The sequence below is a fragment of the Schistocerca piceifrons genome, chromosome 2 (assembly GCF_021461385.2).
Source record: "Schistocerca piceifrons isolate TAMUIC-IGC-003096 chromosome 2, iqSchPice1.1, whole genome shotgun sequence".
Classification (NCBI taxonomy): Eukaryota; Metazoa; Arthropoda; class Insecta; order Orthoptera; family Acrididae; genus Schistocerca; species Schistocerca piceifrons.
This window is the reverse complement of record NC_060139.1, coordinates 679,397,644-679,515,893: the sequence shown is the minus strand read 5'-3', so window position 1 is coordinate 679,515,893 and position 118,250 is coordinate 679,397,644. Positions and strand designations below refer to the sequence as shown.

The 118,250-nt window shown below is 41.2% G+C and overlaps 2 protein-coding genes and 1 long non-coding RNA gene across 3 annotated transcripts; 1 reads left to right on the top strand and 2 right to left on the bottom strand.

Annotated features, from left to right (window-relative positions):
- Positions 1–29,136: 29,136 nt before the first annotated feature.
- Positions 29,137–30,679, bottom strand: LOC124777674. The gene is made up of 2 exons (XR_007015761.1): positions 30,026–30,679; positions 29,137–29,880 (listed from the first exon to the last, which is right to left on the bottom strand). It is a non-coding gene; the product is annotated as an uncharacterized LOC124777674 (long non-coding RNA).
- Positions 30,680–30,719: 40 nt separating this feature from the next.
- Positions 30,720–44,623, bottom strand: LOC124777673. The gene is made up of 2 exons (XM_047253154.1): positions 44,467–44,623; positions 30,720–35,020 (listed from the first exon to the last, which is right to left on the bottom strand). The coding sequence occupies exons 1-2, from the start codon at positions 44,621–44,623 to the stop codon at positions 34,464–34,466; spliced, it is 714 nt and encodes a 237-aa protein (XP_047109110.1). The 3' UTR covers positions 30,720–34,463.
- A 1,148-nt stretch (positions 44,624–45,771) lies between these two features.
- Positions 45,772–91,184, top strand: LOC124776344 (thioredoxin domain-containing protein 15). The gene is made up of 6 exons (XM_047251293.1): positions 45,772–45,950; positions 46,659–46,804; positions 61,455–61,673; positions 89,763–89,965; positions 90,129–90,259; positions 90,365–91,184. The coding sequence occupies exons 1-6, from the start codon at positions 45,905–45,907 to the stop codon at positions 90,586–90,588; spliced, it is 969 nt and encodes a 322-aa protein (XP_047107249.1). The 5' UTR covers positions 45,772–45,904; the 3' UTR covers positions 90,589–91,184.
- Positions 91,185–118,250: the final 27,066 nt, after the last annotated feature.

Genomic DNA, 118,250 nt, shown 5'->3' with positions numbered 1-118,250 from the left:
TTATATGAGAGTGATTTTTTGGTGTTGAAGAGTTGACAGCTGTCAAAATGTAGTTGCCGTTGACAGTTGGTTGATTTGATATGAACCAAAGTAAGGATAGATTAGAGTAGATTAGATTCAGTTTTCATTCCATACCCAAAAATTAGATGATTCTCATGGGTGTGGAGTCATGGAAGAGGTGGAGGTTAACATTCAGGAAGGTAGAATGTTGGGCTGAAGAGGAGCAGGTGAAGCGAATGGGTGAGGTTATGGGAAAATGAGGGTAGGATGTTTTGGCGGTAGGTCCAGATGATGAAGATATCATCAATGAACCTGCACAAAATAAGATGTTTGGGGTTTTGGTAGGCTACAAAGGTTTCCTCTTGACGGCCCATAAACAGACAGATGTAGATTAGATATAGATGGATATGTGATCTATATAGCATTATTCCTACTCTCAGCAGTACTTAGTTAATTTCATTTGTGGAATAGATATTTGTTTCTAGTTGTATAATGATACTTTTGCATGTATATATGACACAAGAAACTTTATTTAGAGTGTTGCACATCCTTCTTCTTCTCTGTTTCTGGTCAAAGATGTTACCTGCATATGTTGGAGAATAATACTGAATTCAGTAGATTATCACTTTAATGACATTTATTGCTAAGAATAAACCACTTTCATGTTAACTATGACACAAACACGACCAGACTTAGAAGATGTACAAATAATATCCATGTAGTGTAAGCTTACAACAGAGTACTGTAACCTGGGGTTAACATCTTAAATGACTTATAAATCTCTATTAAGAATAGAAGGGACAATAAGTGGCAATTCTGGTTTAAATACAAAAGAGAATTATCAGCCATTATGATGGTGGATGAATATGATTTTTCCGTTCGTCCAGCTTTTGATCTGACTTCCCTGGCAGTTACAGAGGGACCTACAGTTTAATGTGGTCCATAAATTATGGTGCAGCTTTGCATTTTCCACATATATAAATAACTTTCAAAGATTCAAGAACCAATAAGTGACAGAGACAAGTCCTATGACCAGTCGAAGACTATTCCCCTGCACCTTTGGATTTGTAGTACAGCACTTAGCCAATAAGGCACAAAAATATACAGTATATAATAATAATACATACACAAATTGTTGCAAATGAAATTCTAAATCACAGAAAAGCTGTGTTGAAAAATTTTATTTGTTAACTATAATTTTTAAATGAAAGAACCACTACTTTCCTTGTTTACTGTCAAATTTCTGTTGATTTACAGATGTGAAGAACACAACAATAATGTAACCTCAATCCAATGCTATAACAAGGAAAGTTACACATTTTATTAACAAAATTAATTACTCTGGGATTTGAAATTGAACTGTTCTACTGTGGCACTTAAATGGTAGATTTGGAATAATGGTGACAATTATATGTGCCACTTATTAATAACAAAAGTAGATAAATTTTACTGATGGTTATTAATTACTTCAGGTCTTTGGTGAGAGCTCTCTAAATGAGACATATTTATATGTATATCTATATCGTTTAAACAATATTGGAAAACAATAGTGAAATTGTTGTGTAAACATCTTTTATACATTCTCCACTCATCAAGAATTTTATTCACCATAGATCATTTTACAACAATATTGGCTTCGTCATACAGGATGTACTAGTACATACAGAATAATAAAATAAACAAGTGTCAGTACATTGTAGAATACATTTCAAGAATGGCAGTGTACCAAATTACACCAGGATAGCTTCTAAAAGTTAATGCGATAAGCTATACCATAATGTAATATAGTATAGTATTATATTGTTTATTGTATACACTATGTAATTACACACAATTAACCACAGCACACAATAATACGTTTAACTACGGACAGCTTTTAAATGCTAATATCCTCCTCAGGCATCTCAAGGAATTCTTTAATGTCATAGAATGGATGATCTGACAGCCAGCTATACCACCTAATTTTTAAAAAAATATATCCATAGACTGAACATGAATTGGCAGTTTACTGAACATTTTAAGTGGGTTTACTTTGTGGGAATTTCCTGTTCTTGCTAATCTGTGGCGCACTATGTCAAAATTACCCTTAGCCGTGGTGTTGTGTTCATGTATTGCCCCTCTGGCAATAAATTCTGAAATATTATTTTTAATATAGAGTACGGGCACATGGATGTATAAATTTATAATTGTGAGCATTCTGAGTCTGGAAAAAAGAGGACGACAGTGCTCTCTATGACCTCTTTTACATAAGACTTTTTTTGTAATTTCAAGATGTTCTTGATGTGGGGGGAGTGCCACCATATAATCAGACCATATGAAATATGTGACTGGAATAGCCCAAAGCATGTCACCCTAAGGTACTCCAAGCTCACTACCTCCCTTAGTTTCAAGATAAGGTATGCCACCCGAGATATTTTTCACATACGTGATTGACATGTTCCTCCCAATAGAGTTCTGAGTCAATGTGAATACCTTAGAGTTTTGCTGACTTATTTCCTACTTCATTTTATGTTCCCATTAAAGTTGTTGGGTTTCATCAGGATTGCACAAGAGCTTATTGGCACCAACCAGCCCAGGGCCTTATCAAGTGTTTCTTTTGTTAGTTTATTCAGATCTAAAATGTTCTGATGTGTGGTAAGTAGTGTTGTATCATCAGCATAACACACGACAGGGTGGGCTATGTTTTTAGGTAAATCAATAATAGCTGCAATGAAGAAAAAGGGTCCAAGGATAGACCCTTGTGGTACACCTGTGCTGATTTCCATTACACAAGAATTTACACTTCTGACTGAAACGAATTGTTTTCGTTTGCTTAAATAAGAATTTATCATAGCTAAAGTGCTCCCTTTCACCGCATAAAACTCTAGTTTCCCCAGTAGTACATCAACAGGAATGCAATTGAAAGCATTGCTTAGGTCACAAAATACCAGTGATACCATGCTGTTGTTGTTGTTTTTGTTGTTGTCTTCAGTCCTGAGACTGATTTGATGCAGCTCTCCATGTTACTCCATCCTGTGCAAGCTTCTTCATCTCCCAGTACCTACTGCAGCCTACATCCTTCTGAATATGGTTAGTGTATTCATCTCTTGGTCTCCCTCTACGAGTTTTACCCTCCACGCTGCCCTCCAGTACTAAATTGGTGATCCCTTGATACCTCAGAACATGTCCTACCAACCGATCCCTTCTTCTGGTCAAGTTGTGCCACAAACTCCTCTCCTCACCAGTTCTATTCAATACCTCCTCATTAGTTATGTGATCTACCCATCTAATCTTCAGCATTCTTCTGTAGCACCACATTTCAAAATCTTCTATTCTCTTCTTGTCTAAACTATTTATCGTTCATGTTTCACTTCCATACATGGCTACACTCCATACAAATACTTTCAGAAATGACTTCCTGACACTTAAATCTATACTCGATGTTAATAAATTTCTCTTCTTCAGAAACGCTTTCCTTGCCATTGCCAGTCTACATTTTATATCCTCTCTACTTCGACCATCATCAGTTATTTTGCTCCCCAAATAGCAAAACTCCTTTACCACTTTAAGTGTCTCATTTCCTAATCTAATTCCCTCAGCATTACCCGATTTAATTCGACTACATTCCATTATCCTTGTTTTGCTTTTGTTGTTGTTCATCTTATACCCTCTTTTCAAGACACTGTCCATTCCGTTCAACTGCTCTTCCAAGTCCTTTGCCGTCTCTGACAGAATTACAATGTCATTGGCAAACCTCAAAGTTTTTATTTCTTCTCCATGGATTTTAATACCTACTCTGAACTTTTCTTTTGTTTCCTTTACTGCTTGCTCAATATATAGATTGAATAGCATTGGGGAGAGGCTACAACCCTGTCTCACTCCCTTCCCAACCACTGCTTCCCTTTCATGTCCCTCGACTCTTATAACTGCCATCTGCTTTCTGTACAAATTGTAAATAGCCTTTAGCTCCCTGTGTTTTACTCCTGCCACCTTCAGAATTTGAAAGAGAGTATTCCAGTCAACATTGTCAAAAGCTTTCTCTAAGTCTACAAATGATAGAAACATAGGTTTGCCTTTCCTTAATCTTTCTTCTAAGATAAGTCGTAGGGTCAGTATTGCCTCATGTGTTCCAATATTTCTACGGAATCCAAAATGATCTTCCCCAAGGTCAGCTTCTGACAGTTTTTCCATTCGTCTGTAAAGAATTCGTGTTAGTATTTTGCAGCTGTGACTTATTAAACTGATAGTTCGGTAATTTTCACATCTGTCAACACCTGCTTTCTCTGGGATTGGAATTACTATATTCTTCTTGAAGTCTGAGGGAATTTCGCCTGTCTCATACATCTTGCTCACCAGATGGTAGAGTTTTGTTTGGCCTGGCTCTCCCAAGGCTGTCAGTAGTTCTAATGGAATGTTGTCTACTCTGGGGGCCTTGTTTCGACTCAGGTCTTTCAGTGTTCTGTCAAACTCTTCATGCAGTATCATATCTCCCATTTCATCTTCATCTACATCTACATCCTCTTCCATTTCCATAATATTGTCCTCAAGTACATCGCCCCTGTATAGACTCCTTCCACCTTTCCACTTTCCCTTCTTTGCTTAGAACTGGGTTTCCATCTGAGCTCTTGATATTCATGCAAGTGGTTCTCTTTTCTCCAAAGGTCTCTTTAATTTTCCTGTAGGCAGTATCTATCATACCCCTAGTGAGATAAGCCTCTACATCCTTACATTTGTCCTCTAGCCATCCCTGCTTAGCCATTTTGAACTTCCTGTCAATCTCGTTTTTGAGACGTTTGTATTCCTTTTTGCCTGCTTCATTTACTGCATTTTTGTATTTTCTCCTCTCATCAATTAAATTCAGTATCTCTTCTGTTACCCAAGGATTTCTACTAGCCCTTGTCTTTTTACCTACTTGATCCTGTGCTGCCTTCACTATTACATTCCTCAAAGCTACCCATTCTTCTCCTACTGTATTTCTTCCCCCAATTCCTGTCAATTGTTCCCTTATGCTCTCCCTGAAACTCTGTACAACCTCTGGTTCTTTCAGTTTATCCAGGTCCCATCTCCTTAAATTCCCACCTTTTTGCAGTTTCTTCAGTTTTAATCTACAGTTCATAACCAATAGATTGTGGTCAGAGTCTACATCTGCCCCTGGAAATGTCTTACAATTTAAAATCTGGTTCCTAAATCTCTGTCTTACCATTATATAATCTATCAGAAACCTTTTAGTATCTCCAGGGTTCTTCCATGTATACAACCTACTTTCATGATTCTTGAACCAAGTGTTAGCTATGATTAGGTTGTGCTCTGTGCAAAATTCTACCAGGCAGCTTCCTCTTTCATTTCTTAGCCCCAATCCATATTCACCTACTACGTTTCCTTCTCTTCCTTTTCCTACTGTCGAATTCCAGTCACCCATGACTATTAAATTTCTGTCTCCCTTCACTACCTGAATAATTTCTTTTATCTCATCATACATTTCATCAATTTCTTCATCATCTGCAGAGCTAGTTGGCATATAAACTTGTGCTACTGTAGTAGGTGTGGGCTTCGTGTCTATCTTGGCCACAATAACGCATTCACTATGGTGTCTGTAGTAGCTTACCTGCACTCCAATTTTTTTATTCATTATTAAACCTACTTCTGCATTACCCCTATTTGGTTTTGTATTTATAACCCTGTATTCACCTGACCAAAAGTCTTGTTCCTCCTGCCACTGAACTTCACTAATTCCCACTATATCTAACCATGCTATTGTTTTCAAAAGCTGTTAAGGTTTGGTCAATGATTTTCAAGATGGCCCCTGTTGTGTTTTTCCCTTTGCAAAAACCAAACTGATTGCTACATAGGATATTGTGTTTTTCAAAGAAGCTGCTTGTTTGTGTGTGTATCAGTGCCTCAAATATCTTTGAGAATATTGGAACAATGGAGACTGGTCTGTAGCTTTGGAGAAGATGTTTGTACTCTTTTTTAAAAACTGGGACAATTTGTGATACGTTAAGTGCATCTGGAAAAACTCCAAATTCTACACATTTATTAAAAATAAAAGCTAATGGTTTGGCAGTTGAATGTATTGTCTTTTAACATCAACAGGTGTGACAGCCCTCCATCGAAGTACTAGGTTAACAAGCAGTGGTGTTCCAACAAGGTCCATTGTAGATGAATTTGTTGCTTTAATAATGTTACTTATTTCTTCAACTGAGTTTAAAAATTACTGATTTAATTCCTCAGGTTCAAGCATAGCTGTTTCTGTGCATTTTGGTGTATTCTCTTGTTTCATTATTTGCCATGCTGCCTTGCATTTATTGGGAGCCCTTTCTATATAGTTTTCCACTGCTTGCTTTTTTGCCAGTAGTAGTTTAGCTTTGTAGTATTTTTTGCATTTCAGATATGACCCATGAATGTTCACACTCTGTTCTGCTCCTTGGTTAGTGGCTTGCTTATGCTTCTGGTACAGCACATGCATGTTTCCTCTAATTTCTGCTAGCTCTTCTGTAAACCAGTTCAGATTTTCACTTGTATATCTAATTTCTTTTTTTATTGGTGAGCCAGATTACCATAAATCTGTGTACTTTTGAAAGAAGTTATCAAAGGTAATTTCAGGTTTCCTTTTTCCAGATTGACAATTATATATAAAGTCCCAATCTGCACTTCCTAATCTATCAACAAACATACTTATATATTCTTCCTTTTGTCCTCATACCATTACTACTTTAGATTCTTCAGTTTTAACTGGCTGCCTCTTACAGAGTGTAAGGAGTAGTGGCTCATAATCTGGAAGTCCACTTCATGCAAGTCTGACTGTAAAATCTTCCCTATGGAAAATCACAACAATATTGTCTGTGCAGGCATTCTTACATGTGGCACAATTATTTGTACAATAGAGGTCTAATGACCTTAGCATATTCAGAAATGTCCTAGCAACTGGCCTCTGCATATTCTGATGTGTTCGATGTTGAAATCACCACATAGAGCAATTCTTGTTTTACTCTTCAATTTCTTTTTAACTATTAATTCACATTTTTCAATAAACAAATTTACATCACCATCTGGCAACCTATATCGACCAACTACCAGTATATTTTCCTTCATTAGTTTTACACAACTAAACTCCCCATCTAGTTCTGAGGAGTACATAGATACATCAATTCTGGAAAACTTTATTCCTCTTTGACAAAAATTCCAGCACCACCATTCCTTCTCTGTTTTCTACATATCACGTCTCCCACTACATACCCTTGGGGAACAAACATATTTACTTGTTCTTGGGTTAACCAGTGCTCAGATGCTCAGATACACATATAACATCTACATGCTCAGTGCTACAAAATGTCTAATTCTAAAATCTTATTTCTAATACAACATATGTTAACTTGTAGAAAAGTAAGTAGTTTGCCACTGTCTGTATTCCTCTGAGAGCAGTTTGACTCTATATTTGAAGTTGTAGGTTCAGTTAATGTCTTTAATCTTGATGTACTGTCATCATTTGTGTTATGATAGCCACATACCTGTTCATCCACTTATTTCATGTGACAGTTACTCAACAAAATGAAACAAACAATAGCTCATAAACAAATAGGCCTGTGTGAAAAAATAAAAGTTTTAAATACTCAGAAAGCAATGAATGTACAAAACATTTGGATACATGAAAACAAATTATTCATGTCATATACAAGGTGTACAACTTTGCTTCCACCGTTTGGTGATAGGTGGCGAAAACGGAAAGTAGCGGTCGAAAGAAACAGATCGCAGCAGCAGGCAGTTAGCTTTGACCTCGGTCAACACAACATCATTCAAACATTAGTCGATTTGTTGATTGAAAATGTCAGTTTATGAGCCTAATTCTCATCATTTGCAGGAGGTGTTACTGTTTTGTTTCAATATGAAGAAAACAGTAGCTGAGTATCATCGAATACTCTTACGTACTTATGGTAAGGACACTATTAGTGAAAGAACATGTTGTGAGTTGTTTCAATGCTTCAAGAATGGTGATTTTAACTTCGTAGAGCAGCATAGTGGTGGAAGTGAGAATGTTTTCGAAGATGCAGAATTGGACACATTGCTGAGTGAAGACTCACATCAAATTCACGAAGAATTGGCATGATTAGTGGGAGTGACACACCAAGCCATTTCAAAACGTCTCAAGGCTATGGTCATGATTCAGAAAGAAGGAATTTTGGTCCCGTGTGAGCTGAAACCGAAGAGACGTTGAATGGCGTTTGTGTGTTTGTGAACAGTTGCTTCAGAGGCAAAAACAGAAGGGATTTCTGCATCGCATTATGACCTGGGACAAAAAAAAAAAGGGTTCATTACGATAACCCTAAACGCAAAAAATCATGGAGATATTCCGGCCATGCTTCCACATCGATGGCTAAACCAAAGATTCACGGCTCCAAGATCATGCTCTGCATTTGGTGGGACCAGCTCAGCGTCGCGTACTGTGAGGTGTTAAAACTAAGTGAGCATGATAAAGTGATTTTGCAGCACAACAGCGCTCAACCTCACCTTGCAAAAGAGGTCAAAATGTACTTGGACACAAGTCCTACCCCACCCGCCGTATTCTCCAGACATTGCTCCCTCTGACTATCACATGTTTAGATCAATGGCACATGACCTGACTGACCAACGCTTCCAATCTCATGAAGAAGTGACAAATTATATTGATTTGTGGATCGCTTCAAAAGAGGAACAATTTTTTCGATGCGCGATTCATACACTGCCCGAAAGATGGGAGAAAGTAGCGGCCAGTGATGGAAAATGCTTTGAATGATACATGTGTAACCAATTTGTTTCATTAAAGCCTCAAATGTTGGGGAAAAAACGGCAGAAGCAAAGTTGTACACCTTGTAATATTCTTTAAAATGTGTAGTTATTCAACTAAATGAAGAAGTGGGCGTAATACAGATAGTCTGTGTCAAGCAGAAACACTAATCTTAATCCTTTTTTCACTGTAAGAAGTATGATTTACGTTATGAGTGAAATATTGGATGGGCTTCAAAAATACCTAAACTATGTACCATAGATAAGGTTTCACAGGATACAACAGGCAGGGGTATGGTGCTGCAACTTACAGAATATACAGCTCATTTTTATGACTCTGTGCAAAATATTAGTCATAAAGCATGATTCCCTATTTATACCCCATTCTGTAAATTTGTGGAGACTGTGAGATACATTTTACCACTCATGTATTCTTCATGATTTGCTAATTTTGTCATGAACTAGAACCTTCAATAGTGTAGGATGCATCAAGATATACATCAACAAAGTGAAGCAGTTACCAGAAACTGATAATGTACACAATATTAAAACAAAACAGCACTAAAGCTGTATATTCTATTTGTATTTAAAATGGGTGAATTTTAACATAACAAAATTAACAAGAAAAATACTACTTTGAAGAATGGTTTGGTACTACTTTTCCGGTTATAGTGAAGAGTTTTTATTCATTTTATACTATTAACATCTACATGATAGCGCTGATATTTAATTAAGAATAACAGTTATATATGTGCAGAAGAGAGAGAGATTAGTTTACAATGAACATTTCTATGTGACATACAGTTAACAGGGATCTTCAAACCTTGAATTTTAGATAACTGGATAATTTTTAGAAGAAATAGTTTGGTTATTAGAACTCATTTGTTCCATTTTCCAAAAAGTCTAATAAGCCTTAGACAAAATAGCTAATAAAATATGCCGTATTATTACTGAACTGCTTTGGATCGCCAACAGCCTACCTTATGCCATTTAATGGGCACCCATTTCAAAGTTGCTTTAGGTAATTTCAGTTCATGAAAACAAAGAAACTAGCAAATACCAAAAAGAATTTCCAACATTTCATAATATCTACATTTGAAAAGATTAAATATTACATTTTTGAATGATGCTTTACTCTATTCATTTATTTCATATGATATAATTTCTTGAAGTACAAAATTTGCGTACAATGTAATATTCACTTTATTTCTTTCTTTTCAGTAAATGTGATTTATTTCTTTCTTTTCAGTAAATGTGATTTTGAAAACCATTGAGAAATTGGTCTTTTCAACATATCTTATTATCTCAGTATATTACTGACAGCATACTACGTAAAAGTCATACATTTCAGATGCCCAATACAAACTTGTATCACCAAATGATCTGCATTTATATAAATCTATACCAGTATAGACAGTTATAATTTAGAAAACAAAATAAATTTTGAGATAGTTTCCTCATCATGTTCACTACAAACTTTCTACTTATATATCCTTAACTAATGTCTCACTACTGCTTTCCATTCAACTATATTTATTTTCCGTGAATTAACAGTTTATATACATATTTTTATGCATGCCCTATTGTAAATGTTTTATCTTCAATTTGAAAACACTGAAGGTTTTCTTTTGTTGATTGCATTAAATTGAAATACCATATACACAACACATGTTTATGAGTATTTGTGTTTAATTTCATACTAACCTGATTTTCTGAAACAGATGGAGATGATGAAGTTTTTTATATGCACATAACCTAATTTTGAAATATAGAACTGACATCATGAGAATATGGCATTATCTGACCACAAGAGAAGGGGAGATAGTATCACTCCAGCCCCTATCTGACAGTATAGATTATCAGCACTGCCTCAGCATTTGTGCATCAATTAGCAAGCCATATTTGCTTTGCTCTTCAAGAGCTGGATCAGCAAAGTGCAATCTTTATTACAGACTAAAGGCAGTTGTCCATAAAAGTGGCAGGTGCCATTATCAATGAGGAAATGTGTTCTATAAACAACAGAATTTGTCCAAAAAATTATTAATAACACCATTCTCAAACATTATCCTAAATGATCCATAAGCTTTGCCCTTATCTGTAATTATTACATGAGAACATAAAAGTTGTCGTCAATAAATATCTAGAACATTTATGTAAGAATAAAAAATGTGTATCTTTATTGATCCACATTATTGCAGCAAATGAGCTCAACATAAGGCTAAGTATATTTTAGTATTAAATGGGACTGTGTGAACACAAAAAAACTGCTGTTTAACATATCACAGTATTACATGATTACATTTATGTCTGCATTATGGGTTGATTAAATTTTTCAGTACTTTACTTTCAGTAAGTCAATTTGTATAACGTAAGTAACATATTTTACAGACCATAAGACACTACAGACTACAAGATGCATTTTAATTTTTAACCAATTTTTTTAAAAAGTGACATTTTACCATTTTTATCATCATCTTGAAAAGCCAGAATAAAAAAAGAAATTTTAGTTAAAACCTCACTGACCTTCAGAATCCCAAAAATCGTAATCTGAACTTTCTTCTTCTTTCTCTCTTCATTGTCATCATTGTACTCTTCATATATAAGACATCGTTCACTGCCATCGACAGCATTACTCATGCCACAATTCTTTAAAGATTTAACAGTAACAGCTTCTCTCACTCTAGACTATGACTGTTTTATCCACTTGTTTGATTGTAGGTAGTTTTAAGGCTCCCTTTGGTTTGAATTCATATTGTGTTTCATCCCTCATCCATTTGTTCCATTCCTCACTCATAAACACTAAATGGTTTATTTATCGATACATCAAGAGGTTGCAATTGTGAAGTAAGTCCTTCCAGAATCACAGCAAGATCTGTATTTCCCTGTCTCAGTTTCTCTTTCACGGAATTTTTCAAATGACTACTAAACTGATCTAACATAATAAGAGAACTCTCCTTCTCACTCAAATTCTGTTAATCCATAATTTCATACCAGCTTCATCCATCCAACCCTTGTCATGCATGTGAACAACACCTGGCACTATTTCAGGTTTTGGTATTGTTTTGCACTTGAAATCATCAATGGATTAAGTTTAATACCATCAGCACAACATGAAAGGACAACAGTGTAATGCAGTACATTGAAAAACCAGTACAAAGTTGCAAATTTCACTTTTTTCCACTCAAAGACTAGTTTCTGGTCAAGACCCATTTTCAAGTTACCTGTGTGCACTGTAACCATTCATTTGCAATTTTGACATGGTTTTTACATTTTCAGATATACCATTTTTTTGGTCCAAAACTAGTCATCCAGTGAATAAAAAGAAGTGAAATTTGCAACTTCGGACGGGTTTTTCATTCAACTTAACACAAGTTGCTGACAACACAGCTATTCCAACATACTGGAAATTTGTAAACAATGTAGTGCTGTTTTTCATGTCCACTTGTTTTTATAGTTACAGTTTCAGCACCTTTCAATAGTTCTGTTACTTGGCTCATCAAATGTCAGAGGAGGTTCATCGTATTTGCTATTTGTCTTACTTCCACACTGGTTTTCTTTCGGTGTTGAATAATAAAGCAATGAAAAGATAACATTTTCTCTGCATAGTCTTGTGGCATTTTCTGATATATTTTGGTTTTGGTTTGCATGCGAAGTTCATGACACTTCCTAAACCTGTAGCAACAACCAACTCTTCCCTTAGTCTGTTAAGTTCCATTGTAGCACTAGCTTAAAAGCAAGTATTTGAATCATTTTTGTATTAATTCCAGTGCCATTTTGACAGTGTCCTTGAATCCATTTCAGTATGTCATTATCTAGTTTTAGCCATTTTGCATTCAGTCCTCTGTCTACATATTTAGTTTTCCTCATTTTTTTCAGTTCTTCTTTAATAGCCCATCAGTCGCAGATGGCTTTTTTTGTTTGTGGAGGGCCAAAACGCTGCTCAGCTCCTCTATTTCCATGTTCTTCTGCATATGCTATTACTTTCACGCATCATATGAATACCTTTTATTTTTTTAAAGAATGGAAAATCCATGATGGAATGTAACAATAGTATGAAAAGGAAAGTTGCTACTCACAGTATTGTGAAAAGAAAGAGAGAGAGAGAGAGAGAGAGAGAGACACAAACAGAGAGAGACAGAGAGAGAGAGAGAGAGAGAGAGAGAGAGAGAGAGAGAGAGAGAGAGACAAACAGAGAGAGAGAGAGAGAGAGAGAGAGAGAGAGAGAGAGAGTCATCTATTTTTGACAAAGGCCTTGCTGGCCGAAACCTTATTTGTGACAGTCTGTTTGTTGTGCCTATCTGCAACTCAGCATCTCCTTTTATTTTTTTCCATCACAAAACCAGCTACTAACAAAAATATCGTATTGTTATCAACAACACAAATCACTTTCCAATTCAGGTTCACTGGCGGTGTAGACTGCAATGATGCATCATAGGCTAGATAGTGTTCTGGGTTTACGTTGGTGGGGCAGGAGGAGACAGTGTTAGCAAGCTAGTGAATCCCTGCAACTACTGATGTTAGTCATATCAGTGCACTGCTGCTGCCGGTTGAATTCATTGTTACCAGATAGAGATGGTTTCCTGCACCATTGAATATATGGCCTTTTAATGAGTGGCAAGAATTTTAAATCAAACACTAGACATTTTTATAAGATGCATTTGAATTTTGGGGGTAATTTTTTGAACAAAAAAGTGCTTGTTGTAGTCCATAAAATACAGTAATAATGCACATTTTTATTCATCAAGAAAGTATGCAGGATGTTATCTTGGATGAATGACCTGGCAGTCAATATTAATACTAACTTCAGACTTTTTGACAATGAAACACTTGTCTATAAAAGTTTTATCAAATAAAAAATAAGGGTACAAATATCAAGTCATATTTTCATAAGTATTCAGAGTGATGAAAAGAACAGCAACTTGCTTTAAATGTTATGAAATGTAAAACTGAGCTCTTTACAAAACAGAGAAGTCATATTCTATGATTACAATATCAACACATCACAAGTGGAATCAGTCAACTCATACAAATACCTGACTGTAGCAACTTGTGGGAATATCATAAGGAATGGGCACATAGCCTCAGTCACAGTTAAGACAGGTGGCAGACTTCAGTTCAGTGGTGGAAAACTAGGAAAAGGAAGCCACTCTACAAAGGAGTTGGCTTACTAAACACTACTGTAGCCCATTCTAAAGTACAGGGCTATTACAAATGATTGAAGCGATTTCATAAATTCACTGTAGCTACATTCATTGACATATGGTCACGACACACTACAGATACGTAGAAAAACTAATAAAGTTTTGTTCGGCTGAAGCCGCACTTCAGGTTTCTGCCGCCAGAGCGCTCGAGAGCGCAGTGAGACAAAATGGCGACAGGTGCCGAGAAAGCATATGTCGTGCTTGAAATGCACTCACATCAGTCAGTCATAACAGTGCAACGACACTTCAGGACGAAGTTCAACAAAGATCCACCAACTGCTAACTCCATTCGGCGACGGTATGCGCAGTTTAAAGCTTCTGGATGCCTCTGTAAGGGGAAATCAACGGGTCGGCCTGCAGTGAGCAAAGAAACGGTTGAACGCGTGCGGGCAAGTTTCACGCGTAGCCCACGGAAGTCGATGAATAAAGCAAGCAGGGAGCTAAATGTACCACAACCGACAGTTTGGAAAATCTTACGGAAAAGGCTAAAGCAGAAGCCTTACCGTTTACAATTGCTACAAGCCCTGACACCCGATGACAAAGTCAAACGCTTTGAATTTTCGGCGCGGTTGCAACAGCTCATGGAAGAGGATGCGTTCAGTGCGAAACTTGTTTCCATTGATGAAGCAACATTTTTTCTTAATGGTGAAGTGAACAAACACAATGTGCGAATCTGGGCGGTAGAGAATCCTCGCGCATTTGTTCAGCAAATTTGCAATTCATCAAAAGTTAACGTGTTTTGTGCAATCTCGCGGTTTAAAGTTTACGGCCCCTTTTTCTTCTGCGAAAAAAACGTTACAGGACACGTGTATCTGGACATGCTGGAAAATTGGCTCATGCCACAACTGGAGACTGACAGCGCCGACTTCATCTTTCAACAGGATGGTGCTCCACCACACTTCCATCATGATGTTCGACATTTCTTAAACAGGAGATTGGAAAACCGATGGATCGGTCGTGGTGGAGATCATGATCAGCAATTCATGTCATGGCCTCCACGCTCTCCCAACTTAACCCCATGCGATTTCTTTCTATGGGGTTATGTGAAAGATTCAGTGTTTAAACCTCCTCTACCAAGAAACGTGCCAGAACTGCGAGCTCGCATCAGCGATGCTTTCGAACTCATTGATGGGGACATGCTGCACCGAGTGTGGGAGGAACTTGATTATCGGCTTGATGTCTGCTGAATCACTAAAGGGGCACATATCGAACATTTGTGAATGCCTAAAAAACTTTTTGAGTTTTTGTATGTGTGTGCAAAGCATTGTGAAAATATCTCAAATAATAAAGTTACTGTAGAGCTGTGAAATCGCTTCAATCATTTTTAATAACCATGTATTGGTCAAATATGCAGGGTCCATAAAACATAAGACTAATGGGGGAAATTGAATGTATATTAAGCAAGCCAGCACAAATAACCACGGTTTTGTTTGATTCATGAGAGTGCATCATGGAAATGCTAAAAATGTCTGAAGATAGATGCCAACCATCCCATGCAGGTCTTCACATAATGGCAGTTATTAACTAGTAAGAGAATTTATGATTATATTACTCTCCCGTACATATTGCTCCCAAGTACACCAAAAAGGCAATATTAGGCTAATTACTGCAGGCACAGATCCATTTGCACAGTCATCCTTCCTGTGCTCCATATGGTAATGGAATAGGAAGAAACACTAATGGTACAATTAGAAGTAGCCTCTAAGATTACTTGAAGGAAGTTTTTTTTCTGAGGGGGGAGCGGGGGTAGGATAAAGATAACATGAACAATCAGAAAACAGTTCATATAATAGCACATAATGTGCAGTCAAATGAAAATGAAACAGATGGAAAAAAGTAAGTAAACAGTTTATTATTTCACTGTTAATCACCTTAACTGCTATACATTTATCCCACTGAGAGACAAGATGGTCTGTGCCTTCATGGAAACATATTTTCAGTTACCTACAGAACCACGATTGCACCCATACATGCACTTCTTTGTGCAAAGCAAGCTCACATATTGACAAGTCTGTTCCAAGTACACTGCATAAGCTTCTCTGGGAAGCCCTTACACATCCTCCATACCATATTTTTGGAGCCCTGAAGAAAAAATTTCTGGCCGTCGATTTGTTTCGGATGAAGATGTGCACACCTGGGCACCATCATGGTTCTTTAGGCAGCTGTAAACATTTTTCCATGAAGTGTCTTGTCTCACAGTGGCATAAATGTATTAACTATTGCAATGACTTTTGAAATACTAAACAGTTTATTTAATTTATTTCCATCTGCCTTATCTTCATTTGACTACCTCTAATATAACAATATATTGGAGGCTAGAGCAAAATTAGTCTAGTGAAGTAACAAGATAGGGGAACAAAGATAAACAAAATAATGTATGAACAGGGTTGGAGGTGATTCTAGGAAAGGGATGAGGAAAATTGATGCCGCAAGGTACTGAAGTTGAATGAAGTATTGCTGGGATATTGGCAGGAAAAATTGGTGGCTTAGCAAGAGGGGGGTGGGAGGAAGGAGGCGCTGGAGATGGAGGGGAGGGGGGGTATGGGGGAAGAGGGAATGAGAAAATGATCAAGGAAGGTGGCACACATTGCAAAGCAGTCACTGAAGTCGATAATATTGCACTGTGACACATTCTCAGCTGCTGGATGGTTAATAATACCTTGGTCATAGTTCCTACTGTCACCGATTTGGGTAGAAATGGCTGACTGTCAATTTTCACCTAACTAGTGATATAGTAATACCAATGATACTGATGTGTGACTTGGTTGCTTTCACAGATGGCTCTCCATCTCAAGGGATAGGATACACCAGTGACACGACTGGAACGGGATATACTAGTTTTACATGCAAAATCTAGTATGCTCTTTCAGTTGATTATTAACTCTCCAGACCAGAACCATTTATATCTGCACCCATGCTCTGCATATCACTGTGAAATGCATGGCGGAGGGTACTTCCCACTGTTCTAGATAACAGTTTTTCCCATTTCATTTACATATGGAGTGCTGGAAGAATGATTGTATAAACACCTCTGTGCATACTGTAATTAGTTTGATTTTGTCCTCACAATCCCCAGGAGAGTAATAAGTAGGAGGTTTTGGTATATTCCTAGAGTTGTCATTAAAATACAGTCCCTGAAATTCTGCAAGCAGGTTTTCTCAGGATAGTTTACCTCACTCTTCAAGTGTCTGCCTGTTCAACTCTTTCCACATGTCTGTGAGACTCTTCCACAGATCAACAAACCTGTGACCATTCATCCTGCTCTTCTTTGCATACAACAAACCTGTGACCATTTGTGCTGTCCTTCTCTGTACACATTTTCTAGTAATCGGAATCTGACATGACTTGTGAGACGCAGGCCGACTGGCTGAGGGCGTCGATGATGAGTTGCTAAAACCACAGAAGGACAGCAATGGACAACAAGGAAGGTGACAACAACAGCCAAGGACGGATATGGCAGCATACAAATCCAAAGAGTAAACCAAATCGAGAGCCTAGACATAGCAAGATCATGAACCGACAACGATGTGTACGATGAACAACACTAGAGCACAGTTGGAATACAACTGACTTCTGAGCCCCTGCACTGCCGTCTTTATAGGGCCCCCATGAGCGTCAGTAGGTTGGCATGACAGGCGTGGCTCGCACACAACGCTGTGGTGGTGACAGCAGCACTCACAGGTTATAGAATCACCGCCTAGCAGCCATCGTCCACATCCATGTCTTCTGGTGAACAGTCCAATTGTTGGACCAAGATAACAGATCTCCCCCCACCAAAATGGGCACAAAGGGCCTGAAGCACCCTGACCAATGTTTTGAGAGGTGAACAGGTGTGTGCCATCAGTGGACACCGCCAGCTAGGAGAGAAAACACAGGATGTCAGGGACTGCGCTGGGGATCTGCAGTATGGCGGATGAATGCGGAGCAGACAGAGGCAGTGGTGATGTCTCACCCTCCATACCCGTGCCTACATGAGCTGCCGACAGTATCCTGGAGTGCAAATAGTACTCATGAGGTGGGGGACGTGTGAGGGTGGGGACTCCAACTCAGAGGGATCCACTGCTGGAAGGGTAGGCTGGAGGCAGGGATGGAGTTGGTTCATGTGCTGATGCCCCAAACCTTTCAGTGTATCAATCATCATAAGGCACCACCCATGGGTGGCCACCAGTGCAGCTGGCATCCATGAGGTTTTTGCCCCATAGGAACATGTCCAAACAGATGAACCAGGAGGGTATCATCCAGGGTGTCAAGTCTCGGGTTCCTTGGGTTGGATGCCAGGAGATGGAGGAGAGTAAGTGGCTATTGACCGTGAAGGAATTCGCCTGGTCTGCAGTCATGAACAGGTGTGGAACTGTAGGTGCTCAAGAACATCGTGAGTGCCACTGCTGTGGTAGATGCAACCATGGCCTTCAACATTTGTTACTTAAATGTGTGCTCCATCCATTCCGCTTTGCATTGGAGGAGGGGTGAAATAGAGGGCTACAAAGGTGTTTGATACCATTAGTGTTGCAGAACTGTTCAAAGCAGGAGCACATTGTAGATGTCAGACAAATGATGCATTGTAGATGACAGACAAATGATGAGAGAGGCGAGCCCAGAGCTTGCGACAGCTGACTTTGAAAAATAAATGGGCCACCCATGGAGGACAGAGTGCAGGACAGGCCGCAAGATAGGATCGTGGTGCGTGTCCACCGCCACATGAGTAGAGGTAATGGGAAACCCCATCCAATGTGTTGTCATTCCATGTCGACATGAGAGCTCCAGTTGGTCAAACACCAGATCTGGTGCTGAGGGCATCCACATTTGCTTGTTGTGCTGTAGGCTTGTACTCGATGGTGTAATAGTAGGAGCTAAGGAAAAGAGTCCAATGCTGGAGCTTCTGAGCTGTCTGCTCAGGAAGCCGAGAGTGTGGCCCAAAAAGAGCTATGAGCAGTTTATGATCTGTAATGAGGGTAACAAATAGGTACCCATGGAATTTCTTCATGGCAAAGATGATCACCAATGCCTCTTTCTCGATCTGGGAGTAATTGCATTGGGTGGGTGCCAGTGTTTTGGATACATAGGTAATGGGTTGCTCCATGCCATCATCATTATGGTGTGCCAGCACTACACCAATGCGATAGGGTGAAGCGTCCACAGCCAAAACAAAGGGGTCATGATGGGGAAAAGAGGGTAAGGCAGGGTGGAGAACGTAACATGCGCTTCAGCTGTGTAGGCCTGCTCATAGGCTGTCGACCAATGAAACTGAACGCCTTTCTTCTGCAACTAGTTGAGAGAATGCATAATGTGTGCTGCCTGCAGAAGGAACTTAGAATAATAATTCCTTTCCCCAAAAAAGCCAGCACCTCCTGGAGGTTTTCGGGATGAGAGAGAGAGTCAATAGCAGACATATTACGGTCAGTGGGCTGAATCCTGTCTTTGGTGAGCTAGTGCCACAGTTAGTCTACTTGTTCCTGGAAAAACTGGCAGTCGAACCCTGTATCACACAATGTAGTAAGGAGGAAATGTAGGTTACATGGGTAGTCTTGATGCATAGTACCCATAGCAATTAAGTCATCCAGGCAATTGGTACAAGCTGGGATGGACGTGGTTAACTGTTCCAGGTATTTCTGGAAGATCACTGGAGCAGAAGAATCCCAAAAGGCAAACGTTTGTATTTGTATAAGACAAATGGCATATTATTGACAACAATGTGTTGCAATTCCTCGTCTCGTGGAATCTGTAAATAAGCATCAGCAAGGTCTACGTTAGAAAAACATTCACCTCCAACAAGCTTTGAGAGGAGGTTCTCTTGATATGGTATGGGATAGGTTTCCACCAGAGCTTGGGCACTGATCATTGACTTGAAGTCTCTACAAAGCTGGAGAAACCCTTTGGCTTCTGGACTACGACCAGGGGTGTTGACCAGCCACTAGTTCACTAGTTTTGATCAGTTCTATGACCGCAGTGTCATGAAGGCGGTTGAGGTCGAGATTAATGGCTGTCCATAAGGAGACTGGAAAGACATGCATGACAGAAATGGGGCATCCCATCTGGCTGTAATGAAGAATGTGCCTCAAAACCGGTGGCATACCACACCAGGCTCAAACAGAGATGCGAAAGAGGCACAAAGGTCACAAAGTTCCTGGAAGGGGACCGTGTCTGAGAAGACCTGAACTTCATCCATGATGAGGAACCCAAACAGTGAGAAAGCATCCAGGACAAAAATGTTGCCAGTGGAATGTTGACAACATACAGTTTTAGCAGTCATGTAAACCACCTTGTATGTGGCCGTAGTGGTGAACTGACCTCTGGGAGGAATAGAACTGTCACCAAATGCAACCAACTTGCGAGAAGGCAGGGCCATTGCCAGGTAACTTAGATGAGAGTGTGTTGGGAGATTGACCAGGGAAACAATTGCTACCGTGTCGACTTGGAAATGAATTTCCTGATGAGTAATCTTGATATCAATAAACAACTGGGGGGTGCAAGGATTGCCCTGGGGAACAATAGCTTGAAGATCATGCACCGTCCCATGATGCAAGTTAGGAGTGGGGTTCGAATGACCTGATGGCTGACAGTTCAGAGATGTCCATCCTTGCCACAACAGGTGCAATGCACCCAATGGTCAAGGCAGTCTGTCCTTTGGTGTCTCACACAACAGTCAGAACAAGAAGGCAGACTCTGCTGGTGCCGACATGGCAGGACTGGCTGCTCACACATCATTGACATGTCCAAATGTGACAAATCATGACACTGCCACTGGGAAGAAGGCTGGCAAGAATTCTAACCCTGTGGCGGTGATTGAACCGCAGTGATCTTGGGGCGGGCCATAAGACGTTCATTTGCTGCCTATGCGATCTTGAAAGAGTGCACAATTTTCTGTATGTCAACTAAAGAAGGTCTGTTGAGCTTGAGGGCTGCAACATGAACTTCTGGATTGGGAGGCAATTGGACCATTATGTTACGCATTGTGGAATCAGCATACGGGGTTTTGCAGGACTCAGACCTTGCAAATCCATCACCCTTGACCAATAAGATTAGCTCGCTTGCTGGTGGTACTGAGGAACTCTGAGTGGGATGAAACCATGTGGAACCATTGTGAATAATAGGTTGACACCAACAAACACAGTTCCTCAAAAGTGAGTGCAACCAGGTTTCAGAGGGGAGCCAAATTCTTAAGCAAGAAAAATGTCTGTAGGGACGCCCAAGAAAGAAAGAGTGACCATTGGAGAGTGTCATCAGAAATCTGAAATGCGGCGAAGTGCTGTTTCAGCCACTGTAAATGTGTGTCCCAATCCTCCTTGGTATCATTAAATGGCGGAAATGTGTGTGGGCAGGACTCTACCTGGGATGTGACCACAGTCGGGGCAGGTCATGAATCTTGCACCTGTAATCAATCTGAAAGTAGCTGAATTTCCTGGCACAAAAGGTCCATTTGCTGTTGGAACTGCAGGAGCAGCTGTTGTTGCTGCTGTTCCATAGCTGCACAAGTTTTGCATCCACAATCCATAATTTTCATCCATAATTGCCTAGTCGCAAATTCTAGTAACCATAATCTGACACGACTCGAAGACACAGGCTGACCAGCTAAGGGTGTTGACGGTGAGTTGCCAAAACAACAGGAGGACAGCTATTGACAATAATGAAGACAACAGCCGTGGACAGATACAGCAGAATACTAGCCCGAAGAGTAAACCAAATCAAGAGCCTAGAAGTAGCAAGATCAAGAACCAACAATGATGTGTATGATGAACAACACTAGGGCACAGTCAGAAAACAGCTGAGCCCCTTCGCAGCTGGCTTTATTGTGACCCCATGATGCCGTTAGGCTACAGGGGCAGGTGTAGCCCACGCAAAGCGCTGTAGCAGACACACCAGCATTTGCACATCATAGGGGTGCCGCCTGGCAGCCATCGTCTATGCTCATGCCTTCTGGCAGCGTATCCAAATTGTCAGACTGGGATACCAGATATTCAATATCCCCCATCAGTCCTATCTGGTATCAATCACTCAAACATGGTCTGCATTCTAGGATGGGTCAAAAGATTGAACTGAAAGCAATCTCCTTTGTAGAGTAATTGCATTTCGTTTTTATTCAGTCAGTAAATCAAAGTCTGCTTCCTGCTTTACCTGCAACTGAGTCTATGTGATCATTACATTTCATGTCCCTATAAATTGTTACACCCAGGTATTTGTATGGGTTTATAGATTCCAATTGTGACTCACTGATATTATAGTCATATGTTACTACATTGTTTCATATCGTGAAGTGCACAATTTTACATTTCTGAACATTTAAAGCAAGTTGCCAATCTTTGGACCACTTTGAAATCTTATCAAGATCTGATGAATATTTGTGCAGTTTCTTTCAGACTGTACTACATTATAGCTGGAAATGACACTCTTATTAAAATATTCTGTGCTGTTAAGCCTTGATCAACTGAATTTCTTACAGAAACTCAACATTCACTTCATCTGTTGAGAAGGTCTTTAATGAAGTTGTAACTTCTACAAATGCCCAGTTTACTGTGTGTTGTTTCTCTGAGAATATCAATCAACACAATATAATATCTAAGAATATTTTAACAAGTGTGACAGATAAAACTGACATAGTAAAAAGAAATAAAGGATGCATGATTGTAATCGAAGATTATTCAGCAAAATCTATAGAATGTAGCAAGTAAATTGGCAGTTATTAAAGTATTGTTAGCTACTAAGTTGACAGAGAGATTCTTTATGGCAGGACGTGAGATGAAAAAAAAAATTACAATGTATGACACCTTGCATTAGCCCCAGATTTCAGTTGGTCTTGACTAAACAGTCTTGTGTGGTGAAATGAACAATGAAAGTAACAAACTACTTAAAGTAGTCTCATGCATTCTACATACATACATGCCTTGAGTGCACAGTTACTTACAAGTAGAAGATTTATTTAATTGTGCTGAGCATAGTGATACACTGATGATTGTGGATATTGTTCTTTGCAATGTGCTGTGGTACTTTGATCACATGAAGGAGGAAAAGCAGCTACATTTGTTTGTTCAGATCATTATTGCATTCAGCTTTTGTATTGTTCTGTAAGATGCTTGATAAACAGATGCACATATACTAGAAGAATGATGATGATTACATTTTGTTTTTAATAGTATAATAGTATGAACTATGTTTATGGTATTAACGCTCAGGAGAGATGTTGGTAATATATTTATGAATTAATCTGCTGCACTTTATGAGATACGTACTCTTATGTGGAAGATAAATAGTAATTTAACAATTGAAGGAGTCACTTAGAAAGTCAAAACTGCACCTGACTTCCTGATGGATAATGATACAGCACTGCTCACGTCACATTTGGCCTAGTCTAAACTGTACCAGACAACATACTGTTTTACATTTCATTTGTCTAGACAGGTAGTGTAGCTTTAGTACTACTGCTTACCCAAAAGATGAACCCTACTTTCTACATAATTAGAGTGAAGGTCATGCTTCCGTTTTGCGAGATGCAATCTATGCTATAAACACAGGTGACACAGTGCAGTTTGTTACTTTCATTGTTTATTTCACCACACAAGACTGGAGATAAATGGATATAGATATTTTGACATTATTCTTATGATTATGTATTCTATAGTTACTAGTAACTTTTATGAAATGATGCACTACTACCAGAAAAAGGTATATACCTATTTGCTTTTATGAACAGTATTATTGTTTATGTGTAGTACTGAGGGGAAGAGGTATTGATTATGGCGTAGTAAGAAATTTTACATTAGGAGAAAGACATTAGGGTACACAACCAGGTGTATAAGATGGTAGTATTGACACATTCACTGATACAAATGTGACCACTCCTGGCATTCCACTGCTCTGTACTTGACACTGCACTTCATCAATGCATGAACACAGATAGGAAATGTAGGCTCTGTTTACTCTTCACTCGTGCTATTTGAAACGTGTTTGAAAGAATGGAGGGAAGGGTAGGTTTACTTTTGGTTTTAAAGTCTAAGCTTTTATTGAATATGTAATCATGCAACAACATCACCAAATTTGAATGTAGTCAACATCACCACATTTAGTAGTAAACATCATTACCAAAAGATTTAGATATAAGAGGTATTAATTAGTTATGTATATATTTATATGTCTGGATTTGAGATCTATGACATGAGTTTTCATTTCTGGACACATGAAGTATATACCTACTTTAATGTACATATACACAGGATTTTTATTTAGGTTTAGGCATGTGATTTGTTGAATTCAGATTTATCATTTTTGAAATGTGCACTAGCTAACTGGTATAAACACTGACTTTCGTTACTCACTTTGTATGAAAAATTTATAATTGACTTCTTATGATAGTATAAACTAAGGGAACCTTTATTTGATGTATGTTTACTTACATATACTGTATGACTAAGATATGATATACTGAAATCAGTCTAAAAGGAACACACACTACTGATCTGCTACATACTGGAAAGAGAGGATTGATATTTTACTTGAAATGCTCCATTGTACACAGGAAGGGAAGTTATACTGATATGCTCCATTTGGAAAGAAAAGATGGATTTGTATGTAAATGATCTACATTGGGAAAATATTGATTGCTTATTGTATGTGCTTTTAGCAAATGTGGAGATACTTACAGTTCATTGCCTTATATTAGAGAGTGAAATGATATACTGATAATTGACTATGAAAACTTGTATAAGGAGGTCTATGGTGCTATCACTGTGTGTTACGTATGAAGTGAGAGACTTGGAAATGAATTGTTACATTTGTCTGCCTCATTCCGAAACTATTGAAAATGAGCTATGATAATGAAAAGAGATTGGTTCTGTATTATATAAGAAGTTGAGAAAGTTTTGTTCTATTCATGGTATTACTGTTTCACATGACCAATCAGTTCTAGAGGATGTGTTATTTGTATAGTAATTATTGTTAGATGTATGAATGCATACATTATTGAACTTTGTTAGCTATTTTGTGACTGCCTACAAAAGTTTCGTCTAACCTGTGTTGCACAATACCTTTTTGGAGGGTACTGAAATGTAACGGCTCACTTTTCATAAGATTTGGATCATCTGATTAATTGTTAAGTTATCATGTACAACCCATATATGTAATTTCACTTTTTAAGCTCTGCACTGTGATTTTCAACAACTTCATGGCAAAGTAATGGCTAATAGTTCGTCCATCCATTGGGAGGAACATGTATCACTGATTTTATTAATTGCAATTAGGATTTTTCATTTACAGACAATCGGATAACAAAAGAAGCACCAAATAAACTGCATTTTATAATGTTAGAAACCTGTAACAACTCTCTGAACGTCCATCATTTTAGAAATGGTTGCGGGACCCAGCTGTTCAATAGAGGATGTCACATTAAATACCTTTCAGCCATAATTTTTCAACCTTATTTCTATTGGCAACCAGTTTTAGCATTTTATTATACCATATTCAGGCCCCTGACCAATGTATAGGAAGAGTCTACCTCAGTTGTGTTCAAAACAGAGGCCAGCAACACTGGTATTAGTAGATATTTGCTACAGTGATGTCTTAAATCATCACCTTCCGACCGATGATGTTGGCAGGCGATGGTTGAAAAGATCACTGTAGCAAATATCTACTAATACCAGTGTTGCTGGCACCTGTTTTGAATACAACTGAGGTAGATTCTTCCTACACATTGGTCAGGGGAATGAAGACGGCGGAATAAAATGCTGAAACTGGTTGCCAATTAAAATAAGGTTGAAAATTGACAGCTGAAAGGTATTTAATTTGACATCCTGAAACAACTCTGTTTGCCGTACTGTCAATCTACTATACTACTGTTTGACATAATGGGATCTAATTACTTCACAATTACAGTAATTCGCAGTACTAAACTGAATCATAATATAAACAAAGTGTTTATTTATGTTACTGGATTATAATATTGAAATTATGTCTACACTAACAACTAACGTATTTATATTTGAAGCAGGAAACATGGTAGGAATACTTGGGATAATTTAGTTTCAATGCAATTAACAAAAATATAATCAGCATTATTTATTTGAATCATTTCACTTATTTTTCCTTGAAAATGACAAATATGTGTTTGATTTTGTATCCTGCAAAGTATTTCAATTTTAATCTTTGAATGATAACATTTTCTGTGATTTTGAACATCCTCTGCGATTGTAATTAACAAAATTACTATATCCAACAATATTTGAATTTTCACTGAAGGTATATACGACCCACACGAAATCATGTGAAAGGGCGAGTACAATGTGAGACTTTGAGCTGCACTATGTGATGTAATGTCAGATAAGTTTGTGTACCCCTGAATCTTTCTTTGATTTTTCACATTATTAGGAAACCATGGTGTTCTCTGGCCCATTATAACTTAAGAAATTTATGGGAACATTCAACTGCAGAGGAGAAACGACAAGGAGTTAAGTTCACACCAACATTCTTTTTGAAGAATCTGAGTTACATCCATCCAACTTCAAGATTTACATTTGTATAGACTTTTACTTTGATTTACTTTATTTGACAATTACACTACTGGCCATTAAAATTGCTACACCATGAAGATGATGTGCTACAGACGTGAAATTTAACTGACAGGAAGAAGATTCTGTGATATGCAAATGATTAGCTTTTTCAGAGCATTTTTCAGAGCTTTCACACAACGTTGGCTCTGGTGGCGACACCTACAACTTTGTTAGCTATTTCGTGACTGCCTACAAAAGTTCTGTCCAACCTGTGTTGCACAATACCTTTTTGGAGGGTACTGAAATGTAACGGCTCACTTTTCATAAGATTTGGATCATCTGATTAATTGTTAAGTTATCATGTACAACACATATATGTAATTTCACTTTTTAAGCTCTGTACTGTGTTTTTCAACAACTTCATGGCAAAGTAATGGCTAATATTTCGTCCATCCATTGGCAGGAACATGTATCATTGAGTTTATTAATTGCAATTAGGATTTTTCATTTACAGACAATCGGATAACAAAAGAAGCACCAAATAAACTGCATTTTATAATGTTAGAAACCTGTAACAACTCTCTGTATGTCCTCCTGAGGAACGTTTCCAACCGATTTCTCATACAAAAACAGCAGTTGACCGGCATTGCCTGGTGAAACATTGTTGTGATGCCTCGTGTAAGAGGAGAAATGTGTACCATCACGTTTCTGACTTTGATAAAGGTCAGATTGTAGGCTACCGCGATTGCGGATTATCGTATCGTGACATTGCTGCTCGTGTTGGTCAAGATCCAATGACTGTTAGCAGAATATGGAATCCCAACGGCCTCGTATCACTAGCAGTCGAGATGACAGGCATATTATCCGCATGGCTGTAACGGATTGTGCAGCCACATCTCGATCCCTGAGTCAACAGATGGGGATGTTTGCAAGACAACAGCCACCTACATGAACAGTTCGATGACATTTGCAGCAGCATGGACTATCAGCTCGGAGACCATGGCTGCGGTTACCCTCGATGCTGCATCATAGACAGGAGCGCCTGCGATGGTGTACTCAACGACGAACCTGGGTGCATGAATGACAAAATGTCATTTTTTCGGATGAATCCAGGTTCTCTTTACAGCATCATGATGGTCGCATCCATGTTTGGCAACATCACGGTGAACCGCACATTGGAAGCGTGTATTCATCATCGCCATACTGGCGTATCACCCGGCATCATGGTATGGGGTGCCATTGGTTACATGTCTCGGTCACCTCTTGTTCGCATTGACGGCACTTTGAACAGTGGACATTACATTTCAGATGTGTTACGACCGTGGCTCTACCCTTCATTCGATCCCTGCGAAACCCTACATTTCAGCAGGATAATGCACGACTGCATGTTGCAGGTCCTGTACAGGCCTTCTGGATACCGAAAATGTTCGAGTGCTGCCCTGGCCAGCACATTCTCCAGATCTCTCACCAATTGAAAACGTCTGGTCAATGGTGGCCGAGTAACTGGTTCATCACAATACGCCAGTCACTACTCTTGATGAACTGTGGTATCGTGTTGAAGCTGCATGGGCAGCTGTACCTGTACACGCCATCCAAGCTCTGTTTGACTCAATGCCGAGGCATATCAAGGCCGTTATTACGGCCAGAGGTGGTTGTTCTGGGTACTGATTTCTCAGGATCTATGCACCCAAATTGCGTGAAAATGTAATCACATGTCAGTTCTAGTATAATATATTTGTCCAATGAATACCAGTTTATCATCCGCACTTCTTCTTGGTGTAGCAATTTCACTGGCCAGTAGTGTATTATCCTCAGCAAGACGATTACATTGCAGGTACCTTATCCTGCCGTAGAGGCCTGGCAATGAAACACCCATCACTAGATGTGCAGAAGTCAACATGTTAAATGGGCAACAGTGGGATTTCAACAGTTAAAAATTATTATAAACACAAAACAAAATATTGTGCAACTGCAAAGTACAGGATAGCATGATCAGTGTTCACTTATTATAATGGAATGCTGTCGCACTGATGGGCATTCAGATGATACTATAAGTTCTTCAGATACATTCAACTCAGTCTGAAATAGAGTGTTCCAGAGGGAGCAAACAAAAGTGATATTGGCAATGAATACAATCCTGCTGCACATTCAAGTAGTGATTCATCAGACAGCAGTGTAGATAATGACCAACCAGGGTTTCTTCCAACTACAATTATGTTGTAATAGTGGGGATAGATGTGGTATTGATTTACGACTTGCAGTGGGGATAGATATGGTATTGATTTACGACTTGCAAGTAATACTATTAGTCATAGAAGGAGATGACAAAGTGGGTAAAATATTACAATTTGTATAACTGTAAAACATAAAACTAATTTATATATTTTTTACGTTGTGTTTTCTCATAATTTCTAAATTTTGCAGTGTTGCTATAATACAAAATGCTGAAAGGAGAGCTGATATTGATTACCAAGAGTTTGAGACTGATGGAATGGCATGGACAGCTACAGCATTGCACCTACAAACTCTGCAGGAAGGCAGCGCCAACAAATGTTATTCAAGAGACTGCTGGATCTACAGGGCTTGCAAAGTGTCCTGTTTCCACTGTAAGGAAAAACAAGTTTTTGTATCTGCTTTGGATGCAGCAGATATAGAAGAAAGTTTGGACAAAGAGAGCATTATATACTGAATTGGACTGTTCAAATATTAAGAAAGATTACAAAAACATATTGACAGAGTATCTTACTTTTAGTTTTGTGACACAATCATGACCACAACTCTCACTGTACATTTCCACTGTAACATACTTCTGCAGAATGTTCTCTAGCTGTGCTCACCTTGTTACTTTCAAGTATTCTTTGCATATTGTGGGCACTTGCAATACTATTGTTGACACATACTTTGACACACATACACTTATCAGTTTTTGCACTAAATTGAATTTTTGGAATTCCTTCCACTGATAACCTATGGAAACATACTGAATTGCTAGTTACAGTAATGGCATCAAATGTCACTTTGCATAATCCTACCTACATTTTCACTTAGATCTGTAAATATTTTAATCACTTTTTCTGTAAGGCACTTTTCATTTATCTGATGAAGGTCTTTCTGTCACTTCAGTCTTCCTTCATTTGTATCTTTCCTAGTCCTTAAATAATGAGGCAAACCTGCAAAAAATCTTGGCATTAAGCCACCTGTTCATTTGAGTCCAGCTCTTTCAGTATTTCAGCCTTTTTTTCAGCATATCTTTAAACATATTGAAGTTTATTATCTCCTGTTCTCCACAGTACTTAGCACAGACCATGTATATCTTGGAAGGTAACCAAGTCTCTTTTTGGAACTGGTTTCAGCCAGTCAATGTTGTGTGTCCATATTTGCTGGGAACCAGAACACCTTGATGTAGCTTTTATCGCCACTGGAACATAACTGCTTTAACATCCTGGAATACAGTAATAGTGTGGCATCTGAAAAATATCACGGAATTAACAGTAATACATATTTCCTGCAGATATGAACTACTCTTTACTACCATTTTGACTACATGGTTTTACTCTCTTACATCAATTTTAAATTTTGTTTCTATAAGAAAATATTAGTCAGAAAACTCACCTTTATAGATAAATCAGCTATCTTTGGATGTCTACATATGCATATCTCTCAGCATACAAAGCTCAAACACACTCAATCTGTTCATCCTGTAACCAGTAAAGTAGGCCATCTTCACAGTGCTGCTACTTCTCATAACTTCAGTTTGTGTAGAGTAGGCCATAATATTATATCCACTGTCTCAAATAATAGAAATCATTTGCATTAGAAGTTAAAATGCTGACGAAGCTAGACGCAAGTTGTCCGACCTTCTATTTCTTCCGCTGAGAAGCTACTCATTACAATAAGGTAAGCTGCTGCAAGTGTGAGCGGTATTAAAAATGCCACAATGAAAAGTTCATTTCTAGTAAGACCACCTAGTATGTACTTTATTTGACGAAGTACAGTCTTAGACATAAAACATATTCACTGCTGAGCCGCCCAGACACTGAGTGAGCTCCCTTAAGGTGCCAATAGAAATGGCTGCACCTGAAAATTCTAAGTACAACCATATGCATGACCTGACAACACTGTAGGATGAGGAAGTTTCAGGAGGAAATGTAGTCTTCTACTCTAGCTGTAAATGCTGGTGGTCTAGAAGTAAAGGCTGCACAATGATAACGGAAAGTATCGGAAAAATATCGAAATCAAATCCACTCACTGCTGACCTCTCCTCTCCCCCCCCCCCCCCCCCCCCTCTTTTTCTTAATACTGCTAAAGGTATCAGTCTTGTGGGACCTCAAGATAATTCTCTCCACTTTCTAGCCCACCAGTAACAACAAAACTTTCCGCAAAACAGCTTGTGGCTGCACCAAGATCAGAACAGTTAATGCTTGGAGTTCCCATGCCCTACAGTGGCAGCCAACACCGGGTGCCTTCACATCAGTCGCCATCCAATGATCTGATCAAGACACAGTGCACTTTGCCATATTCTGCTCTCACATTGTTACTGTAAAATTGGTTCTTATTGTAATGTTATTTTCCACACAAAATAACTCTGATAAATGTATTTATCAAGTGCCATTTTCTTATTTAAAGTTCTAGTTTTTGCCATGCAGCTACGTTTTGGACTCTGCATACAGTTGTAGAACACTATGCATGTTGTGTAATTGCAAGGTTTTCACTCAATTTATTGAAGTTATTTTGTGTGGAAAATCGGACTTTCAATCTAATAAAATTTGTTTAAGTGTTTAAGTTTCTATAGGCTTGCAACTGGTAAACTACTTGAGCACTGCCAGACTGTTTTATGTATTGTTGATGTTAATTTGTCCCATGTTTACTTTTCGTGTACAATAAACTACTGAAAAATGCTATTAAAATATGCATTGCCTTAGTACAAATGAATTACTATTTACAACTATAACCTTACACAAATATCAAAAAATAAATTATCTGTAAAACAGGCATACCAACATCAGCACAAATTTGTAAGATATTACTGGCACACACTTTGGTCTTCAAAGCAGTCTGAATTTACATGATACCCTGTGTCATACTCAAGTAGTATGGAAATTATATATTTGGAGTATACAAATGAAGGAGTCCAGTTAAGAAACTATTCACTACCACAATTTCACATATGAAATAGTGTCTCTACAAATACCAAGAATTATCTTGATAGAAGCAGAAAAGGGCATTATCAATTGTGCAATAACACACATTTTTCAACCTTACAATATGTGGTACTGGAAGTAATGAAAGAACTTATGATGCAGGAATTTTCTTAAGTTTTCCCTACTGGTTTGGAATCTGGCTGATGGAGGCTCTGTCACAGAACAGGGAAAATATTGGCCTACATTGAGAATGGAAACAAGACCAGATGCTGCACTTATTTTGCAGTATGACCCCATCACCTCTGAGCTAGCAAAGATCTATGGCATTTGTCTCTCCCAGTGGTGGCTAGGACAGATAAACCTCAATGTAAAACATGAAATTAGCTGCAATTTCTGTGTGAAGCATGCTCCTTGGGTGCAAAACTCTAAATCGCTTATCCCATGTCACATTTTAAGTCACTCCGACTGTTCAACAGAAATGGCAAGAAAATATCGAGTGAATTTAGTATTAGATGCAATACATTATCTGTTCACACTCCCTTTTCCTTGAGGAAATGCTCCCTCTCTTTCTTTTAAGGGGGTCAGCCACTGATTTCGTCTTTAGAAGTTAACATAAAGGCATCATCAAATCGTCACAGTACCAATATTGCAAAGGAATGTTCAATGAGCGAACTGATGATACTTGAATACAAATGTAACAGTATTCACCCCCGTTGATTTTTGTTGCTTTGAATCAGAACATGCAGTGCCACTGCACCCAACCTCTTGCATGCAAATGCTGCAGTTCAACATATATGTCAATTATTGAGCCTTTCTGAATATGGAAAATCATTCACAGGAAAATGAACTTTCTTGAAACACGAAAATCCTTTCCTTTCCTGACATCATTATTATATACTCACCTCAGACATGAAACAAATGTTTTGATTTGCTTCCACCTCTGTTGCACTGCACCCCCAATCCCCCCCAATTAAACCCGAAGTGAACAACATGTCCCAAATTTTAGGCATTTTCCTTCCACCTTCAACTGTTTCATAATGCTTAAGCAACTTCCATAAGACTGAAGTAAACAAATTCCAATCTATAACCCCACAATAAATACTAGAATTTTAAATCAGAAGATGGTACTTGATAAACACACCCACAGCAAACTAAGCATCCTGTGTAGCTGCATGGTGTTCACTCAATTTATTGAATGTACTCTGCATGGAAAATCAAAGAACAATAAGAAATAATTTTATGCTAACAATGTACAAGTAGAAATGTGCCAAAGTGCACCATGATCAGCTGGTCAGACAGTAGTTGGCATAAAGGTGCCCAATGGCAGTAGCCACTTTAGGACAAGGAAAGTGTAGCAGAAACAGCTCTGATCACAACACAGCGATGAGCTCTTTTGTTTGTGGTTTTGCTATTAGTGGTACTTAGAAAATGTAACATTATTTTTGATGTTCCATGAGACTTACACCTTTAATAGACAGCCAAATTGCAGTTCAAAAATAAAGGAATGAGTGAACTTTAATTCACTACTTTGCATCTCCATTGTGCGACGTTTACAACTAGACCACTAGCAGATACAGCACTGTACAGCTTGAGTAAACTCTTCCACATCTTACAGTGTTGCCAGATCATGCAGATTTTGAATTCTAAGGAGCAGCCACTTTTACGAGAGACTAAGTGGAAAACTTGGACTTAGTCTTGTGGCAGCCGGCTGGCGGCCATGTTTTACATCTAAGACTGTACATATACACGGAGGTGACAAAAGTCATGGGATACCTCCTAATATCACGTCAGACCTCCTTTTGCCCGGCGTAGTGCAGCAACTCGATGGGGCATGGGCTCAACAAGTCACTGGAAGTCCCCTGTAGAAATACCGTACCACGCTACCACTACAGCCACCCATAATTGCACAAGTGTTGCCAGTGCAAATTTTGCCGCAAACTAACCCCTCAATTATGCCACATAAATGTTCGACGGAATTCATGTTGGGCAATCTGAATGGCCAAATCATTTGCTCGAAACATTCATAATGTTTTTCAAACCATTCTCTAGCAACAGTGGCCCAGTTCCATGAATCATTGTCATCCATAAAAATTCCATAGTCGTTTGGGAACATGAAAACCATGAATGGCTGTAAATGGTCTCAAAGCAGCCAAACATAATCATTTCCAGCAATGATTGGTTTCAGTTGGACAAAAGGATCCAGTCCATTCCATGTAAACACAGCCCACACCACTATGGAGGCACCACCAGCTTGCACAATACCTTGTTGACATCCTGGGTTCATGGCTTCAAGGTCTCTACACCACACTCAAACCCTACCATCATCTCCTACCAACTGAAACTTGGACTCATCTCACCAGGCTGTGATTTGTTTTCAAGCTCTATGCAAACACTGCTGCTCTCAGTCATTAAGTACAGGGCACTGTTTGTGTATTCTCGGCCACACTTGACACTGTGGATCTCAGAATATTCAATTCTCGATTTCCGATATGGAATGCCCTATGCATCTAGCTCCAGCTACCATTCCACATTCAGAGTCTGTTAATTCCTGTTGTGTGGCCATAAGCACATCAGAAACCTTTTCGTACAAATCACCTGAGCACAAATGGTAGCTCTGCAAATGCACTGCCCTTTTATTCCTTGTGTACATAATGTTACTATCATCTGTATTTGAGCACATCACTATCCCATTACTTTCGTCACCTCATAATGTAAACAATGGTTACAAGTTAAAAAGTAACAGCTGCTCCATATCCTAAGGTAGAATGTAATTCTGCTTGAAGTGTATTCACAAGAAGCATTGTCGGATTTGAGGGGAAATCAGTCACCATCGATCTTGTAGCAGTGGATGATTAACTCTGTGTAGTGGCATAAATTTGTTAATTAGATGCAGTCTATGATGAGGAAAATCACGATGTATCATTCTCAGCTTCATCCAGCTGCTCATTCAAAAGCAACAGGAATTTTGCTTTCAGGTCTCTCCTACACCTGTCATTAAGTTTCTTGAAATCAGGGAGGATGGATTGAAAAAACATCCAGTCAGCATCACCAGCTGATGACGCCCAGTTTCTCTTCATTTCATTAAATTGTTTAACTTCCAGCCAGTCAGCATATACTTTATGGGCATCGCTGTTGCTGGCTTCGGCTTTTCTTTTAGGAGGAGTTGATTGTAGCACCACATCACAATCAACCAAATCACACATTTCTTCCGAAATTTCACAACTTTCCATTTCCTGATGGTCTGTGGTGGTCAGCGTTGCATTTGAAGCTGCCATGTTGTCTTCATTTTCCTCAAGTGGAGATACATTCCCAGAAGAAGGAGCCCCTTTCATGTATGGGTGAAGAAATGAGAGATGGGGGGCCAAATAATATGGTTTCTTTAGCCTTCCCGATCCTGATTTCAAAGGTTTCAATGACCTTCCAAAAGCAGTGCGGATGTTTTTCCATCGGTCACGACAAATCTGTTCTGAAAATTAAGGCAAAATAAAGTAAATATAAAGTAGGTGCATGTTTAAAAATTACTTAAGATTATATTTGTTTCTATAATGTAAACACTTGTCAATTATATTGGCTACAAGAAGCAGCTTTCAAGACCATCATTTATGGTTGTCCTAGACCAAAATATTTGGAAAGTTACTGCAGATCAGCACGCTGAACTGTGAAATCTGCCAAACTGGGTCAGTGCTGTGTCCTCCGAGTCTTTTGCAGTGGCTTACTTCAATAAAAGCTGAGTCGCTTCAAATAACACATTGAGCCTACAATAGTTATCTTTGTCATTGTCCTCAGAAGTTAAAATAACTGACTCCAGGGGCTGGCATGATATTCCGCTTTTACAAGTATGGTAGTAGCATCTAAAAAACATGATGAATTAATGGGAGCAACAATATGGAGCAGGGCAAGGAAGAGTGAGGGATAGCAGGGTAAGGGTGGCAGAGAGGAATCAGTGCTGCCTGGCAGAGCATGCAGGGACTAGAGGTGGCAGGACAGGGCTGATAAGTGCAGTGTCAGGAGGCTGTGGGGGAAGGAATGGGAGAGCTTTTCATTTTTCTCCTCATCTCCCTCCTCCATCTGCCATGCAGCACCGATTCCTCATTCCTCCTCCCCCCCCCCCCACCTATACCCTGCTATCCCTCCCCCTCCCCTCTTGCCCACACTGTTACTCCTATTCAGTGTGTTTCTGTTACAGTCTGGGTGGAGTGGTTGGAGGTAGCTATGACCTGTGTGAGGGGTGTGTGTGCTTGTGAGAATGTATGTGCATTTTTCTTTTCTAAAAAGGTATTGTCCAAAAGCTTATTCATAATAGTCTTTTCATCGTGCCTGTCTGCAACTACATCACTTGGTCTTTGTGTCAATGTATTTGCAGCTGCCTACTGCTAGAGGGCTCCAAATTGTAATGTATAGCATGACGGTGTGTAATGTAACTATGTCGGTGCATGTTGTAATCTATTTTTGAATTCTAAGAGTTTGTCTATACATGTGGCACCCTCTCCATGTTACAATGCGAGACCACACAGCCACTGATCATCCTCCATTCAGACCCAACTTGGCCCCAACTGATTTTCATCTATTTCCATAACAAAGAACACCTTTGAGGACTTCACTTTGATAGTGAGGAAGCAGTGCAATCACAGGTGAGGTTGTTCCACCAACAAAGTCAAACATTCTGCAATGATGGTATCAACAAGCTGGTCTCTCATTGGGAGACGTGTTCATTGTCAGGGTTACAAAATAAATATGTAGACATGAAGAATAATGTCAATTTGTTGTCTTATTTAAAAATCTTTCCAAGTTTTCACATAAAAAATTTGAAGGCATTACTTTTCAGCGTGTTCTCATATTTATATCCGTTCTCTAAGCAATGTTCAGCCTGGCTGACTTCACACATTCCCTTTGTTTAACATGTCATGACTGCTCAGCACAAAACTCAGAAATCATTCTAACAGTTTGTCCTTTGTAAAGACTACCACATTTGCAGGGGACACCATACATGCTAGGAACTCTGAGACTTATGCTGCCTTTAATGGGGCGTTACATCTCAGAAGCAGGCCGCAACACTGGTTTCAGTCCATGTTCCTGCTGCATGCTAGTCACTGCCCCACTGTATGGAAGGAATGCAGCTAGCTCAGCCTCTTCCACCAATTCAAAAGCTGTCTTTCAATGGTGGAACTTGAAAGTTTTTACTATCTCTCCTTAACTGTCACCATTCTCCCTGAACACGTGTCTCAAATGCTGAAACTCAGACTGTGCATGGTCATCACCCAAAATAATCTTTGCCTAGTGTACTAATTTGTTCATGACTGCTTTCTTGTGTAAAGGGTGGTAAAAGTCACTATTTTTTCAAAAACCAGTCTTATACACTGAATGACCAAGCCAGCCTCGTGCTTTCCACTCAGCTCAAACAGCTAAGAACATAAGCTGGCCATCCCTCTCCATCTAAACAGTGACTTAAATGTTAGGCTGGACACTGTTCATGTGGCTGATGAACTGCTTCAGTGCATTTTCATCACGAGCCCATATCAAGAAGATATTGTCAATGTACTATATGAAGCAATTTGGATGCAGTCCCACAGAGTTCGAAGCTTGCACCTCAAAGTGCTCCATGAAGAAGTTCAGGAAAGATGGAGACAGTGGGCATCCCATTACTGTGCCCCGCATCATCTCATAACATTCACAGCAGTACAAGTAGTACATTGTCATTAAGGCACAGCAGAATAGCTTTAGAGTAAAGGAGGATACTGAAGGCCCAAAAATGTTCAAATGTGTGTGAATTTCTAAGGGACCAAACTGCTGAGGTCCCTAGACTTACACACTACTTAAACAAACTTATGCTAAGAACTGAAGGCCCAAAGAGCCCGCTTTTCTTGTATCAGCATCCTCATAAAAAGTGACAATGTCCAAACTAACCATTACATCATTCCGGCCTATCTTTATTTTCCTGAGGGTAACGAAATGCTGTTCAGTGTCTTCAGTCCACACTAACTACTGGTCTCAGAGGAATGACTTCATCTGTATGTTCAGCAATCCATAAAGTGTGGCATTAATTTCTTCAACATTTCTTTTGGCATGTGAGCTACCTTTCATAACTTCCCTATCTTTCTGTGATAGCCCGTGTTGATCGAGACTAAGCTGCCAGAATGAATCATCCTTTCATAAATTAGCAGATGACAGACTTAAGTGTTCAGGACCACAGTGGCATTTCCAGTGTTTTCTGGTAAGACAACCAAGTCCTCTTTCTCACACAATAAAATGAGCACTCATGATGTATTAAACAAAGGGAACTTGAGAACTTATCCAGGACTTCCAGGTAAGACATCCTGTGAAATATTAGTAAATGCCTTCTCTGAAAACTACCTGGAACAAACAGTTAGGAACACCACTCATGATGGAAATATACTGGGTCTATTGGCAACAAACAGACCTGACCTCTTTTAGGATCTTCACATCAAAGCTGATATCACTGATCATGATGCAGTTGTGGCAACAATGATGACCACAGTACAAAGGACAACTAAAACAAGCAGAAAGATATATATGTTCAATAATCTAGATAAAACATCAGTAGTGTCATATCTCAATGAGGAACTTGAAACTTTCAGCACAGGGCAGGAGCATGTACAGGAACTCTGGCTCAAATTTAAAAGAATAGCTGACCACGCACTGGATAGGTACGTACCCAGAAGAACAGTTCATAATGGGAGGGACCCTCCATGGTATACAGTCACTGTAAAGAAATTTCTTTAGAAGCAGAGATTACTGCATGATAGGTGTAAAACAAAGCCTAGGGCTATAGACAGAGAGGTACTGAATGAAACACATTTGGCTGTCAAGAAAGCAATGCCTGATGCCTTCAGTGACTATCATAGCAGAATATTGTCAAGTGATCTTTCAGAGAACCCAAGGAAATCCTGGTTGTATGTAAAGGCTGCCAGTTGCACCAAACTTAGTACCCCGTCCCTAGCGAGTAGCAAAAGCAAAAGCTGAAATGCTTAACTTTGTTTTCAAATGTTCCTTTACAAAGGAAAACCCTGGATAACTGCCCCAATTTAATCATCAAACCACTGAAAAGATGAATGAAATAAATATTATTGTCAGTGGTGCTGAGAAACAGCTGAAGTCATTAAAATCAAACAAGCTCCCGGGCATGATGGGATCCCTGTCAGATACTATACTAAATTTGTGACTGAGTTAGCCCCTCTTATAAACATAATGTATCGTAGATCCCTCGAACAAAAAAACCCTGCCCAATTCTAGGAAAAAAGGCACTGTCTACAACCATCAACAAGAAGGGTAGTAAAAGTTATCCACAAAACTACCGTTCAATATCCTTGGCATAGGTCTGTTGTAGAATCTTAGAAAATATTCTGTGCTCAAACATAATGAGATATCTTGAACAAAATGACCTCCTCACTGCCAACCAAAATGGATTTCAAAAACATTGATCATGTGTAACCCAACTCACACTTTTTCTCACATGACATACTGAAAGCTTTGGATCAAGGCAACCAGGTAGATGCAGTATTTGATTTTTGAAAAGCATTTGACTCAGTATCGCACATAGGCTTTTTGTCAAAAGTACGATCATAAGGGGTATCAAGTGAAATTTGTGAATGGATTGAGGACTGTTTGGTAGGGACAACACAGCATGTTATCTTGGATGGAAAGCCATTGTCAGGTGTAGAAGTAACTTTGGGTATGCCCCAGATAAGTGTGTTGGGACTCTTGCTGTTCATATCGTATATCAATGACTTTGCAGACAATATTAACAGTAAAATCAGGCTTTTTGCAGATGATGCAGTTATCTATAATGAAGTACTCTCTGAAAGAAGCTGCATAAATATTCAGTCAGATGTTGATAATATTTCAATGTGGTGCAGAGTTTGGCAACTTGCTCTAAATGATCAGAAATGTAAACTTTTGCAATTTATAAAAAGAAAAAGAAAAAAATTGTTCCAGCATAAAGTCAAGTGCTGGCATGCCAGGCAGAAACGTTAGAGCAGAGAGGGCTGTGAAGAAGATGTCAGCCAATAGAATGCTGACTGACCCCTCACTAGGACAACACGAGACAACAGTGGCATCTACACAAAGAGGACATAAGCACCACGCCGCCTGGCCGCGGCCCAGTTGTAGACAAACCATTCAACAAGCTTTACAGCAAAAACTTAGGAATTATATTGTTTCACTTGTATTAGGAGTTGTGTATACTGAGGAGATTTTCTTAATTTGTTTGTCGCCCACTGCTTGCAACACCTCATTGTAAATTTCTCAGTGTTAAGTATTGTCATTTATCTTACTGTACTAAAAACTCATTAATACGATTTGCTTGGATTGTTGGCTAGCAATCTGAGAAAGCAGGTTTCCTAGGCACCTGAGTCGTGGCTCCTTATATCAATCTTGTCTACAGTGTGCGTATCGGGAGAATGACTCACGCCTGCAAAGTGACAGATGGTCTGAAGCAGGTTCAGTCCAGCACATAGTTCTAATTTTCATCTGCTAGAGGACAGTAGCAGACAGGTCAGAACAGGAAGAATTATGATGTAGTTAAGAATCTTGACCACCAGAGTCCAGCAGTGTACAGAGACATTCAATAAACAGGTCAATAAAATGTTTTTGTGAATTGTTCTGTTTATTTCTTGAAGGCTTTTTTTGTTTATTTATGTTTGTACAGTTTTGTATATGCTTTTAGTGGTGTGAATGTGGTCTAAAGTAAATATGTAGATCACTGGTCTACTGGTGAATACTGTACGAACTAGTGTGAGAAAGTTTTAAGGCAGTGTGAATGCAGGCGACAGGGAATTTTGTATCAAATAGGTTAAGTAAGTTTACAGTAAAAGGAAAGCTAATAAAGAGCAAATTAAAAAAAAAAAAGTAAAGTATAAACAAAATGTTAAATGTTTATTTTGGGAAAAAGTACAGTTCGAAAGTGTGGAATTTGTTGATTGGTTAATCATGAAGAGTGCAAACTAACACAGGAGGATAATGTTTTTCTATTGGCTTTAAAGAAAACTGACCAATCAGACGGAGTATTCTTCACACGTCTTTTTTCTTGGAAATATAGAATGCTGACAGCAGTCTAAGGGAGTCGGAGCCAAGCCTTTCAATGGTATGATCATGCATAGTATGAGCTCCAAAGGAAGTTATAATTTGCCATTTTAGTTGTGCTACATGTTTCAAAAGTGTTTTAGAGTGAAGGCTTATTTATATTCCAGTGTACTTTTTTTAGAAACTATGGATTTTTTAAGTAATTCTGTGTGTCAGAAAAGACAGTAATTCTGCGTGGCATATTGAGCAGATCGGTGACTATAATCTTGAGCACATTAGACACTGATAAACTTAATAGTATGGCGAGCATCTTCACTTCAGAACAATCCGTGCTTAGTAGCTGTTCAGATTTCGGGAAATACATTACCATAAACTCATTCAAAATGAGAACATTTCAACATATCCAAGGGCATTATTGCTGCTAAACTTTGTATAATTACATTCAAAGTGACTGACCAGTGATGTGTAGAGTAACAGCACTGACAGATGGAGCACACTGTGCTGGAACAGCCTCCTCTTATTGCTATGAGCAGCTATGCAGAGCTGCAAACCTGCTGATGTTGGTGCTCTGGCAGCACAGATAGGAAAACTGCTTTTCTCGTCCTGTGGTAGTTAAACTACCAAGCATAAACACAGTCTAATGGCACTGTGCTTGTGTTCATACTTTAATAATAAAAAAGAAAATATACAAGCTGGTTTATTATTCTTTCCTTCGTTCCAAAACTCAATGTTTCTGTAGTAGATAATAATATAGGCCTCTCAGGTTCACATCCTCTCCTTTGGCTAACAGCGAAAAAAAATCTACGTTTGACAGATGCTTGTCATATGGAGTAGTCTTGATTTGCCAGACCATTAGCTCATCACAGTACAGTCTCGCTTCTGTGACAACACACTACTGAGCTACCGTACATTTATAAAATACTAAAATGAGTTACTTTATGATCTGCACAACAATCCAACATCCTCTGGCTGCATACTGCAGCAAACTATATAATGAATATTTTTGTATTATTGCGCTGACGAGTGCTTACTTGCAACAACAGAGCAAAATACGCAAAAACCGTTCAAATAATTCACAGGTGTCCAGTGCACGTGTAGTACCACCAGCGGTAGGGAGTAAGCTGTGCGTCTTCCCGATTCATATTCTCTTAGGTCCCATTCAACTCTATCGTAATTGTGACATCGTCATGGTATCCAATGATTAAAGTTTTATCTGTTCGTCGAAGCAGCTGACGACAAATTTTATTCCAACCTAAATTTTTAAGTGACAAACTGAGGCTTGCACAATTTGTATGCCTGCAATTAATGTTTTCAGAACCTTAAATGAGGGCTCATCATAGCTAACACTTGGTTTAAGAATCATGAAAGAAGGTTGTATACATGGAAGAACCCTGGAGATACTAAAAGGTTTCAGATAGATTATATAATGGTAAGACAGAGATTTAGGAACCACGTTTTAAATTGTAAGACATTTCCAGGGTCAGATGTGGACTCTGACCACAATCTATTGGTTATGACCTGTAGATTAAAACTGAAGAAACTGCAAAAAGGTGGGAATTTAAGGAGATGGGACCTGGATAAACTAAAAGAACCGGAGGTTGTACAGAGATTCAAGGAGAGCATAAGGGAGCAATTGACAGGAATGGGGGAAATAAATACAGTAGAAGAAGAATGGGTAGCTTTGAGGGATGAAGTAGTGAAGGCAGCAGAGGATCAAGTAGGTAAAAAGACGAGGGCTAGAAGAAATCCTTGGGAGACAGAAGAATTGATGAAAGGAGAAAACATAAAAATGCAGTACATGAAGCAGGCAAAAAGGAATACAAACGTCTCAAAAATGAGATCGACAGGAAGTGCAAAATGGCTAAGCAGGGATGGCTAGAGGACAAATGTAAGGATGTAGAGGCTTATCTCACTAGGGGTAAGATAGATACTGCCTATAGGAAAATTAAAGAGACCTTTGGAGATAAGAGAACCACTTGTATGAACATCAAGAGCTCAGATGGAAACCCAGTTCTTTGTATGAACATCAAGAGCACAGATGGAAACCCAGTTCTAAGCAAAGAAGGGAAAGCAGAAAGGTGGAAGGAGTATATAGAGGCTCTATACAAGGGTGATGTACTTGAGGACAATATTATGGAAATGGAAGAGGATGTAGATGTAGATGAAGATCAAATGGGAGATACGATACTGCGTGAAGAGTTTGACAGAGCACTGAAAGACCTGAGTCGAAACAAGGCCCCCAGAGTAGACAACATTCCATTGGAACTACTGACAGCCTTGGGAGAGCCAGGCCAAACAAAACTCTACCATCTAGTGAGCAAGATGTATGAAACAGGCGAAATACCCTCAGACTTCAAGAAGAATATAATAATTCCAATCCCAAAGAAAGCAGGTGTTGACAGATGTGAAAATTTCTGAACAATCAGTTTAATAAGCCACAGCTGCAAAATACTAACATGAATTCTTTACAGACGAATGGAAAAACTAGTAGAAGCCTACCTCGGGGAAAATCAGTTTGGATTCCGTAGAAATATTGGAACACGTGAGGCAATACTGACCTTACGACTTATCTTAGAAGAAAGATTAAGGAAAGGCAAACCTATGTTTCTATCATTTGTAGACTTAGAGAAAGCTTTTGACAATGTTTACTGGAATACTCTCTTTCAAATTCTAAAGGTTGCAGAGGTAAAATACGGGGAGCGAAAGGCTATTTATAATTTGTACAGAAAGCAGATGGCAGTTATAAGAGTCGAGGGACATGAAAGGGAAGCAGTGGTTGGGAAGGGAGTGAGACAGGGTTGTGGCCTCTCCCCGATGTTATTCAATCTGTATACTGAGCAAGTAGTAAAGGAAACAAAAGAAAAATTCGGAGTAGGTATTAAAATCCATGGAGAAGAAGTAAAAACGTTGAGGTTCGCGGATGGCATTGTAATTCTGTCAGAGACAGCAAAGGACTTGGAAGAGCAGTTGAATGGAATGGATAGCGTCTTGAAAGGAGGATATAAGATGAACATCAACAAAAGCAAAACAAGGATAATGGAATGTAGTCGAATTAAGTCGGGTGATGCTGAGGGAATTAGATTAGGAAATGAGACACTTAACGTAGTAAAGGAGTTTTGCTATTTGGGGAGCAAAATAACTGATGATGGTCGAAGTAGAGAGGATATAAAATGTAGACTGGCAATGGCAAGGAAAGCGTTTCTGAAGAAGAGAAATTTGTTAACATCGAGTATAGATCTAAGTGTCAGGAAGTCATTTCTGAAAGTATTTGTAAGGAGTGTAGCCATGTATGGAAGTGAAACATGGACGATAACCAGTTTGGACAAGAAGAGAATAGAAGCTTTCGAAATGTGGTGCTACAGAAGAATGCTGAAGATTAGATGGGTAGATCACATAACTAATGAGGAAGTACTGAATAGGATTGGGGAGAAGAGAAGTTTGTGGCACAACTTGACCAGAAGAAGGGATCGGTTGGCAGGACATGTTCTGAGGCATCAAGGGATCACCAATTTAGTATTGGAGGGCAGCGTGGAGGGTAAAAATCGTAGAGGGAGACCAAGAGATGAATACACTAAGCAGATTCAGAAGGATGTAGGTTGCAGTAGGTACTGGGAGATGATGAAGCTTGCACAGGATAGATTAGCATGGAGAGCTGCATCAAACCAGTCTCAGGACTGAAGACCACAACAACAACAAAACAACAACAACAACAAATGAGGGCTCCTCCCTTTCAGTTTCGAATGAAACAGTTTTAGAATACGATTAACGTTTTACAACCACAGGCCAAAATCGTGCGTTTGTTACATGAATTACAAACTGCAACGACAAAGTTACGGATTTCCAAATGACGATACAGATTCCACAAGTTCTTACCAGTTTCCTTCATTTCAGTCGCTATATTTTTCCAAGCCAAACTGGTCACATCTGCCCTTGAATAAGATTTCATTGTGTGATTCCACAGACAAGGATTTTTTTCAACAAGCTGCACGAAAAAGATCATCTTCGAACACTCTTCCTGTGTGAACGACATATTGACTATACACAGTACAGAAGGAAATATAAAAACGAAGACGTCTTGAATGGACACGTGCGATAGAGCGCAGACAGCCAAGCGCCTTGGCTCTCATCTGTTATCATTTATGTTTACTACCGGCAGCATGCGAAAAAAAGCAGCTCTGGCGTCGTATGTGACGCGTCACTGCCAACCTTGTCGTGGACACTTATTACGTCTGTTTATGCGGTCAAACCACGATTTACAGCACACTCGAGACATTCTAGAATATTGCTCACGTTTGTAGAACCCGTGCCAAATAAGACTAATAGGGGACACTGAACTTATAAAGTGAAGGGCAGTACGAATGCTCACAGGTATGGATGATCCATGGGGGAGTAACACAGAGATAATGAAAGAACTGAAGTAGTAGACTTCTGAAGGCAGACGTAAACCATTCCGACAAAGTCTCCTAACACAGCTTCAAGCACTGGCTTTAAATGACGACTCTAGGAATGTATTATATCCCCCTACTTATCCCACAGTAGGGACTGTGAGGGCAAAAATAGAATAATTACAGCACACACAGAGGTATTCAAATAATCTTTCTTCCCGGGCTCCATACTTCAATGAAACTGCAAGAAACTCTAAAACTGGTACAACGGGACGTGCCCTCTGCCATGCACTTCACGGCTGGACCCATGTAGGTGTAGACAAAAAAGAAGGTATAGCTCGCCATTCATGGCTAAATACAATCTTTAGCTACATTCCACACGCAGCAGCAGCTATCAGATCACAGGCATTAGGCCTCTCCAGTTTGCACCGAAAGTAAACAAAACTGACCAGCGACTACATTCTTCAGGGCAAGCTTCACAAAGTATGCCATGCAGTTCACCTATTTACTTATTTTCGAAGTCTCACAATACATGGGCAATAGTGAAAAACAAAACCAGTCCATTATAATTATCAAGCTATGATGTGGAGCGATAAGATGCAAGGAAATCTTTTTGTTACCGCTTAAAAACAGTCTTGTCTCAAATCGAAAAAATTCTGTGTAAATCTTTTTCATTTTTATTGTATGTATATGTTACTAATTCTGTGTTTTCTATATTTTCGGTTGATGCACCATCTGTTTACTCATAACTGGTTAATGTAATACAGAAAATAACATTTTTGAGAGTGAACACTTGTTTTTTGCGGGCTCTATATAACTTATGAAGTTGGCAGTTCCGACCAAAAACTTGACAGAAACAAGTGCAAATTAATCCAGAGTGCAGACGATTGGGATTTGGGAACAATGTTTAGTGGTAAACATTTGGAATGAGTATTGAAGCTCTGTCACTTTCTTCGTTTTTTGTATTATTTGGTGAGTTCATCAAAGTTTTGTCCCGTGTAATGCATGAAGTATGTCTGTTGAACAGTACAGCAGTACGGAAAAGCGCAATTAAATTGCTAACAAAATAGAAAAAAAAATTTCTTTTCATTGTATCAAAAAGAATACAGAAACTGAAATTTTCTTGTTCACAGAACATAACGTTTTATAGCAGGGCTACGTCCATAAACACAGTGTGTCTCTCTCTCTCTCTCTCTCTCTCTCTCTCTCTCTCTCTCTCTCTCTCTCGTTGATCTCTACTATATATCTATATATGGTGTAGTCAAAGTTCTATTGTTTTCGCAGTCCCCAAGAAAAATGAAACTCCAATTTCTCACTGTAAATAACATTATTTAATAATTTGCGATAGTTCATTGTTTGTTGGCCTCTTCACAATCTCACTGAGCATGGTTTCGTTAAACACAAATTATTAACCTTAAAAATTCAGAGAACCCAGCATATACAAAATATAGTGCAGTGTTCTACATAGAATTTTCTGTTTTGCCAATGCAAATGAAAGTGGTATTTATTATTTACTTGTAATTACTAAAAGCTTTTAAACATATTGTAATTTGAAAATATTATTAGTTTTAAACAATGTTCCATAATGTGTAGGCCTGTTGATTTAGTACGACCATCTTTTTGCTAGAAAATGATGTTTCTAAGTATGTCAGAACAAATACTATGCTTTGGAATTTACAGTGTCAGTTGGTGTTTGTGCAGAAGATTTAGGACTTCAGTCTGTTGCTGCTTTGAATAGTGAAGTAGACTCCTTCGGGCATGAAAGTAAATCTGATGTTTTGCCTCTGCGAGCTACTGTAGTGAGCAAAAGAGTTGCAGAGTTCACGGTAAGAACCTACCTGTTTATATTAATGATTTCAAAGAAATTAAAGAAAGGGATATCTAAGTAAATCTGTGAAACTTTTGTCCTGTTAATTAGTTAATATTAAAAGCACTACATCCTCAGAATGACAATCCCCTTTACTGTAAGAGTCAGCAATCAAAAGTCACAGCTTTTAGTGCTGTTTCATACTACCCTAATTCTTTCCATTGAGAGAAAAAGAATGATATTTTCTTTGATCTCTGTCTTGATGCTTCCTCGAATATGAGGATATAGACATAGATTTCTATCACTTAAATTCTAGTGACCATAACTAGATGGCGAACGAGTCATATGGGGGAGGATAGAGACTATATCACAGTTCATTTTAGCAGACTAAATCATGTCCAATTATGTTGCTGAAAAATTATTGAACCTGCCGATACTGCTTGTTTACATTGACCAATGTTATCCTTAAACTGGACAAAATTCTTCTGAAATACGAGCCAATAAGTGTAAAATAAATGTCGTAACAAGTATTATTGTTTTTCTTCTGTCATCACATTTCTGAACTTTGCAAACTTGCGAACAAACCATCACCTTTCCAACCTAACCAAGAGCTGGGGTACATTACGGTTTAGGCTGTCACCACTATAAAGCTGATAACGTAGAAACAAAATAAATATTGTCAAAGTCTATCTTCTCAGTATTTTGTTCATGTATGACATCGCGCGCCCCAACATCATTCCATTAGAGATCTGTGCGTGCTTGGAATTTTGGGACTGTGAAGCATGTCATTGGATGAACTTTGATAGCAAGAGTGCATGTGGAGTGCACATGGAGCTTTTTGGGGTAGGCAATAATTTAAGATCCTCTGAATGCTCACCAGTCAATACGCAGAAAGTTATCATGTATGAAGAATATACACTTGGAATGACAGGATTTTAACTGTAAGTTGTTGAAGAATTCATAAAAAAGTCACTGAATTTACTGCCCTCCAGGAAGGCTGTCACCCCCAAATTACATTTGTAACAAAGAACGTGTTGGAACCCGATGTAGAATGCTTCATGCTGTTGCATGGAACATATATCGAAAATGACAGGTGGGCAGTGTTCATTGCAATTGACAAAAATATTATATTGAGGACCAAACTGAGTTTGTCTGCAAAGTTATCTGGGTGCTATAACAGGACTACCGTATTTACTTGAATCTAAGCCGCACTTTTTTCCGGTTTTTGTAATCCAAAAAACTGCCTGTGGCTTAGAATAGAGTGCAAAGTAAGCGGAAGTTCTGAAAAATGTTGGTAGGTGCCGCCACAACTAACTTCTGCTGTCGAATATATGTAGTGCTACAAAGGGATGCTTTGCAGGCACAAAGATAAATACTGGCACCAAAACCTCTGCGTTAGCAAATATATTGAAAGAAAAGGTAGAAGAATGTAAACATTATGCCGTGTATTCTTTCGTATTTGCTGCTCTCTCATTTAAATCCTGTCTGCCTAATAAACTACAAAACTAGAGTGAGACAACAGCAAACGCAGAAGAATATACATATCATTTCATGTTTATATTCGTATTATTCTTATGCTGAATAGTGATACAGTCAGAAATGAAACACGGCAACTGACTAGATTTTTAAATCTAAAATATCTCTAATTTCTGTGCAGAATGTAATGTACTAAAGAGGCGTCTGCAAAGATTTTCAAACGGAGAAAAATGTTCGCTGAACTCTCGTTCAGAACCTCTTCTATCATACAAAGTCTATCATTTGGTTCTTGTTGATCATTATCAAAGAAAGCAGCAGTGTAAGTAACAACAAATAGCAGTCTCTTGCTTTTGTTTCGCTTATGAGAACAGTCCTCTCTGTTTTTATTGTAAGCAGCGGTAGCGCGCACAAAAGCGAGCCATGCCGCGAGCGGCTACAAGTCGTAAACACTCATTATCAGAATGCGACAAACAATGCATGACATAGTACAATAATGCATTTTCAGCTTAGAGTGACGTAAACGCTTATAACAAAAAGAACGGCACTTATCAGATCAAAGCAAAATAAGCAATCGATTCAAACCAGGCGAAGCATGTGAGAAAGGAAGGGTACCCGTATAAATACGGACGGAGCACCTGACACATAGCAATGGCTATTTGGTAAACCTTAACTGTTAAGCTTACGACTCGAACCAAACTACTGTAGCTGTATTTTCATCCTTTTTACCTAAATTGTGTCTCATGCTACAATGGACCAACTTTGCTTCGATTTGGAGGTGCGGTCTAAAATTTTTCTCTACCCTTGAATTTAGAGTCTCAAATTTCATGTGCGGCTTAGATTCGGGAACATTTTTTTTCCCTTGATTTCGAGTCTCATTTTTCAGGTGCGGCTCAGATTCGAATAAATACGGTAGATGAACTCAAATTAATCATCAGATGTTTCTACCAGTCACTAGCATCTGCTGTAATACTGTAGGTTCATTGGAAGAATGTGTACAGTCAGTAGTATGGAAGTACTCCAGTTTACATCTACCTCTAGACTCTGCAAACCACCCTGAGGTACATGGCAGAGTGTATGCCCCATTGCACCAGTTATTAGGGTTTCTTCCCAAGCCCATCACCTATGGAGAACAGACGTAATAAATCAGATGTGATGACAGATATGACAAAACACAAATATTTCAAGAAAATAAAATCGAAACAGAAAATTAGAAAAAAAGATAGCGCATCCCCCTCATGACCACAACTTCTCTATTGTATGTAAATAAAGATAGATGTGGAACCTGGAAACCAATAAATTTATTATATTATTATACCTTTCATTTAATCTTTCTTTTCTATCATAATAAAGAATAAATAATATAATAGGTTTATTAGAATGAGTTATATAATTTATTGTAATATGTTACTAATATAAAATTAACTTTTTATTAAGTTGCGCAAGTGATTTGTAAGCAATCTCCATTGTAGAGTGATTGCACTTTCCCAGTACTCTACCAATAAACCATTGTCTACCACCTGTGTTATCCACGACTGAGCCTCTGTGGTCATTCCATTTCATATCCCTACAAAAAGTTAAATCCAAGTATTTCTATGAGTTGGCTGTTTGCAGTAGTATCTCATTGATATTATAGTCCTATCATACTTGTTTTTGTTTTGTGAAGTGCATAATCTTAAATTTGTGAACATTTTAAGCAAGTTACCAGTGTGTGTACACCACATTGAAATTTTAGCAATACCTCAGTGAGTATTTACGCAGCTTCTTTCAGATAATACTCCACAAAAGATAATTACATGATCTGCAAAAATCTCAGGCTGCTACTAATATTGTTCATAAGGTCAGACTTCTGAGACACAACTGAAGTTACTTCTACATCCAGTGATGACTCTCCATCCGAGATAACATGCTGTGTCCTCCCTGCCGCAAAGTTCTCAATCCAGTTGCAAATTTCACTTGATACCCCATATGAATGTACTTTTGACAGTAATTGTAGTTGTGACATTGAGTCAGATGCTTTTTTTAAATCAAATACTGCACATACCTGGTTCCTCTGATCCAAAGCTTACAGTATGTCATTTGACAAAAGTGTGAGTTTGGTTTCACATGATCGATGTTCCTGAAATTCATGTTGTTTGGCATTGAGGAGGTCATTTTGTTCAATATATCTCATTATGTTTTAGCTCAGAGTATGTTCTAAGATTCTACAACAAATCGATGTCAAGGATAGTGGGTGGTAGTTTTGTGGATAACTTCTACTACCCTTCTTGTAGATGGGTGTAACCTGTGCTTTTTCCCAAAGACGTGGGCACGGTTTTTTGTTTGAGGGATCTACGATAGATACTAATTCAGTATAAAATCTGACAGGGATTCCGTTGGAGCCTGGAGCTTGTTTGATTTTAACGACTTGAGCTTTATCTCAACACCATTGACAATAACATTTATTTCATTCATCTTTTCAGTGGTACAAGGATTACATTGAGGCAATAATCATGGGTTTTCCTTTGTAAATGAACATTTGAAAATAGTTAAGCATTTCAGCTTTTGCTTTGCTGCTCTCAATTTCAGTTCCTGTCTCATTCGCTAGGGACAGGACACTAACTTTGGTGCAACTGGCAGCGTTTTGACACAACCAGAATTCCCTTGGTTTCTCTGAAAGATCACTTGACAATATTCTTCTACGATAATCACTGAAGGCATCATGCATTACTTTCTTGACATCCATATGTGTTTCATTCAGCATCTCTCTATCTGTAGCCCCATGCTTTATTTTACACCAGTTATGTAGTAATCTCTTCTTTGTTAGAAGTTTCTTTACAATGACTGTATACCATGGAGGGTCCCTCCCATTATGAAATGATCTTCTGGGTACATATCTATCCAGTGTGTGGTCATCTAGATTCTTTTAAATTTGAGCCAGAGTTTATCTACATGCTCCTGCCCTGTGCTGAAAGTTTCAAGTTCCTCACTGAGATAGGACACTATTGATGTTTTATCTAGTTTACTGAACATATATATATTTCTGCTTGTTTTAGTTGCCCTTTCTACTTTGGTCATCATTGTTCCCACAGGTGTGTCATATTCACTGATACCAGTTTTGATACGGACATTCTCAAAGAGGTCAAGTCTATTTGTTGCTGTCAGATGGAATATATTTCCGTCATGACTGGTGTTCCTAACTATCTGTTCTAGGTAGTTTCTAGAGAAGGCATTTAGTAACACTTCACAGGGTGTCTTATCATTCCCACTACTAGCAAAACTGTACTCTCTCCAGTTAATAGTTGGGTGATTTAAGTCTCCACTGATGATTACAGTATGATTGAGGAACTTACATACAAGTGAACAGAGGTTTTCTCTAAACTTTCTAGTTACATCAGGAGACGAGTCTGGTGAGCAATAGAAGGATCCAGTTATCATTTTATGCCCATCCTGATACTGAGTCTTGCCAAAACTATCTCACATGCAGCTCCAGTTTCTATGTAAGTGGGTCTGTGTTTCTTGTCTACTGCAACTAATATGCCACCTCCATTTTCCATTTGCCAATCCTTTCAATATACACTTAAATTTCCCCAAAACTTCACTGCTTTTCATGAGCACATCAAACTGGGGCACTTTGTTATGAATGCTTCAACCGATTAGCATGTTGTCGTCGTCTTCAGTCCAAAAACTGGTTTGATGCAACTCTCCATCCTACTCTATCCTGTGCAAGCGTCATCATCTCCGAGTAACTACTGCAACATACGCCCCTCTGAATCTGATTAATATATTTATCTCTTGGTCTTCCTCTTATGGTTTTTACCCCCCCCCCCCCCCACACCCACACACACACACACACACACACACACACACACACACACACACACACACACACACACTCACTCACTTCCCTCCAGTACTAAATTGGTGATCCCTTGATATCTCAGAATGTGTTCTATCAAACAATCCCTTCATCTAGTCAGTCTGTACTACAGATTTCTTTTCTCCACAGTTCTGTTCAGTACCTCCTCATTAGTTACCCAATCTCTCCATATTAGATTAGATTAATTATTCATTCCATAGACCCACAAAAGAGGGGATCCTCCTGGGTGTGGAACATGTCAGATACACACATTACAAAAATGTAATTAGAAAAACTTGAGCTTCATTAAATTTAATGATACTCAGTCAATAAACAGTAAAATTATGTACATGGATTAAAATTAAACTTCTGATATTTACAGGTTTAATACTTACATCTGCTTTCATTAAATCCATAATTCACACAGTAGCTAGTTACTTGGCTATTAAATCAAGTATTGTCAAAAATTAAAGTAAATTATTCATTTCAATGATCCTCAGCGAAGAACAGTCAAATGATGTATAAGATTTAAAATTAAACTTCCATTATTTACAGACTTAAGACTTACATCTGCTTTACGTACATCCATCATTCACACAGTAGGTAGTTAGTTGGCAGTTACAACCAAGTATTGTCAAAAATTAAAGTATAATAAATTTTCATTAAACTGGTCTACTGCACTTGTTGAGAAATTCATGGATGGAATAGGAGGAGTTGGCCACCAAAAATTCTTTTAAATTATGTTTAAATTGTGCCTTGTCTGAAACTAAAATGCTGCTTCTGTAGCAGCACTTTTCAAAAGCTTCTTTTTCTCTTCTTACCTAAACTGTTTATCGTCCATGATTCATTTCCATACATGGATACACTCCATAAAAATACTTTGAGAAAAAAATTCCCAACACTTAATCTATATTCGATGTCAACAAATTTCTCTTCTTCATAAACGCTTTTATTGCCATTGCCAGTCTACATTTTATATTATCCCTATTTCAACCATCATCAGTTATTTTGCTTCCTAAATAGCAAAACTCATTTACTACTTTTTAAATATCTCATTTCCTAATCTAATTCCCTTAGCATCACCTGCTTTAATTCAACTAACTTCATTATCTTCGTTTTGCTTTTGTTGATGCTCATCTTACATCTTCTTTTCAAGACACTGTCCATACTGTTCAACTGTTCTTCCATGTCCTTTACTGTCTCTGACAGAATTACAATGTCATTGGCAAACCTTAAAGTTTTTATTTCTGTTCCCTGGACTTTAATTCCTGATCCAAATTTTTCTTTTGTTTTCTTTACTGCCTGCTCGGTATACAGATTGAATAACATCGGGGATAGGCTACAACCCTGTGTCACTCAGTTCTCAACCACTGCTTCCTTTTCATGCCCCCTAGACTCTTATAACTGACTTCTGGTTTCTATACAAATTGTAACTAACCTTTTTATCCCTGTATTTTACCACTGCCACCTTTAGAATTTGAAAGAGAGTATTCCAGACAACATTGTCAAAAGCTATCTCTTAAGTCCACAAATGCTATAAACATAGTTTTGCCTTTTCTTAACCTATCTTCTATGAGAAGTCAGTCAGTATTGCCTCGCGTGTTCCTACATTTCTCTGGAACCCAAACTAGTCTTCCCCAAAGTGTGCTTCTACCAGTTTTTCTATTCTTCTGTAAAGGATTTGTGTTAATATTTTGTAACCCTGATTTATTAAACTGGTAATTAGGTAATTTTCATGCCTGTCAGCACTGCTTTATTTGGAATTGGGATTATAATATTCTTCTTACAGTCTGAGGGTATTTTGCCTGTTTCATACATCTTGCTCACCAGATGTACTCTTTTTCAACAGTTTTATTATGGCTGGCTCTCCCAAAGCTATCAGTAATTCGAACAGAATGTTGTCTACTCCCGGGGCCTTGTTCCAGCTTAAGTCATTCGGTGCTTTGTCAGATTCTTCACACAGAACCACATCTCCCTGTTCATCTTCCTCTACATACTCTTCCATTTCCATAACATTGGCCACAGGTACATCTCCCGTGTATAGCCCCTCTATATACTCCTCCCACCTTTCTGCTTTCCCTTCTTTGCTTAGGACTGGTTTTCCATCAGAGCACGTGAAATTCATACAGGTGGTTCTCTTTCCTCCAAAGGCCTCTTTAATTTTCCTGTAGGCAGTATCTGTATTACCCCTAGTGATATGTGCTTCTACATCCTTACATTTGTCCTCTAACCATTCCAACTTAGCCATATCACATTTCCTGTCGATCCCATTTCTTAGACATTTGTGTTCCTTTTTGCTAGCTTCATTTATTGCATTTTTTATTGTCTCCTTCCCTCGATTAAATTCAGTGTCTCTACTAAGAATTTCTACTACCCCTCGTCTTTTTACCTACTGAATCCTCTGCTGTCTTCTGTCTTAGCACTTTCATCTCTCAAAGCTACCCATTCTTCCCCTGTTGTATTCCTTTCCCCTGCTCTTATCAATCATTCCCTAATGCCCCCTCTGAAACCATCTACAACCTCTGGTTCTTTCAGTTCATCCAGGTCCCATCTTCTTAAATTCCTACCTTTTTGCAGTTTCAGTTCAGTTTTAATCTACAGTTAAAACCAATAAATTGTGGTCAGAATCCACATCTGCCCCTGTTCATAACACTTTGTACGAAAATAGCTGAGTAAATTGTTCAACCACCCAAGCAGAAAGGAAACGTTTTAGACTTCTTAGCTACAAACACCTGACCTTTCTGGACAATGTCAATATAGAGGTAGGAGAGATAGGAATTAGTGATAATGATTTCATCATAGCCACTTTGATTACTAAGTTTAATAAATGCAACATGAAATCTAAGAGAATATTCACACTGAAGACAGCAAATAAGCTGTTAGCATCCCACTTGGACACTGAGTAAGCATCATGTAGTTACAATGTGATGGATCACCACCATTCTCAACCCAACTTTCACTGGACATAACAACCCCACCAGCCTAGTTCAAAATCAGATTTTCTTGGCCACCACATCCAATCCTGGTATTGCTGATGCCTCCAAGAAAACAACTTTGGAGCACAGCACAGTCAGTGTTATCTGGAACGTATTAATTATCTGGAATGTATTAATCAGCTACTTCGACAAGGCCATCATTTCCTAAACTCATGCCCTGAAATGAGATCCATTCTGTCTGAGATTTTGCCCACCACACCTAGAATAGCTTGTCTCTGCAATATTCTTGTCACACCCTATGCTGCTCCTGCACCCGTCTCCCTATCGATGGATCCTGCTCCTGTGACTGTCCCTGCTGCGAGACTTGCCCTCTGCACCCTCCTATCATCATCTGTACCAGCCCTGTAACTGGCAAAATAAGCTGTTATGTAACGACTGCTCGGCTTTTTGGGTCTATATGACTACCACTAAATTATCAGGACAGATGGGCATATACTGAGGGTGTATACTGGCAACACACAATATCCTGTTGCAGAGTATGATCTACTTGACAGTCGTGATCTCGGTGCCTGTTTCACCACACGCGACATCTGGGTTCTTCCCCCAGACACCAGTTTCTCATAATTCCACAGGCAGGAACGAGCGCTACAACATGTCCTCGGTTCTCATACCCATCTGGTCTTAATTTACGTTAATTTCTTAGTCTCAGCGTTTCTTCAAAGTAACTACTCCTTTCTTCACTCCATTTTAGTTTTCTACATCTTTCATTTTTTATCTGTCTATTTTTCGCCACCCACCTCTGTTATGTACAATGCACTTAGCTTTTCACTCTCATTAACTAGTGTACGATGTTTAAGCAGTAATCTCTGTCTTGTGTATTATCCTATCTTCCACCTTTAAACTCTCAGGTTTTCAAATTTAATCTGTTGCTGTCCCCAAAAAATCAGTCTTTCCTTTTCGTCCTGTCTCCGCTTACCCATGGCTGCGGCTGACCTTCCTGAAATCTACTCCTTTTCTGAGACCTTTCCAGTCCTTTTCCTTCACCCCTCTTCCTTCCCCTTCAACACTTCTGTCTGAAAAAGGAGCCACTGGCCGCAAAGCTTGCCTAATTATAACCTTTTATGTGTGTGATCTGCCGTCGCTTGGTGAGTAGATTTTTCATCCAGCCAATTAGATTATTTTGTCAAAAATTGATTGATTTCATTGTGTTATTAGTCCATGTGGCCCTCATTTCTTCTTGTGTAACCCTCTTGTCAGTCTTTGTTGTAGTATGTCTTGTTCAAACTGTTGTCTGTTTTCTACCATTCCGTTCGTTTATTTATCTCTCTATCACCAAGATTAATCAACGCTTTGCCCCCTACAGTTTTAGATTTCTGATTTCTGTGCATGTAGATGGATCTATTTTTATCTGCATATAACAATTCCATTGTTATTTATGAATTTGCATCTAACAATTTACACTGAGTACACTGCAGGGCCTTCTTCCGATCGTCGATTGCTGATTTTTTTTTTTCTTTTCTTTTCTTCCCCCACCCCCCACCCCCACGGATTTGACAGCTATTTTCTTTCTGACCTTCCACTTATCTTGCTTATACGTAATTATTTCATGTTTTTGTGCATTTGTGTTTCGCCAAACCGCTCTGATCCACTTTTACTGTCGTCTCCTACGTTAGATTAATTGCCGAGCTAAGTGGTTTAAATTTTCTCATTCAACTTTCCCTTTCTGTTACCCAGTTCTTCAAATTTCCTCTCTTTTTCACAACATTCCCAATCTTCCCCCCCCCCCCCCCCCCCCTCTCCAATCTTTCTTTCGTATCATATAGGCCACTTTCTAGCAAGAAATTCTCGCTCGCTAATTACCTGTTGTTAACCATTGTCTGTTCTCACAATTTTCATACGAATTTTTATGCTTTTTTCTGAATTCTTTCCTTGTCTTTCTTCAATTTTTCTATCTTGTATCCACTCTGATTTATCTTTTTTGCCACTCCCACAATTTCTAACACTCCAAACTGTCCTTTTTTCAAAAATGTGCTTTTCCACCATCAAGACTAAGGGCACATGTTCCATTTTTTGAAACCTGATTTTCCTGTGGAATTACTCCAAAAGGCCTAAGAGTGAATGTCCCTCTTTCTGGCTGTAATCCTACTGTACACTAGGCTCTTACAGTTTCAAATACAGTAATCTGTGACCTGTATGCATCATCAGCCAATATCCACTCCATCAGACTTCTCGCCTCCTACAAAATCCTGCAGTTAGCTGCCCCTCATGTTTCCTCCAATGGTATCATCCACCAAGCCAGCTTCAGATTGCAACATCATGCCATACTTCACCCCAAAAAGCTTTCCCACCTTCTCCTAAACTACCTGAACAGCAGTGTTTCCATTCCAGCCCCCCTGCAACTCCCTAAACAGCCACACCATCAACCACTGTCCTCTGCTACAAACAGCGCTTGGCCAACCTCCTTAACATCCTCCCACAGCCTTTGCCACTGCTTCCCAGACCAAGAACAACTCATAATCACAAGAACCAGTCAGAACAGTACAATATCCTCAGCCTCCTGTCTAAAGCACTCTCCACCCCTGAGATATCAGTATTATCTAAGGGTCTCACTTTGAGCCCTAAACTTGCTTTTGATCATACTGCTTTGGTGAAGAATGTACTTACCCTCTTTCCTTCGCATGTAATGTCAGCTGGAAATATCACGTAGCAACCCAATCCCAACACCTTTTCAACAGCAAACCCAACATTGAACCCTGCCTTTAACAATTCTGGTCATGATCCCGACTTGACCACTATCTCAAAATCATCCCTAACAAGCCCTCCAAGAATTCCTCACATCCAGCATTGCTTCACAACCCTTCCTCAGGTCCCTACAATATGACATTAACCTGTCACTGCAGAACTCCAAGCTCTACATTCCCTAAAATTTCGTGACTCTATCATTATCCTTCCCGCAGACAAAGGATTTACCATGGTGGTACTTGACCAAAAGGAGTAGGTTAGTGAAGATCTACACCAGCTGTCTGCCTCCACACACAGCTTCTGCCATCAAGATCCCATCCCTGTGATTCAGAATGTCCTGCAGTCCCTCCTCAAAACCTCAGGCCCCTCACAGGGACTAACACCTCGGTCCATTAAACTTAATTGGTGTACATCACTCTTGACGGTACATGTTATAATCTCAATATCAAATGCTATGGCACCTTGCTAGGTCATAGCAAATGACGCAGCTGAAGGCCATGCTAACCATCGTCTCGGCAAATGAGACCGCAGTCGTCAGTGATCCATCTCTGGCTAAGTCGGCTGTACAACTGGGGCGAGTGCTAGTACGTCTCACCAGACCTGCCGTGTGGCGGCGCTCGGTCTGCCACCACTGACAGTGGCGACACGCGGGTCCATCGTATACTAGCGGACCGCGGCCGATTTAAAAGCTACCACCTAGCAAGTGTGGTGTCTGGCGGTGACACCACACCTGGCCATTCTATAGTTGTTGGCTTCAGAACACCTGCTGAATGTATATCTGCCTTAGTTGATCAACACCTGCAACACATAGTACAGAGACTTCCCTACTATATCAGAGATACCAACCATATCCTAGATATACTGAAAACCATGTCTGTCCAACTCCCACCACCCACCTTGCTTGTCACCATTGATGCCATCTCTCTCTATACCAACATCCCTCATGTATGTGGTCTGTCTGCTGCTGAACATTTCATCAGTCATCACCCACCTGATTCCAAGCCTATGACATCCTTCCTACTCAGCTTAATCAACTTTATTCTTACCAACACCTACTTCACCTTTGAGGGGCATTCCTATGCCAGTCTTTTCATTGATCGCTTGGAGAGGGCTTGGTTTAGATACGTTTTTACCATATGCACTCGGGATGTTGACCTGTTAAAATTACTGGACTCTCTGAATACCTTCTCCCAGTTAAATTTCACGTGGTCCTATTCCAAATCCTATGCCACTTTCTTTGATGTTGATCTCAACCTCACCAAAGACCAGCTACACGTTTCTGTCCGTATTATACCTACTAACAATCAACAATACTTACAATTTGACAGTTGCCATCCTTTCCATGTCAAACGTTCCCTCCCATACATTCTTGTCATTAAAGGCAAATGTATTTGTTCTAATGCAGACCCTTTACAGCAATACGCCACCATTTTCACCTCAGCCTTCACTGGATGCAATTACCTCATAGGCCTGGTTCAAAAGCCGATTTCCCAGGCCATCGCATCCAATCCTGGTACTGCTGATCCCTCCAAAAACCAACTTTGGAGTGTACCACTGGTCGCTCAGTATTATCCTAGTCTGAAATGTGTTAATGAGCTACTTCAACAAGGCCATCATTTCCTAAACTCATTCCCTGAAATGAGATCCATTCTGTCTGAGTTTTTACCCACCACACCTAGAATAGCTTTTCACCGCCCTCCTAATCTCTGCAGTATTCTTGTCAGATCCTATGCTCCTTCTGCACCCACTTATTACTGATGGCTCCTACACCTGTGACTATTCCTGCTGCAAGACTTGCATTATGCATACTCCTACCACCACCTGTACTAGCCCTGTAACTGGCAAAACATATACTATCAAAGGGAGAGCCCCCTGTGAAACCACACATCGTATACCAGCTGTTGCGTAAACACTGTTCGGCCTTTTACATTGGCATGACTGCCACCAAATTATCAGTAAGGATGAATGGACATAGGCTGAGGGTATATGCTGGCAACACGCAGTATCCTGTTGCAGAGCATGCTCTACAAAATGACAGTAGAGACCTCTGTACCTGTTTCACCACACGTGCCATCTGGATTCTTCCCCCAACACCAGTTTCTCAGAATTCCACTGGTACGAACAAGCTCTACAACATGTCTTCGGTTCTCGTACCCATCTGGTCTTAATTTACGTTAATTTCTTAGTCTCAGCATTTCTTCAAAGTAACTACTCCTTTCTTCACTTTATTTTAGTTTTCTACGTCTTTCATTTTTTATGTCTATTTTTCGCCACCCACCTCTGTTATATACAATGCACTTAGCTTTTCGCTCTCATTAACTAGTGTACGATGTTTAAGCAGTAATCTCTGTCTTGTGTATTATCCTATCTTCCACCTTTAAAATCTCAGGTTTTCAAATATCATCTGTTGCTGTCACCAAAAAATCAGTCTTTCCTTCTCATCCTGTCTGGTAAGTCTCCGCTGACCCATGGTTGTGGCTGACCTTTCCGAAATCTACCCCTTTTCCTAGACCTCTCCAGTCGTTTTTTCTTCACACCTCTTCTGTCCCCTTCAACACTTTATTTTGTCAAAAATTGATTGATTTTGTTGTTATAAATAGTTTACTTTGTTTTATTGGGAGAATTCAAAGAAAGTGCAGCGCATCACTAAAGGAGACCACATACAGAACACTTGTGAAACACATTCTTGAGTGCTGCTAGAGTACCTGGGATCCTCTCCAGGTCAGATTAAAGAAATACATCGAAGCTGTTAACAGGTGCACTATTACGGGTAGATTTATTAAAGACGAGATTATTACGGAAATGCTCCAGGCACTAAAACGGGGGTCCCTGAGGGAAGACGACATTCTTTTCACAAAAAAAGAGAAGTTAAGAGAATTAGCATTTGTAATAGCCTGCTGTATGATCATATGGTTACCAATGTACATCTTGCATAAGGATCGCAAAGATGGGGGAAATCAGGGTCCATGTGCAAAAATAAAGACAGTATTATTTCTCTGCTCCATTTGCAAGTGGAACAGGAAAGAGAATGACTTGCAGTGGTAAAAGTTGCCCTCTGTCATGCATCGTATGGCGTCTTGCGGAGTATGTAGATGTGTTCCACATTATCTTGTGTGCTTAGTTTGTCATTTTGTAAATGAAAGGTTGATGGCGAAAGTCTTTTTTTGCATTCATATGTTTGTGAACAGCAAACATACATGCTAGAATTTGGTTAAGGCTGTATGGTATTGTAACAGATTTAAAGCTCATTATGGTAAGCACATTTTGATTCATTTAGTTACAATTTGTTCTGAAATAATGAAATAAACATTAATTTCTATTTTATATAAATTAGAATGTTGTTAATATTCCCCATTCTGTTCACATTGAATGAATAGAAACCAATGATTAACATATGTTTTTATGGAAAGTAAATGGTTACATTATAACTGTGTTGCAGATTTCAGCTATAGTTTACAAATCCAGAGTGACACCTTAACCACCCACCTATTGGCTCAGTTAAAGCCATTAGCCCATGGGCATCTTGGAAGACTTCTATAGCGACTTCTTCAAAAATTTCTACTCCAAAGTTGAAATAGTTGTTCTTATTCTTTTAAAGATCTTTTTTGTATATAGTTGATTGATTGACTCTGTATGGATGATTATGGTTATCAACCTTTTTCTACTTTCTGTTTCTTTAGGATCAGTTTATAAAACAAGATGATCTGTCATTATCATCAGATGCTGAAGTACTCCAGGGAGATGTTGAGGACCTGCAGGTGACAACTGCTCCTGCCTCTCAAACTGAAGATATTGAAACAGTGGAAAACTCAACATTAAACAATACTGATAATGGCCTGAATAGAAGTACACTTGTATCCTGCGTTGTAGGAAACAGTAGTATTGGGAAACCAGTGGAGGTAGGCCACTTGTGTAGGCTATTGCTAAAGTAGATCAACATGTAGATCATTTACAGAGAAAGAAATAAAACTAAATCCCTATATTAATAGGAAAAGAATGCTTATTTGAGTTTGTATTTGTCTGTTCTTCCCCCCCCCCCCCCCCCCCCCCTCCGCCTCCAAAATCTACACATTTGTTATAGGCTGGCAAAAGCAGTTGCAATTTAGGTGGAAATGTAAACATTACTAACCGTGTATGTTACCACTCACTGCAAAAAATGGTCTATGAAATATACTCATCAGCTGTTTTATCCAGTACAGGATAAAAGCCCCCTGAAGCTTTTTCATATGGTGAAGATAGCCTGTGAATGAATGATGAATAAATAAATGCATTATAGTCTTCACTTGTACACATCTGTGTTGCTTCTGCATGATTTTCAATGTTACCCGCATTGCGTTATATTTCAATCTCATTTTTTTCCTTTTAGTTGCTGAAATCCAACAAAGAACTTCCTTACTCCATCTACCATCCATTCATGTTGCTTCCTGTCCCACCTACATCCATCTCATTTGCTGTATGCCGATAATTATGTCTTCCACTCCTTTATTTTTCTGCTCCATCTAGTAATTCTCAGAATCTCCCTAGTGCTTGCTTGAGTAATCCTTCAGTTTTTGTACGGTTTTAGCATTACAACACAATGGCCTCACTGTCATAAGTATTTCCGAGTGCAAATTTTCTGCTTGAGATACACTGGTTACTTAGTTTTGGCCCATTTATAGTCGAAATGCTATTACAGTATTTTAATACATGTTTTAATGCATAGGTGCGTTTCTTACCTGCACTTTAGGGAAGAGGGTAGACTCCACAGACTTCATAGATAGTTGTCACTATACACATTTCCCAGGTCATTGTCACCATCTTTACGAGTGGTGGTGGTGGTGGTGGTGGTGGTGGTGGTGGTGGCACTGCCGCTGCCACCGCCACCACTGCCCCCGATCTTATTATTAACTCTTCCACACTTTCTTCCAATGCCCCTTCTCGTTGCCATGCCAATTCTGAGATGTGACATGCATGTTTGAAAATATTGTTCCATTTTATGTGAGTAATGCTACCAGATGCATCACACAATAAAAATTTAAACTTTTACATTAAAAAACTTTCATTTTTTGTTTTCAAAATATGACTTCACCTGAGCCCACGCGAGTTCTATTGCATTAAAATGACAATGATGTAGTGAAACACACAACACTCTATGACCATTTTCTTGTGCAATTGTGTCAGTCTCCTGAATGATATTACGTGATTTGTGCTCCTTCACCTTTTGTAGCAGTTAAGTGTTTTTCATTTTGCTATCATATGACTGTGTGCCTTTCTTTTCCAGCCAGTCCACTATGTTACTCTTCGTGCTGCAGCATGTTGTGGCTTTGCTTAAAATAACAGAGTGATATGGAGCATTATCCAATGATATAGTGGAGTTCTGTTTTAGGTTCAGTAGCAAAGATTGCATGAATCACTTTTTAAATTTTGTTTCCATCATTTCCTCATGGTAAGCCCAGATTTCTTTGATGTAAACAATGATGGCAACAACAACAATAATAATAATAATTAAGCATTGCACAAACCCACTGATCATTCTGGCATGTAAAAGAATGAGCCAACTTCATTTCCAACTGGAACTTTCATTGTTCCTTGTGCAGTCATCAGTGCACATAGTCAGTCTGGAATGACCAGCATTTACTCATGTTTTGTCCAACCTGATGATTTTGTGAGCTTTATACCTAGGTGCTGTCCTCTAAAAAAATTGCATCTTCAGGCAACAGTATCCTAAACAACAGCTGCTCAGTCAACAACGTTCGGCAAAGGTATGAGACCCGACATTATCCCTTTCTTCTTCAAAATAGCATCATACATTATGCAAGAGCTCACGAGATTTGCTCTTTAAGATAGTGCCCCTGCCAACTTTCGTATGGCTAAAGGAAGAGCTGCATCACATAACTGGAAATCAATGACACTTTACATCTCACCATTAACACAAACTACATCTGTAGCTCACAGTTGGGAGAAATGATGAATATTTAACAGCTATTTTGCTGCCACTAAGAAAGTATGGAACAAATGCAACTGTGAGGGGTAGGGGTGGCATCCCTGCACCACCACCATGGCAGTGTTTATGAATTCCAGATCTTGGACTTCTATTTGACAACATGGTCCACATGTGCAAAGTGTCAGGGAAGTACTTTTATCAGCCTAACTATAGTTCACAAAAAGCAGTCCAAGCTGTTTCACTCTCTTGTTCATTCATTCATTCATTCTATTGTCCATCCAGCCACAGTTTTCAGCTGCCCTAAATACCTCTGCCAAAATTTATCAGTTGGTCCTATGACAACATTTTCAGTTTGTACAAGTTTCTTTTCAGTGATGTGATCACACATTTCATCAAATTATAATCGATTTTCGACCAGATACTGGCAGAAGTGAAGCTGTGAGTACCGGGCGTGAGTCGTGCTTCGGTAGCTCAGATGGTAGAGCACTTGCCCGCGAAAGGCAAAGGTCCCGAGTTCGAGTCTCGGTCGGGCACACAGTTTTAATCTGCGAGGAAGTTTCATATCAGCGCACACTCCGCTGCAGAGTGAAATTCTCATTCTGGAAACATCCCCCAGGCTGTGGCTAAGCCATGTCTCCGCTATATCCTTTCTTTCAGGAGTGCTAGTTCTGCAAGGTTCGCAGGAGAGCTTCTGTAAAGTTTGGAAGGTAGGAGACGAGATACTGGCAGAAGTAAAGCTGTGAGTACCGGGCGTGAGTCGTGCTTCGGTAGCTCAGATGGTAGAGCACTTGCCCGCGAAAGGCAAAGGTCCCGAGTTCGAGTCTCGGTCGGGCACACAGTTTTAATCTGCCAGGAAGTTTCATATCAGCGCACACTCCGCTGCAGAGTGAAATTCTCATTCTGGAAACATCCCCCAGGCTGTGGCTAAGCCATGTCTCCGCTATATCCTTTCTTTCAGGAGTGCTAGTTCTGCAAGGTTCGCAGGAGAGCTTCTGTAAAGTTTGGAAGGTAGGAGACGAGATACTGGCAGAAGTAAAGCTGTGAGTACCGGGCGTGAGTCGTGCTTCGGTAGCTCAGATGGTAGAGCACTTGCCCGCGAAAGGCAAAGGTCCCGAGTTCGAGTCTCGGTCGGGCACACAGTTTTAATCTGCCAGGAAGTTTCATATCAGCGCACACTCCGCTGCAGAGTGAAATTCTCATTCTGGAAACATCCCCCAGGCTGTGGCTAAGCCATGTCTCCGCTATATCCTTTCTTTCAGGAGTGCTAGTTCTGCAAGGTTCGCAGGAGAGCTTCTGTAAAGTTTGGAAGGTAGGAGACGAGATACTGGCAGAAGTAAAGCTGTGAGTACCGGGCGTGAGTCGTGCTTCGGTAGCTCAGATGGTAGAGCACTTGCCCGCGAAAGGCAAAGGTCCCGAGTTCGAGTCTCGGTCGGGCACACAGTTTTAATCTGCGAGGAAGTTTCATATCAGCGCACACTCCGCTGCAGAGTGAAAATATCTCATTCTGGAAACATCCCCCAGGCTGTGGCTAAGCCATGTCTCCGCTATATCCTTTCTTTCAGGAGTGCTAGTTCTGCAAGGTTCGCAGGAGAGCTTCTGTAAAGTTTGGAAGGTAGGAGACGAGATACTGGCAGAAGTAAAGCTGTGAGTACCGGGCGTGAGTCGTGCTTCGGTAGCTCAGATGGTAGAGCACTTGCCCGCGAAAGGCAAAGGTCCCGAGTTCGAGTCTCGGTCGGGCACACAGTTTTAATCTGCCAGGAAGTTTGATTTTCGACCAGTTACGAAAACTGACAACAGCTGGGAGAGCGGTGGGCTGACCACATACTCCTCTGTATCCACATCCGGTGACGCCTAAGGGCTGAGAATGACACGGTGACCAGTTGATACTGTTGGCGCTTCGAGGCCTATTCAGTTGGAGTTGTTTTGTTTTTATACCTGATTTTCAGGCCTGCTTGCAAAATTGCTACATTAAGTATTTCCATTTGTAGTTTGTGGGGTTTGCTGCTAATGCAGATAATGCGATTGGTAAAATCAAGGTGTTTTAGGTATATTCCATTATCACATTTTCCACGTTTCCTCCCAACTTCAGGATCTGGAAACCCATCCTAAGGTTGCTGCAAATATTTTTGATGCTGTGGAATCTCCTTGTCTGAATTTGCTGTAAATTTTGAATTTACCACTGTCTAGTGGAAGCTGTACTACTTGTGCACATGTATTCTCAAGGGCAGCTAGTACAAGTTGTATTGAAAAGGAGTTGAAAACATCTCCAGAATCTATGAATCATAGTCAGTGTACTAACTATCAACTCATCGATTAACTCGGATATTTTGTTCCCGTCAGGGTGTTTGAACGCCTAAAGCTAGTGTTTTTCTATGCTTGGCTAACGATCCATCTGTGTTTTTACTTCCGTATGCTTAAGTAACTGTTTCAGAGGATATGTTATACTTTACCCAGAGAAAGCTAACAGATAAATACATTTGTTGTGTTTAAAAAAATTGTCTTCTTTTGCAAACATTCTGCAAATAATTCAGTGTCAAAGTGTTCTGTTACTTTGCTTTCCGCTTAAATAATTTCTGGTGAAATACCAATTTAAATACAACAATATGAATCCATCCCAAATTTTCCACTGTTCATTCTAAATACAATATTGATAAACTTTCATAGTCATGAAGCATGTGAGGTAAATAATAAATTAATTGAACAGATTTCGGTTTAAATTTGTATGTAATTAAAAGTAACATAGTGGATTGTTGATTTTCAGCCTTCAAAAAGCTATTGATTTAGGTGAAATACATAAATCATAGCGTGCAAACCATTTGTCATTATTACTCATTGTTCCTAAGATGTGTGACATCAGCCATTTATAATGTGTAACAGATAGCCTGGCTTAGTGGTAAAATGAAAAACTGATATGACCCCTGGTGAATCATAGGATTTTTCTCTGTCATTCATCTCTTCTTTCTCCTCTGCCAATATTAGTTAATCAGAGAAAAATGCCAAGTTGCATTGTGACTTGAAGTTCATTTTAAATTGTAAGTCTCCTTGGCTACGTAAGTCAGTTCAAAGGTTGGAGGGTAGCAAATACGTCCCCCCCCCCCCCCCCCCCCCTTCAATAGGATCATGAATAATACAGCGCTGTGGTGTTCAAACCAACCTTAAAGCGAATGACAGGTTTACCTGTGAACAATGTATCAAGGCAACTGACACACTACAAGGAGTGCTAATGAGTGTGCCTTAGGTTTAGTAGATCTAAACTTATTTATGTACATACTCCTATCCATAAGTTAATGTTTATTTGGTTTGAATTTTGTGGCTGTAATTGATTTGACTGAACATCAGCAGAGGGGACAGTTACAGGCTCCTGACATCCTTGTTTCTTAGTATGATGGGCCTTGCTAGGCAGCAGCAACAGCAGACATTGCCATGAGTTTGTAAAGAAATTACACAGACAGAGCTATTGCCATACATCCACAACCACCAGGCAGGGAAACCCAAGACCAACGATTGTAGCTGATATTCCTGGTCTGTGAATTATTTGTGTTCTTTGGAATTAGTGTGTAGTCTTCCGTAATCTCCTCCTGTTCAATAACAACTAGTGTCATTTTATGGCCAATTTAAATACAAAACTGATGTCAGGGGGTTGATATTTAAGTGTTCACTACAGGCAAAGGTATTGATAATACCTGAAGGGAGACCACTGCAGCTTGGTCAAAATCGTGGTATAGAACACTGCAGTATGCCCAGAACTATTTTTATTAAAGTAACTACTAAGATGTTTGATTTACATAAAAAGAATAATTTTTAGTTTTATAGTTTGGAGAACTAAACTTTGTGACTCAAACAATGGAAAATCCAGGATGGAATGTAACAATATTATGAAAAGGAAAGTTGCTACTCTCCGTATAGTGGAGATGATGAGTGGCAGATGGGCACAACAAAAAGTGTGTTCCAAATAAAACTTTTAGCCCATAAGGTCTTCATCAAAAATAAACCACGCGCATGTGCCCACACATGCACACGCACGGCGCGTGCGCGCGCTCGACTGCACACTCGAGCAACTGTAACCTACATAAATTAGTATGTCATGAGCTTCCAACAGACTAGCTAGGTAGGTTTTCCGCTAATCTCAAACTACTAATTGTTTTGCCTGGCATAGTGCAGCAACTCTATTTGGCATGGACTCGCTCAACAAGTTGTTGGAAGTTGCCTGAAGAAATATTGAGCTATGATACCTCTACAGCCACCATAATTGTGAAAGTGTTTGCCAGTGCAGGACTTAGTGCATGAACTGACCTCTCAATTATGCCCCATAAACATTCAATGGGATTCATTTTGGTCGATTTAGACATCCAAATAATTCTCTCAAATTGTCCAGAATGTTCTTTAAATCAGTTGCAAACAATTGTGGCTAGATGAAATGGCTCATAGTCATACGTAAAAATACCATCATTGTTTCGGAACATGGTCCATAAATGGCTACAAAATGTCTTGAAGTAGCTGAACATAGCCATTTTCAATCAGTGATCAGTTCAGTTGGACCAGATGACAGTCAATTCTATGTAAACACACCCCACTTCATTATGGAACCACCGGCATCTTGCACAGTGTGTTGTTGACGACTTGGGTCCATGGCTTCATGGGTATGTGTTACACTCATACCCTACCATCAGCTCTTACCAACTGGATTGGGGACTCATCTGACCATGCCACATTTTTCTGGTCATCTAGGACCCAACCCCAACCGATATGGTCACAAGTCCAGGAAAGGCGCCGCAGGTGATGTCGTGCTTAGGTGCTGTCGGTCGTCTGCTGCTGTAGCTCGTTAACACAAAATTTCACCACATTGTCCTAGCAGATATGTTCATCGTATGTCCCATATTGATTTCTAGTTATTTCGTGCAGTGTTTCTTGTCTATTTGCACTGACAACTCTACACAAACACAGTTGCTCTTAGTCTTATAGTGAAGACCTTCAGCCACTGCGTTATCCATGGTGAGAGGCAACACTTGAAATATTGTATTCTTGGCATGCTCTTAATACTGTGGATCTCAGAATATTGAATTCCCCAATGATTTCCAAAACGCAATGTCCCATGCATCTAGTTCCAACTACCACTCTGCGTTCAAAGTCTGTTAATTCTCCTCATTGGCCGTAAACACATTGGAAACCTTTTCACATGAATCACTTGAGTACAGATGAGAGCTCTGCCAATGCACTGCCCTTTTATACCTTGTGTAAGTGATACTACTGCCATCTGTGCATATGCGTATTGCTGCCCATAACTTTTGGTGCCTCAGTGTATAATGTACATTCACATATTTGTGTTACTTCAGTTTGAAATGTATAACAATGCAGAAGATTGGTACAATACATACACGTCCATAAGTTGTCAGGAAAATATTCCCCGTCATGTCCCGTCACCGTGCAACAACAAATCTACCTGATCCTGTATGAATCTATGCCTTGTTTGTGAGTATAAAAAGTACCATTAAGTTTTGTTGTTCAGTTTTCGGTAAACAAAAAGAAAGAATGCAGTGCGCCAGTCTAATTGAGTCCAGTCTACCCTATCTCTGTGAAAATAAAGTTCACTTAACTTGTGTAATCTTATAATGCTTGACAAGTGCCTAGGAAGGGACACATTAGTAATTTGATCATTTCAAGTCACTATAAAAAAAAGAGTCTGGTATCAGTGTATCAAGTTTCTGAACTTGATTTCAAAGTTCAATTATACAAGATCAGCCAGGTGTATCATTGAAAAATTGTTAATGTTATTCAAATGGGCACATGAGCTTTATTGTAATGTCATTAATCATAATCTTTCAAAATGACGAAAATCTGATGAGCCCTTTCATTTCAGATACCCTTCACAATCCAAAGGCTATATAAGACGACTTCAGGTTTGTTCTTGAATCTGGATTTTTATTTATTCTATTTGCAAAACAAACTTACATACATAAATAAAATTGTGAAATTTTCTGACTCGTGGTGATGTACTTTTGGGGCTATCTTGTGTATATTTACATTGTTTGGACTGCATGAAATCCTCATTGCGGCTTTGAAATGCCTGGACAACAGGTTACAATATTAATTTTTCAAGTAGTTCTTTTTTTGAAAACTAAGCATTATGAACGGAAAAGCAAGTGGCTGCTGATGCTTTTGATGAACAACTCGCATTGTTAGCAGGGTGTGGCACGGCGGTCTACTCATGTCTTTCAGCACTGCAGTATGAGAGCAAAAGCGTTTGCTGCTTGAATCATTCAATTTATGTAAAAATGGTGATATCCGTTTGCCTAATGCTCTTCCCCGATTTTTAATCATAACTCTCTGCAGTGCCCTGGAAGCAAAATTTCCACTACAGCAGACAATTCATCTGACATTAGATTCTTACTGCTACCCATGTGAAGCCAGGGCTATAAAATACAGCTGGGAACTGCAGGCTGCATGCATATTTCATCCGGGGCGCAGTCTGAGGACACTGTCGTTACCCAACTTGATTATAGTGTTTTTTGAGAGCTTAGCAGAATGCAGGCAAGCATTATTGTGGAGTAGCATCTTTTCACGCTGTCTTCCTGGCTGCTGTTCTTGGACTGTGACTGCAAGACATCTGAGTTGTTGACAATAAATGTCAGTAGTGATGGTTACACCCATGGGAAGAAATTTGTAGTACACCACTGTGTTACTGTTCCACCAGATGCATACTATTATCTTTCATGGGTGCACTGATCTTTGTATGAGAAGTTGCTGCTTTGTTTGGGTTCAACCATTTCTTTTTGTTCATGTTACAGGCTGTATACACCCTGGAAATCCAGGAAAAACACAGGAATTTTTTTGTCCTGAAAAAATTTGGAAATTTTTTAGAATTCTGGGAATTTTTGTATTAATTTCCAGTTAAATTTTTGTAATTTTGACTGATAAGAAATGATACTCTAATGAGCCTACTGCGGAATAATACTGCAGCAATGAAATGTAATGAGATAATAACACCAAAATAAAATTTTAGTTGCAAAGAAAATGCATCATTTACAGCAACAAGACACAGCGCCCACATGAGTGTCTGCAGACAACAAGATGTGTCAAAGGCTTTAGGGTGAAAACTATGCAATACTTCGTAACAACAAACTGTTTTCGATGAGCATGACATCACAACTATATACATTCCTAACAGATTGCTAGAAAATACTGTGAATGGTGGTTTGATAAGCTTTACTTTCAAACTAAATTTCCTTTTACACAAAATGAATTATGATAAGTGTGAGACTGTGTGATGAATTTGTGAAATCGTGGAGCATCAGACCCTCTTTCAAAACTTTAAACATTAAGACCAGCCACTTAAAAAAATTTCAGGCCCAGAGTACCAGCCATTTTAGCCATTATTTAAAATTTTACTGGCACATTTGCATTTGATATATCATAAAGGGTAACATACGGTAAAAAAGACCAAGCTTCAAGTTTAGTTTTTCATATTTATTTTAGTTCTTCCATAGATTAAAAATTATGCAAAAATGATGGCAGAAAGTTATCCTTCAAATGGTGGGAGGTGATTTCTTGAGCAATTCCACATGTAGTTGGCTTTTCTACGGAAAAATCACAGTGCTAACAGAACATTTATTCAGCCATGTAAACTACGAAATGTTCAGTGCACAGCAGTGAAATTTTTTAATCATACATGTCAGTTATTTTCAGCTTCTGCAATTTAAGCTGTGCTCATAGGATCCTGCCTAACCACGCCCTTAGAACACTCCCCCCCCCCCTCCCCCTCCTCCCCTGCAAGTGAGCTCACAGCTCTTTGGTTAGTTCATGCTCGGCTACCATGGGGCCCCAGCCTTTGCAATTCCTCTTCCCTTTCCATTCTGCTTGTCTATCCTCCAGCTATTCTTTTTCCCCTCCCTTGGGGAACATGTGTGGGATATTTTGGTAATGTGTTCTGAAGTTTCAATAGCCTGGCATCGGAACAGTCCATCATTTCTGTCTTTCTTTATTTCTTTCGTTTTTCATTCTCCATCTCCTACCCTTCTTCTGCTTTGGCATTTGAAGTTTCTCTTTGTTTCTTCTTCCTTCCTGTGTGGTTCTTAAGGCAAGCCTATGCTTTTGACATTTAATATGTGACTGGGTAATGTATAATTCCCAGACCCGTGTCGACAGGTAAACTTCGCATGTACCCCCTGGTTCAGGCCAGGCCCAGGGAGGGGTGATTGCCAGTTTGTCCCTCTGTCAGGAGTTCAGGAGGTGTGAACAATCACCTAAGGTGAGGGAGTCTCCAGTTGGAAGGAGCGTGCTATTGGAGATTTTGGCAGACATGGAGGACTTTTTCTCAATGAGCCCATCACCATCTCAGTCTGTCTACTAAATGTAAACAGAATGTGGCTAAAGATTCAGATACTATCCCAGGTGCACCTCAGTTCCTCATATTATCAAGTATCGAAGGAGATCAATCCTTTGCTGTGGTTATCCATTTATTATTCAGAAAAGTGTTAATACAGTTGCAGCCCCTGCAAAATCCTGCTCTCATTTATGTACTGGGACTTCTCTTCTGGAGACCAGTTGTTACTTTCAAGCCCAACAACTGCTTACACCTTGCCTCATCCATGGGTATTCCGTTTGTGTCAAGGCCCATTGAATGCTGAATTCTTTGCATGGTGTTATTTACACTCGGCTGCTTGATGGTCTTAGCAAGGGAGAAATCCAAACTTACACCTCTGATCAGGAGATCACTGCTGTCCATCAGGTAATGAAAAAGGTTGATGCAACTGTAATGCCTACCTACACACTTTTTCTCATGTTTGATTCAAGTGCTTCCATTGAAGATCAAAGCAGGCTGTGAAGTAATCATAGTCCATCCAACCGTGTATTACAAACTTGATGTGTTGCTACCAGTGCCAACATTACAAGCACACTCACATGTGCTCTCAAAACACAGTCAAATGTATAACTTGTAGTAAGGATGCTCACAAGGGCAATTGCCTGCCTCCTCCCCCCCCCCCCCCCCCCCCCCCAGTATCAATTGTAATGGCGACCATGTCACCTCATCCCTTGAATGTCCCATGTATCTCGATGAGCGGGCCATCCAGGAGATCTGGGTGAAGGAAAAAGTACCTTTCCCTGTCACTTGCTAGTTGTTGGCTAGTAAAATGCCTTGCTTTTTACTGTCTGACACTTATAGTACTGTTCTTGCTACATCTCGCTCCATGAAGGACATGGCCGTGCAGACTTGCGACCTCCAGTTCAGCACTGCAGATGTAAAATCACCCAGTATCGTGGTAGCATCCCTGTCTCCTTCTACTACAGCAGTGTAATGAGCCACCAGATCTTCGCCCTCGGTGGCAAAATCACCTGCTGCACAACCAGCAGGCCGGAAAGGATAAAAAGAATACTCCTTTGAAGATCTTTTATGTTCTTCCAGCCAACAAACATCTGTCTTCATCTGCTAACCCCAAAGGCTCTAAGAAATCAAATGAAGGCTTATATTCTTCTCCTTTCCTGACTTTGAAATCCTCTTAAACATTGTCGCTGCATGATACCTCACCCTACTGACCTCCATTTCACTTGTGTGCACTGCCTAATATTTTTCTGCTCTGGAACTTGCAGGCTGACCCAGGGAGAAGGGCGATGCCTCTGTTGACCTCCTGGAACAGGATCATGCAGCCTGTGCACCTTGTTCCGGCGAGTCTTCAAAGGCTAACACTAGACAGCTGCCGAGGCGACTGCCCTTCATTTGTTCCCTCCTCCCCACTCCCCATTACGACTCCCCTCCAGTGAAATGATCATGACATTAGATCCAAAAAGGAGGAATTACAGCTGCTCCTGGAATCACACTGTCCACTTGTGTTCTGCCTCCAAGAAACACAATTGCATCCTCACAACTGCTATGACCTCTCGCATTTTCTTCCGGTCCACTTTGACCCCTCCAGAGGATGGCATTCCATCTCATGAGGGAGGGGTCATGCTGCTCATCGAGCATGATGATCATAGCCAAACGATCTCACTGAACACTCAGCTGCAAGCTGTTGCAGTCTGCATTATTCTTCCTCACCTCACCTTTTCTCTTTGTAACGTCTACTTCTCTCTGTCATTCGCTGTCACCAGGGCAGCCTTCCTCCAGCTTATTGGTCAACTCGCGCACTTTAGTGTGCACCATCCCCTTTGGGGCTGTTCCAGAACCTGTCCAAGAGTGCTGTCTTGACTGATCTTCTCGATCAGCTCAACCTCTTCTGTCTTAACACTTAAGCACCCACATTCTTTTCAGACTCCACGCATACCTATTCCCATTTGGACCTCTCATTCTGCACTGCCCAGTTTGTCCGTTGTCTCAAGTGATCCATTCTCTCTGGCACATACTCGATTAACCGTATCCAATGTGCTATCAGTTTGTGGTCTCCTACCCACCTACTTGAAAATTCAATTGGCAGCTTTCTAATGCCAACTGAAGGTTTTACTCCTCCCCGGTTTTTAACCATCATCCTATGATGGTAAACTGTAATTGTTAAAAGAAGTTGTGTGTGCAGTATCGTTTCTTTCTTAAAGATAGCAAAGAAGCTAGTTGGATTTCATTTACTTCTTCTTTTAACAGTTTCACTCCCTCTACTGTCCCCCCTGCGGGTCCGGGGTAAGAATAGGCCCGAGGTATTTCTGCCTGTCGTAAGAGGCGACTAAAAGGAGTTTCAACCGTTTCGGCATTCCATGTGATGTTCCCCCTTGGGGTTTGACCTCCTTTTTTCAAAATTCTACAGAAGTACGAGCCTTTTGGGGAAGGACGCCTTACGTGGTGTATCACTGGTCCTCAGTGCACTAAGACCTTGGCACTCAGCATTGTAACGGCGTTGTAACCACACCCACTATTCCTCAAATTGGGCCTAAACGCCTGATGGGTTGCACAAGTTCCGCCCATAGTGTGTCCCCATCTGCACCTACGATCATGATGGACTTTCCATGGCTCCCGAAATCCAGCACGGTAGCCAGCCCGTTGTGGTGGGGTCGTCATGTACCCTCTGTGTTGTAGCCCCCTGACAACACAGGGATCGTACTGCCGATACTTGAGCTGCACCCTCCCCACGTCGGCCAAGGAGTAGATGCCCGTCTCCTTGGGGCATCAGGACTCCCGGCAACGGTCATCCTGCCAGGTGGCCCTTGCTGAGGCTGGGTGGCACCCGTGGGGAGAGCCCCTGGTCGGAGCGGATGGTATCGGGGCGGACGTTTCGCAGATGAAACGTCAACATGTATCAGGTCGCTCTGGGGCCGAGTCTTTTAAAAAGAAAGGTACTGTCTCTGGTTCTGGTTCTCCTGCCCTTTCCCCTTTGGCCACTCCCTGGGAGGAAGGACAGGCCTGCCAGCTTGGGGCGAAGTACTTCCCCCGCTATTTAGTCTGTTCTCGGACCGATGGGGGGACGTTCGCCACCTCCAAGCCCATGTTCTTTGTCCAGCACATCGAGGACATCTTCGGGGAAATCGAGGCTCTCAGTAAAATGCATTTCGGGGTCCGTTCTTATAAAGACGCCTCCGCCACACAGTTGGCGGCGCTCCAGGCGTGCGACCGACTAGGGGACATCCCAGTGTCCATTGTCCCGCATCTGGCACTGAATAGGACGCAGGGGGTTATTTTTCATTGGGACCTCCTGCTGCAATCTGATGAGGAGCTCAGGGCCAACCTGGAGCGCCGAGGCGTGCATTTCGTCCGGCGAGTTCAGCGCGGCCCCAAAGACCGTCGCATTGACACCGGAGCCTTTATCCTCACCTTCGAGGGGGATGTTCTCCCGGACAAGGTAAAGGTGATGTGCTACCGGTGCGACGTGCGACCTTACGTTCCGCCTCCTATGCGCTGCTTTCGGTGTTTGCGCTTTGGGCACATGTCGTCACGGTGTGAGCCTGAGCCCCTTTGTGGCGATTGTGGACGTCCTCTTCGTGAGGAACATACATGCACTCCACCACCTCGGTGCGTCAATTGTCCTGGCATCCACTCACCTAGATCTTTAGACTGCCCCGCGTATCAGAAGGAGAAGAAGATTCAATAATTAAAAACTTTGGATCGTCTCTCATATTCTGAGGCCAGGAAGAAGTATGACCACCTCTATCCCGTGACGTTGACAACTTCGTTTGCCACAGTCGTGTCCACTCCTTCCACAGTATCCTCACCCTATCCTGTCCCCCCTCCACCTCCTCACCCCATCCGGGGTCTATGCCTCCGCCTCCCAAATCCCTCCCTTCCAAATCCTCCTCCCTCGCGGCCCCTGCCCCCTCTGCCCCAGGGGCCACCCTTCCTCCTCCTCCCCCTCCACCGCCTGAGAAGCGATCCTCTTCTCAGGCGTCCATCGGGGAAACGTTCCGGACCCCGGCTTCCGAGGTCCGGCGTTCCAAAACGGACCCCGCTCGTGAGGACCTTCTTTGGGTCCAGCCCACAATCCCCGTGCCTCATCGGACTTCCAAGAAGTCTTTATCCCCCTCTCCACCCCGGCGCGTTTCATCTGACGCTCCATTCGTGAGTTGCTGCTCCCGGCCGTCCTCAGTTTTGCCGGGACGCTCTGGTGCCAGGCGTTCAGCTGGCCTCTCGTCGGCGAATGATGCTGCCCCTCCTACGCAACCCGGGAAAGCGGCCGCTGCTGGCGACGACTCGATGGAACAGGATCCGCCTCCCGCCGGTTGTAGCGTTGTTCCCTCGAAACCTGCCCCTCCGCGGCCATCGAGGTGACCAGCTCTTCACCCGTTTCGTTCCCCCTCTTTTCTGACTAGCGATGGCTTTGTTACATTGGAACATAAGAGGTATTCGATCTAATCGGGAGGAATTACAACTGCTCCTCCGCCTGCACTGTCCGCTCGTCCTTGGTCTCCAGGAAACCAAGTTGCGCCCAACTGACTGTATTGCTTTTACCCACTATACCTCGGAGCGGTCTGACCTCACCCCCGTGGACGGTATTCCAGCTCATGGTGGGGTCATGTTGCTTGTTCGGGACGATGTCTATTACCATCCCATCCCATTGACCACCCCACTCCAAGCAATAGCTTTCCGTATTACTCTTTCTGCCTTCACTTTTTCTGTTTGTACCGTCTACACTCCATCGTCATCCGCAGTTAGTTGGGCTGACATGATGCACCTGATTGTTCAGCTTCCTCCGCCGTTTTTATTGTTTGGCGACTTCAATGCCCATCATCCCCTTTGGGGCTCTCCTGCATCCTGTCAGAGAGGCTCCCTCTTGGCGGATGTCTTCAACCATCTCAATCTTGTCTGCCTCAATACCGGCGCCCCGACTTTCCTCTCGGACTCTACTCATACCTACTCCCACTTGGACCTCTCGACCTGTTCTACCACTCTTGCCCGTCGGTTCGAGTGGTATGTCCTTTCTGACACCTATTCGAGCGACCACTTCCCCTGTGTCGTTTGTCTCCTGCACCACACCCCATCCCCACGTCCTTCGAGCTGGAACATACCGAAAGCTGACTGGGGACTTTACTCCTCGCTGGCGACCTTTCCGGACCACGTTTTTCTCAGTTGTAACAGTCAGGTCGAATACCTCACGGCTGTTATCATCAATGCTGCCGAACGTTCCATTCCTCGTACTACCTCTTCTTCACGTCGCGTTTCCGTCCCCTGGTGGAATGAGGCTTGTAGAGATGCTATCCGTGCTCGACGACGTGCTTTACGCACCTTTCGCCGCCATCCTACATTGGCGAACTGTATTGGATACAAACGACTCCGAGCGCAATGCCATAGTCATCAAAGACAGCAAAAAAGCTTATTGGGCCTCTCACCAGCTCCTTTAACAGTTTTACTCCCTCTTCTGTCGTCTGGGGTGGCCTGCGCCGGCTGTCGGGCGCTAAGGCCCACTCCTCGGTACCTGGCCTGACTTCAGGTAATGAGGTCCTTGTTGATCCCGTGGATGTCTCCAACACCTTCGGCCGCTTTTTCGTGGAGGTTTCAAGCTCCGCCCATTACCACCCTGCCTTCCTTCCCAGGAAAGAGGCAGAAGAGGCTTGGCGACCTTCCTTCCACTCGCTGAATCTGGAAAATTATAATGCCCCCTTTACTATGCGGGAACTCGAACGTGCACTTGCACTGTCCTGGTCCTCTGCTCCGGGGCCAGATGCCATTCACGTTCAGATGCTGGCACACCTTTCTCCGGCAGGCAAAAGCTTCCTTCTTCGTACCTACAATTGCGTCTGGACCGAAGGTCAAGTCCTCATGCGTTGGCCCCCCCAGGGGGTCCACAACTCTTTTGTGGATACGTGCGTGGCGAGCACGGGGCCCCGAGCCATTGCAGCCTTCTTTCTCTCCCGGGCTGCATTTCCTTCCCCTTCCCCTCCTTTCCCCTCCATACCCCATTCCCCTCACCCTCTCCTCTCCCTCTATTGGTGTCCTTGCTTATGTTGGCCCCCGCTATCCTCCTGGTTCTGTTGGTTTTACACTCCGGCTTTGTTGCGTGATCATCTCCTCCTTTTGGCATTCCTTGGTCCCCCTCTGGGGTTTGACCTCCATTCCAAAATTTCTCTTCCGTAGTGTGAGCCATTTGGGGAAGAGCACCTTACCTAGTGTCTCCGACGTGTGCCCTCCTAGTACATTCCACCTTTTCTTTTACGTCGTTGTCTGATGCTAGGGTGCATAGCCAGCACGGTAGCCAGCCCGTGTGGTGGGGTCGCTATGTACCCTTTTGGTTGAGCCCCCTGAACACACAGGGATCACACTTCTGATACCTGAGCTGTGACCTCCTCATGCATGCCTTGGAGTGGTTGCTCGTCATCCTGGAGCATCGGAACTCCCGGCAACGGCCGCCGTGCCAGACGGCCCTTGCTGTGGCTGGGTGGCGCCCGTGAGGAGAGCCTCTGATCGGAGTGGGTGGTATCAGGGCGGACGCTATGCAGATGAAACGCATACGGGTCCAAAACTCTGGCCACTCTTCTGCGGCCGTCTCTCTGCGTGGTACTGATTCCTCAAGTGCTGCTTCTCTTGCCCCTTCGGCCTTCCCTTCCGTGGCTACCCCCTGGGAGGAGGGTCAGGCCCGTCGTCTAGGGGCAAAACCTTTCCCCCGTTATCTAGTTTGCACCAGGACTGATGGAGATACTTTCACCAGTGTCAAACCTTTATTCTTTGTGGAACACATTGAAGACAAGTTCGGCGAAGTGGACTCCCTGAGCAAGATGCGGTCGGGTTCGTTGCTGATAAAAACTGCTTCGGCTGCCCATTCTGCGGCCCTTCGTGCCTGTACCCATCTTGGCACAATTCCCGTGTCCATTACCCCTCACCAGTCTCTAAATATGGTACAAGGTGTGATTTTTCACAGAGACCTCATCCTTCAAACTGATGAGGAACTTCGGGACAATCTCGGACGGCGGGGTGTTCACTTTGTTCGGCGTGTTCAGAAGGGTCCTAAAGATAATCGTATTGATATTGGTGCCTTTATCCTGGCCTTTGAAGGGGATACCCTTCCTGAGAAAGTTAAGATTATGGTCTATCGCTGTGATGTGAAGCCGTACATCCCACCTCCTATGCGGTGTTTTAAGTGCTTGCGTTTTGGCCACATGTCTTCTCGCTGTTCCCAGGACCCTCTCTGTGGTGACTGTGGACGTCCACTCCATGAGGGGAGTCCCTGTGTTCCCCCTCCTGTATGTGTAAATTGTCATGGTAGTCATTCTCCATGTTCAGCAGATTGCCCAGTCTATAAGAAAGAAAAAAAGATACAGGAGTATAAGTCCCTTGATCGTTTAAGCTACACAGAGGCCCATAAGAAATATGCACGATTGCACCCTGTGTCCATGACATCTAGTTACGCCTTGGTTACATCTTCATCCCTTCCTCCCCCTTCCTTACCCCCATCCCGGACCCCTCTCCTTCCCCCCTCCCCTGCGGCTCCCACACCTTCTCCTCTGGGCGCTGCTCCCCCTCCCCAGCCGGAGAAGTGTCCCACTCCTTCGGCGTCTGCCGGTCAAGGGCGCCTCTCCCGGGATGCCCCTTCCCGGCACGTTCCAGATCAAAGGTCTGCTGCAGCGCGGCGACCGCGAGAGCCGCGGGCTGTGGGTCCGCAGGTCACCCGGTCTATTTCTGTTCCTGATCTTGCTGCAGCTGGCTCCATTATGCCACACAGCCCTCCTCGATCTCAGCCTGAAAAGAAGAAGAAACATAAGTCCCGGGACAAAGAGCCTCTGGTGTCACCGGAGGTCCCTTCCCCGACTTCACAACCGGATTCTGACCTGTCGTTTATGGATGTCGCCCCCTCCTTGTCGGTGACGGGTGGGGACCCGGCGGTATGACTGGATTTAGCGTGTTCAGCCCTCATTTAAACCATCGTTCTGTGGTTCTCCAATGGAATTGTAATGGCTACTATCGTCACCTTCCGGAATTGAAATCCCTTCTTTCGTCCTACTCAGCAGCTTGTGTGGTTCTCCAGGAATCTCATTTTACTGATGCTCACTCACCGACCCTCCGTGGGTTCCGTGTTTTCTGTCGAAATCGGGTCGGACCCTTGCGGGCTTCTGGTGGCGTTTGTACGTTGGTCCGTACAGACATTGCTAGCACGTGGATTCCTCTCCAAACTACATTGGAAGCGGTTGCTGTTAGGGTCCACTTAGACTCTGCAGTCACAGTATGCAATCTTTATCTCCCTCCTGACAGGACTCTTACACCTGCTGCCTTAACCACCCTTCTTCAGCAACTTCCTCCTCCCTTCCTCCTCCTTGGGGATTTTAATGCTCATCATCCTTTGTGGGGCAGTGCCTTTCCATCTAGACGAGGTCTTCTTATAGACCAATTTATTGCAGACCACGACCTGTGCCTTCTTAATGATGGCTCCCCTACTCATTTCAGTGCTGGTCATGGTACCTTTTCTGCCATTGATCTTTCTCTTTCCTCTCCCTCTCTCCTCCCTTCATTACACTGGTCGCCACACGACGACCTTTGTGATAGTGACCATTTCCCGTTGATTATCACGCTCCCTTCCCGCTTCTCGATGGAGAGGTTACCTCGTTGGTCTTTCCACCGCGCCGATTGGCCTCTATATACTGCACAGGTCGAGTTTTCTCCCTCTTTGTCGGGTTGTATTGATGACGTCCTACGTGACGTGTCTGACGCGATTGTTCGCGCTGCTAACCTTGCTGTCCCGCGCTCATCTGGACAATTTCGTCATCGGCAAGTCCCGTGGTGGAGTACGGCCATTGCCATTGCCATCCGTGATCGCCGTCGAGCTTTGCAACACTTTAAGAGGCACCCATCTGTAGCCAGCCTTTCTACCTTTAAGCGCCTTCGCGCTAAAGCCCGTTATTTAATCAAACAGAGCAAGCGGATATGTTGGGAACGATTCGTTTCTTCCCTTGGTTCCACTGTCCCTCTGTCACGGGTATGGGCTACACTTCGCTCTCTCCAAGGTTGCCATCGGCAGTCCACCCTCCCAGGCCTTCACCTCCCAGATGGCATTTGTACGGACCCATTAGTTCTTGCAGAACATCTTGCGACCCATTTTGCAGTGGCATCAGCGTCGGCCTCCTATCCAGCTGCTTTCCTTCATCAAAAACAGCAGGCTGAAGCTGTCACCTTATGTTTCACCGCTTGTGAGTCAGAATCTTACAACGAACCTTTCACTGAATGGGAATTTCTTTCTGCTCTATCTTCTTCTCACGATACGGCCCCTGGCCCAGATTCCATTCATAACCAGCTGCTTCAACATCTTAGTGCTCCACAACGGCACCATCTTCTTCGGGTGTTTAACCGTATCTGGCTCCAGGGTGACTTCCCTACTCAGTGGAGGGATAGCATTGTGGTTCCTGTCCTTAAGCCTGGTCAGAACTCCCTATCTGTTGACAGCTATCGGCCAATTAGTTTGACCAATGTTGGTTGTAAGTTACTTGAACGGCTGGTAGCCTGTCGGCTCACTTGGGTCCTCGAATCTCGGGATCTATTGTCCCCTTACCAGTGTGGCTTTCGAGAGGGACGATCTCCAATCGATCATTTACTTCGCTTGGAATCCGCAGTTCGGCAGGCTTTTTCCCAGCGCCGCCATTTGGTTGCAGTGTTTTTTGACCTTCGCAAGGCCTATGACACGGCCTGGCGCCATCACATCTTACTAACCCTTCATCAGTGGGGTCTTCGGGGCCCACTCCCGATTTTTATCCGCCAGTTCCTGATCCATTGGTCATTCAGAGTTCGAGTTGGTACTGCTTTTAGTTCTCCACGGACCCAGGAGACGGGCATCCCACAGGGTTCTGTCTTGAGTGTCCTTCTTTTCCTCATTGCTATCGATGGACTTGTGGCCTCTGTCGGTCCCTTGGTCGCCCCTGCCCTGTATGTGGATGATTTCTGCATTTGGGTTAGTTCCTCCTCGATGCCATCTGCAGAACGGCAGCTCCAGGTGGCTATACGGCGTGCCTCTGCATGGACCCTCTCACACGGGTTTCAATTCTCTCCTTTAAAATCGCGGGTGGTCCACTTCTGTCGCCGTACTACGGTCCACCCTGATCCCGAGCTCTATCTCACTGCACAAAGATTGCCTGTGGTCCCACAGTTTCGTTTCCTAGGTCTTCTTTTCGACAACAAGCTCACTTGGCTGCCCCATATCAGACTCCTGAAGGTAGGATGTTTCCGTAAACTCAATGTCCTTCGCTTCCTTGCCCACTCCTCTTGGGGTGCGGACCGTTCCCTCCTCCTCCGTCTTTATCGTGCTCTAGTTCTGTCACGTTTGGACTATGGTTGTCAAGTTTATGGTTCAGCTGCTCCTTCCACGCTGCACGTGCTGGATCCGGTCCACCATCGTGGTATCCGATTGGCCACCGGTGCCTTCCCTACTAGCCCTGTTGATAGTCTCCTGGTTGAAGCTGGGATCCCCCCCCCCCTTTCTGTTCGGCGGTCCCAGCTTCTGGTGTCTTATGCCCTTACTATCCGTTCTTCTCCCGCTCATCCTTCCTATTCTATCCTATTCCCAGACCATGTACGTCGCCCGCCTGACTCCCGCCCTCGGGCGGGTTTACCGGTTGGACTGCGCCTTGCGTCTCTTAACCGTGATTTTCGGCTTCCTTCTTTGTCCTGTCTTCCTCGCTCCCTCCCCTCCACCCCTCCTTGGTTAGTTCCTCGGCCTCGAATTCGGATGGATCTCCGCCGCGGTCCGAAAGATTCCATCCCCCCGGTGGTGTTCCGTTCCTTTTTCCGCCAAATTTTATGGGAGTTTCGGGATGCTGTTGTTTTTTACACTGATGGCTCTAAATCTGCTGATCATGTTGGGTATGCCTTCACGTCCTTTGTTGGAACGGAAAATCATCTACTGCCACCCTCATGTGGGGTGTTTACTGCGGAATTGATGGCAATTTCCCGGGCCCTTACCTTTATTAAACAATCCCAACACAACCGCGTTTTGTTATGTACGGACTCGATGAGTGGCCTTCTTGCTATTGACCGGTGTTTTTCGCGCCATCCCTTGGTCTCTGCCATCCATGACCATCTCGCTGATCTTCACCGTGCTGCTTGTTCCATTGACTTCCTATGGGTCCCGGGCCATGTGGGTATCCCGGGTAATGAGCTCGCTGATCGTTTGGCTGAGGGAGCAGTTACTTACCCCCCCGTTTTCTGTAACCCCTTCTGCAGTGGATTTACGGCTTCACATCAAATCCCACTTTGCACAGTCATGGGCCAATTCTTGGGAGGCTACTCCACTGTCTAATAAACTTCGTGCCATTAAGGTGAATCCAGGCCCATGGCGTTCTTCCTTCCGCCTCTCCCGCAAGGACTCGACCACACTGTGTCGTCTCCGCATTGGCCATACCAGGCTGACCCATGGTTTCCTTTTGCGTGATGAGCCACCCCCACTATGTGGTTGTGGAGCCTTCCAGTCAGTGGCCCACATTTTGGTTGAATGCCCCCTTCTTTTGGCTCTACGTGCTAAGTACAGACTCCCCCACCGTGCTAAGTACAGACTCCCCCACACTTTACCTTTGATGTTGGCTGACGATTCCTGGATGGTCTCTCTGGTTCTAGGTTTCCTCCGGGAGAGTGGTTTTTATTCTCAGTTTTAAAGTTTTTAATCTCCCTCTGGTGTTGGGGCAGGGCGGTGAGTGTTTGGGTGTCTCCCACTGTAGGCAGTGTTCAGAGATTCCCGATTCACCTCCCTGACCGGAATCCTCTTTTCTTTCCCTTTTACTCTGTTTTTACCCCTTCTTTTTAAGGCTTGGTTAGTTTTTCTATTCCCATACGTACTTTCTGCATTATAGCAGTTGTACCTTTTAAGTCACAGGTGGTCTTGCCTATGCTGCTTCAGCATAGTGTTGGGTTCGTTCTCTTGCCAACTTCCCTCATTTGTTTTTACTATTGACAACGTGACTGCCCTTTTACGTTTCCCCTTTTTCCGTTTTATTGTTCTGACTTTTCTGAGATGTCCCGTTAGCAGAATGGAGTCTATTTGAAACAAGGGACTGATGACCTTGCTGTTTGGTCCCTTTAACCTCAAACAACCAACCAACCTCATGCGTTAGCGTGACGCCGTCGTTGTTCCTATACCCAAACCTGGAAAGGATAGACACCTTGCTTCTAGTTACTGCCCCATTTCTCTTACAAGCTGTGTCTGTAAGGTGATGGAGCGCATGGTTAACGCTCGGTTAGTTTCGATTCTTGAATCTTGACGGCTACTTACCAATGTTCAATGCGGCTTTCGTCACCGCCGCTCCGCTGTTGACCACCTTGTGACCTTGTCGACATTCATCATGGACAACTTTTTGCGAAAGCGCCAAACGGTAGCCGTGTTCTTCGATTTGGAGAAGGCTTATGATACCTGTTGGAGAGGAGGTATCCTCCGCACTATGCACAGGTGGGGTCTACGCAGTCGCCTGCCCCTTTTTATTGATTCCTTTTTAACAGATCGAAAGTTTAGGGTACGTGTGGGTTCCGTATTGTCCGACGTCTTCCTCCAGGAGAACGGAGTGCCTCAGGGCTCAGTCTTGAGCATAGCCCTTTTTGCCATAGCAATCAATCCAATTATGGATTGCATTCCACCTAATGCCTCAGGCTCTCTTTTTGTCGATGACTTCGTGATCTACTGCAGTGCCCAGAGAACATGCCTCCTCGAGCGCTGCCTTCAGCGTTGTCTAGACAGCCTATACTCATGGAGTGTGGCAAATGGCTTCCGGTTCTCTGAAGAGAAGACGGTTTGCATCAACTTTTGGCAATATAAAGCGTTCCTACCGCCATCCTTACATCTCGGTCCCGTTGTTCTCCCATTCGTGGAAACAACGAAGTTTCTAGGGCTCACACTGGACAGGAAACTTTATTGGTCTCTGCACGTATCTTATTTGACTGCCTGTTGTACATGTTCCCATAATGTCCTCAGAGTTCGTAGTGGTTCATCTTGGGAAGCGGATCGCACTGTCCTGCTTTGCTTGTATCGGTCCATAGTCCGATGAAAGCTGGATTATGGGAGCCTCGTCTGCTCGGCCATCCCTCTTATGCTGTCTCAACTCCATCCACCATTGGGGGTTACGTCTTGCGACCGGAGCATTCTACACTAGTCCCGTCGAGAGTCTTTATGCTGAAGCTGCCGAATTACCATTGACCTACTGGCGCGACGTACTGCTTTGTTGGTATGCCTGCCAGCTGTTGTCAATGCCCGACCACCCCTCTTATCAGTCCTTCTTCGCTGATTCTCTTGACCGTCAGTATGGGTTGTATGTGTCTGCCCTGCTGCCCCCTGGAGTCCGCTTTCGTCGCCTGCTTCAACAATTGGATTTTGCCCTCCCTACCACCTTCAGAGAGGGTGAGAGCCCGACACCACCTTGGCTCCAGGCTCCGGTTCATATTTATCTCAACCTCAGCTCGCTCCCGAAGGAGGGTACTCCGGCTGCAGTGTATTACTCACGGTTTGTCGAACTTCGTGCGCGACTTGCCAGTCACACCTTTATTTACACTGATGGCTTCAAAACTGACGATGGTGTCGGCTGTGCCTTTGTCTTCGGGGCCGTCGCCTTTAAATACCGGCTCCTCGACCAGTGTTCCAGCTTTACGGCCGAGCTTTTTGCTCTCCATCAGGCCGTTCAGTATGCCCGCCGCCACTGCCATTCATCGTATGTACTCTGTTCTGATTCACTCTGTGCTCTTCAGAGCCTTGGAGCTCCGTATCCGGTCCATCCCTTGGTGCAACGGATCCAGCAGTCCCTCCATTCGGGTGCTGACGATGGCTCTCCTGTCAGCTTTCTGTGGGTTCCCGGCCATGTAGGAGTGCCTGGGAATGAGGCTGCTGATGCTGCAGCCAGGGCTGCAGTCCTCCTGCCTCGGCCAGCCTCCCATTGTGTCCCGTCATCTGACGTTAGTGGGATTGTTTGTAAGAGGCTTGTGTCCTTGTGGTGGGATACTTGGTCATCACTTCAAGGAAACAAGCTCCGGGCAGTAAAACCGTTCCCAACAGTTTGGACAACCTCCTCCCGACCATCTCGGCGAGAAGAGGTCCTTCCGACCAGGTTGCGGATTGGGCATTGCCGGTTTAGCCACCGCTACCTGCTCTCCGGTGACCCAGCTCCGCAGTGCCCTTGTGGTCATGCATTAACAGTGCGCCATGTTTTATTGTCGTGTCCCCGTTTTAGTCAATCTCGTGTTGTCCTGTCTCTGCCATCTACTTTACAGGATATTTTAGCTGATGACGCTCGAGCAGCTGCTCGTGTACTTCATTTCATTGCTTTGACTGGCATGTCCAAAGACATCTAACTCTTTCATTTATTTTATCTGCATCTTTGTAAGAACTTTCTGGTGTCCCCCCCCCCCCCCCCCACCCTTGAGTTTTACTAGATTCTATGTGCTCTAACAATTGTGACTGGGCGCTAAAGACCTCAGTAGTTGAGTGCCCTTAACCCCAAACAAAAAAAAAACCTCCCTCTACTGTTGTGTAGGGCAGCCTCTGTTGGCTCTCTGGGACCAACTTCCATTCCCCAATTTCCAGCCTGACTTATTCAGGTTGTATACACCCTAGGACAACTGGGAAATCTGGGAGAAAGTGGGAATTTTTTCAGCTGGGGAAAACCTGGGAATTTTTCATTGTTTTAGTTTTCAGTTAAATTTTTATAAATGAGAGAAAAAAAAATCTTAAGTTGCAAAGAAAATGTGCCATTTATAGCTACAAAACACAGTGCACACACAAGTGTCTACCAACAGGAAAATGTGTCAAAGGCTTTGGGGTGAAGACTATGCAATACACCATGACAACAAGCTGCTTCCAAAGGGTGAGACATCAAAACGGGGTACATTAGATTTGTGCCCAGTTCAGTTGCGTATTAGCGGTACCTTGTTCCGCTTCTGGCTACTTAAAGTGTGGCTGTTAGCTATATCAGCTGTAGCAATAGCCAGTCAGATGCTACCTGGAAAAATTTTTCTGGCAGCACCAAAAGCTGCCAGATTTGCGCATGTGCAGAGCAGTCTGAGTTGTAGTGGGGATGGGGTAGTCTCCATGTGACCCGGTTTTATGATTTTGCTCTTTCCTCTTTGTTTAAAACTCTCACATCAAATAATAACAAAACAATTTTCTGTGGCCAGGAGCTATCAAGTGAATTAAAATACCATCACATAATTACGTTAGGCAAAAATACTTTATTTCTAATGTATTTTTATTTACACATTTTTGGCAGTCTAGCATTAATTGCCTTGCAGAACAAACAATTACTTTTGTCAGTATGCTAAAGAAATTTAGCTTGTATTAATCTTTTTTCACAGAAGCAGTCTATTTATTTGAAATGAAGTGTTTTATTCCACACCATTGGTTAGTTTCAGCTGCTCGCTGAATTTCAAGTGCACATTTTCATCTTCCAGCATGTATGGCAGTATGTCATAATAAAGAACCAAACGTGAAGTAGTACAGTACTGGTACTCCAAGAAAATTTGCATCCTGAAAACCACACTGGAAAGCTTAATATCAAGTTGGGGCGTACTTCATTGTGAATCTGGCCATACAAATGTGCACTTTCAGCCGAATTACGCATTTTAGCAGGGTTTATGAAATTCCAATGCTCTTGGAATATCCTGTAATGTTCTGTTTTGTATGATTTAATAATCATATGAATAATGCTGTATATGCACGAACACCGAGCGAGGTGGCGCAGTGGTTAGACACTGGACTCGCATTCGGGAGGACGATGGTTCAATCCCGCGTCCGGCCATCCTGATTTAGGTTTTCCGTGATTTCCCTAAATCACTCCAGGCAAATGCCGGGATGGTTCCTCTGAAAGGGCACGGCAGACTTCCTTCCCCATCCTTCCCTAATCCAATGAGACCGATGACCACGCTGTCTGGTCTCCTTCCCCAAACAACCAGCAACCAACCAACCTATGCACGAACATTAGGGCTTCCTACGTTATCATTGCTAAAACTGAACACTTCAAGGACCAGCCACTTAGAAGAATTTTGAATCCAGAAGACTAGATATATGACATTATTTAAAATGTTACTGGCACTTTTGTGTGATGTATGTTAAAGTGTAACACACGCAAAAAAAGACCAATATTGTATGTGAAAACTTAGCCTTTGTACACTATGTATATTAATTTAAACCACTATCTTTTCCTATTTGTGTGTTCACACTACTTAACAGTAATGTTGCTATTGACTGACTGCATCACATGCCCTGTGCTCTGAATATCTGCTATCATCAACTGGCAAGATCACCTGACACGAGCTATGATTGGCCTACAAAAGCAAATCACAATCTTGATTTAATTGCTTTGGAAACTAACGTGCTGCTTTTGGTTGAAGTCAAATTCATACTTTCGTAATATGAAGATATGCAGTGTATGTGTAGCCCAAGATCAAAGAGCTTTCCAACAAACATGACCACCACCTCTTCCTCTTCTTCTTCCTTGCTGGCCCTCATGCTTGATAGAAAAATTTCTTAGTGCTCTAATGTCTTACCTGGCCTCCTCAAAACAAGAAAAAAATTGTCTTGCCATACTCTGTACAGTGACATTATCCCCATACATGGTGCAAATGTTTCTGGCTGTCTCTGCTGCTGTCACCCCACTTTTAAGCTCAAACGGAAGAATTTCAGATATTTTCCGATTTCTCCACCTGTGACTCCAGTTTTTAGTATCCACAGCTCCGCTCACTATCTCCAAATGACAGTCGATAAATAAACTCTTACCAATCGGAATACCAGTATTCAAAACAGAAATGCTTCCAGTGTCATTTCTGTGAGCAGTAAATCTGTAGTCAGAATTCAATGAAATAATGAATTGCCTGGCATTCATTTTCCCGCACTTACAATTATAACTTTATTTCGTTTACCCACTGATGAAAAATTTAAAACGTGCCTTGTCAACTGTTATTCTCCAGCATAGTTTTTTTTTTTTTTTGCTACACAGTCCTTACTTCAAGCCTATGCCGTCTGTATGCAATTTATGCAATAGTAGCACAATAGCATTGTCATGACCCTGTGGGCATAATTTTTCCCCACATTGATTTTAAAACATTATCAGCCAGAAAGAGTCGCTGAACATCATCTGACATATGTTCCCAATCTGTTCTTGGTAATTATCAGTTTTGTTTGATTTAAATGATATACAATTTTCCACAAACCACACTTGCACACATTCTTGGAGAAGTGTACTACTTGGCAAAAGTTGCATTGTTTGTACTGCTGTTTGTTCACCTCTATGCTGTTGTCATAGGCTATTATTCAGTCTTTAGAAAGACAAAACGAATAGTTGCTTCTGTATCTCATTTTGATGGCTCAAACACAGTGAAATGTAAGGAATATTGTGAGTTGGGTGACATGCTGTAGATGAATACGCAACTATTCAGCCACAGTCTTTCTCCAAGCTACCCTGATCAAAATGGGGACAATTGTTAGTGCAGTAACTTTGATTGCAATTGATTCGGTTACTTACTGATTTGACAGTGTACAAAAGAAAAAGTTGAAATGCAAAATTTATTAATTCATCCTAGTATTTGACAGCGTGGAGCACACTGCAGTGTGACATAGCACCAATGTTTTAAAAATGTTGGTTGATGGTTGGCCCGAAGCACTTTTCACAAAGAAACAGCAATAACTCTGTTATTTTAGTCAAAGTACATGCAGTCTTATACTTAGGATGTGGTAATTTAATAATGTAACTGTATGTTATCTTTCATTTGCTTCAGCTGATTAATTCTACAAGATTATTGAGCCTTCTGGTAAGTGACCCCAATGTGACACGACGTCGCCAGCCGGCAGAATGCGTAATGGTCCTCTTCTATGCTCGTTATTGCCCATTTAGCAGCCTGGCAGCACCTCACTTCAATGCCCTCCCTAGGGCTTTTCCAGACATAAAAATGGCTGCCATTGATGCAATGAAATACCACAGGTAAGTCTACTTATGTGTTTGATATTTTTATGTGTGTAGATTTTGTGAGACTGTTATATACTCAATCTCATCACTTTTGCTAATATGTTGTTCTTAGAGCACACATAGCTTTGTGTTCATTGACTTTAACCAAACAAAGTAATTATTGCCCATTGGTTTTCAGTTTCAATACGCAATATGGAATTGTCGGTGTCCCCACAGTAATGTTGTTCCACAATGGTCGACCAGCTGCAAAGTTCAATAATTCTGATTACACCTTAGAAATGTTTGGACGCTTTATAATAGAATATACAGGTAATCTGCTCTTGTAAATCTTCTATTGACAACTTATCATTGTTCAATCTACCAACAACTGCAAAAGACTCTGTTTGTTATATTTTGTAAATGTTATTTTTCCAGGCCTTGAACCCAAAAACAAATTGTTTGTGATGTCTGTTGACTTCAGTGGTCCTGTACCAAGTGTACCGGTCAAAGAGACTGATTACTGTCTTGTCTTGTCATGGGTGTTCATAATGCTGTGTGCAGTGTACTACTTTAGTAAGTCTGCATGGTGGCAATGGATTGTAGAAGCTGTACAGAACTCTTGGAGAGAAGCAGAAGCACACCATGAACATGTGGAGTGACAGTTAACCACTGTGCTTGTTGGAAGGGGACTGTGAACATTTCCTGCTCTTGGATTACAATCGTTGTATTGCTTGTCATTCAGGGATGGATGCCTTATTTTTTCCCAAACTTCAGTGCATTTAGCTTATCAGTTGCAGTTGATATTATCTTTTAATAGCATTTTTCTCAAAGTTGATGAAATTATGCTATATCTCAAGTGTCTCATTACTGGAAAGAACAAGATATCTCCTTTAACTTCTTGTAAATCAATTTAAGAAGTTGAAACAGTGGAATGAAGGGGGTTTATCTGTTACTGATGATCAATTTGAAGTGTTAAAATAAAGAAAATTGTACCTCTTTCAACCAAAGCATTACTATTTACAAATGTCAGTGTTATGTAATCAGATTATATAGTGTTCTTTCAGGAGTCAGTGTCACATCTTGATTTTCTTGTCATCTGAAAAGTAAGTTAAGGTAGCATCAACTAATTTCAAATGAGTTCATGCTGTGAACAAAACAAGGTACATGGAAAAACTCATTATGTTCCTAGATTTTGCTTCAGTTACTTAGTTACAACAGTAATGAAAATGTTGCATTATCTTTATTTAGTCTTTGTTAAAAATGCAGCTGTTTTAAGAAAATATAAATGCACAATTTTAAATAATTTATTTTAGTTATTTCGTCCTTTGTTAATCTCACAAGACTGTATTTAACATTTTATTATTATTAAGGAAAAAATTATCTCTAGTTTACTCTGGTAAGTTATAGTAGCCTTAAAAATTGAAGAAAAAGAAATTGTTCACTTGAGCTGATGGGAATGTTGAGCCAAGAACATTAGTGGTTTTTGTAGTTATCCCCTGTTACTGCATCGACTGCACCAGCACCTTGCTGGCCGTGAGCATAGCAAGACGCAAGGTGCCAGTGCCTGCAGGCATGGGTCCATCTGCTAAATGGTGGCACTGTCAAACAGCGACAGCAGCAGCACGTGGAGGCCATCTCCCACACCCAATGGACAGTGCCACCTCCCGAGTTGGACTTGCAACCTGTGGTTCTTGGTGTGGTCCACAGCCTTAATAGTTTGAAGGAAGAAAATGTGGTCAAATAGGCTGTAATATGTTTATTTTCTATGCTGTTAGCTAATTTCAACTGTTTGTCGTTTTCAAGTCCTTGCCACAAGCTTCAAGCTCCACATCACACTTGAATAAATAGTCTGTACATATGTGAATGCACACACAACTTTCATACACGTGTGTAGTCCATATACAAGTCAATAGTGCACTAGATTACATCCATTAGTAATATTTGTATAGAAAACTTTCTGTATACATATTAGATGTAATCTAGTGCAGTATTGAATTGTATTTGTGCTACACACCCACTTGAAGGTAGTGTGTACCTTTAAGAATGTACTGGCTATTTGGTCAAATGTGACAAGTGCTTCAAAATGACTAACAGCCAATATTAGCTAATAGCATGGGCAATAAATATATTACAGCCCGTTTGGACCCTGTTTCTTTGCTTAAAATATCTGTTATAATGGCTGTACATACTCCTGTATATGGTTCAGGTTGTGAACAGTAACAAAAAAAGAATAATCTTGTATACAAGCACCAGAGGTAACATTCAAGATGTATATGTAAGAGCCTGTAATAAAGTGGATAAAACAATACGATCAGATTTGAAAATAACTTCCAGTTAATAACAAGATACAAGAGAATAGGATAAAATGAAAGAATCATGTTGATAGAATGTCGGAATACAGATTGCCATAAAAGATAATGAATTATTGACCGACTGGAGAGGGAGAACTAGGTAGACCTGTAAGGGATGGATGGATAATAGACTAAAACAGGTGATTGCAACATCTAATGGTTGGAAGGAGGTGGTGACGATTCATTCATGTGCTTACTTGACTTTCTTTGGACTCGGCCTTGCTATGTACGTGACCCTTGTATGGAACTTATAAACTAGTAAGTTCTGCTTGAGCGAGTAACTGAGTGGTGGCATTGTCTTGTTGCAACTTACAATGATTTTTGTAACCATCATCTTTAGGCAAAGTCGAAGATAGGGACAAAACTCATTGAAATGTTGTGACAAGGTGATGTTACCACTCAGCTGATCACACAAGAATTATTTATCACTAAAATACACCAAGGAGGCCCAGTAGCAGCTGCTGTGTAAGAGCACATGAACACCCTAACATTCGACACCTTGTGTGCTTATTGGTTGTTTTCTTTGAATGTTGTTAAATGTAACATAGATGCTGCCATCTGAAAGATATGGCACTTAAATCTGCTGCGCTACTGCTCCACTAGACTCCATGAAACTTAGCAAGAGGGTTGTGAACACACCCTCAGTTGTGCGCATTTTAAGAAGCTTTTGCACATGCAAAACTCACGTGACATAATTGCCTTACTGGCCAAATACATACGGATTTGATAAAAGGTTCACAGTGTGCACAGCTAGCCCTTGCCATTCGACTAGAAGTTTATGTCAGTGCCAAAGCACACTGTAGAAGACTTTTATCCTCATTTGCTCAGCATAAATCCTGCTAGATGATAGCACATTCCTCAGATTTGCTAATTCACTTACCATGTACAGTAGTAAAATTATATCAGCCATCAGTATATGTTAAAGTTGTACTGGCAGTAAACCTATTTTGTGGGTTTCTGAATGAGTTGTAGTATATTAAGTTATGAATTTTTTACCACACAGTAATCCATTTGAGACGCTGACAAGGGAAACTCCCATGGCACCCTCTCAGATTTGGTGGTAAAAGGGTGCGGTGAAGCCTGTCAGAAACTGAACACAGATGATGCATGAAAACAGGAAGAAAGTCTACTGAATTGTGAAAAAAAGAAAGCAAAATAGAAACAGTGAACGGTCCATGATCAGGAAGTGCAATACAGAGAACTGAGCAGAGCTGTGGAAACTCCATTGTGCTGCAGTTTTTTTTTTTTTTTTTTCCACGGTTGATTCTGCACAATTACTGTATTAGCAGCCAAAAGTGAGTGGCTTTCAAATGGGAAATGCCAACATTTGACGACAAGGTGACAACTGAATCGAATCCTCCGCTGGAAAACACAAACACATCTTTTATGTCATACACATCAGTGACAGTACATTTGTCATATGATAGGAATGTCTTACCGATGCACCTAATTTGTACACCTAGTAAGTGAGTGAGATTTGTATGAATCTGAATGTGATCACTTCCAAGGAAATGATGAAAAGTAATAGTTTGTCACATAAGCTGCAACAAATGAATGCAGCAGTTGCACAATAACACAGTATCTCTGTGCTGTGTCAAAACATACCTTTTCAACATTTTTGAAGTTGCATTCCATTTTGGAAGTCTTGACTCTTGAATTCCATTATTGTAATGTCGTTCACACCCATTTATTTGTTGTTTTCATTTCTGTGAGACGTCTATGTGGTATCTTGCATGCTCCCACAATTCATCATGCTTGCTTTCGACGGTAATGTATTATTATCACATGACTCATATTCTATAACCAGTGTATAGTACAATAACCGCCAAAACTACAGAAAGAGAACAAACATTCCAATGACCCTGGAGAGTTCACAGTGTTGTGAAAAAAAAAAAAAATGAAATTTAGTGCTATGAGAGAGTTTTGAACACGACCCGCCCGCCTAACAAGGTATCACTGTCCTTATTTTGTTTTTTATTTTATTATTTTTTTGTAACAGTTCAGTACACCCTCTTCCTGTTTTCATGCTTGATCTGTGTTCAGTTTTTGATGGGCTATCCACTGGGCCACCTGAGGGGGATGCGATGAGGAGTTGCCCTTGTGAGAATCATAAGGGCCTAACGCACATCACCGTCAATTGCGAGAGTGTAGCATTCATTCATGCTTTTGAAATCTGTTGATCTTATGGTGAGTCAGGTTTATCTGTGTGGTAGGCCCACATTGCATATATGAAAAATCATGAAAAGGTGTATCACTGCTTTCTCTGATTTTCGCTTAAATGTGGAATCGATGGGGGGTATGCTTTAGGCCCTTATCGATCTCAGTGCCTCATTTGTATTCTAGTAAGTGACCATGTTGGTAGACATTACTACTTGAGTTTAATCATTTCTGCAAACGGCACTTTGCATTTGGAGTTGGTTGTTTCCTGTGTGGGAATTAGCTTTCTTGTGCAGTGAACTATGTTGAGTCTATTTTAAATGCTAGCAGAAAAGTAAAGTTGTGAGGATGGGTCGTGAGTCTTGCTTGTGTAGCTCAGTTGGTAGAGAACTTGCCTGCAAAAGGCAAAGGTCCTGAGTTCGAGTGTCGGTCTGGCACACAGCTTTAATCTGCGAGGAAGTTCCATAACAGCGCATGCTCCACTGCAAAGTGAAAATCTCATTCTGGGAACAGAAAAGTAAATTACTAGGAAAAGTTAGTCACAAAGGAACTAGGGTCTCTGAGAACAGATCGTTTGTTTGAGAGAATGACGAAATCAAATAAGTGTGACTACAAATGAGCAAGGAAAGTGTACAGTTAGCACAAGCTGCCATTTTGGTGCAGTGTAATAATGTCTGATTTTCAGCCTGGAAGTAAATTCGTGAACTTATACATCTCTTAGGGATCTTCTACATTTGTCCGAAAAAATGGAAAAGCATAAAAACTACCACTTACACAAAAATGCGAAATCGTGAGTTGCAAAAACTTACACAGTAATTTGTTATTGCCCTAAACTGTACTTAATTATGTACGAAACACAAGAATACCACAAAAACAATTCTTTCTTTTGTCAGAAAAGCTATGCATGTTGTTGTTACTATTACTATTATTATTACTATTATTATTATCATCTTCTTTCCTTTCTCAGACCTTAGGTCTGGTTAAAAATGGAAAGTGACGTGGACCTTGGTCAAGCGTGACTTCCTTTTAACTGTATGGTATATGTTATATTGCATTTAGGAACTTTCGGGTGATTGAACATGTATCAATAATTATAGATTTCTGTAGTTGTCTATATAAGTTTGGATGTAGCTGTATTGCATTGATGTAACGGTGGATATTGTGTGGTATGACTCCTGTTTTTGATAGTATAATTGGTATAATGTCAACTTTATCCTGATGCCACATGTCCTTGACTTCCTCAGCCAGTTGGATGTATTTTTCAGTTTTTTCTCATGTTTTCTTTTGTATATTTGTTGTATTGGGTATGGATATTTCGATTAGTTGTGTTAATTTCTTCTTTTTATTGGTGAGTATGATGTCAGGTTTGTTATGTGGTGTTGTTTTATCTGTTATAATGGTTCTGTTCCAGTATAATTTGTATTCATCATTCTCCAGTACATTTTGTGGTGCATACTTGTATGTGGGAACGTGTTGTTTTATAAGTTTATGTTGTAAAACAAGCTGTTGTTGTATTATTTTTGCTACATTGTCATGTCTTCTGGGGTATTCTGTATTTGCTAGTATTGTACATCCGCTTGTGATGTGATCTACTGTTTCTATTTGTTGTTTGCAAAGTCTGCATTTATCTGCTGTTTGCAAAGTCTGCATTTATCTGTTGTAGTATTGGGATCTTTAATAATATGCTTGCTGTAATATCTGGTGTTTATTGTTTGATCCTGTATTGCAATCATGAATCCTTCTGTCTCACTGTATATATTGCCTTTTCTTAGCCATGTGTTGGATGCGTCTTGATCGATGTGTGGCTCTTGTTAGATGATACGGGTGCTTGCCATGTAGTGTTTTCTTTTTCCAGTTTACTTTCTTTGTATCTGTTGATGTTATGTAGTCTAGAGGGTTGTAGAAGTGGTTATGAAATTGCAGTGGTGTAGCCGATGTATTTATATGAGTGATTGCTTTGTGTATTTTGCTAGTTTCTGCTCGTTCTAGAAAGAATTTTCTTAAATTGTCTACCTGTCCATAATGTAGGTTTTTTATGTCGATAAATCCCCTTCCTCCTTCCTTTCTGCTTAATGTGAATCTTTCTGTTGCTGAATGTATGTGATGTATTCTATATTTGTGGCATTGTGATCGTGTAAGTGTATTGAGTGCTTCTAGGTCTGTGTTACTCCATTTCGCTACTCCAAATGAGTAGGTCAATATTGGTATAGCATTAGTATTTATAGCTTTTGTCTTGTTTCTTGCTGTCAATTCTGTTTTCAGTATTTTTGTTAGTCTTTGTCTATATTTTTCTTTTAGTTCTTCTTTAATATTTGTATTATCTATTCCTATTTTTTGCCTGTATCCTAGATATTTATAGGCATCTGTTTTTTCCATCGCTTCTATGCAGTCGCTGTGGTTATCCAATATGTAATCTTCTTGTTTAGTGTGTTTTCCCTTGACTATGCAATTTTTCTTACATTTGTCTGTTCCAAAAGCCATATTTATATCATTGCTGAATACTTCTGTTATCTTTAGTAATTGGTTGAGTTGTTGGTTTGTTGCTGCCAGTAGTTTTAGATCATCCATGTAGAGCAAATGTGTGATTTTGTGTGGGTATGTTCCAGTAATATTGTATCCATAATTTGTATTATTTAGCATCTTGGATAGTGGGTTCAAAGCAAGGCAGAACCAGAAAGGACTTAATGAGTCTCCTTGGTATATTCCACGCTTAATCTGTATTGGCTGTGATGTGATATTATTAGAATTTGTTTGGATATTAAGTGTGGTTTTCCAATTTTTCATTACTATTTTTAGGAACTGTATCAATTTAGGATCTACTTTGTATCTTTCCAATATTTGTAGTAACCATGAGTGGGGTACACTATCGAAAGCTTTTTGGTAATCAATGTATGCGTGGTGTAGCGACCTTTGTTTAGTTTTAGCTTGATATGTCACCTCTGCATCTATTATCAGTTGCTCTTTACATCCTCGTGCTCCTTTGCAACAGCCTTTTTGTTCTTCATTTATAATTTTGTTCTTCATTTATAATTTTGTTCTTCATTTATAATTTTGTTCTTCATTTATAATTTTGTTCTTCATTTATAATTTTGTTCTTCATTTATAATTTTGTTCTGTGTTGTATGTGTCATTAATTTCTGTGTAATGACTGAAGTTAATATTTTGTATATTGTTGGTAGGCATGTTATGGGGCAATATTTAGCTGGGTTTGCTGTGTCTGCTTGATCTTTAGGTTTCAGGTAAGTTATTCCATGTGTAAGTGTATCAGGGAATGTGTATGGGTCTGCAATGTAACTGTTAAATAATTTAGTTAGATGTGAAAGTGTTGAGGTGAACTTCCTTAGCCAGAAATTTGCTATTTTATCTTTTCCAGGGGCTTTCCAACTGTGAGTAGAATTAATTGCTTGGGTGACTTCATGTTGCAAAATTATCACTTCAGGCATTTGTGGTATCATCTTGTATGTGTCTGTTTCTGCTTGTATCCACCGTGCATGCCTGTTATGTTGTACCGGGTTTGACCATATGTTGCTCCAGAAGTGTTCCATGTCTGTTATGTTTGGTGGATTGTCTATTTTAATGTTATTGTTATTATTATTATTATTATTATTATTATTATTAATTTTGATATAATTGGCAGTGGCTGTAGTTGTATAAATTTGTTGATAAGCATAACTGTTATACAGCATATGCTATTAATTTCACACACTCAAATTTATATGAATCTAAAAATTTGTGAACACCCAGAATGTACACTACGCGATCAAAAGTATCCGGACCCCCCCCCCCCCCCCAAAAACATAATTTTTTTGTATTAGGTGCATTGTGCTGCCATCAACTGCCACGTACTCCATTTCAGCAACCTCAGCAGTCATTAGACATTGTGAGAGAACAGAATAGGGTGCTCTGTGTGAAATATGCTCACTATTTTTATATACTTGAATTTAGCATATTTCGTGACAGTACTAACTTTTCCGTGGATGCTTATAAGATGATATTTGACTTTTTTGTGTTGGCTTCAGTCATCTAGTGAAAGTATGATTCCATAATGCTGTTTCGTCGGCTGCGGAAATGTCCTGGTTCAATGTGTTTGCCTCATTTTTGGTGCTTCAAATACCATTTTTCCGAATGTGCTTCCTTCTTGATGTTTATATAAAACAGTAGTAGAATAACTCATTTTTGCTGGTCACTTGCAAATTGTTATAACGGGGACCTGTACATCGTTCCACCATCACACACTTAGTGTTCACTGCCGACTGACTACGGTCAAAGACGACTCCAGTGTCAAAGACATTTCACACAACACACAAGCTTCCACTTGTAACCAGTCTCTTTGATATTATTCGTCACATCTACTAATATTAATCAATATGCTGTCACTCTCGAACATATAAGCAAATTAGCTTAAAATAGGGCAAATTACAATTCACAAAAAATATACTGACAAAAATATAAGAAAACATTTACAACCTCCCTCATTAGATTTGGTATCGACAAATCCGGTAGAAAATAACACATCTCCCAGATCCATCACATGTGGAACTCAAGGACTTTGACTGTGGTTAGGTGATTGGGTGTCACTTGTGTCATATGTCTGTACATGAGATTTCCACACTCCTAAACATCCCTATGTCCACTGATTCCAATGTGATAGTGAAGTGGAAACTTGAAAGGACACATACAGCCAAAAGTGTACAGGCTGACCTTGTCTGTTGACTGACAGAGACCGCTGAAATTGAAGATGGTCGTAATGTGTAATAGGCAGAGATCTATCCAGATCATCACACAGGAAATCCTAACTGCATCAGGTCCACTGCAAGTACTGTGACAGGTGGGTGGGAGGTGAGAATACTTGGATTTCATGGTCGAGCGGCTGCTCATAAGCCACACATCACCCTGGTAAAATGCCAAATAACGCCTCACTTGGTGTAAGGAGCATAAACATTGGACGATTGAACAGTGGAAAAACATTATGTGGAGTGACAAATCATGGTACACAATGTGGCGATCTGATGGCAGGGTATCGGTATGGCGAATGCCCGGTGAACGTCATCTGCCAGCGCGTGTGGTGCCAACAGTAAAATTCGGAGGCAGTGGTGTTATAGTGTGGTCATGTTTTTCATGGAAGGGCTTGCACCCCTTGTTGTTTTTCGTGGCACTGTCACAGCAGAGGTTTATATTGATGTTTTAAGCACTTTCTTGCTTCCCACTGCTGAAAAGCAATTTGGGGATGGCGTTCGCATCTTTCAACACGATTGAGCACCTGTTCATAATGCACAGCCTGTGGTGGAGTGGTTACACAACAATAACATCCCTGTAATGGACTAGCCTGCACAGAGTCCTGACTTGAATCTTATAGAATACCTCCAGGATGTTTCGGAACACCGACTTCATGCCTGGCTTCACCGACCGATTACGATCTCTCTCTCTATGCAGCACTTGGTGAAGAAACCTTCCAGCACCTGATTGAACATATGCCTGCGAGAGTGGAAGCTGTCATCAAGTCAAAAGATGGGCCAACACCATATTGAATTTCAGCATTATTGATGGAGGGCACCACGAACTTGTAAGTCATTTTCAGCCAGGTGTCCTGATACTTTTGACCACATACTGTATACTCATGAACTACCACTGGTGGGCCCTATTCCTCAGTCATTATCATGCAAGACTCTCTTCTGTCCCTTGCCTCAACACTTTAATGCCGTCTCTGACCTTCCGATGAGATCTAACCCCAGCTTCTTTCAGGATAAATTGCTGCATTTCTCTCTTGATGAGGAAGCAAGAAAGACAGTGGATGGATTCCCTACTCCAGATCTTACATCACCCATGTTGTCAATTCCAATCTTGTTCTCAGTCAGGTGCGACATATATTCAGCAGTGTTGGCCTGAGCTTCAGATCCCGTCTGCAGTTATTTTTTTGTAACGCCATAGGTTGACTCTCGTCAAGTGTTCTTTTGTTTTCTACAGAACAATCTGCACCACAGGTGGTATTTTCAGTATCTCTCTGGTAAGACATTCTCTGTGTCCTGCACAAGGGCCACTGGAGAGTGTTGAGAACAAAGAAGCTGGCTCACTTACTTGTTTATTGTCTAGGGATAGATTGTGAGATTGAACATTTAATTGCTGTTGATTCAAAGTGGCTAATCCATGACAGTGCTGCTCTCCAAGCCAGAGCCTACACAAAAAGATACACTCACACATTTTCTCAGTTCTTCTAAGTTCACCCCATGTGGTGAGAAGAGGTGAACTGCTGCAAGGGTGCCAACATGTAATGCTGAACCTCCTGCTGCATGCCCCATACCTTCTTCAGATGCCTACATTGACGAGATGCACTTTTCAGTCTCCTATCTGGGCTTGTGCTTTTGGTCACTGCAAGTATTGCAGCTTAGTGGTCATCCACTTCCAGTCGGGGAACTTTCACACTACAGATGGATGTCAGGTTGGGGCCATTTATCTAAACCAACTCTGACCACAGATGGCTGCACCTTCCTCCCTCTAGGGGTCCAGGTCTTCTTCCTCTCCTCTGTCCATGGAGTCCTCCTCTTTGTTTTTGCCTCCAGCTCGACTGAATGCAATATTGCTTACTTACCCTCCTTGGATGTTTTTCCTAACCCTCCACATGGGCCATCAGGGGCCAGGTGTGAAAAAGCTCCAACAACAACCAGTCGTGACGGGTGGTCAGCGAGCACCTCACCAGCCAGTTCCTGTTCCTATCCCTAAGGTCTCGGACGTCCCCATCGATCCATCTCAAGCTTTTCTGCCACTCCCCGCAGCTGACGTCACATTTGTGGGCATCCACCTGCGATGGAACTGTCCAGTCTTACTATCCACTGGTGGCTGGCAAGGAACTTTTGACTTTGCCAAGGCCACTCAACATTGTTCCAGACAATGTCAATGTTCGTTCCTGGGTGCTGTGTGCTGTCCATATTGCAGGGGAGGACAAAGGAGATGCACAATATGGTAATCACCCACCAAGGGGAGAGTACTGTGGTAACCTTATGTTTCCACATCTACCATATAAGCTTGTTGCTGGTCATGAACATAACAAGATCGAGGTGCTGGCTCATCCAGTTAAGGCCCAACTGGATTGTGCTGGCACCTGACTGCACAGGTCTGGCTGCCAGGTCATAGTACAAACAAACAACTATAGCACCATCACATTGAGGTTGATATGCCTAACCAACGGAAAGCACCACTTTGCGAATTGGACTAGCATCCTATTTGTGATAATCCCAGAGTGAAGGGCTCTCTTTCTCATTCTGTTATGGTTCATCTTAAAGGACTACATCTTATGACAAACAGTTTATCAGATGATAGTTTATTGGTAAGTAACAGTGGTGTGAAACAGGCATGTCTTGCACTACTGGTAGGTTCTAAGAGTTCCCTTCATAAGAAAATGTGCAAATTATGTTGTGCATTATGTAGATCTGTTCAGTTAGCAAACTTTATTTGTTCATGTGGCAGAAAGTGTTCTAAGGGAACTGTAACATCATGCTTTGTCAGTAAATAATTAATATCAGTTTCTTTATGTATTAAAAGTAATTATTTTCATTAGTAATGGAAAATGATTTTATCACTGCTTGTATTACACAAGTGTGAGCTAATACATGCACCTTTAGGATAAAATGTGGTCAGTGTGGCATCACAGCACATAATGTGCCATGTTAAAAAAAAGGAGGTGGGAGAGGTTCATGCTAGCTGAGCACAAGTTCTAAAGCATAATGGAATGATAATACTGTATAAATAGAAATAAATATAGTAAAGGAAAGTCTCCTCAGAAGTGTTCTTAGTCTTGTGGATGTGCCCATTGATCACTCATTGCCCTAACCTTTTTGTGAGTTATTGTTTATGCAGTCTTGTCATTATGTTATGGTTCTGATACCATTAGCATGCCCCCCCCCCTCCCCACCACCCTCTCATCCCCTTTCTTTCCTGATTCCAGGAAGTTACTTGTTTTCATGTCAGATTGACACCATTTAACCTGAAGGGGTATGTATTAGACCATACCTCCATAATATTAGCAGTTCTAAAAACATTGAGAAAGAAATTTTAGTAGAATAGATATAATTAACCAGCCTCTATATATGCAGCAATGTAACACAGTCATGTAGGACTTTTTCTTGATATTTAACAGTGGTAAAATGCAGGCCCTCACACATGGTGCCTAAATAATTTTTACAATGGCTGTAGTTTAATGTTGTAAAGAACACAGAAAATTCTCATGTCTGATGGAGAAGTCATCAGCATCTTGAACAGTTTCCAGCCTTTGGCTGGGTCTGTTTGGAACTTAGTCCTCCCCATCGTCTTATGTCATGCCACCATCTCTCCATCTTCACCTTGGTCCAGCCTTGTCCTTTCTTTTGGATGCATTCCTCCACTCCTTTCAGCCATGTGTGTCTTGGTCTTCCTCTTGGTCTCTTTCCTTCCAGTTTCATCTCATGTATCCTCCTGGGTATCCTCTTCTCCTCCATTTGCTGAACATGTCCGTACCATCTCAGCCTTGATTTCTCTCTCTCCTCCTGTAATGGTTCCACCTTCATTAACTCACTGATCCTCTCATTTCTTAACCTGTCTATCTTTGTCACTCCAGTACTGTTCCTCAAGAATTTCATCTCACTAGCTTGTACTTTGCTTTTCTCTCTTCCTTTCGTAATCCAGGATTCGGTTGCACGTGTCAGGATCGGGACGTAGTATGACCGGTATATAACCTTGCAGCTGATTTAGGGTACATTCTTGCTCCATATCAGGCTTCTGACACACTCCCCCGCTCGTTTATTTCTCTGTTGTTTTTTCCATCTTCCTGTATCAGTCTTCCTAGATACTTGAAACTCTCCACTCTCCTCAATCACTCCGCACCAATAGTTATTCCAGTTGTTCCTTTCTCCTTCATCCTTGTTGTGATCATCTCACTCTTACTTATACTAAATTCATCCCATGTTCTTGTACTGTTTGTTCCCATATGTCCAAGTGCTTTTGTACTTCCTCCTCCTTATTCCCCCGAATCATCAGATCTACAAACATCATAGCTTTCATCTCTCCTTCACCAATTACTCGTGCTACTGTACTTGTTATATCATCCATCAATACAATGAAGAGTAATGGTGAAAGTGCGCTTCCCTGCCTCAAGCAATTCTTCTGTTCAGTCCAAGCTGATCTCTCCATTCCCACTTCCACACAGTTCACACGTCCATGGTACATATCCCTTATCCTCCAAATAATCTGATTTGCTACTCCGCTGTTCCCCAGGGCTTTCAACACATTTTGCTTCTATGTACATTATCATACACTTCTTCAATGTCCAGGAAGGTCATTAGTAGATCTATTACATGTTCATAGTACTGTTCCTGCAAATGTCTTAAGCAAAAATTAGATCTACCATGGACCTTCCTGTTCTGAAGCCATGTTGCTCTTCTCTCATCCCTCTTTCTAATTTTTCCCATATTCATGCTTCCAAAATTTTCTCAAAAATCTTTGCACAATGACTCATCACTGTTATCCCCTGATAGTTCTTGCGCTCTTTACTATTTCTCTTTTTAAAGATTGGGACAATTATTCCCTTCTTCCAGTCATCTGGGATCATCTTCTGTCTCCACAAAATTTTCATTACTCAATATAGCCATTGTATCCCCACCTCCCCTGCTGCTCTCACCATCTCTACACTTAGCTCATCCAGACCTGGTGACTTCCCTCCCTTCATCTTTCCCAATGCCTCTTCCACTTCTTCCCATGTAAAGTCTTTTTCTATTTTGCTGTTCCTTATCTTTTTTCTCCTTGACTTGTTCCTCCTCATCCAGCTCTCCATTCAGTTTCAGCAGTTCTTCAAAATACTCCTTCCACATATTCTTGAGTTCCTCCTTATTCTCTACATCTTGGCCACTTTTGTTCACCATTTGAGCATAATCTGTCGTACCGTTCTTCCTCTTACTTTTAATCATCCCATATAACACCTTTTTTTTGAACCTTCACTATCTTCCTCCATCATTCTGGTCCACTGTTCCATCCACTTTCTTCTCTCCTCCAACACTCATTTCGCTTCTTTCTTTCTTTCTTGCTTGATACTCTTCTCTTGTCTCTACTGGTCTCTTCTGGAACCATGCCCTAAAGAGTCTATTCTTCTTCTGAACTACACTCCTGGAAATGGAAAAAAGAACACATTGACACCGGTGTGTCAGACCCACCATACTTGCTCCGGACACTGCGAGAGGGCTGTACAAGCATTGATCACACGCACGGCACAGCGGACACACCAGGAACCGCGGTGTTGGCCGTCGAATGGCGCTAGCTGCGCAGCATTTGTGCACCGCCGCCGTCAGTGTCAGCCAGTTTGCCATGGCATACGGAGCTCCATCGCAGTCTTTAACACCGGTAGCATGCCGCGACAGCGTGGACGTGAACCGTATTTGCAGTTGACGGACTTTGAGCGAGGGCGTATTGTGGGCATGCGGGAGGCCAGGTGGACGTACAGCCGAATTGCTCAACACGTGGGGCGTGAGGTCTCCACAGTACATCGATGTTGTCGCCAGTGGTCGGCGGAAGGTGCACGTGCCCGTCGACCTGGGACCGGACCGCAGCGACTCACGGATGCACGCCAAGACCGTAGGATCCTACGCACTGCCGTAGGGGACCGCACCGCCACTTCCCAGCAAATTAGAGACACTGTTGCTCCTGGGGTATCGGCGAGGACCATTCGCAACCGTCTCCATGAAGCTGGGCTACGGTCCCGCACACTGTTAGGCCGTCTTCCGCTCACGCCCCAACATCGTGCAGCCCGCCTCCAGTGGTGTCGCGACAGGCGTGAATGGAGGGACGAATGGAGACGTGTCGTCTTCAGCGATGAGAGTCGCTTCTGCCTTGGTGCCAATGATGGTCGTATGCGTGTTTGGCGCTGTGCAGGTGAGCGCCACAATCAGGACTGCATACGACCGAGGCACACAGGGCCAACACCCGGCATCATGGTGTGGGGAGCGATCTCCTACACTGGCCGTACACCACTGGTGATCGTCGAGGGGACACTGAATAGTGCACGGTACATCCAAACCATCATCGAACCCATCGTTCTACCATTCCTAGACCGGCAAGGGAACTTGCTGTTCCAACAGGACAATGCACGTCCGCATGTATCCCGTGCCACCCAACGTGCTCTAGAAGGTGTACGTCAACTACCCTGGCCAGCAAGATCTCCGGATCTGTCCCCCATTGAGCATGTTTGGGACTGGATGAAGCGTCGTCTCACGCGGTCTGCACGTCCAGCACGAACGCTGGTCCAACTGAGGCGCCAGGTGGAAATGGCATGGCAAGCCGTTCCACAGGACTACATCCAGCATCTCTACGATCGTCTCCATGGGAGAATAGCAGCCTGCATTGCTGCGAAAGGTGGATATACACTGTACTAGTGCCGACATTGTGCATGCTCTGTTGCCTGTGTCTGTGTGCCTGTGGTTCTGTCAGTGTGATCATGTGATGTATCTGACCCCAGGATTGTGTCAATAAAGTTTCCCCTTCCTGGGACAATGAATTCACGGTGTTCTTATTTCAATTTCCAGGAGTGTATATCCTTGTTTTATCATTCCACCAGGGTGTTTCTTTCCGTCTCTTTTTGTTGCTTGTCCTCCCACATATTGCTTCTGCCACACTTACTAATGTCCCTTTGAATCTACTCCATTCCTCCTCTACCATTTTTGGTTCCCCCTTTGGGATGCTTTCCTTTACTTCTTGTAGGTACTGCAGCCTGCTTATTTCCTCCTTCAACTTCCATACCCTTATACATCTTTCCTGGTTTTCTGACCCTTTATTATCCTTAGTCCCTCTGAGTTCATTACCAGCAAATGGTGGTAGCTATCCAAGGCCTCTGATGGTATTACCTTAATGTCAATGATGTTACTGCTAATGCTGCAGTGATGCTGGTTGGGAACTCTTGGTTCAGGAAAAGAGAGAGCTACAAGATTACCTGGTACAGTCAAGACTTAAAGAGAAAGTCAATAGTTGACTAGTTCCTGTACGATAGTGAGGAACATTTGATGGAGAAGTAATGGTTATAAATATATTTGTACAATTTTCCTAAGATGCCTAGACATTTTGGTGCCATGCTGTCTGAAATACCTTTGCTGTATTATTAGACAAGTCAAGCCAGATATAAGGCTATTCAGTTCCCTCTAAGAAAGGAGAAGGCAACATTAATGGCAAGTAATTATATACGATGGACCCTCTTCTTTAGGATACAAGAGTTCCTTTGCTGACTTTATGGAAACAAATTGTCATTGTATGCCCAGTGTTATCAAAGCTGATGGTATATTAGAACATATGAGGAAGCATTTCCTTTCTGTTCAAATATCTAAAAGTCTGATAAAAATAATCTAAAAGCTTATTTGAAACTTCCGTCCCAACTCAAAGGTGTCCACAACTGCACTAAATTTCATGTAATATAAGTGAAACATTTAATGAAAACCACTGCAGGTATATTATTACACATTTATTGTGTTATGATCGGTTTTGTTCATAGAGCATCAGCAATTTGCTTAGCAGATCCACAGTCATGACACTTTAACGCAGCTTGGTGACCTGAAGATGCTTTACGAATGACACCAGCCATGACACAATAATTGTTTATGTAATACTACATCTGAGGTGGTTTCTATTAATCATTAACATTGTCATCTGTGGTGCTCAACATGATCAAGATTTTAAGTGAAACAGCCATGTTGTTGATCATAACAGGAGGCCAAAAAAAGTATTTACAAGCTTTCTTTTGATGGACTCATTTGGATCTACCACTTGCTGGCATAATGAGTATTCCCTGAGTTTTTATGATTGCAGTCAGACAATTTCGTCTTGTCACAACTTAATAAAATTATTTGTTGGTAGACATGTCATTAGATGTCAAGTATTCTTTCTGAAGATATTGGAGAAACACTGGGTTGCATGCCTTATCCACATAAAAGCTGTCATCATGGTTAATAAGATCTTTCACCAAACATATTTCCACAGTTTCCTTAATAACTGAATCCACAGGATGTTCTGTGGATTATTCTGCTACGGAAATCTCGGTCATGATGAGATCCTTGTGGAATTCAGTTAATAATTAAGGAATCTGTGGAAATACTTTTGCTGGAAGCTCGTATGAACTGTGAAGGCAGCTTTTAATGGATAAGGCATGGGTCCTGGTGATTTCTTTGATATGTTTAGCAAAAAAATGTATGCCTAATGACATGTATAGCGACAGTTAATATTCAAGTGTTAATATAATAAAATTAACTCCATGGGCTCGCGATTCAACAGAGGGTGTGCATTTAATATCACCATTAAGCATACAGCGTATCAAATAAATTTTTCGGAGATGATGCAAACTCAACAGAGGACATTTGCAGTGGTACCCTTTGCAAATGCACTGTCACAAAATATTTGACTACAAACTTAGTGATGTACACCAGCAATCTCCGGAGTAACATTAAGAGGGCTGAATGTGTGTCAAATGAAATATCATAGTAAGGTGTAGACATCGTCTGGCTGTAATCCTGAAATCTCATGAAATAGACTGATTGTTTATTTCAAGAACTAAACAGAATTGATGTACAAAATTAACAAAAAACTTTGTTAATAAATGGGGACACTTGTTTAGAAACTCCAGAATGAAATGATTATTTTCACATTACTAATTCTGAAACAATGGCTGGCATTGTGGCCCTAGATGCTGGAGTTGGTGGTAATGTGTGCACGAGGTGTGCTTGCTTGTGTGCATGACTTGTGTGTATCTTTCTTTTACTGATGAAGACTGAAGCTGAAAGCTTTATGTAAGTGTCTTTTTAACTGTGCCTGTCTGCAGTTGCATGTGTCTTCTTTATGGTAAGTAGCAATCTGTCTTTTCCCACATAGTGGATATGAATTAAAGCATTGGTATTGTGGGAAAACACAAGTGACTTGTAACCAGATTAAAGTAACAGCTGACCTGCTCACGAAGCTTAATGCACAGCATGCTAACTTGCAAGTTAGAGTGTTGGTGATATATTAGGTGAGCAAATAAACACTGTAAAGCAAGTCACAATTTAGTCTCAAAGCCAATAGTACTAAATCATTGTTAAACTCTGTAGATCAGTGTTTTGTGCAATATTTATGAAAAGTTACTTGCATGAATATTGACCGTAATGTGATCAAATAGGAAATAGCTGAATGTTATAGCTATTGAACTAGCAAACAGGTTGCTACTTCTTCATAAATTTAACTTTGAGTCAATCAGCATTGTTGATAACACTACAAAAAGGATGAGGTACGTATTATGGGACAAAGAAACTTAAGTTGTTAGTTGTCACATGGTTGGTAAGTTTACTTTTTGGGTAAGAGCTGTGCTCATAATTATCAATTACCATATAATCGGAGAATTCACAGAATAAAATGAGTAATCATATTAGCAGTGCAGTGTTGCACATTTTGTCCCAATCTTCCTTGGGATTGAAAGACAATTACATATGAATGTGTGCATGTGTTTGTAGTTTGATTATTTGTTTCTTTTTCAAAACACAGTCAGGACACTGACGGTTGTACACTTGTTTGTTATTACATATCTGTAACAAAATACTTTAGATTTCAGTCAGTGGTGCATTGTATGCCACTGGAAGAAAATTATGTTGAGACCATACACGTATGTTATGAAGCATTGTCTGTGCTTTTTTAACTGACCCAAGACATTCTTTGCCATTGGTGTAGTGTGAGTGATGAAAGTGGGTTATGGAGATATTAAAGCATTTCAGATTTCACCGATAAATAGTAAAAAATGATTCAGTGTAGACAATGGATCCAAAAATGTGCAGTGACATCCATTAGAATGCCATTGCCCCTTCCAAACCGTGTTCTCTGTCATTCTTTGATAATGCCACAATTTTAGGAATTATTAATTATTTTAGTTTAAGTTAAAGCTATACACAACCACCTGCATCTGTGTTAGCCAGCAATATACTTAAACATCTACTGTTGTGGTCTACCTTCAAAAGTTTTTGCTAGTTAGCTATTAGTGTTTAATCATTTACTTTGATTCTTGTACGTACTTTCTTATGGTTTTGGTGACAAGAGAAGCGGTTCAAAACTGGATTGCGAACTTCACACTTCTCTTACTACAGCTGACTGACTTGAAACATTTAGCCAATCGTCTTCTCTGGACATGCGGCTGCATCGATCTCCACAACTTCTTCTCCGAGCTGGTTAGAGGAATCAAGTCTCTCTCTCTCTCTCTCTCTCTCTCTCTCTCTCTCTCTCTCTCTCTCTCTCTCTCTCTCTCTCTCTCTATCGACATAACTTAGTACACTCATAATACTTTCAGTTCAGTTCAGGTATATTTTCATTTCTACAAGTTTCACATAAGCATACAAACTCTTGCAAGTCAACTGCATCATTAACCATGAGATACTATTAAATATAATTACAATGTGGTGGGTTTAATAACCACCAGAAATTCAAAGACAGGATTTACTTCTAGCAAGTCTAACACCAAGATTAAGTAAGAATCTCTAGGCAAATCTTATTTCATTTGTCTATAACAATTACAATTATTCGAACACTAAGGAATAACACACAATTACTCTTTGAACTTTCCATATGGATTCTATGGCGTGAGCGGCAAACACTTGTCGGCATCACTCGTCTGACACAGCTCCTGTCCTCCCATGACCAATGCCCATCCTGCACATACAGACATGTGTTGCACAGTAAATAGGCTCTCTCTCACACTTATCTTTAGAACATCATGTGTTCGAGGTGGCAGAAAGTAGAGTGGTTCCAGAATTTACAGGGAAATTCTCGAATCACTACAACTCAGATGAACATTTGCCAATTTTTCGAGGTTTCATGATGTACTCCTTTGATTTCTGATGGAACAGTGCTCTGGCATGGTGTCAGTAAAGTACTTGTACAATCCTACATGACAGAAATTAATTGTTTGCTTTGAAAGTGCAGCTGTAAACCATTGAAACATACAAATAAATATATTTGGTAACTGCATGGTGAAATTTCTTTCCCTTGCAATTTGTTTGAGTTCCTATAATTATTTTGATTATTGAATTGTAACATGAAAATAAATGGTTGGTTAAAATAAATTCTGGGTAACAGTACAAAATAGATAGCAATCTATAACTGTAGAAATGCTAAGCTGCACAAAGCCAACAAAATCCATAATGTCAAAACTGGTTCAGAAATAATTTGATTTCTGCTCTCACCTTAGAAGAGATTGGTGAATGGCAATCAAATCTAATCTCACTTCACAAACTAAAATAAGCTTCACTTATGTAGTATGCATTTCTTCTGCTAGTTGTTTATAGCACAACTCATTGCTAGTTCAGTGCCACCTGTGTTGTCAACCTGGTTTGTTCTGTTCATCGGCAGTGATTGTTTCTTCTAGCACTGTTTTGATCTTGTTTTGTTTTTTATGATGGCAGGTTTAAGTGAACAATGTGCAGCTGTGAAATTTTGTTTTTTACTTGTAAAAATGCTGCTGAAACTGTTTCAGTGTTAAAAACACCTTACCAAGTTGACACTTTGGGAAAAACTCAAGTGTAAGAGTGATTTGCTCAATTTAAAAATAGCAACACGTCGATTGATGACAAATCTCATTCTGGACATACATCATCTGCCCAAATTGAGGAAAATATTGAAAAAATTTGAGAGCTTGTGCTTACAGACAATTGGTCAACTGTCAGGCTGTGCAGTAGTTTTCATCAAAAAGTTCCGATTTGTGGCAGATAGGAGACTGGTTCTTCCATCATGACAATGCATTTGCAACACAGCCATTTCTGTTAGAAGTTTTGTGCTAAAAATGTCATGGTTCTGCTGCCCCACACACCTTACCTTACCTGGTTCCTTGCAACTTTTTCTCATATACATGCATGAAACAGGACGCGAAAGGACATCGATTTGACAACATTGAAGAAGGGGGGGGGGAAAAAAGCAAGGAGCTGCCAATGTTTCGAACAGTGGAAGCACTGGTGGCACAAATGTATTAGTTGTAATGGAGAGTATTTTGAAGGGGATAAGGTTGTTTGTAAAGGAGGTAAGGTTGTTTGTAAACAATGTGAAGATATGTAGCTTTTAAAAAATAATTCTGGTTTTTCTGGGTACCACCTCATATGAGGCTGGTTACCTTGCATACATAAAACTGTGAATAGGAAATGAGTGCATATGTTTGAGTCATTCTCAATTATGGTAAGCTTGCTTGCTATATCGCAGTTGACTATTAGCCTGCTTGCCTGTTGGGAGCTTGACAAGCTTTTAGGTGATAGCTATGTGCCATTTTGTTTTTAAGATTCTCTGAAATTTGCCTGTGCTGACCAGTCATAAGTCATGTCTGCATCTGATGTCACAACCTGAAACCCCCCCCCCCCCGGGGGGGACTCGCTGCTCTTTGGCTGGTTTGTGCTTGGCTACCATGGGGCCCCTTTCCCTCCTCCCTTGGGAACATGTCTGGGGTGTCCTGCATTGTCCGTCACTGACATAAGAACAGTCTCACCACTGTTTCTCATTCCCTTTTCCTTTCTTTGTTTACCTTCTCCTATCTTTTCTCCACTTTGGCGTTTGAGGTTCCTCTTTTTCTTGTTACTCACTGTGTGCTCCTGAAGGCCAGCCCACACATCTAAAGTGTAATAGGTGACAGGGTAACGCATAATTCCCAGCCCCGGATTGACAGGTAGGGTTCGCACGTACCTCCTAATACAGGCCAAATTGCCGATTGGTCCCTCTGTCAGCTGTTCAGGAGGTATGACCTGAGGTGTGAAAAATCACCTAAGGCAATTGCACCTCCTTGTGAAGGGAGCCCCCAGTTGGAAGGAGCATGCCGTCGGAGATGCTGGCAATCCTGGGGGATTTTCTTGCAATGAGCCCGTCATCTCCACAATGAATGTCTACGAAATGTAAACAGAATGAGGTTAACAATTCAAAGACTCTTCCAGCTGCACTACAGTTCCTCGTGGTTTCACATACGATGGTAATTCCTTTGCAGCAATAAATTTGTTTATTATTCAGAAAAGTGTTGATGCAATTGCCGGCTCTGTGAAGCCCTGCTCTCATTCACGGAATGGCACTTTCATTTGGAGACTACTTCTGATCCTCAAGCACATTAACTGCTTGCTGCTTCGCTTCTCCATGGCTACCCTATTCGTTTCGAGGCCCATAGAACTCTGAATTCTTCCCGTGGTGTTATTTACACTAGGGTGCTCTACCGTCTGACCAAGACTGAAATCCAATTATACCTCTCTGATCAGGATGTCACTGCCATCCATTGGGTGATCAAAAAGGTAGATTCCTCCTTAGTGCCCACATGCACTCTTTTTCTCACCCTTGATAGAGTGTTGCATCTGACCAAGATCAAAAGAGGCTATGAAATTATCACAGTCCAACTGTACATTCCAACTCCAATGCACAGCTACCAGTGTCATCATTTCAACCACACGTGAATGTCTTGTCGACACCTGGGCAAATGTTTAACCTGTGGGAGGGATGCACATGAGGGCAATTGTCTGCCTCCTCCTCCCCGTTGTATCAACGGCAATGGTGACCATGCCACTGCCTCTCAACATTGCCCCATGTATCTCGATCAGTGGACTGTCCAGGAGATCCGGGTGAAAGAAAAACTTCCTTACCTGGTCACTCGCAAGTTATTGGCTAGTTGCAAACCCTGCATTCTACCATCTGGTATTTACAGTACTGTTTGTGCTACATCTCGCTCCATGAAGGCCATGGCCATGACATGCAACCTCAACTTCAACTCCAAGGTTGTGAAATCACCGAGTGTCAAGATAGCATTGTTGTCCCCTCGTCCAGCTATGCAACAAGCCATCAGATTCTCACCTCAGGGGGTGAAGCCACCAGCTACACAACTGGCAGGCTGGAAAGGACAGAAGGAATAATTCCTTGAAGACTTCTTACATCCCTCCAGTCAACCAACATCGGAGTCTTCCTCTACTAACCAGAAAGGGTTGAAGAAGTCCAACAAAGACAAATGGTCTTCTCCTTTGCCAACTCAAAGATCTTTGATGGTGTTCACCTGGCTGGCCTCCGTGTCACCGGTGCACACCACGAACCGCTTTTCTGGGTTGGACTCCGCAGACCAAAAGCACGCTGATGCTTCTGTGGACCTCATGGAGCAGGATCCTCCTGCCTCTGTGCCCTATAGCAGTGAGTCTTTGCAGGCAGACACTCGGCATCCACCAAGTTGACACCCCTTCATTTTTTCCTCATCATGACTCAACTCCGTTGGAACATTTGCGGCCTTTGATCCAACAAAGAGGATTTACAGTTGATTTCAGAATCACAGCGTCCTCTTGTACTCCACCTGCAGGAAACAAAATTGCGTCCTCACCATCACATTCAGCTTTTGCATTTCTTCCCAGTCCGTTTTGACCTTGCCCTGAAGTCTCATGGGGGAGTCATGCTGCTCATATGGGATGAACATTCATAGTGACCCCATCATTTTGACTACCTGTCTTCAAGCTGATGCAGTTACATGTCACCAGGGCAGACTTCCTCCTGCTTTTTGGGCAGCTGCCTCACACATTTCTGCTGCTTGGTGACTTTTATGTGCACCAGCCCCTTTGGGTTCTCCCAGAACCTTTCAGAGTAGTGTCCTCTTGGCTGACCTTCTTAATCAACTTAACCTCTTTGGCCTTAACAAATTCCTTTCCAACTCCTCACACAACTATTCCTGTTTGGACCTATCCTTCTGCACTGCCCAGCTTGTCCATCGTCCAAGTGGTCCATTCTTTCGACACCTATTCGAGTGACCATTTCCCATGTGCTATTCATTTGCTGACTCCTACCCCACCTGCGTGCACACCCAAATGGCAGCTTACTAAGGCTGACTGGTGGCTTTACTCCTCCCTGGCAACCTTCAAAGAACAAGATTTTCCCAGATCCGATGACCAGGTGAAATATCTTACAAACGTTATCCTTACTGCTGCAGAACATTCCATTCCTCTCATTTCCTCTTCACCACGCCGTGTCCCAGTCCCTTGCTGCACTGAGGCACGTCATGATGCAATTTGTATGCAGAGACTTGCTCTCCGCATTTTTAATCATCATCCTACAATGGCAAACTGCATTCATTATAAACAGATGCATGCACAATGTCATAGCATTTTTTGGGATAGCATAAAAGTTAGCTGGATTTCATTCACTAATTCTTTTGACAGTTCTGCCCCTTCCTGTGTTGTGTGGGCCAACTTCCAATGGCTCTCTATGACCAAGATCCATTCCCCCATTTCCAGCCTGACAGTAGCAGATGATGTCATGGTTGACCCTATTGCTATCTCCAATACCTTGGGCCACCATTTTGTGGAAATTTCGAGCTCTTCCCACTATCAACCTGCCTTTCCCCATCAGAAAAGAGCAGAGGTGTCTCAGGCAATACCGTTCTCATCTCTGAATTCTTCAGTGCTACAATGCCACTTTACTATGAGGGAGCTAGATCATGATCTCAGTTCATCCCGATCCTCTGCCCCAGGGCCAGATGCTGTTCACATTAAGGTGTTGCATCACTTTTCTCTTGCGGACAAGCACTTTCTGCTATACATACAACTACATTTGGGCACAGGGCACATTTACAAAGATGCTGGCATGAAGCCACTGTCATCCCCATACCTCTCTGACAGCCGTCTTCGATGTACTGTGTGAGATTAAGGATTTGGCCACAGCATGATTTTCCTGGTGGAAATCCAGCTTGTTCGTTAATGAGGGCTTTGTCCACATAATCAGCTATGCGTTTGAGGATCATTTGCTCCAGCACTTTAAATAAGTGACAAAGCAGTGAGACAGGCTGGAAATCTCACACAGTACATCGAAGACAGCTATCAGAGAGGAGAAGTAACTGGGGTCGCATTCCTGGATCTCAGTGCTGCATATGACACAGTTAACCATAAGTTGCTTACCCAGAAAGTGTATAATGTCACTAAGGACTACACCCTTTCTATGTTCGTGCAATGTATGCTACAGAACAGACGCTACTATGTAACCTTACAATCTAAAAACAGCCGATGGAGGACACAGAAAAATGGACTTGCACAGGGTAGTGTCTTGGCTCCAATATTATTTAACATCTATACCAATGATCTTCCCATCAGCCACCAGACACGAATGTTGATATATGCTGATGATGCAGCAGTGGCCACACAGGATAAAACCTTTGAACAAGTGGAGGAGAATCTCACAGGAGCCTTAACAGAACTTGCTACCTATTACGACGGCAATAATTTCAAACCAAACCCTAGTAAATCTCAAGTATCTGCCTTCCATCTTAGGAACAAACAATCCAAACGGAAACTCCGAGTCATGTGGCAAGGGGAAGAGCTGAAACATACAAACAGCCCAAAATACCTGGGAGTAACATTGGACAGAGCACTTACTTTTAAGCAGCACTGTCACAACACTAAAAAAAAGTCTGTGCCAGGAACAACATACTGCGGAAGCTAACAGGTTCATCTTGGGGAGCTCAACCACATGTTTTGCGCACCACGGGTCTGGTGCTGAGTATCTCAGCAGCGGAATATGCGGCGCCAGTTTGGAGGAACTCTGCTCACACTAAGCAAGTTGACGTAAACGAAACTGTACGTATTCCCACAGGATGCCTCAAACCAACTCCCACAGACATCATTTACCCCATCACAGGCATAGCACCACCCACTATCCGCAGACAAGTAGCCGCCGAGATCGAAAGATCAAAACAAAAGAATGATCCTCGACACCCGATGCATATGCACCAAAAACAACGTGTCCGGCTGAAATCCCACAGGAGTTTCATTGAAACTACTGAAGAGCTCGCCACCAAGCCCACCGCAAGGCGGCTATCTCTTTGGGAAGAAATGGTGCCACACTCCACAATGGAACAACTTGAGGAGGGATCTGCAGGATTTCAACTACCCTTTACAACTTGGAGGTCATTAAACCGGCTGCGCACTGGAGTAACTGGGTGCAAATCAAACCTATTTAAATGGGGTTACAGTGATAGCGATAGGTGTGAATGCGGAGCAATACAGGACTTGGACCACCTACTGATCTGCCCAGATATGTCTATAACATGCACTAATGATGATATTTTGAAAGTCAATGACAAAGCAATCTACGTTGCTAATTACTGGGAAAGGAAGATATAATTGGTGCATCCGGACACGGAAGAAGAAGAATCCCCATACCTAAGCCCGGTAAGGACAAGCACCTTCCTTCTAGCTACCGCCCCATCTCTCCTATCAGCTGTGTTTGCAAGGTGATGGAACATATCATTCATGCCCAGCTGATATGGTGGCTCGAGTCTTGCAATTTACTAACCACTGCACAGGGTGAATTTCGAGCGCGCCATTCTGCAGTTGACCATCTCGTCACTTTGTCCACCCATGTCATGAGCAGGTTTTATTTATTTACATGTCAAATTCCATAGAACCAAATTGAGGAGCAAATCTCAAAGGTCATGGAACATGTCAGTACATGAAATTACAACATAAAAGTAATAACAGATAAAATAAAATGTTTATGAACCCAAAATTCAAGCCATAAGTTTAAGTACATGTAATCAACAACATAACATAAGAATTAGCTTAATTTTTCAAGGAACTCCTCAACAGAATAGGAGTGACCCATAAGGAAACTCTTCAGTTTAAATTTGATAGCATGTGGATTACTGCTAAGATTTTTGAATTTTTGTGATAGTGTATTGAAAATGGATGCAGCAATATACTGCACACCTTTCTGCACAAGAGTTAAGGACGTCCGATCCAAATGCAGGTTGGATTTCTACTGAGTATTAACTGTGTGAAAGCTGCTTATTCTTGGGAATAAGCTGATATTGTTAACAAGAAATGACATTAAAGAATATATACACTGAGAGGCCAATGTCAAAATACCCAGACTAGTGAACAGGGGTTGACAAGAAGTCCGCAAACTTATACCACTTATTGCCCGACCCACCTTTTTCTGAGTCAAAAATATCTTTTTGGAATGGGAAGAGTTACCCCAAAATATAACACCATATGACATAAGTGAATGAAAGTAACCAAAGTAGACTAATTTTCGTATCAATCACTCACTCACTTCAGATATCGTTCAAATAATAAAAATGGCAGCATTAAGTCTTCGAACAAGATCCTGAACATGGGTTTTCCATGACTGTTTGTTAACTATCTGAACACCTAGGAATTTGAACTGTTCAGTTCCACTAATCATATGCCCATTATGTGAAATTAAAACTTAAGGTTTTGTTGAATTGTGTCTTAGAAACTGTAAGAACTGTGTCTTACTGTTATTAGCATTAGTTTATTTTCTACAAGCCATGAACTTAAGTCATGAACTGCACTATTTGAAACCGAGCCAATGTTGCACACAACACCCTTTATTACTGAGCTAGTGTCATCAGCAAACAGAAATATTTTAGAGTTACCCATAATACTAGAGGCATATCATTTATATAACTAAGGAACAGGAGTGGCTCCAACACTGATCCCTGGGGCACCCCCCATTTGACTGTACATCACTCAGACCTCACATCAGTCCTTCTCAACACTGTAAATAATGACCTTTTGCTGTCTGTTGTAAAGTAAGAGGTGAACCAATTGTGAGCTACTCCCTGTATTCCATAATGGTCCAACTTCTGGAGCAATATTTTGTGATCAACACAATCAAATGCCTTAGTTAAATCAAAAAATATGCCTAGTGTTGAAACCTTTTGTTTAACCCATCCAGTACCTCACAGAAAAAAGAGAATATAGCATTTTCAGTTGTTAAACAACTTCTAAAACTGAACTGTACATTTGATAGAAAATTGTGTGATATAAAATGATCAATTATCCTTACATACACAG

What these genes read in the sequence shown, in the direction of transcription:
- LOC124776344 (XM_047251293.1), top strand. Translation starts at nt 45,905, where the DNA reads ATGAGTATTGAAGCTCTGTCACTTTCTTCGTTTTTTGTATTATTTG. An exon ending in TTCGTTTTTTGTATTATTTG is followed by an intron (nt 45,951 to 46,658) that starts GTGAGTTCATCA and finishes TGGAATTTACAG; the next exon opens with TGTCAGTTGGTGTTTGTGCA. An exon ending in GTATTGGGAAACCAGTGGAG is followed by an intron (nt 61,674 to 89,762) that starts GTAGGCCACTTG and finishes CATTTGCTTCAG; the next exon opens with CTGATTAATTCTACAAGATT.
- LOC124777673 (XM_047253154.1), bottom strand. Translation starts at nt 44,623, where the DNA reads ATGTCGTTCACACAGGAAGAGTGTTCGAAGATGATCTTTTTCGTGCAG. An exon ending in GACTGAAATGAAGGAAACTG is followed by an intron (nt 35,021 to 44,466) that starts GTAAGAACTTGT and finishes CTTAATTTTCAG; the next exon opens with AACAGATTTGTCGTGACCGA.